The 138,708-nt window shown below is 37.4% G+C and overlaps 17 protein-coding genes across 37 annotated transcripts in view; 9 read left to right on the top strand and 8 right to left on the bottom strand.

The window, feature by feature from the left end:
- Positions 1–14,049, top strand: part of LOC124412565 (transcriptional regulator ATRX-like) — a 16,815-nt gene extending 2,766 nt beyond the window's left edge. Inside the window, exons 5-23 of the mRNA XM_046892542.1 lie at positions 696–4,223; positions 4,555–4,880; positions 5,059–5,163; positions 5,517–5,653; positions 6,053–6,162; positions 6,461–6,715; positions 6,906–7,110; positions 7,786–8,201; positions 8,265–8,566; positions 8,714–9,008; positions 9,118–9,401; positions 9,648–9,807; positions 10,706–11,053; positions 11,970–12,270; positions 12,647–12,868; positions 13,067–13,177; positions 13,252–13,314; positions 13,394–13,579; positions 13,923–14,049. Coding sequence (XP_046748498.1) covers positions 696–4,223; positions 4,555–4,880; positions 5,059–5,163; positions 5,517–5,653; positions 6,053–6,162; positions 6,461–6,715; positions 6,906–7,110; positions 7,786–8,201; positions 8,265–8,566; positions 8,714–9,008; positions 9,118–9,401; positions 9,648–9,807; positions 10,706–11,053; positions 11,970–12,270; positions 12,647–12,868; positions 13,067–13,177; positions 13,252–13,314; positions 13,394–13,579; positions 13,923–14,027 — 7,459 coding nt within the window. The 3' untranslated portion in view covers positions 14,028–14,049. The remainder of the gene's footprint in view (positions 1–695; positions 4,224–4,554; positions 4,881–5,058; positions 5,164–5,516; positions 5,654–6,052; positions 6,163–6,460; positions 6,716–6,905; positions 7,111–7,785; positions 8,202–8,264; positions 8,567–8,713; positions 9,009–9,117; positions 9,402–9,647; positions 9,808–10,705; positions 11,054–11,969; positions 12,271–12,646; positions 12,869–13,066; positions 13,178–13,251; positions 13,315–13,393; positions 13,580–13,922) is intronic.
- On the bottom strand, positions 13,575–17,757 carry LOC124412569 (iduronate 2-sulfatase). Of its 3 annotated transcripts, none has more exons than XM_046892550.1 (10): positions 17,207–17,757; positions 16,923–17,100; positions 16,671–16,801; positions 16,374–16,545; positions 16,140–16,289; positions 15,887–16,024; positions 15,578–15,767; positions 15,221–15,437; positions 14,632–14,977; positions 13,575–13,998 (listed from the first exon to the last, which is right to left on the bottom strand). In XM_046892550.1, exons 1-10 carry the CDS (start codon positions 17,426–17,428, stop codon positions 13,973–13,975), a joined length of 1,770 nt encoding a protein of 589 aa, XP_046748506.1. In that variant the 5' UTR covers positions 17,429–17,757; the 3' UTR covers positions 13,575–13,972. The 3 variants fall into 3 exon arrangements, with proteins under 3 accessions (XP_046748506.1, XP_046748508.1, XP_046748507.1); XM_046892552.1 differs by having other exon boundaries at positions 16,923–17,020; positions 17,207–17,345; XM_046892551.1 differs by lacking the exons at positions 16,374–16,545; positions 16,671–16,801.
- A 230-nt stretch (positions 17,758–17,987) lies between these two features.
- LOC124412566 lies at positions 17,988–32,336 on the top strand. Of its 2 annotated transcripts, XM_046892545.1 has the most exons (14): positions 17,988–18,182; positions 18,272–18,433; positions 19,420–19,570; positions 19,835–19,993; positions 20,119–20,531; positions 20,613–20,761; positions 21,069–21,397; positions 21,893–22,233; positions 22,673–22,878; positions 22,961–23,246; positions 23,364–23,503; positions 23,681–23,830; positions 26,030–28,636; positions 28,718–32,336. In XM_046892545.1, exons 3-14 carry the CDS (start codon positions 19,448–19,450, stop codon positions 29,314–29,316), a joined length of 5,502 nt encoding a protein of 1,833 aa, XP_046748501.1. In that variant the 5' UTR covers positions 17,988–18,182; positions 18,272–18,433; positions 19,420–19,447; the 3' UTR covers positions 29,317–32,336. The 2 variants fall into 2 exon arrangements, with proteins under 2 accessions (XP_046748501.1, XP_046748499.1); XM_046892543.1 differs by having other exon boundaries at positions 17,988–18,433.
- Positions 32,337–34,743: 2,407 nt separating this feature from the next.
- Positions 34,744–37,616, bottom strand: LOC124412572 (splicing factor 3A subunit 2). 3 transcript variants are annotated; one of them, XM_046892560.1, is made up of 3 exons: positions 37,594–37,616; positions 36,650–37,223; positions 34,744–36,559 (listed from the first exon to the last, which is right to left on the bottom strand). In XM_046892560.1, the coding sequence occupies exons 2-3, from the start codon at positions 37,193–37,195 to the stop codon at positions 36,284–36,286; spliced, it is 822 nt and encodes a 273-aa protein (XP_046748516.1). In that variant the 5' UTR covers positions 37,196–37,223; positions 37,594–37,616; the 3' UTR covers positions 34,744–36,283. The 3 variants fall into 3 exon arrangements, with proteins under 3 accessions (XP_046748516.1, XP_046748515.1, XP_046748514.1); XM_046892559.1 differs by lacking the exon at positions 37,594–37,616 and adding an exon at positions 37,379–37,552 and having other exon boundaries at positions 36,650–37,216; XM_046892558.1 differs by lacking the exon at positions 37,594–37,616 and adding an exon at positions 37,452–37,552 and having other exon boundaries at positions 36,650–37,227.
- Positions 37,617–51,451: 13,835 nt separating this feature from the next.
- LOC124412632 (TNF receptor-associated factor 6) lies at positions 51,452–53,945 on the top strand. Its single transcript, XM_046892669.1, has 5 exons — positions 51,452–51,659; positions 52,110–52,240; positions 52,381–52,684; positions 52,767–52,918; positions 53,036–53,945. The coding sequence occupies exons 1-5, from the start codon at positions 51,603–51,605 to the stop codon at positions 53,610–53,612; spliced, it is 1,221 nt and encodes a 406-aa protein (XP_046748625.1). The 5' UTR covers positions 51,452–51,602; the 3' UTR covers positions 53,613–53,945.
- A 169-nt stretch (positions 53,946–54,114) lies between these two features.
- LOC124412629 (cysteine--tRNA ligase, cytoplasmic) lies at positions 54,115–59,483 on the bottom strand. The gene is made up of 10 exons (XM_046892662.1): positions 59,095–59,483; positions 58,768–58,961; positions 58,078–58,420; positions 57,835–57,975; positions 57,538–57,748; positions 56,246–56,721; positions 56,007–56,151; positions 55,724–55,938; positions 55,177–55,551; positions 54,115–55,073 (listed from the first exon to the last, which is right to left on the bottom strand). The coding sequence occupies exons 2-10, from the start codon at positions 58,950–58,952 to the stop codon at positions 54,945–54,947; spliced, it is 2,220 nt and encodes a 739-aa protein (XP_046748618.1). The 5' UTR covers positions 58,953–58,961; positions 59,095–59,483; the 3' UTR covers positions 54,115–54,944.
- A 79-nt stretch (positions 59,484–59,562) lies between these two features.
- LOC124412633 (eukaryotic translation initiation factor 3 subunit M) lies at positions 59,563–62,183 on the top strand. The gene is made up of 7 exons (XM_046892671.1): positions 59,563–59,722; positions 59,913–60,092; positions 60,177–60,271; positions 60,472–60,690; positions 60,810–61,078; positions 61,189–61,332; positions 61,597–62,183. The coding sequence occupies exons 1-7, from the start codon at positions 59,678–59,680 to the stop codon at positions 61,803–61,805; spliced, it is 1,161 nt and encodes a 386-aa protein (XP_046748627.1). The 5' UTR covers positions 59,563–59,677; the 3' UTR covers positions 61,806–62,183.
- A 300-nt stretch (positions 62,184–62,483) lies between these two features.
- On the bottom strand, positions 62,484–68,419 carry LOC124412631. Its single transcript, XM_046892668.1, has 8 exons — positions 67,868–68,419; positions 67,038–67,211; positions 65,940–66,063; positions 65,446–65,626; positions 65,081–65,288; positions 64,660–64,810; positions 64,369–64,508; positions 62,484–64,241 (listed from the first exon to the last, which is right to left on the bottom strand). The coding sequence occupies exons 1-8, from the start codon at positions 67,988–67,990 to the stop codon at positions 64,119–64,121; spliced, it is 1,224 nt and encodes a 407-aa protein (XP_046748624.1). The 5' UTR covers positions 67,991–68,419; the 3' UTR covers positions 62,484–64,118.
- Positions 68,420–69,063: 644 nt separating this feature from the next.
- LOC124412635 (ethanolamine kinase) lies at positions 69,064–86,552 on the bottom strand. 6 transcript variants are annotated; one of them, XM_046892678.1, is made up of 8 exons: positions 86,543–86,552; positions 84,968–84,977; positions 71,131–71,263; positions 70,813–70,950; positions 70,192–70,457; positions 69,892–70,118; positions 69,542–69,764; positions 69,064–69,411 (listed from the first exon to the last, which is right to left on the bottom strand). In XM_046892678.1, the coding sequence occupies exons 3-8, from the start codon at positions 71,254–71,256 to the stop codon at positions 69,348–69,350; spliced, it is 1,044 nt and encodes a 347-aa protein (XP_046748634.1). In that variant the 5' UTR covers positions 71,257–71,263; positions 84,968–84,977; positions 86,543–86,552; the 3' UTR covers positions 69,064–69,347. The 6 variants fall into 6 exon arrangements, with proteins under 6 accessions (XP_046748634.1, XP_046748633.1, XP_046748630.1 ...); XM_046892677.1 differs by lacking the exons at positions 84,968–84,977; positions 86,543–86,552 and adding an exon at positions 81,598–81,608; XM_046892674.1 differs by lacking the exons at positions 84,968–84,977; positions 86,543–86,552 and adding an exon at positions 71,751–72,381 and having other exon boundaries at positions 71,131–71,325.
- Positions 72,361–73,304, top strand: LOC124412637 (gem-associated protein 6-like). The gene is made up of 2 exons (XM_046892682.1): positions 72,361–72,561; positions 72,834–73,304. The coding sequence occupies exons 1-2, from the start codon at positions 72,410–72,412 to the stop codon at positions 73,171–73,173; spliced, it is 492 nt and encodes a 163-aa protein (XP_046748638.1). The 5' UTR covers positions 72,361–72,409; the 3' UTR covers positions 73,174–73,304.
- On the bottom strand, positions 74,013–89,947 carry LOC124412627 (protein lava lamp-like). Its single transcript, XM_046892654.1, has 12 exons — positions 89,685–89,947; positions 88,679–88,879; positions 87,943–88,329; positions 87,414–87,769; positions 86,562–87,327; positions 86,271–86,379; positions 84,982–85,110; positions 76,253–84,894; positions 75,907–76,154; positions 75,377–75,540; positions 75,204–75,258; positions 74,013–75,093 (listed from the first exon to the last, which is right to left on the bottom strand). Exons 2-12 carry the CDS (start codon positions 88,871–88,873, stop codon positions 75,069–75,071), a joined length of 11,076 nt encoding a protein of 3,691 aa, XP_046748610.1. The 5' UTR covers positions 88,874–88,879; positions 89,685–89,947; the 3' UTR covers positions 74,013–75,068.
- Positions 89,948–90,200: 253 nt separating this feature from the next.
- LOC124412634 (fatty acid hydroxylase domain-containing protein 2) lies at positions 90,201–97,678 on the top strand. Of its 2 annotated transcripts, none has more exons than XM_046892673.1 (6): positions 90,201–90,599; positions 93,785–93,917; positions 94,731–94,834; positions 95,362–95,689; positions 95,821–96,093; positions 96,244–97,678. In XM_046892673.1, the coding sequence occupies exons 1-6, from the start codon at positions 90,575–90,577 to the stop codon at positions 96,401–96,403; spliced, it is 1,023 nt and encodes a 340-aa protein (XP_046748629.1). In that variant the 5' UTR covers positions 90,201–90,574; the 3' UTR covers positions 96,404–97,678. The 2 variants fall into 2 exon arrangements, with proteins under 2 accessions (XP_046748629.1, XP_046748628.1); XM_046892672.1 differs by lacking the exon at positions 90,201–90,599 and adding an exon at positions 91,467–91,684.
- Positions 97,679–99,802: 2,124 nt separating this feature from the next.
- On the bottom strand, positions 99,803–101,176 carry LOC124412730 (the record flags this gene model as incomplete). The annotated part of the gene is made up of 2 exons (XM_046892852.1): positions 99,803–100,809; positions 100,949–101,176. Coding segments are annotated over 2 exons (933 nt in total), but the record flags the coding sequence as incomplete, so codon positions are not given.
- Positions 101,177–101,466: 290 nt separating this feature from the next.
- Positions 101,467–103,214, top strand: LOC124412636 (charged multivesicular body protein 2a). The gene is made up of 5 exons (XM_046892681.1): positions 101,467–101,573; positions 101,867–102,040; positions 102,106–102,281; positions 102,380–102,514; positions 102,629–103,214. Exons 2-5 carry the CDS (start codon positions 101,873–101,875, stop codon positions 102,852–102,854), a joined length of 705 nt encoding a protein of 234 aa, XP_046748637.1. The 5' UTR covers positions 101,467–101,573; positions 101,867–101,872; the 3' UTR covers positions 102,855–103,214.
- A 1,884-nt stretch (positions 103,215–105,098) lies between these two features.
- LOC124412628 lies at positions 105,099–131,184 on the bottom strand. 6 transcript variants are annotated; one of them, XM_046892657.1, is made up of 9 exons: positions 131,114–131,184; positions 110,793–111,015; positions 110,593–110,696; positions 110,315–110,506; positions 110,076–110,221; positions 109,849–109,975; positions 109,308–109,757; positions 107,702–109,133; positions 105,099–107,620 (listed from the first exon to the last, which is right to left on the bottom strand). In XM_046892657.1, the coding sequence occupies exons 2-9, from the start codon at positions 110,959–110,961 to the stop codon at positions 106,113–106,115; spliced, it is 4,128 nt and encodes a 1,375-aa protein (XP_046748613.1). In that variant the 5' UTR covers positions 110,962–111,015; positions 131,114–131,184; the 3' UTR covers positions 105,099–106,112. The 6 variants fall into 6 exon arrangements, with proteins under 6 accessions (XP_046748613.1, XP_046748615.1, XP_046748611.1 ...); XM_046892659.1 differs by having other exon boundaries at positions 110,793–111,012; positions 131,114–131,131; XM_046892655.1 differs by lacking the exon at positions 131,114–131,184 and adding an exon at positions 121,180–121,389.
- Positions 123,952–130,672, top strand: LOC124412630 (alpha-N-acetylgalactosaminidase). 5 transcript variants are annotated; one of them, XM_046892664.1, is made up of 8 exons: positions 123,952–124,266; positions 127,412–127,573; positions 128,394–128,568; positions 128,882–129,056; positions 129,140–129,234; positions 129,533–129,892; positions 129,984–130,148; positions 130,278–130,672. In XM_046892664.1, exons 2-8 carry the CDS (start codon positions 127,413–127,415, stop codon positions 130,464–130,466), a joined length of 1,320 nt encoding a protein of 439 aa, XP_046748620.1. In that variant the 5' UTR covers positions 123,952–124,266; position 127,412; the 3' UTR covers positions 130,467–130,672. The 5 variants fall into 5 exon arrangements, with proteins under 5 accessions (XP_046748620.1, XP_046748621.1, XP_046748622.1 ...); XM_046892665.1 differs by lacking the exon at positions 123,952–124,266 and adding an exon at positions 126,363–126,497; XM_046892666.1 differs by lacking the exon at positions 123,952–124,266 and adding an exon at positions 126,520–126,536.
- Positions 131,185–132,234: 1,050 nt separating the features above from the next.
- Positions 132,235–137,768, top strand: LOC124412614 (DNA topoisomerase 3-beta-1). The gene is made up of 14 exons (XM_046892628.1): positions 132,235–132,460; positions 132,621–132,763; positions 133,053–133,247; positions 133,325–133,492; positions 133,595–133,723; positions 134,099–134,217; positions 134,296–134,496; positions 134,596–134,800; positions 135,135–135,317; positions 135,393–135,602; positions 135,675–135,892; positions 135,975–136,199; positions 136,298–136,559; positions 137,110–137,768. Exons 1-14 carry the CDS (start codon positions 132,370–132,372, stop codon positions 137,314–137,316), a joined length of 2,556 nt encoding a protein of 851 aa, XP_046748584.1. The 5' UTR covers positions 132,235–132,369; the 3' UTR covers positions 137,317–137,768.
- The last annotated feature ends 940 nt before the right edge of the window (positions 137,769–138,708 follow it).

Below are 138,708 nucleotides of genomic sequence, written 5' to 3'. Positions count from 1 at the left end.
GTCTTTTTGTCTAAGATTCAATACCAATATTACATAAAAGAAATTTACTTATCCTTAACTATTGTGGTATACTTTAATCGGTGCTTGAAAAGCGCACCGTTCGCTGACTTTGATAATGATGGATAAATAACGGGTCAAGACAAACTCTTAAGAATGTTAGCATTTCTTAAAAAACCATTTAAAACTAGTATCTGAAGCTGAGTTCGTGTTGGGTCTTTTGCAATGTAACGCATATTGCTTTGCTAATCGCAGTGTTTCGAACAATTTTTCAAAGTGGTTTCACTTAGTATTACTAATGGTAGTAGATGCTTATTTTAGAAATTGGTTTGTGTCTTCGTATTGCATGAAAAATAATTTTTGTCAATACCCTATAGTAAACAACCTCCTTTGGCGTAAAATTAATTGCACTGTTGCATGATTCTCGTTTTCTTGCTTTGGTCCTTTGATCTTCTGAACTACTCTCCTTATGTTGTTGGATAATTTTGGCAGTGTTCTGAGCAAATCCTCATCAGTGAAAAGAGTTTAGAAAAATCTGCAATCCTCAAAGCCAGCTGATAGATAATAATACAAAAGCAAGAAAGTGGGAAGAATTTTTGAGGAAAGTGAAAGTTTTCATAAATTTGAAAAATTTTGTCTCGTAATGGAGCTGAGAAAAGATGCAAATGTAACACAGGATTGGAACTTCTGTGTTTCAGAAAACGGAGGAAGCACAATAAAAAGCCAACTAGAGGTGAGGTCTCCAAATCAGATGCCAACCACAGCCTATCTGAGGATTTAGATAATAATTTTCAGAACTCTAAACTGACCAAACGACGTAATATGAGACCCAGGCGTAGCTCTATTAAGACGAATGAACACCTGAAGCGCATTGCAAGAATCTGTGACAATTCAGATGATTCCTCTAGCAATGAAAATTCAAATGTACAAAATAGATATCGTAAACCTGATGATAACACAAAGGCTATGTTAGATAAAAATTATGCTAAAACACTCAAAGAAAATATGAAATCACTGTCCGGCGATGAAGAAACTACTGACTTTGACCGAGAAGAAATAAGACAGAAAACCCATGTCAACTCTAGATTTAAAAATGAATTGTCAAGAGTGAAATCTAAACATAGAAGTAATAAGCATGATAACTCGAGCTCCAGCTATTCCCATTGGAATAAAGAAGAGGGTCAACTGGGACAGAAACAGCCGAGAATTTCAAAATCTCAAGGAAATTCGAGGAATCCATCAATTTATTCAGAATCCAGTGATCATGAATCGAGCAATGAATTTGTCAAATCATCGAGACAAAACCTTTCCAAAGTTCCGAATGAAAATACAAGAAAAAAGGATTTAATTATTCGTGAGAAAAAGTCAAGTAATATTGAAAATCCAAACTCCATAGTAAATGTAAGGCAACTCTACAATAAATTTGAAGCTGTGAAAAGATCGTCTGAATTAGCAATTAACGAGTCAAAAGGTTCAAATAGTAAACATGGCAGGTTCTCTTCTGAGGATTCGTGCTCAAGCATTAGTAATAAGAAAATTAGGCGTAGTAAGACGAAAATTTGTGATAGTACTAGAAATACTGGTAGTTTCAGTGAATGTACCAGGCCAATTAAACAGTACTTGGATTCTGGAAAAGAATATACAGGGGATTCCAAAAATACTGAAATCACTAGCAAAGTTTCTACATCGGTACGTAGAAAAAGTGAGGCAGATCGACTTTTGGATAACAAATCGGAGCAGGAATCTAAAACAAATACGCCTGCATTAAAAAAATCCGAAACATCGTTTGTATTAGGTCATGAGAATCGACTTTTGGGGAAGAAAAAATCATCCATGAAACATACCTATGCAAAAGTTGCAAATACCAAAGAATATGTAAATAAGAATCAGGCACGAGTAATTAGAGCTCACATAAACAGCTTCATAGATGAAATGGACAAACTTGGTGCAGCCTTACATGTGGGTGCTCGTAAAATCTCTGAGAGGCAATTGAATAACAATTTCACAGTAGTGTCGGCTGTTTCAAAGACCGTACTAAAATGTGCTTTAACAGTAAGCCGCTGTCAGAAAGAATTGAGTCGTAGGGTAGAAGAATTTATGGAATTTTATAGTACATGGTGTAATACTTGTAACGTAAGCAGTATTCTACTGGATATGGATCATTCCGATGTTGCCACAGGCAGTGGAGAGGATTCACCATCGAAACAAATGAGTGCTTTAAAAGCTAGTAGAAATTCCAAAATTATTGAAGGTTCTGATTCAGGCAGAGCAGGAGATGATACGAGGAATAGTTCAGACGAGTTGGATGTTGGAAATTTGAGCACCTTCGATAAGTCTATTAATACTTTATCGAAGTCGTCTCAACAAGCTGCTGATAATCATAAAAATATCACCAAGCATAATATATCGTTGTTGTCCAGTATCAAGGAAAAGTCTATGGTTTCTGACAAAGAATCTGATCGCGAAAGTTTGGCAAATGATGAAGAAGATATGCAAAATCCTGTGAATGCTAAAGTTGTTATGGAGAATATGAATGGAAATGTTAATAACGACACAGTTCCACATACTCTAGATTGTGATGTAATATCAGAATGTGACAGCACCGAAATATTTTCAGAGGAGGAAAATAGATATTCAGCCAAAAAAACTAATAAAGCCACATTCGTCGAAAGTTTGATAGAATCTCGATCACCAAATACATCTGACAAAGGAATAACCGAATCAGCTGAATTAAATTCCGATAAAAGTGGTATACATAATGTAATTTCACCTAGTATCCAAGAAAAATCTTTGCAATCTGTCGACACATTCAATAATATCTCGGACTTGTCAGCGCACCAAGAACGAGGTAACAAAACAAAACTTATTAACTATTCAGAACAAGAAAGTGGTTCACAACAGGCGTTGGTCGAAGTTTGTAATAAGAATACCAAGCAATTAGATTCGTCAGTTGAAGGCAATTTTAATGGTATGATATCGCCTGATCACTGTAAAGAAAATGAACCGACAATAGAAGCGAATAGTCCTGATGCCGTACAATCGACTGATGATGATACTACACTAGAATTGTTCGAACATGAGCAAGGGACAATAATTCATGACTCATCGAAGAATATTGATACCGATGTGCATCATATGTCCGATTGCGAGACTGAACTTGTCTTCACTCAAGGTATAAATCATATTACCAGTGAATCAGATTCTTTAGCAAATATGAGCAACCTTAAAAATAGTGAAAATAAAACGATAATGGAAGTTGAAAATGATGAGGAAGTTGCATTATCTGAAATAGCTCATTCCCCCAAAGAGTTACCTTCTATTGAAACAGTTACACCACAAATTGATGAAATTACTGATCTGAATACAAATGAAACTTTACCTTTGGTAGAATTGAGGCAGAACGAAATTGATTTCGAAAAAAAGAAAGACTTGCAATACTTCGATCCTGAACCTAGTACATTGGAAAACGTCCAAGAACATCTTGAGAATGAAGAGGTTGATGGAGTTGAATCAAATATTCCATTATCAAATGTTGTAGAACACAAGTCTGATGAAGTTTCCGATAACGTCGAACAAGAAGACATAGAATCTCTGATGCACGATATACCTTCTGAATTCGATATGACTGCAGCATTTGACGATTCGGAAGAGGCGATTAAGAAAAGAATTCTAGAATCTGACTCGGAACAGTTTGATGATAGTACATCTCTTTCTTCAAAGTCAGATACACATGAGTTGGGATTAAATTCAGATGCCAATAAATACTCAGAGAAACGAGATTCTACAGATAGTAAAGCAGCTGCAATTAACAAAAACGAGCATCGAAGATCTACTAGCTCTCAATTAGATAATGAAGATCTTGATGATGTTAAGTTAAATAATCTTGCTAAAAGTCGACTCTTATTATCATCTGACTCCAATTCCTCAGACTCCGATGATGACATGGCATTAGTCGTATCTCCATCTTCGGATGATTTACATTCTCCGTCTTCTGAAAAACAGGAGGAAATCTGTTCAAACTCCATTTACGAAGACGACTGCACAAATTCAACTAAAATTAGGAAACAAAAATTTTGCATTGAAAAAAATTCTTATTATCCGACGGACAAAAAATTACAAATGTCATGCCAAGTCGTAATTAGAAGATTGAAAAATAAAGTCTTGCAGCAATTCACGCAGTTGCTTGGTAAATCTAAAGAACATCAAGAATGGGAATCATTTAAAAGGTATTCACATATACATAAACAGAATATCCAGATCATTATTTCACCTACTTACCTCAGTTCCTCAAGACAAAATTACGCTTATAGTTTCTGGTGGCTAAAGGTAGAAATTTAGAAGTGTAGGTTTTCTCTGTGATACTCCGATAATGCCAATTCTCGTTATAGTCATTGGGAAATAGCTTCAGCTCATTTGCTGTAGTGATATTAGTGGTATTAGTCTTGAGTCTGTACAGAACCCGTAATTGGCTTGTGATTTTTTAATCCACTTTTATAATCACTTAGTACCTAAATTGATTGTATTACTGATAAATTTGTCATGATTGGTCCTATACAGCTTGATTGATGTGGATAATATCAAGAAACGTAAAAGAGGCGCATGCAATGAAAACGGCAACTCAAGCTCAAGCGAATCGTCTTCCTCAAGGTCATCGTCAAAGGGACGTGCGAAGAAAACAAAATGTAAACAGATGCAGGAAAAGGAAGAGACTCTTATGGATCACTTGGAGAAAATAAAAAATGGTGAAAACGTAATTGACTTCTCCGACAATGAGTCTGATGAAAATAATGTAATTCTGAAGACAAATGCAGAAGAGGAGTCTTTGGTAAGGGCTAACGAACTCGCCAAAGATCGCCTCATCCAGAGTTCGGATTCTGAACAAGGTGAGTTGTTGTCACAATGAAATTTACTTGTTTTCCAAATGAGAGTCAATCTTACTCTTTCAATTAAAATTCATGAGCATTGATGAAAAACTTATTTGATTTATGTCGCTATCAATTATTGTAAAGTAAGCATTTCAAACAGACAACAAATATATTCCTGCAAGAAATTATTTTGCAGAGATACTTGCCAATGTGGAGAACGAAGAAGAGAAGGTAGTTGAGGATAATGACAGACTGCAAACTACAAAAAAGGAAAAGAAAAAGAAGACCGAAATAGAGGGTGGTAAGTATATTGATTTTGCCGTTTCTGTTAGCATTTTCAGCCTGCATTGTTTAGCTGTGTCCTGCTGTATTCCAGTGCAGCAGAACAAAGCACAGCATAGCGAAACAGTGCAGGCTGAAAGCGCTATAAATGTGACATCTGTGTAACATAAGTTGCAGTACCGTTTTACATATTCGTTAATGTATGAAACAATTTTTTATAAATATGGACTAATAAATACAGTGGTCAGTCAAGCAGGGGACTCTATTGCATCACCAGCATTGGTGATTGGTGATTGGACATTGATCAGGAGTATCGCAAAGCAACATAAATATAATGCTTTATAAAATACAAGAAATTATTTATCTTTGTAGAAGAATCCGCAAATTCAGGGAGTGACCATAAGAATGATTCCGATGGAGAGAAGGGCAAAAAAAATACAGCCAACGAAGGAAATGCTGACTCACAAGAAACTGATAATTCCGATAGCAAAGGAAAACGTGAACAAACAGTAGGTCAACTCTTTGAGGCATTTCATGCAAACAATACACAATTACATTTACTGATAATTGATGCGGGTAAAGTATACGAAATACCACAAACTACCTGGGTTGAGATCAACCTACAGTGAAACCTCCGTTATATATGTTTCGCACTTGTACGTGTTTCTCGTTTAAAAATCCACTGGAAATCATACATTTTTTATTTTACAATTACGAAGGTTTAAAATCTTTTGGTATTTCACTTCAACTTTATTCTCACTTCTAGATCTATATTGCCACATCCCTTGAAAATAGTATAGCTGAAGTTTCACTGTACATTAGTATTTTGTTAAAGCTATTTGGTAATTTCGTTCAATCTGACAACTTGTACTTCACACTCAACTTGTAATAGAAATATGTCTTTACAGAAAATGAAAAATCTGTTGGCTAAGCGTAATTGGAGATTAACAGATTCTGACAGCAGCAGCGAGGAAAGGAAATGGTGTAAATCGCAACTCAAAGAAGAAAATGAAAAGAGGTATAATTTTTTAAATAGGGTGTTAATTGTGATATAGAAGGACATTTAATCGTTGCTGAATACGAGACTCGGGTGAGAATCGGGCACCGAGTAAAATGGCTGCATCAGTCCCACTCAGTATTCAACAATGAATAAGTGACCCTGTATATCGTACGACCTGTAAATTAAATGGAAAAAGTGTCATTCTAATGTATTCGTGCCATTATTCGTCCTCGACTGCAAACGAGGGTGACTCCATCTTTACCAAAAATCCTTCTTTAATTTATTGGATGAATCCATGTATTCGTATTTTTTTCAGGGATGTAGAAGAAAAGGATATCACTAAGCGTCAGAAAAGGCCAAAACGAAGAATGTTAGGGTCCGATTCAGATTCCGTTAAATTAACAGACCTGAGCGACGATAACGGAGACGATACTACCGAAAAAAAAAAGAAATCAGGGTCTGAATCTGAAGATTCAGATGTAATGTTTGCCCAGCTGAGAAAAAAAAGATTTACCAAACGAAATACGCAAAACTCTGACACAGATTCAGAATCTGAACCGGATGAAAAACCGTAATCCTTAAGCTATATTAACATTGATTTAACATACCTATATGTCTAGCTACTCATTATTGCTTTTGAGTTACCATTATTTGGATGATGTAAAATTCAATTCTGTTTGCAGTTTGCACTTCATTATCCTTGTTTAGAGTAGTTGTTTGCTATGAATGTAAAATTTACACTGTTTCATATCCTCCACCAGAACAAAGCAAAAAAGGAAACGTATAAAGAAAATGGATTCTGACAGCGATAGCGACATGCCTACAAACTCGCAAGATGCACCAGGAAAGTTTCACAGGAAAAATATTCGAAAAGTTTTAAAGGATAAGCAGGTGGCAGATGTAACGAAAATTGCTGGTAAAGAAGAAGAGGAAAGATTAAAACGTATAGCAGAACGTCAAAAATTGGTAAGTCTGCAATACCAATTTCCATATTTATATCAAAGAACAGCGAAAATTTCGCAATATTCCGATACAATCGAATTGACTTCAAAAGTTGGCAATACGTAACTGTTCAACTTTTTTATAAATTTTGGAAGACGTGGATAAAGTGTACTCTTAATATTTTTCAACTTCTATCTACAAGCACAGTCTGACACATCAACTTCAGAGTGATCCAGGTATGCATGCGCACACATTGTACAAGAGGCTATCGGCCATGCAGACCTGGCATTCTTCTGTTAACTCACCCTACTCGCCAAGACCGTTTACAGAACGATGTATGGTGCAGTTATTGCAAAAATTAAGTTCCAAGTTTTAATGTAAAGTACTTATGACTAATAGAATTCAAAATGGAAATCTGTCTAATAAAATTTATTATGGATTTATATTTGTTAGGAAGGTCACAGTATTTAATTAGAAAAAATAAATAAGAAACTTTTTTTAAATTTGTTGATGATTCCAGTTGGTAAAGAACCAAGTACAATTATTTACCACTATTGCGGTACATATCAAATTATAAATCAAATACTTTATTCATTAGTAAATTTTACAACTTCTCTGTATGTGTAGATTTTGAACTTGACTTAATTTTACCATGTCTACCGTATCCAGTTCTCTTGAATTATTTCTATTACTTTTCAGTATAACGAGATGTATGAAATAAAGTTGGCTCGTGAAGCAAAGGTAGATAAATTGATACTCGACTTCGATGAAGAAACAAAGAAGGAGTTGATCAGCGTACATGAAGATCTCGTCAAACGTTTGAAACCGCACCAGGCACAGGGTATTAAGTTCATGTGGGACGCATGCTTTGAATCTTTAGAACGGACAAAGTCTACCAAGGGGTCAGGCTGCATTGTTGCCCATTGTATGGGATTAGGAAAGACTTTCCAAGTTGTGACCCTTGCTCATACTCTTCTTACGCATCCCGAAACTGGTATCAAAACAATTATGGTTATCTGCCCATTGAGCACTGTCTTAAATTGGGTTAACGAGTTCAAAAAATGGTTGGGTGATATTAACAATGAACAAGATGTCAGGGTCTACGAGATGACCAAGTAAGTACAAACATCGAAATGTACAAGATCTCTATTTTAACTGTTCCTTATCATGCTTTTCAGAATGAAGAAAAACTTTGAGAGAAGGTGCCAATTAGAAAAGTGGCAACGTACCGGAGGTGTAATAATTCTCGGATACGAAATGTTCAGAATTTTGAGCAACCAAAAAGCAAAGAAAATGCGCAAGAGTATGCATGAGGGAATTTTAAAGTGTCTGGTTGATCCCGGACCTGATCTAATTGTTTGCGACGAAGGTCATTTACTCAAAAATGAGGACACAGCTCTGAGTAAGGCTATGAGGAAAGTTAAGACCCTTCGACGAATTGTTCTTACCGGTACACCATTGCAGAATAATTTGGTTGAATGTAAGTACCTACTAATATTTTATATGGAATAATGTTTTTATAGTAATTGTCAGCATCGCTTTCTGTCAACACATGTAAAAATTTTTTCAAGTACTGATAGTGTTATTCAAAACCCATGACATTTTTTTAAACGCTTGTGTATTGCAGACCACTGCATGGTTCAGTTTGTGAAACCGAATCTTCTTGGTACAAAGAAAGAATTCTTGAATAGATTTGTCAATCCCATAACAAACGGACAATTCGAAGATTCAACTGAATATGATGTGAAATTAATGAAAAAACGTGCTCACGTGCTACACAAAATGTTGGAGGGAAGTGTTCAAAGATTTGACTACTCTGTCCTAACACCGTTTCTACCACCAAAGCAAGAGTATGTCATTACTGTCAGATTGGCAGACATACAAATCAAGTTGTACGAGTACTACCTAGAAAATTTTTCAAGGTAAATTTCTTTACCCCGCCACACTAACAGTGTCCAACTGCTATTACAAGATCCACGCAAAATTTTGACTACCAACAATAATGCATACATTCTTATAATATTTTGATAGGAAAAAGGTTGGTGCAGGAACTTCCTTATTCGCTGACTTCCAATCACTTCAAAGAATATGGACTCACCCGATCGTTTTGCGTATGAATGCAGAGAAAGTGGAAAAACTTAATGAAAAGAAACGTATGGAAGCGAGCGATTCTGAGGGATCATTGAGGGATTTTCTGGATGATGGAAGTGAAGATAAATCAACGACCTCTTCTGACAGTGACATACAATCTACTCATGGTTCCAGTGATGAGAAATCTGATAAGCCAAGGCGTGGTACAAGGGCCAATCCTTTAGGTAAGTTGAAAAATGATCCCTCTGCATATGATTATTTAAATGAGTATTCATTTGGCATTGTAGATAAAGATACGATGAGGATTAATGGAGAGTCCAGTGATTTCCATTTTGGAATCTGGGTATAATTTGATTAAAAATGTCGGAATTGAATCGATGACATTGTAATTTGGATGCGACTTTATGTTAAAATGAGATTTTGATGAATAATACAAAATCTAATCAATTTATTACTTGCTCGTTCTCTAGACGAAATCACGATCAATTCCGATGACGAGGACGCACCACAGGCTGGTGAATGGTGGAGTCAATTTATAGAGCCTGAACACTTCGAGGATATGAAGATATCTTCCAAATTGGTTCTATTGTTTGCTATTTTGAAGGAGTGCGAGCAAATTGGAGATAAAGTGTATGTATAGAGTTGTCGTTCAGGATGCTATTGCAGTGTTATCAAAACTTGAAACATTCTGGATGAATAATAGGCAGTATTTATGCACAATACGGTGAGCCGGAAAAGTTCTTGAAGGGTCTGACTTGGTGCTGAGGAGTTTTGCATGTATGCATTTCCTAGGTCCGATCAAAGGCTACCTAAGAAACATCCGTGAACCCGGCAACAGCTTGGCTTAGAGATATGAAAGGTCTCAATATCAAATCTTAACTTGCAAATATTAATTCCGGTCACTGTATGTACACCTGCGTGAGTTGATTCTGAAACGGAAGTAGCAACTAGGGTTTCAATTTAGGTTGATATTGTACTGCAGACCAGTAGTGGCAAGAGGTAATGGCGCTATTGATTTGTACTGCAATACCAACTTGAATCCCTATCCATAATCCTAGACACTACTTGAGTTTCAGAATCAACCTATGTAGGTATTTGTATACAGTCAATTCTGATCCCCCTAATTTTTAGAGTAACACACGCCTCATTGGTTGGTTACGCCGCTGCCATTATGCCGATGCCTAAATCAAAGGGGATCACAATCGACTTCTCTAAGGTATACATATCGCACCATGGGGTGGAGGGTGATGCAACTCAAAAATTGGGGTCTTTTAGTAGAAGCAAATAGCTATGAGTAAAAGCCTTATATGCTTATGGAAGTTATCTATTGTTCTCTACTCTGGGATCGCCAACTTTTCAATTACAGAAATGTCACTTTTCAAGCTTATAGAGTCGAACTTTGCATATACGGTGCCAACTCGAAAATGCTAATTTTTAAGCTGTGTCACCCTTGTCACCACGGTGCGATGTGTACGACCTTAACCCTGTATTCGTGAATTTACCTATTTATCTTTGTTTTGCCTTGCAGCTTAGTTTTCTCCCAGTCATTGTACGCACTATCCTTGATAGAAGAATTCCTCAATAAAATTGACGATGAAACTCAAAGAGGAACGTGTAGTGAGCTTATTGACGGCCATACTGGAAGCTGGTCTCTGGGCTTAGACTATTTTCGACTCGACGGTCAAACGGCACCCGAAAATAGAAGTCAATATTGTAAAATTTTTAACAACCCTAAGAATAGCAGGGCCAGATTATTTTTGATATCTACTAGAGCTGGCGGACTCGGAATCAATTTAACTGCTGCTAACAGAGTCATTATATTTGATGCTAGCTGGAACCCTTCGCACGATGTACAGAGCATATTCAGAATATACAGGTGAGACTCGTGCAATTATGTTTACAATGGTTCAAGTTTTTAGTATCGAAGGTCATTGAAAAAACCGACAATTGTTTTACTGACGTTTCGGCTTGGGGGAGGGGCTTCACAGAGCTAAATGTTTATTTGCATAAAGAGAACCAATAAATTATTCTGTATAATAGAGAAAACAGGTATAAATTACAAGATGAAAACAGAAAGAAAGAAACAATATTCCTTTACCAAAATTCAAATTGAGTATTTACATTGTAATAGATGAGAGAAAGAAAAAACGAATGGAAGAAAAAATTAGGAACAGGTCATGTCCAGGTACAAAAGGTCAACAGTCGTCAAATGTAACAGCAGTTGGGTCGAGAACTGTCAATTTCTCTGCAATTTACCAGAAATATAACTAATGTCAGAAACCTCACCAGAAAAGAAAGCACTTGTGGTATTTTATTTGATAGGATTCTTAGGTACCATTGCAGTACTGAATCTTGCATTGCATTGGTGTTTCACTCTACAACTGCTTCCACAGATACGAGGTGGATAAACTGCGAAAAGTTTGGCAACTCAGGTGGACAACTATGCAAAAACATATTGTTTCTGCGGTTTATCAGCAAGTAGGTGTTGCGTAAAATACCACTCTTCGTAGTTTCCTAAGGAATAACTGCAAGGTTCGGTACTGCAATAGTACCTAAAGATCGTGAAAAATAAAATACCACAGGTTTTTTTTTCTGATAGGGTTGCTGACATTCGTTCTGTTTTTCAGCCAAAACGTCAGTAAAACAGTTGATTGTTAATCAGTGATTACTTTCGATACTGAAAAAATTAAGCAACTATTTGGCTAAAGTTGAGAATTTTTTTCTATAGTTAAATTCACTATTCACATCACAGTATAATTTATATAATATTTTATCGTTCAATTTTGAAACAGATTTGGGCAGAAAAAGCCTTGTTATGTATATCGGTTCTTGGCCCAGGGTACTATGGAAGAAAAAATTTACAATAGACAGGTGACAAAGCTCTCTCTGTCTTGCCGGGTGGTCGATGAACAACAAATTGAACGACATTACAGTAACCACGACTTAGATGAATTATATGAATTCGAACCTAAAACTAATAAAGACAAGCCTACACTTAACTTGCCAAAGGACAGATTATTGGCAGAAATTTTTCGAAAATATGAAGACAGGATAGAAACGTTCCATGAACACGATTCTCTATTGGAAAATAAGGTAAGACCACATGGTTCAGGACCTTTGACCCGAATTCCAGGGATCACAGCTAGATATCAGATGGTGAATACGTCTCTGCATTTCCATTATTGAATTTGGATTGTAAACGTACATACATACCTATAATAATGGTCAAGATTTTTTATTTGACCAGTCCCTGCGGTGAGGCGCTCTATCCTGCAACTACTTTCCCCTCACAATCAGCCACTTTACGCTTGTCAGCGCTGACAGTGACGGCCCATGACGAATTGTGTTGGGAAATAGTGCAGTGTCCTCCACCATTGACACCAAGCATTTCTGGATGAATAGTGAACAACGAGGAAGAGTTTCATGTGATGATTTAAGAAAATATGGAAAGAAAAACTTCATGTTACAGGCAGAAGAAGAGTTAGATGAGGAGGAGCGCAAGGAAGCATGGAAAGAGTATGAAGATGAACGTACAGGACGAAAGGTGTTGATGCGCAACCCCCACAATCAAAATCTACTTCTGCAACAGCAGTACAATGACATGCTTCGTTTAAATCCAGCCGAGGTTGCTAACCGAGCAATGTATTCGGGAATTAATATTGAAAATCTACAAGCTCTGATTCGAAAAGATGTAAGAATAATTGTCGAATATCAAACTAATTTTCCTAACTAATAATCATCAACGAATGATTATTACCATTTAGTTACCGTTGAGATGGCACAATCAGGTGCAGAGTGTTTGATATAAATCACGAGATAATTAATGAGCCAACTTTTATAGATTATATAGCTTTAACAGATTATAATGCAATCACTCGTTTACGTCTAGTATCCAAATGAGACTCCGGAAGCTCAGTCAGCCATGACAGCACGTGCGATTATGGAGATGTATTCATACTTTGAGAGCGAAACCATCAGACAACAACACTTAGCAGCAACTGTAAGTGGGAGATTTCCTTCAAAATTACTACTGTCATAGTTTGATAAGTTTATAAACTGTTTGTATTGTCACAGAACTTCCGTTACCCAACTGTGAGCAACCTTGGGACAACAAGCTATGGTGACTCAACCATGATGGTAAGTAAGCAAGAAATCAAAATGAATCCTTGAGTTTAAAGGCTGTGAGTCAATAATCTATCGTTTTTCTTGTGGATAGATCCCAGCGCAGCAACAATATGCCTTACAACAACAGCAACAAAAACAACAACAGCTACTCATGCAACGTGATCAACAAGCAAACTATGCCAAACAATATGGCAATGTCAGAATAGGTACTTCCACCCCTGTGACAAGACCACCGCCAGTAGTCGATTTACACATAGACGACAACGATGTTATAGAGGTAAAATTTTTGTATTTATTAATTCCATTCCATTTACGTCAAACAACCATTGCTTTATCATCTTTTATTACTTTCCCTTAGTATATACCTGCCTTTAATTAATCATATATTCTGTACTGCTCGTAATGACCATATTGTTCCGAGTATAAGACGACCTTCAATTCTCACACAGTTTTTCAGGGTGTTTTTCTTAGTTACTTGCACATAACATACGGGTTCACGTATAAGACGATGATTTTTGCGGATGTTGTCAACGACAAAAAACCTCTACTTATTTTCGGAACAATACGGTAATAAATAATGATAAACAACTGCAACTAAACATAACTGTTCTTGTTTTCAGGTACCAACGACACCTACGTCAGTAGTTGGGACAGCGCCATCTTCGTCCGTTCAAGCACCCCCAGTTTCAGCACCAGCTGAAATCAGTAAGAGACAGGAGGAGTGATTTGAAAACTAGCAAATTTTTTTGAAAAAGTAGCTACAAACGCGAGGAATGAAACAAAAGTTTGACAGTCGATCTATCTGTCTATGCAACATCAAATTTTTGACCATTCATACGAACATTATTTTGTGTTACGGCGATTATTCTGGTGAAAGTGAATGAATATCGCCATATCAGGTTATAGGTACACATATTACTCCTTGAATATTTCATTGCAATAAACTAATCATCTTGGTATTTTTTTTTTTAATTCGATTTCAAACAGTTCAGTACAATAATAATAATCAACCGTTGCTTCACTGTTACATGATGTAAGTGTAGTACCTCCAAGCAAATATGATACTAAATGAATACCATTCGTAGTGACCACCTCTTTATAATTCGAATATTCGGAGTGAAGCAAATTAAATTCTCACACAAGAATCCAATGTATTCTCCATATTATGTATATCTCTGTCATAGATGTTATAAAAGCTCACGCCTTCTGTAGATCTTTCCTAGGTTGTTTATTCAATGTATTTTGCAAAATGTGGGGACATTAGACACAAGTGCTCCGCACGCAAAGGAACCACTAATTTTAAACATTTCTTGTGTGTCATTCACTCACCTCCATATTTATATCGGTAAGGTAGAGCTTTTCTCCAACCATTTTTAAGCTGCTTCCTAAGTTTATTTTTTATCCGTGAAAATTCTGGTAAAGTACATAAATTCAAATTTTCTTCAGAATCCAATTTGTGATTATATAATTCTTCAGCAATGATCGCACTCCAATCCGCTTTTACAATGCTACTGTTGAAGGAAGCCCATGCAGTGTACCGATATTCCGCTGTTCGAATTGTGTAACCCATAATAGTTATTTCTCTTAGACGTGGTTCGTCACTGTTTGGATTTCGTGTCGGTATTACACCTGGTCGAGGGTATTGACCAAAGACAGCCTTCTTCCATGGAATGATCTGTAAGACATAAAACTATCGACAAAGTAATCAACAAGCAGCGGGCTTTCTACTTTTGTCCGTTTTTGTTTTTTTGTTTTGTTTTTTTTTTTATTGCAGGAACCTAGCAAGCTATGGCACTCTGTCCAATCTTGCTGATAAATAATTGTTGATCGGGTACCCACAAAAGATGAGCTGCTTCAAATGAATAGTGAATCATATAAGCAAACTATCAAAGATTAATAATAATCATGGCATTTGCACCTTTTTGTACATAGTTGCATAAATGACAGGTAAGAAGCTGACACCTTCACTACAAAGATTCGAAGACATTGATGTTGAGTTACTCTTGTACTTGTACTCGTAATCCTTGTCATCGATGCATAATGGTATTGGCAGATTTGTTAAGTCAGCTATTGTCGGAAAAATATCTACCAATTCTATCATAGCATCTGATATAACATAGCCCTTCTTCTGATGCCTTCAGCGATGCAAAACAAAACATAAAGGTTTTCGTTTGTTAATTTCTAATCGATATTTAATTAAACCTTACTCTGAGCTCATAAGTAATATAGCATGTATACAAAGTGGGACATTTCTTTACTCAGCACTATATGTTACCTGTTCTGAATGCATCCTAGCTTTGGACTACAGTCTGAATTCTGGATTAGGGAAAATTTTTTTGTTGTATAGGTGCTCTCAATCCATGGATCAAACGTCACCTGAGGAATGGCAATTATAACAGGAACTCTCAGGGCTACTTCAAAATTACTGTATTTTGCCCATTCCCCATGTTCACCCAGTGACCAGCCTATCGGATAAGATGAAGCCACTAACAGTATGACTCATTATCAGATGTAATTCTCATCAATTTATATAGTCTGCTGAGAACTAGATTGTTCATGTTTGAAAAGTAGAAAAAACAATTACCATGATCAGATATAAGAACTATCGATGTGAACCGCTCTATGTTATAAACAGCTAGTTGTTTCAGAAGTAGTCCAATCAAGTCATCAATGTAAGTTACTGCAGCATAGTAGGATTGGATAATCAACTTTGCATAGTCGCCTATAATAAATTCACACAATTCTAACTCCTATAAACCATATATTGGAGTTTATTCGATCTTTCGTTTCCTGACGTTTGCATAGCAGAAAAAATAACAAAAAATTATTACACGCACGTGGTATTTTTTGAAATGGAAATTTGAGAAGCAGTTTTTTTACATCATCACGTTTTCGAAGATCCAGCCAAGGGTTGTAGGCTGTGTAACTTACATTCTCTGACCACTTGTAGTTATCAGGTACATCAAACTTTTCTAGTGGATGATGCTCTGCACACAAGAAAAAATATAATGTACATAATACATATGCATATTATGGTAAATATGGTGGAAGAAAGAAACAATTCTACGAACCAAGATATTTTCGGGGATATTTCAATGGAATGTGAGGTTTTTGAAAGCCAACGGCAAGGAAGAAAGGTCTCTTATCTCCACGATGTTTGAATAAAAATGATTTTGCTGCCCTCAACGTCTCTATATCTGGTAGTGTTTCATTAGGCATATGAGGAACATATACAGGGCAGACCTATCAACATGTAAATACGAAGGACTTCAATATTTAACGTTGAACAATTAATCTTTCTGCGCGAAATGATCTACACTTCCAAACTCGCTGCAATAACTGTTTACAAATTACAGGAAATGCATTACGATATTGCGGGCAGGTATTGAGTTTGGAGTAGTTTGGCATAGTTGTGCATCTTTGTAACGATCTGTGTATGGATGAAATGGTTTCTCAGACCAGGAATATGGAGAATCATCTGATCCATTGGAACTTGATCCTACATGGAAAATGAGATTCCATTTATATGAAAACATTTCTATAAATAAAATAGATGTGAAATTTATCAGTTTACTTTTTTAACTAAAAGTATGCTATGGTGATTTGAAATAAACATTTACCCGGGTGAAAGACTTTTCCGATTGACATGGTAGTATAACCATGACTTTTCAAATGTTGAGGCAGAGTAGAAAAATTTCCAATTTTATCCCGCCAATAACTGTAGAAGTCATAAAGCTTGAGTGTGTCTGGCCTCCGGCTGGTTAAAAAAGAATTTCTGCTTGGGGCACATAACGCTTGCTGAGAAATTTGAATGGGAATTGAAATTAATCATAAACTAGGTAACTGTGACATCTCTTCTGTTTCATCCAATTATTTCTATTTCAGGAATATAGAACATTAGTACCTGAGCAAATGCTTGAGTAAACAGCACGCCTCGCTTCGCCAAAAGGTCAATGTTTGGTGTAACAGCGTTAGGATCTCCGTAACAGCCGAGTGATGGCCTCAAATCATCAACTACTATCATCAGAATATTTTGCTTTCCAAACACTTTGAATATTGTGAAATTGATGAAAATGAACCAGGTGCTCAGCCGAAGTTGAATGGAATATCGAGGCCGACTCTCCATTGTTTTGAAAAATCGAATTGTTTATTCATAGGTATAACTTCTCTGAGGATCGTCAACGTCGTTGAACCACAGGAAACATTCAGATATTGATGATGTAAAGCAGGAACTCTTACTTCCTCGTTTGATCTTTTTTTCATACACATACATACAAAGTAAATATCTCGACAGTTCGGGTACAAACTCTTGTCTTTCAATTAGCTCCTCGATTTAATGGCACAGTCGCAATTTAAATCTTGAATATCTCTGTTATGGTTATGGGTGAAGGGGATTTTAATTTGCATTCGAAAACTCTTTGAGCATTTGACATTTCTATTTTTCGATTGATGCGCTAGGCACTCTCAGAAATAATCTTAAATTTTTAACGAATATTTGAAAGTCCGAAACACTTTTAAAACCGAGGCGGTCAAAGTGATTCGTGACCGTCGTGATTAATGATGACTAAAGACGTCGGTAAGTGCACAGTTGTAAAAAAATTACCCGCGGTAACCATTACGAAAATAACATATGTTTCGTCGATAACAGTAGATCTGTGGTCTCTTTCTAACAGATAAAGTAGAAAAGGGCAGAACAACATTGCCTGTCTGCGGTAAAACACGCTCGAAATGCGATCAGTGGACTGAATGGTCTGTGGCGGGATCAGCTGATTATTGTTTTCGTTGGTCGAGTACAATTAATAGGTAAGCCTCGCCTGAAACGTTCGAATGGGTGATTTGACTCTGTTCGGAAAGATTGGTGATTATTTTGTGCATTGAACGTAAGCGTTAACGTGAACTTGTTCAAATCTTGCCTTTACCCTATGTGATCATATGAATAAGAGACTAAAAAATATCGGATTGAATTCAGCTTGGTTCGTCGTCGAACGTGGTAGTGACATCGATGCTGCCAGCTAGAGAGCTGTCAGTAGTTGCAAAATGACGCAGTAGACCCTGGACGGAACGGACTGGGAAGGACGGACGAACGAACGATGCTGCGCTTCGCACGATGAGTGGAAACTTTCGCTCCAATGTAAGTAAAACTGTAACAGTTTTGCTACCACGGTACAAATCGTATGTGATCTGATTTAATTTTGGCATAAATAATAAAGATTTTATCGCGGAACAGCTGAGAAAACTAAGCTTCAAAAATATCGCCTTTGTTGTGGTGACAAGAATCTATTTTCTGCTCTCGCACGTAACAACCTTCTACCGAGTTATAGTACACCTACGCATAACGTGTGAATGCGATCGCGTTCAATGCATAAAAACAAACTTAAAATTATTCCATTAATTTTTTTCTGCTTCAACAACCGTACCAGCATTTAATTCGTCATTCTTTTTCTTCTTTCACCTTTTCTCTCTTCTCCTTTCTCCCGTTGGCGATACGCTTTCGGAAGACAAAGAAAATTATATAAAATGTAAAAATTGAGCTACTACCTTGAAGTACTAGTGCTGGCTCAGCAGCTGTGCTCAAATTGCGCAATGATTAAGAGACAAAATAGATGTTCCCCTGCCATAAAGCCAGGGCCCAACTTATTCTTAATACTAGTAAATGTACTTGCATTCCGTTTCTCAAATAACATCAGACATTCTGATTGTAACTTTGTTTATAAAATCCTTTGTCACTTCTATATTATTTAATTTCAAATCTTGAAAGCTTGACAACGAAGATAATTGATCAATGGCACTTATCAATATGACTTCAACTGGTTGAACTTTGTTCAACTCTTCGATAACATCGCAACTTAAAAAATAATTGATTGTTTTTCATTTTTGAAGAATTATGCTTTTTTGTAACAGAATCCTATTTTTCACAATGAAATATCGTGTTTTTGCAATATTGCTCTATTTCGCTCACCAACATAAAGTGATAAAGATCAAAATTAAAGTAAAACAAAGAGCATTATGAGTCCTAGGAACAATAAATTTTCAACCGCCGACAGGCTCGTTCATACGGATATATCAATCTTCTGTTTGTTCCTTGCAAATGAATTGGATTATCACCCTGTCTTTCAGAACCAAGGTGTAACTTCAACAAGGCAAGATGTCAGCTGAGTCACCGAGAAGAGGGATACACAAAGGAGCGCAAGTTGTATCACCGCAGCCTGTCAGTGACCGGTCGATTATTGAAAGCGTGGCTGGCATTATAAACGATATCGTCCCTCAAGTTGGTTTATTTAATTTTGTATGGTTATTACTTTAATTTACAAGATTTATATCCTACATTCTGGACAACTCAGACAAGAGAATGAGTGAGTCTTATAGCCATTGGGTAGCTTGCGAAATTTCATCTTCAGCAATTATTCAACATTCTGCATTTATGTATATTAATAACACCGAAATCCTTTCCAAGTTGTTTAAAGCCTGAAAATCTTTAAAATTCAATGTATAGACGGATTAATGTTACGTTGCTTAATACTCTCCCTTTCAGGCCTACACTGGGACACCAAACGTGGAGAACAAGGAATCAATAACATGGGCTAGGTTTGAATACGCCGACGTCAATGACCCTGTTCTCTATCCAGACTATAACGAAGGTTCGAGTACACCTCCGCTGTTGTTGGTCCTTGGGTATGGGACTGGTGTACAGGTGAAAAATTTACTCATCAAACAAGTTCTGTGTATATGGCAAGCATGCTGTTTAAAATTTACTACATATATATGAATTTTTGACCTAGACTTTAGTTATTAGATAAAATAAATATTGTCACGTAGGTATGGTTGATAACTGCATCTGGAGAAGCTACCGAGGTTCTTTCCTGGCGCCAAGGAGTTGTTCGCACTTTAAGATTCCTCCCAAATCCCAAGGGAAGCAATGAGCAGATCGATCTTTTCTTTTCTAAGAGACCATTGGTTTCCATCTGTGACTCAGCTGGCCCAGGACCGCAATTTTGCAATATCGGATTTATTTCTCTAAAAACAGGAGAACAAGTGAAGACCATCAAGTTTAAAAATCCTGTCAACGACGTGCTTGCCAATAGGAGAACTGTTATTGTGACTTTCTCAGAAAAAATCGCTGTCTTTGATGCCAAAAATTTAGAAGATATTTTAACAGTTACAACTTGTTATTTGAGCCCTGGGCCGAATTCTAACCCTGTAGCTCTAGGAACAAGGTGGTTGGCGTACAGGTAAATCAAGTTGAATGGCTTTAATCTCAAATACTACTACTACTACTGTGACATATTATATTGTATCTATAACAATTGCAGCGAAAAAAAATTAATACCAGCAAGACGAAGCAGTGGAGGGAGTGAAGGAGAAGGTACTCAAAGTTATACGGCTACTGTCTTGCATGCTGCCAAATCGCTTGGAAAAGGACTGAGGGGTTTGGGCGAGACTGTAGCATCCACCCTGACAGGCAAGTAATCAGGATTGATATTTAGACATTCGATAGTTGTTTGTATATATCTTATTAACCTTTAGACCGCCGTCAAATGGGGTATAATAATTGCTTGGAAAATTTCTCACCAAAAGATGCATACACATCAGATACATCTGATAAGATATAATGTCCTGTTAGGGCTCATGCTACTATAGTGGCATTTCAGCGGTGAATGGAAACCAATGTATTGACAGTTTTTTAAAGCTGATGTTTAAGTATTTTTTGGTACAACAGAATTATACAGAATATCTGTTGATGTTAATTTCATGATATTTCTACTTAGGAAACTCCGTTCCTCCTTCAACTCCCAATAGCATTGGATTTGACACAACTCAGCCAGGTGTTGTGACGATACTTGACCTCCAAGCTGCCAAAGAAGACAAAGAATCAGATGATGGAACGGTTGAAACAGTTCTAGCACATTTCACAGCTCATAGCGATGCGATAGTAGCCATGACGTTTGATCTAACGGGAGCTTTACTCATGACTGCTGATCGTCGAGGTCATGATTTCCATATATTCCGGATACAGCCACATCCTGGCGGACCTACATTGGCCGCTGTTCATCATCTCTATGTACTGCATAGAGGTGATACTACTGCCAAAGTCCAGGTATGCTGCTATCAATGATTGTCAGACCATAGCATATTGTGCATCTCGGGAGGAAAGTAGAGTTTTGTTTGTGAGTGCGGAGCTTGCTGTCCGAGTTGACTCGGGCTCCCAAGGTCTAACTTGCTGCACGAGTCGGGAGGGGGTGCGAGGCGAGCCGAAGGCGGAAAGTTTTTCCACTTAGTTTTTCCTCCCTCGTAAAGCAAAACGCATTTTTTCTCCCTCTCTTCTATAAGTAGCAAAATAGGCCATTCCGTTCATGTGTGAAAAAATACATTTTACATCACACCGCTAAAAGAAAAACTCAATTCAATCGTTGATTTTCTACTACTTTTGTTTTTTGTTTGACCAAATTTTCAAACATTTTCAAACATCAATGAAGCAAGTAATGTTAGTGCATTTGAGGGGGTCTCTCATAACGTTGTTACATACTTTCGTATAGTAACGGAAGAGTCGTTTAATGATTCATTCAATAAATTTGTTGTACTCTTATCCTAGGACATGACGTTTTCAAGTGATGCAAGATGGGCAGCTGTATCGACCGTTCGTGGTACAACCCACGTTTTCCCTGTTGCACCATATGGCGGCCCTGTCGGTGTTCGAACCCATTCAACTCCACATGTTGTTAACAGACTCTCAAGGTTTCACAGAAGTGCTGGATTGACTGCTGACGGCACGAGATCTCATTCTCCGGTAGCTCACGCTGAGATTCCACTGTCAGTTTATCCTTATTCTAATCCTCGGCTACCACCGTACCCTCATCCAACCATCCTTCATCCTCTCGCTCAGATACGCCAACCGTCTACGTTGAATCACGTCAATAACCAACCTTTACCCAGGTAGGAATAATATTACAGATATTATTACTAGTGACTGTATTTACTGTACAAATAGATACAAATATCAGTTGTCGCCCTGATGTTATGTAGTTATTATTGTGGTTATTTTTCTTGTTGTTATTAATATTACAATTATTATTGTTTGTGTGAAAATGCTATTACTTTATAGGACTAATAACAATAATGATAGTGATAAGGATAATAATCACAATTTAACCCTCTTTCCCCTTTTGGGTATGTCTCCACAAGCGATCAGCTTTTGCGGGGTGAGGCAGAAATGGATTAGTAACCATCATCATACGTCTCCAGCAGTCTTAAAATATTGAATATAAACTACCATGGCACAGAAAGCAAGGAAAACTACATAAATATTTGCCTAGGTGCGGCCTATCCATATGTAAATAAATATTAGCGTTATTATTTGTGATGTTTCAAATAGACCGCAGCAAAGACAACGCCTTCAATCTGAGGACAGTGGGAGCTTACCATTGAAAATCTGCTGTTGTTTTGCACCACAAAGAGCATGGCTCTATGCCCAAAGGGATGCTGGAAACAAAGTGATCAAACGTTCTGTTGACTCGTTGTTCATAATGGCGTGTCATGGCAACATGATACAATACGACCTAGAACCAAAACCAGCGGCAGGTATAGAAAAATTAAAAATTTGTGCTGTGAATTTTTCATAGATTGGATGGAATTTGATGAAACAACAAAATTTAATTGGCAGGAATTCCAAAAGAAAAAGTCTGTGACGACACTACAATCGAGTTAGATGTCGAGGCCAAAGGGCAGTGGCCGTTACTCAGATCCACAAGTTCACTCGAAATACTACCACCGCTTTCGGGATCAAGTCCACTGCTCGGCATACCTGTTACCCCAAAATGTAAGCCTGCTGCAGACTCGATAGAAGATCAGTGGCTGAGTCAAGTTGAGATCGTAACTCACGCTGGACCACACAGAAGATTATGGATGGGGCCTCAATTCATTTTTAAAACATACAATGCACCCAGTGGGTAAGTTTAGTTACGCCTCCAATTAGTAATCGATGTAGAATTATTATAGAAATAATGCAGTAGCTTATTGAACTCTGTTACTGTGACAATTACGAATTAGTTTAACTCCTTATTTAGGGTTGCAGTAAACCTAGTCGAAGCAGAAGCTGTGGAAGTTAGTGTTACAGCAGGATCGCGACCTGCACGGTCTAATCCTGTTAACATGCCGCACACTGCCACAAGACCATTGGTTCCCGTTGTTATTGACGGATCAGGAAGTAAGTTGAATACTCTTTCCAATTTAACTTATTTTTACTTATATGACCTTGTGAGGTTTTTTTTTTACTTGTAAAATTTAAAACAATGCGGTGAAATTATTTTTGACCTTAATTCATGTAGTGAAAACTTAAGGTCTGGCACTTGAACATTACATGATTAAAAATATGCGTTTACAGGCAGTTACGAGCAGTCACCTAGGTTCTTGGAAACCTATGGAGATTCACTGGAAAATGAGAGTATAGGTGTCGGAGGTGGAGAGAATCAACTCCGAGAAGACTTAGCAGAAGCTATGTTGGAAACAGCTACCACGCCACATCGTGTTCCAGGTAAGCTTTGTCCGAACTTATGCTTCCAAGAGCACAACAATCTCCCTATTCAGTTGAGATATATGTTTATTCATGAGAGGTGAAAACATTTGTCTTGGAAAAGTTCCACTATACTATTTTGGACACCTGATAAAGTGTTGCTTTTCTTATCTTCTTCGCCATGGGGAGAAAGTATAGCTCCTCACTTTGTTGCATATGTACTATGCTGCAATAGAGGCAGGCATGTAGTATCCGATTTTTTTAGTCTTCACAGTTCACAGCCTGTGTTGAAGAAGTGGAGTCATTTGAAATCTTTATTATTCGAGGAATCGTAGCTACTTCTTGGAACTCTGAACTCTAAAGAATTTGAGTTATGGAGGCAGCACTGTACATGTTATCTGCACCCTTTCATAATTTACATTAATGTAGGTGATGATTTGCGTTTTTAATCACGTTCACTAATTTGTGTCACTGATACCCAGAGAATTATAAACGTAGATGGAGCATTCAGTAGAAACAAAGAAAGCCGATGCTAAACGGAGATCGAACTACTTTAGAGTACTTTGAAATAGATGGGTTTCCTTCTAACATCATACTATCTCTGTCTGATATGCACGTAGCATGGATACAGACAATACAAGCATTACTGATCCTGTTATGCCCAAGTCCCCAATGCGCTGCCAGAGTCAGAGAGAAGAAGACATTGCTGTCCTTTTTTGTCGTTAGGTTCAGTTGTCTTCACTGAGTGCTTCAGTTACGTTTTCAAGATTATCCTGCGACTAGACTACATTGTTGCCCATACCTATAACAATATCTGAACCCATGTTAGATAATTATAATATTGATAACTTTCAACCTTTGTCTTTGCGAAGATGAATGTTGAATAAATGAACTTGTGAGGGTGCCCATTTTTAGTGGAACTGAGCAAATGCACTCGGGCGAAAATGTGGTACAATATTTTTGAAAACTCCTATGCGTCATAAGGCAGTCTCAACCGCCACGAAGTTCGAAGCAAGACTCATAGTTAATAGTAACCATTCTTATTTCAGGAATATGTGTACTTTTGTCATCTGCTAATCACCAATTGGCAAATAATTGGTTTGCGTGTATACACAACTAATAGCTTGGCGATCGTTTGTCACTCGTTTATTGTGTACGGACAACTATACATACTTGTAGACCTCAAACGCTGCATGTGGCACATAATTATTACTAGTATTTTAAGTTTTAAATAATATACAGAACTGGCCAGTGGCAGGTATCTCAGTTACACCCGTCAGGTATACTGTCCGAATTTAAACCCATCGCTAACATACACTTTACAAATTAACTACACCCGTCCTGATGTCTTAGCTTATCGCAGAAAAGACCGTTACCCTGCACAGAGAAATTTTTAGTGATATGTACCGCATTCTCTTATCACCAGATGCGTTTACACCGTCCATGATGTTGAATAACACTCTTTTTAAAATTATCACTACGTCTCACATAACAATTACTTTTAAATTATCTTGACCCTCCTTTGCTTTGACAGCTTTTGCAAGCTAGATAAAAAAATTCACAATTAGCTGTAAATCCACAGCCAATTACAAAAGTTAGTCTTATCCCAAAGTATAAGGTCAATGATATGTTTATCAAACATACGTATACTTTTTGTTATTTGCATTGACTTGTCCTTGTCCACAACCTAAACTATACCAATCTCTCGCTATTATATACTCGTTTTATTACAAATCTCCTACGCAAGGCCAAAGTCTTAACGAAAAACTATTTTTGACATTATCATAAATCGTGGAAATTATTGTGATATGAATTTCCTCCAGAGTGCACTTGCATATAGTATACTCAGGTAATCAGATTATGACTATTTCAACGCTTCCTTTTCTCCTATTGAGAGGCTGTCAACATCTGTTGATGCCAATATACATAAGTACTCGTACGTATATACAGACGACATGCAGCTACCTGCACAGACCAGTAAAGGAAATTATCATTTGTTGAAAGCTTTTTTAGTATGCATGCAGTCATATGAGTTTCTAAAAAAATTCACCCTGTTCAACCCTAATTTGTCGGCCTTTGATTCTTCGTTTTAAACTCGTTCAATGACTGATGGGTGATTCGTCTGATTTCACTTCTTCCTCTTCTATACTCCGTGCAAAAATTAGTTTACTTGGTAGATCGCTGCGATTGATACCTGCCAATGGCTTTTTCTGTTACTAGGGAGGCGAGTGGTAGTTGAAAGGATGGGACAGCCCGTCACTAAAGTTGTCAACCCTCTGGGCACCGTTATAACTATCTCTGCCGACGAGGAAGATATTGTTTCCAGTGATAATTATGAAATGGACAACAACCTGGAGCCGCTGCGAAGTCTTTGTGCGCAAGAGGGTCCTGCATCACTTGATGATTTTAGACAGGAATCACAACCTGTTAAAAATCTAACAGAAATTTGTGCTGAAATGCGTACAACTAGTGATTCAGCGCTCGACTCACTTGCCAGTCAGGATATAAAAGAAGTTGTCGAACAAAAAGCACTATATGCGGAAGCAATGAAGCTACGATCAAAAGATACAGTCAACTTTGACGAAGCTGGGACTTTCACCGACGTTCAAATGACTCTAAATTTATGTGCTGAGGCTGGTAAAATACCACCAAGCCCAATGACCCAAGCTAAGGAAAATCCTTGGAATCAAAAAATGACATCTACCCGTTGGAAACTGCAAGAGACTAAAATTGCTAGGGCAAAATATGTTGTTAATTACGACGAAGATACAGTCGTTTTCACAGATAACAGGGAACCAGTAACCGAAAGGATTTGTAACATTGAAGAAACCACCGAAGGAAGCGATCATGTTCAAGATCCCCTCTCTACCAGCAATAACCTCAACTTAGATAACACAGCACGTGAACAAACTAAGTGTGTTACATCGGAAAATTCAGCTGAAGAACAAATCAATACGAAAGAACTGAGGAATATTAGTCTACACGCGGGATCTTCATCTGTTCAGTTGATCTCAAATAAGGACCAGAAAGAGCGTAAAGATAAAACATCAAATGAAAGCAATGAGATTGAAAACAAGTCATGTGTGGTGTCACAATCAAACCAACAAGAAGAGACAAATATAGTCACTGTCTCTATGATCAAAGGTATTCAGAAAGTATTGCCAATTAAAGAGAAATCGAGCAAAAAAAAAAATAGGAACAAGCATAAAGATATTGATCGGTTTGAGTCTTCATTTGAAACTATCAAGGATTCAGAAATACATGCGATAACATTGCCAGATATAGATTCGACTTCTGTGAATGAATTTGGCCCTCGTGCAAATGATAAACTCTCTGAGTCAGAAAGTGACGCAACAAGACAGACTCATACTGTGGATATATCATGTCCTGATGAGTTATTGCCTATCGATGACGTTAGTGAATATTCAATTTTAGAGAAAAACGAGTACAAAGATGGTGTATCTTCAAATCATTCAGACGAAGATTTGGAGCACATTGACACATCTGAAGTGACTCTAGCTCTGGCATCTCAAATCATGCCAAATAAAATACAAGACCTTGAAATGGCGAGCAACCCACGTAAAAGCCCAATGACAAAATGCAACGATTTACTAATGCAGCGAGAGAAAAATTCAAGCAAAGCTATATCTTCTGACGATGATATGGAACACATACAATCTTCAGAAATTTCAGAAGACTATTCAACACGAGTTCAACAAAAGCATCAATTTGATACAACAGGATCTGGATCTGATGCTGAGTGCGTAAAACTTGGAAAATCCCGAAAAACTATCGGACAGCCATCTGTAACTTCTCCCAGGCTGTGTGAGGAGCGTACGTGTTTAGAAGGAAATTATGTCACATTGCAAACTGAAGTACACAAACGATCTAAAGTCACAACGGAAGAGGAATCTGTAGGGCAGCAAATTTTATCTAGGAATGAAGCTGATCAGATGTGCCCAAACGTATCTGCAAAAGTTTTGGATGCGGAAGAAGTTGAATCCAATCCTGATGTAAATAAGGGGAAGGAAAAGGTCAAGTCTACCAAAAGCAGGAAAAAAAAAGATGACGTTCTCGTCGTTGTTGTCTCTAATACTGTGGAAAAAAACCAGACTGCATTAGTCCAATGCCCTGATGATGATTATGTTAGTAGCAAACGAAATAAAACACCAGGAAACTTCGTAACCGCGGACATGGATGGATGTGTCCAGATAGCAACAGGTGCGTCTGCACCATCCCGACGCTTTGCACATAGGGATGGAAAAGTGATATCTAACGAAGCTACATCTTTGAGTAGTATTGAAATCATTGATATTGATGCCTTGAGAAGAGCTGAGGCTCAATGTGAAACTGCTGCAAGTCACGTTGGTAGCGATGATTGTAGAGTCTCTGAATTTAGACCTGAAGTCTTGCTGGGTCGACCAAAAAAATCACGGAAATCAAAGAAGATAACTCATTGTGATACAAGCGGGGATGTTCTGCTTAATCCTAGTCCTTTGAGTTTATCTAAACTAAAATTGCTCGAGACAGAAATACGTCAACCAGAGCCACCTGAGATTTCTAGTGTAACACAAAGCGAAGGACGGAACCCTGCAAGCTCGTGGAGCTCGATTGTGAAAAACAGTAGAGATAAATCAAGCTCAGGAATTTGCGAGAGGCCTCAAGGTACAGAAAAAGAGATTGATCTTAAATCGAACATGCTCCAGCGGGTAGAACCAATTCCAATTAATCAACCCACATTCCCAGGAGATGGGCTAGAGAACGTTAATAAGACATTTGATGAGGATAATGAAACTGAAGAATGTCCAAAACCAATCTTGACTCCTGGTAAATACAAAAAATTGAGATCTAATTGTGCATCTAATGAATTTTTTATATTTCCCAGTACTTATTTTAAACCGATTTCAGGATATGAAGTCAACGAGAATTTAGATGGATGCAAGAGATATCCAGCTGTACAAGATGATCATTTGCAAAAGAGTAAGGATACTAGAGTTCACAGAGATACTAAAGACCAAATCAGAGAAAAAGTCAATGATATTCAGATATCTATGCAGTCAGAATTCTCTGACTCTCCTCCGCTTCTATCTACTTGCGAAAAAGATATCCTCAAGTGCGACTACCCAGCGCAAACTTTAGGTTGCGATCAAAATCTCACAGAAGATTTGGCATTGTCATTGTTGTTTACCAGTGAAGACAAGTCATGTATAATTAGCAAAAGTGAGTCTGCAGCAACATTGGTACAAGCTCGGGAACACTCATCTTCATCAGGTCGTTCCTCAAAAGAACCTTCACCTGAAGCAGAAGTGTCACCTTCAAAAGAAAATGATATCAATCCAGAACCTGCAGCTGTCGACTCTTCAAATTTGTCGGATGATACGAATGTAAATGGTAATATGATGGATACAGAGGAAGATAACTCATCAAAGGAAAATATTGACAAGAGTCCTGGAAATGGTTGCACAACTGCTAAAAAGGGGAGGTCAAAAAAGAAACGACGCAGATGAGTAAAGGAATGCGTAGACGTGCAAAAGGCCAGCCTTGCCTTGTATTTACTTTTTATGCATGTCACCGGGGTTGATTAGCGAATTGTTATTTATAATTTACATACTTGAATTGTCTTGATCAAATATCATCTATATATTAGCATAGTAGACAGTAACAAATAATGTTATACTCCTGGTGTATTGGATTAAAATATAACTCACCTGACTACACAGATTAGAATCCAATAGGCCAGGTATATAATGAATAAAGCCTGGTTTACAACGGGACGTATATGCCTGTACGCATACACTGTACAAATGCCATACTTGGAAATAATGTTTACACGTTCGCTCATCGTTGTAAAAGTGTATTGTCTCTGTGACAGGTGTGTGTTCCATTGTAAACTGGGCTTAACAGAGTTGTAAGTTAGCTTTAAACTTAACTTATTGTGTTCAAGAATTGTAAGCCAGTTGGGTATATTTAATGGCAATTAAGGTCTCTAATTTATAGTAACCCAGGCACTTCCATCTGCAAGGTTAACGGATGAAATTTGGACACTGTAGTCACAGGATACATAGGGGCGGTATAGAATTTTAAAAGGCATAGTAAATGATAATGCATCGAGTTTATGAGTGTGGGTATTATTAGGCAAGCCTTATGCACACCAGAAGTGTATCACTACTCCTTTAATTGTCACCACTGACAAGTATTAACGTCAGTTAGGAAACATGAGTCTTTTCATGATTGTACTTATTACAACAATTCGTGGAGCGTTGCTCTGCCAACGCAATAATTTTCAGTGCCCTGTTGACTACATGTAGGTAACTGTTCCCTTATGTTCACAATTGTTTACTTTTACTGTCATGATATTCTGTCCTACTAACTAATCGTCGTATTTGAAATTAAGAAACTGGTGTTAATTGACCGCTAGGTGTTCAGCAGAAATTAGTAAGAAGTATTTAAAAAAAAGAAATAAAAAAACCAGATAGAAAACGGGAGAGTATTACAAAAAAATTACACAAGCTTCTGCAATTTATTTGAATATAGCTATCACTAGGTACTACGTACACAATCTGAAGGCACGGAAAAATTATTTAAAAAAATTATACTTAGAAAGATAGAAACACAGCAACTACACTTAGGTAAGAAAAATTGTTGTGTTATACTCACTTTGTAGCATGACCTTATTGCTATATTATTCTTCATAATGAATCGATATCAGATTATCAGTTTATAACTTGTTGATTGGTATCGATCGAAAATTTTAGGGTGTCCAATTGAATGCCAGTATGCAATAACAATTGACGTCAACTTACCCACTTTTAATTTTATGGTTCCTGACAAGTCTTCAACCCTTCAGATACCGTTTGCAAATTGTGGAGTACACTTAAAAGAATGTAGAATATATTTTTTGAAAATGAACGAATCTGGTTCAGAATTATAAAGTCCCTTAATAGAATGTACACAATGTATATTTGCAAAACGTACATTGCCCTATTACCTTCAGCTCATTATTGTCTGCCGCCGTTTAATTCGCCTGAGTATTCAGGTTTTCTTTTGATTATTAAAGAATATCAGAAGTAGTTGGTTGCAACAATCTCCGGGTTATGTGGAACTATTATTCAAGAATCTGTCTTATAGAATCGTAAAGGGTAATAATTTCATGTATGCACAATATATACATACAAACACATTTTATATGTCACGTGGATTCGAAAAAATATTTTGAGATGCCAAATGACAGGAGCTATAATATATCTGGTTGTGAGTACAAAAGCAAAAAAAAAAATGTTGAGATATGAAACAATACCAATTTAGTAATAGCTGTATAAGTATGACATAATTCGGTATAACAAAAGACATAATTAAAGAAATAGCTCCACAAATTTTACCTGAACGGATTATATCTCAAAATAATGTACATATGAACTTCTTAGTTAAATTATGCATGAGAAGTAAAAGTAATTGAATCACAAAGGCTATATTTCCTAACAACAGCTTGTAGTATATATATCAGCATTTTGAAATTATTCCATCACAGAGGATAGTATTTTTTAAATCAATAAAGTTTTCCCTCTCGATATGCAATTTGCCATTGTGTTTGCAAATTATTAACGAAAAGGTAAAACAGGCACCAGTAACGTTTCAATTCTTATTTCAAGTAAATGTACAATAGCAGCATCTTGAATTGTGTCATACTATGGTTCTTGCACAAATCTGGAAGTGTCCTAGAATTAGAGAATTGTCAAGCCGACTGCATAATGGGCTGGTAATACTCATTACGGTAGCTGAATTCTTATAGAAATATTAATTGGTAGGCAATTTGCAGCTGGAGAAGACGCTCTCTTGAAACTGTCCGAACATGCAGGCATGTATCTATTATTATTTAGCTTATACTATATTTATTTGTAATTGTATATTTATTGTTGCAACGTATAGATGTATGTATATTTATTTGTGCAACGTTATAGTCACGGGAGAACTAATAATGAATATTCGATAAGCAGTCAATATGGGGAAACGTTTCATTCAAACGCTCCAATAATCATCAACATTCATGGATATGCAATCAGGTATCCACTCTTGACAGTCAAGTGGGAAAAGCATCACATTTTGTTTTGCGCAACACACGGATTCGCCCAGATGTAAACATACATTGTACATTTACTAGTTTACTTTATTGTATGACTATACACTTGATTATTGTATTATACGAGTACTGTGCTCTAATATAGTTTAAGATATCACATGCTACAACATAAGTATTACATGGACCATCAATATGTTGAATTTTACGTGTAAAGATCAGACTATCATGTCCAATGGTCATTGCTTACAATTAGTTCTTAATTGTAGAAATTGTTCTTATCTTGAGTGAGTTAGAATATAAGTTGGCTATATAGTATGCAAAATATATTATACAATCTATCAGCTTACATGAACGTCACGCCAATAGGTTCATAAAACCTACCAAATTTTGAAACAAATAATATGTACTAGAAATTGGAATACACGTAAGCAGTACAACTATTGAACTATTTATCGACTTTTGAATTATCTAGCACCAATCTCAATATTACCATGCTCATGGGTCATTTTATTATGTAACAGGGCTAACATTGAACGCCATTACCTGCAAAATACTATTTATTCTTGTGATTATTTGTATAAGTCAGGTTTTCTCTGGATATTACAAAGATCCCATAGCAATCTTGCGAACATAATTGATGGTGACTACCTATACTGACCTGTATGATGTAAAGGTTTAGATGTATTAAACTATAAACCTTTATCCGATCTACAAATTAGCAAGAGACTAACAAACGCGAGATTCATTTTCACTACTTTCAGTAAAGCAATAAAGTTGCACAATTTTTTCTTCACCGTGAATAATGAATAATGTATTTCAATATAGAGTTAGAACTCCGTTAGTGTCAATTGCAATATGATCAATATTTATCTCCTATCCCAGTACCCTTTCTCCGACAGCTTGCTACTTTGCTGGTTGAGACTGCGATCACTTACTGCAGCTAGTAGCAAACGGGTTGAGGATTCCTGTCACCTAAGGACCTAGGCACAGTCAATGAGGTCATTGACCTCTTCCGACACTAAATGACAGAAGCCAGGTTCTAATGTAACAAGTTTCTTGAACTAGTACATGACATAGAAAAGAGGTAGATTGAGTAAATTAAACAAAACAAAAAAAAATTGGAAATAAACCGTTAAAACCATAATTAGTCGTCTTAATGTCGTTCTCCTCCATACGATGTGGCAGCACATTTGATCATCCAATATGTTACATTCTCTAACACCCCTTGCTTTTCGGCTGTGCTTTTAAAAACAATGTAGCTATTTCACTGATTGTCGAATTATTTTACTAGCATCCAATTTCTTTGATAACAATCACATTTTCTGATCAAGCACCTATAAACAAAGGTCTTCTGTGTTGCAGGAGGTAGCCAGTCTGTAGCAAGTTACGAAGATTTGAGCTCAAGTAGCTTCAGCTCGGCAAGCAGGGCCTCCCTGGATGCACGAAGTTCACCAACGCCTTCCTATGGAGCTGAGAATATGATGGTTTTTCCAGGAGACAGTAGTGGCTCTATTTGAGATTATCTGAGGTGCGCAGCCATATTGCCAAAGTGGTTGCGCTGCCTCAGATAGAAACGGGCTATCGATAGATAACCATTCATCGATCATTTGTCAGATGGTTTCCACAGTCGTTCAAAAGCCTAGCCCCTACTGTAAACAAGGATAATTTTGGGACTGGGTGCAATTTTGCGACAGCGGGAAGCTTTCGGATTTCGAATTTCCAGCCAAGACCCAAAATACAAATCGCAACATTTCACACTGTTCCAAAGCTGCATCCCTAGTTTAAAGTTATCCTAGTTAATGGAATATCATAATACATATAGCATATGTATGAATATGTACGCACATTTGGGTATATACCACATGTCGTAATGCCAAATTTAATTATCAGATCGTGTGAAAGAGTAAAAATCTCTATACGAAGTTGCCTGGATCAATACTGGACATAAGGTGCTGCAAAGACTTTTTTCAGCACGTGGCATTTCTAATATGTCAAAATCAAATTAACAAAGTTTATTCTAAATCCAACGCTACACATTCTTGACTGGCATGTATCATGGTCGATGTCAAAATGGATTGAACTCATCTTTACTGACCAATGTTCGGACTAATTGCGAATTGCAAAAGTAATGCAAAGCATTCTCCTCGCTGTCAGTGGAATGCTAGTATATTTCATTCCTTCATATGTTATGTACTCTTGGCACATAGTATCATACAGCATACCATACATATTAACAATTCACTGTATGATACATATTACTATGGCATAGAAGGAGGGTGAACTCCTACGTATAAACATATTATTTGCTACATAAAACGGTGCGCTGTTAGCACTGCGAACCCGTTCCTTCTGTTGGTAGAGAAAATTGAATCAAACAAATTTGCAGTATCAGCATCCATCTACATAAGATTCATTGCTCATAAACATACAGATCTACATATCGTGCATTATATACTTGTGAAAATATTGAAAAGAGACCCAGGGTACAGCATGCAGCACTGGTTTAAACCTCCCCAACTAGAAGTCCGCGGTTTTCCACTAACCATAGAGCCAACTATACTCTGCGGCTGATCAGGTGTTTACTACAAGACAAATTGCATAATGTATAGCATACAGATAAATTGCCATTTTATATTTGAGGCAATTTATCAGTAAGAGCACTTTATGAGTATAAATTTAAGGAGGACATCAGATTAATCCTCATGGCAAAGTGTGTAGATAAGTCGCACTGCTTTGGAAATTATAAGCATAAGCATGCAGCTTCGGGTACATTTACCTTAGCTACTGTTAGTACGAAAGAACGTAAACAGAGACCACACGACATAAGTGAATAAAACAGAAATAAAAAAACACTGGGTCAAGAGACAAGCATTTATTTTGCACATAAAATATTTTTTTATTATGTCGATTGTTATTTTTATATAATGTACTGGTAGTGTTAAAAATTCCAAATAGTGTATAAGTCTTCATTCGAGTTCGATTTTTGAAAGTTCTCAATCATTATAGGTATATCTAATTCCATGTAGTCACGTCTCATTAATTTGTGCAGATCATGAAATTTATTGTTAGTACACTTCAGATATCAGACTTGATGCACTGACGCTCCATTCCAATTGGTGATTGTACTAGTGTAACATGCTGGAAATATTCCCCACCGATGGACCATCATAAAACGCTGTATTAGGTTGTTATGGGACTAATGAAAATATGAAAACACTTGTCAGTTTATTCAAAATCCTTAAGATCAATTACAGGGAGTATGCAGACATATATATGTGCATCATATTTCATGTAAATGTGACATCAGTTACAAACGTAAAATAATTCTGCACATTCCATACCATTTGTTGCAAGATTTACAATTACACAAAGGCAGAGTGTCGTGAAAAAATAGCACATGCAATGGTTTCATTCATAATCAACAGATTCTCTTCTTCATAAATTATGTGACTCCATTGGTGATTTGATAATTTAAGCTGTGATTAAGAATATATGATACTAGTATGTAATAACAATGATACCTAGTGCGCGTGGAAAATCTATAAGGAGAAAATTGTACTAACAAATAAGCTGTAATAATCGGTCATGTTATAACGATACTTAAATATTCAAGCTTTTATATTATATTATAATACGGATATCATGAGATGTACCTATAATAAAATATGGTAGACAGTCTATGCTTGAAATCAGGATTACACTAGTGTTGCCGGATGTGATAGCAAATTTTGATAATGTATGGCACCAGTGTGAACTCAATTTGCCCTATGTACTTTCAATGAAGTTGATTCTGTCACCATGCAGTTAGATGAAGAATTTGATTTATCAGTGACAGAATCAATTGCTCCGGATGTACACAATCCACCACGTATGCTACTTGATAGGTAATTGAAACCTGCATGTCATTGTACCATTGTTGTAATATAAAGTTTTTATACATTCAAATGCATGAATTTCATGAATATTTTGTATGATAATGACCTGCTGAAGCACAATTGAATCTACACCATTTGCAATAGTGAGACGTTTACAATTGGAGTACACCTTCAAACGATATATACTTTAAATTGAAATTCTTTGAAAAGCTTGCAACAGTCTCACATTTTGATTTTGGTTAAAAAAAATCAAGATTGGTTTGTAACATTTTTCCTCCATGATATTAACATTGCATCTGCAGCATCATTTTATAGGAAAATGACAGAAAATATTCATGAAAAATGTGTAGAACACATAGAAACTCTGTAGACTATACCACTGCCATTTCCAATCTCGAATTTTTGATGTAACTTCAGAACCGGTCTCTGCCCTATTCTGTGACCGTGTAACTTACACTTAGTAGATAAATGACTATTGAATAGATAAAAGTATTCAGCTTTATCTACAGCTACTAAATTTATTTAATTCAGATGAGGTGGCGGGGGTGGAATTTGCATTCCAGCCAATAATGCAGGTGGTGGGGGTACCGGATTGAACATCGGTGGTTTTGGTGGCGGTGGAACAGGCATCATAGGTGCTCCCATCCCTGGTCGTATGAGTGGGACGGGAGGAGGTGGAATTTTACCTATTGATGGTTTTTCATTTTTGAATGCAAATTGAAGAAAGAATTGCTTTGTGTCCTTGTTCCAATGTGTCCAAAATTTGCCCTCTGCCTTCTCTACTTCTCTGCTGGGAACCTAATGATGAAATATTGCAAATATTATACAAATGGTAAAGGAGGAATGCTGGTTAAAACATCGCGTAGTGCATTGCTCTAAGTAACTTACCTTGAAAGCAATGGTCTCATATGGTTCGGCAGCAAATAGTAGGTATTGCCATTTACGATCTGGGGGTTCAACTCGTTGTTCATATGCAGACATAAATCTATGTCGTGGAATAACATTGTCGGCAACTTCTGGATAGTCGACTTGAAAAAGTAAGCTTTGCTGACCAGACTCTGGATCTCTCTGTTTTGTCACCCTGTAACCAGGCCGACCGATCTTGACAAATTTTTTTGGTTCAACTCTCGGTTTTTCAGGAGCGAGAGTTTGTGGAGCTTCTTTAGCTTCCTTTGCAGCTCTTCTGGCTAGATTTGCCTGATGCTTTTTACCTTGTGTATGAGCTAAGTAACTTCCTTCATTGTTGTGCAGCGTCAAGCAAAGCTTACATTCGTATGAGCCCAAGTGATTTTTCATAAAGTAGGGATCCTTGTTTAAATCAATTGTTTCCAAGGCAAGTTGTCGAAGGCGCTCTCTTCGATCACGATTACTTTCGGACCAGGACGCCACTCCTCCGCCCCCAGTTTTACCACCTGGCCTATTTTGGAAATCCATGGTGGCTGGGTTCTAGGAAATCTGAATATTTCACGCTGTTAGTATTCTAAAGGTGATACTGAGAAATACAAACTAGCTAAATTACGTCTGTTAATCATTCGGCTTAAAGCACAGTGGGCACATTCTCTTCATTAAAGTTAGGTTATGGCGTTTTACGGTTCGATCAGGTTTCAGTAATAGCACCTTGAATTTGAAGTCTTTCAGAAATAGTGAATAATCCTATGTATTTCTCTCAACTTTGCCGCACAAAGTCAGTTGGAAAGTGATGATACTTAGAGGGTCGACAGGTTACTCCAATCGTGTCAACTATGAAACTTCACCATTGCATCGACTGCATGTAATCGATAGCTAGGTGATAGAAATGTGTATCTAACAATAAGATCGATACTAACTTTATCGAAAATCGACTTTTCGTTGCTTTCGGTGTTAGTCACAGTGGTCACAGTAAACCACAACCTAGAATGTAATGAAACTATGGCGTGCGTGCACTGTGTGCACACTCAATTCAGGCGTGCAGTTCTTTGCCAGTTGAGAAGTAACGAAAGAAGTCCAAGTGCCCGGGATACAAATGAAATTCACATAGTTGAGTAGTTCGCACGCTCGGTTCAAATGTTACGAAGAATTATTCTCATAGATCTCTGGCTCTTCCTTTTCTTAAAGAAAACTTCATGTGATTCACAAATTGGATCGTCAGGATTACAAAAAAAGCCATCGAGGACATCGCAGGACTAACAGCTGAGAAAATACGAAGGAATTTGATGCTTTCCGGCCATAATTTTTGATCCGTTGTGCGGCAGCAAGTCGAAACTGTGCGCAAAAGATTTCTTTCGCAAAATTATATAAATATAGAGTCGCTGCTGAAGGCGGATCAGAAGTTGCGATTTAAAAATTAAGCATTTCTTCGTAATTTCCGTTGTACTTTTTCAGCTGTTGGTTCCACTATGCATGCTGTTATATTGAACTTATTTTTCCTTATACTATAGTTAAATTTCGTATGTAATGTTGAATTATTCTTTTGCATTTCTTTTTGTCTTTCACCGCAATACTACTTAGCAACTTATTGTTAAAAAACTTTACACTGGCACTTGAACACTGGTACTACGATTAAGGCATATTGAAGAAAACTGAAACTGGAACGTTGAACTTATGAGTGTGTGATTTATCTTCCGCGCCTCGTTAGGAAATTGGTGCGAATTTTTTTTTCGGCTATCACTTTTGAACCGTGGCTCACAGCTAGATGGTAATACATAACAGGGTTCGCTGCGTATGCGGTCTGCGCACCATGCTCTCGAAAAATTACGTCGATTTAGTGCATCAAAAAATTGATTCCAGTTTTTTTCAAATCGTTCTAATTTTCACTAAAAATCCAAAGGGGTTAGCCTTACTTGGTGTCGGAACTGTGTTTGGTGTGTAGATAAAGTTTTAGTCAGTGAAACTTTGGGTGTATTACGTGCCAATGCGTTAATCCTCTCTCTCACTATAGCTTTCATACCCTTGGCTTATAATTAGTTTGCTATTCTAATTAGGTTTAAATATTCTGTGATCAAATTGCTGCGCTTCTGATTGTTGTCCGACATTGCCATGGACATAAATAAACCATTATGATTATTATTACTTTTTTTCGGGCCAAAAAATTTTTGTTGCAGAATCGATTTGTATGATCTTTTCTTGACTCATTGTACCCCCCAAAAACACAAATAACACATCAAAAAGGATGTAGGGACAACAGTAGAGAAATCACGAAGCAGCTCGAAAATTACCAAATCAATGTTCCGTTTTTCGGCTGCAACTCTTGACCCATTGCTCTCAGCGTATTCGGGCTGCGCGCGATCGATTTCTCTAGAAAAATTACGTCGAAATAGTGCATCAATTAATTGATTCCGGAGGCATTTTTCAGAGTTTTAAAATATCTTTTGCCCATGATTCGATTTCTATGACCCTTGCTCAACTGATTAGGCCCGCAAGAACACAGAAAAAGGACCAAAAAGGGCGTAGGAAAAATCGCACAAACAAGACGGAGAATATACGAAGAAATCAAGTCATTCATTGATTTTTTCAAAACAGGTTACAAGGAATAATAACAGTACGTACAGATCGTTTCTTGCAGAGAGCCGTAGCACCTGCACGGGAGCCGGAACGTGATCAACTCTATTGACAAACTACAATAACAACTATCTGACGCAACATTTTTCATATTCTACCTGAGGTTGTGTATGTGGAACTTCTTCCTCCTCATAAGATTGTAGAATTTCATACGTAATGATAAAGCATTTTTTTGTATTTAATTTTGTCTGCCACCCTGAAACTATTTAGCTATTTGTTAAAGTCCATACATTAAGACCAAAAAATTTGTATCACCATTAGGGCATGTTGAATAAACTAAAACTGAAATCTTGAACCTGTGACTTTGTGATTTATCTTACCCTCCTATTCTGAAAGTTCATAAGAATTTTATTTATTCCGGCTGTCAAACTCGATCCGTTGCTCGCAGCGGATTTGGGCCGTGCGGAATTGATTTCTCTCACGAAATCACGTCGATAGAGTAAGTCAAATAATTGATTCCAGAATTTTTCGGAACTTCAAGACTTTCACCAAAAATCCAGAGGGGTTAGCCTTCCTCTTTTAGTCATTTTCGGAGCCGAGAATTTTCGGTCTCGGAATCGATTTGTATGACTCTTTCTAGATTATTTGAACGCCAAGGAACTTAAGATACACAAGAAAAACGAAGTAGGACCTACGACAGCGAAATTGCAACGCAAAGACCGGCAGAGAAAAAATTGAAAGAAGGCGTCTTTCGTTTTTTGGCTACAACTTTTGATCCGTAGCTCGCAGCATATTGTTCCTGCGTTCAATCATTTTCTCTCGCGAAATTACGTCGGCATAGTGCCTTCACATATATATAGCAAAACTTTCCACAGTCGTCAAAATTTTCACCGTAAATCCAAAGGGGAAAGCCTTACTTTTATGGTCATTTTCGGAGCCAAAAATTTCTCGTCTCGAAATCGATTTGTATGACCATCTCTGGAGTGATTCGACCCCCAGGAACTCAGAAATTACATTAAAAAGAGCGTAGAACAAGCAGCGGCAAAATGACGATGAGAATCATGAGTTTTTCGGCCGTAACTTTCCAGCTATCGCTCGCAGCGTATTGGGACTGCGCTTATTCGATTCCTCTCGCAAAATTACGTCGGAATAAAGCCTCAAAAAATTTATTGTAGCACTTTTCGGAATCGTCGAAATTTTCGCCAAAAATCCAAAGGGGTTAGCCTTACTTTTTTGGTCATTTTCGAAGCCGGAAATTTCTCGTCTCGAAATCGATTTGTATGACCATCTCTAGAGTAATTCGACCCCCAGGAACTCAGAAATCACATCAAAAAGAGCGTAGCACCAGCAGCGGAGAAATGACGCCGAAAATCATGAGTTTTTCGGCCGTAACTTTACAGCTGTCGCTCGCAGCGTATTGGGACTGCGCTTATTCGATTCCTCTCGCAAAATTACGTCAGAATGGTGCCTCAAAAAATTTATTGTAGCACTTTTCGGAATCGTCGAAATTTTCGCCAAAAATCCAAAGGGGTAAGCCTTACTTTTTTGGTCATTTTCGGAGCCGGAAATTTCTCGTCTCGAAATCGATTTGTATGACCATCTCCGGAGTAATTCGACCCCCAGGAACTCAGAAATTACATTAAAAAGAGCGTAGGACCAGCAGCGGAGAAATGACGATGAAAATCATGAGTTTTTCGGCCGTAACTTTCCAGCTATCGCTCGCAGCGTATTCGGACTGCGCTGATTCGATTCCTCTCGCAAAATTACGTCGGAATAGTGCCCTCAAAAATTTATTGTAGCACTTTTCGGAATCGTCGAAATTTTCGCCAAAAATCCAAAGGGGTTAGCCTTACTTTTTTGGTCATTTTCGGAGCCGGAAATTTCTCGTCTCGAAATCGATTTGTATGACCATCTCTAGAGTAATTCGACCCCCAGGAACTCAGAAATCACATCAAAAAGAGCGTAGGACCAGCAGCGGAGAAATGACGACGAAAATCATGAGTTTTTCGGCCGTAACTTTTCAGCTGTCGCTCGCAGCGTATTGGGACTGCGCTTAATCGATTCCTCTCGCAGAATTACGTCGGAATAGTGCCCCAAAAAATTTATTGTAGCTTTTTTCGGAATCGTCGAAATTTTCGCCAAAAATCCAAAGGGGTAAGCCTTACTTTTTTGGTCATTTTCGGAGCCGGAAATTTCTCGTCTCGAAATCGATTTGTATGATTATCTCTAGAGTAATTTGACCCCCAGGAACTCAGAAATCACATCAAAAAGAGCGTAGGACCAGCAGCGGAGAAATGACGCCGAAAATCATGAGTTTTTCGGCCGTAACTTTTCAGCTGTCGCTCGCAGCGTATTGAGACTGCGCTTAATCGATTCCTCTCGCAAAATTACGTCGGAATAGTGCCCCAAAAAATTTATTGTAGCTTTTTTCGGAATCGTCGAAATTTTCGCCAAAAATCCAAAGGGGTAAGCCTTACTTTTTTGGTCATTTTCGGAGCCGGAAAGTTTTCGTTCCGAAATCGATTTGTATGACCATCTCTAGAGTAATTCGACCCCCAGGAACTCGGAAATCACATCAAAAAGATCGTAGGACCAGCAGCGGAGAAATGACGACGAAAATCATGAGTTTTTCGGCCGTAACTTTTGAGCTGTAGCTTGCAGCGTATTGGGACTGCGCTTATTCGATTCCTCTCGCAAAATTACGTCGGAATAGTGCCCTCAAAAATTTATTGTAGCACTTTTCGGAATCGTCGAAATTTTCGCCAAAAATCCAAAGGGGTAAGCCTTACTTTTTTGGTCATTTTCGGAGCCGGAAATTTCTCGTCTCGAAATCGATTTGTATGACCATCTCCGGAGTAATTCGATCCCCAGGAACTCAGAAATTACATTAAAAAGAGCGTAGGACCAGCAGCGGAGAAATGACGATGAAAATCATGAGTTTTTCGGCCGTAACTTTCCAGCTATCGCTCGCAGCGTATTCGGACTGCGCTGATTCGATTCCTCTCGCAAAATTACGTCGGAATAGTGCCCTCAAAAATTTATTGTAGCACTTTTCGGAATCGTCGAAATTTTCGCCAAAAATCCAAAGGGGTTAGCCTTACTTTTTTGGTCATTTTCGGAGCCGGAAATTTCTCGTCTCGTAATCGATTTGTATGACCATCTCTAGAGTAATTCGACCCCCAGGAACTCAGAAATCACATCAAAAAGAGCGTAGAACCAGCAGCGGAGAAATGACGACGAAAATCATGAGTTTTTCGGCCGTAACTTTCCAGCTATCGCTCGCAGCGTATTGGGACTGCGCTTATTCGATTCCTCTCGCAAAATTACGTCGGAATAGTGCCCTCAAAAATTTATTGTAGCACTTTTCGGAATCGTCGAAATTTTCGCCAAAAATCCAAAGGGGTTAGCCTTACTTTTTTGGTCATTTTCGGAGCCGGAAATTTCTCGTCTCGAAATCGATTTGTATGACCATCTCTAGAGTAATTCGACCCCCAGGAACTCAGAAATCACATCAAAAACAGCGTAGAACCAGCAGCGGAGAAATGACGACGAAAATCATGAGTTTTTCGGCCGTAACTTTCCAGCTATCGCTCGCAGCGTATTGGGACTGCGCCTATTCAATTCCTCTCGCAAAATTACGTCGGAATAGTGCCTCAAAAAATTTATTGTAGCACTTTTCGGAATCGTCGAAATTTTCGCCAAAAATCCAAAGGGGTTAGCCTTACTTTTTTGGTCATTTTCGGAGCCGGAAATTTCTCGTCTCAAAACCGATTTGTATGACCATCTCTAGAGTAATTCGACCCCCAGGAACTCAGAAATCACATCAAAAAGAGCGTAGAACCAGCAGCGGAGAAATGACGACGAAAATCATGAGTTTTTCGGCCGTAACTTTCCAGCTGTCGCTCGCAGCGTATTGGGACTGCGCTTAATCGATTCCTCTCGCAAAATTACGTCGGAATAGTGCCTTATAAAATTGATTGTAGCACTTTCCGGAATCGTCGAAATTTTCGCCAAAAATCCAAAGGGGTAAGCCTTACTTTTTTGGTCATTTTCGGAGCCGGAAATTTTTCGTTCCGAAATCGATTTGTATGACCATCTCTAGAGTAATTTGATCCCCAGGAACTCAGAAATCACATCAAAAAGAGCGTAGGACCAGCAGCGGAGAAATGACGACGAAAATCATGAGTTTTTCGGCCGTAACTTTTCAGCTGTCGCTCGCAGCGTATTCGGACTGCGCTGATTCGATTCCTCTCGCAAAATTACGTCGGAATAGTGCCCTCAAAAATTTATTGTAGCACTTTTCGGAATCGTCGAAATTTTCGCCAAAAATCCAAAGGGGTTAGCCTTACTTTTTTGGTCATTTTCGGAGCCGGAAATTTCTCGTCTCGAAATCGATTTGTATGACCATCTCTAGAGTAATTCGACCCCCAGGAACTCAGAAATCACATCAAAAAGAGCGTAGGACCAGCAGCGGAGAAATGACGACGAAAATCATGAGTTTTTCGGCCGTAACTTTTCAGCTGTCGCTCGCAGCGTATTAGGACTGCGCTTAACCGATTCCTCTCGCAAAATTACGTCGGAATAGTGCCCCAAAAAATTTATTGTAGCTTTTTTCGGAATCGTCGAAATTTTCGCCAAAAATCCAAAGGGGTAAGCCTTACTTTTTTGGTCATTTTCGGAGCCGGAAATTTCTCGTCTCGAAATCGATTTGTATGATTATCTCTAGAGTAATTTGACCCCCAGGAACTCAGAAATCACATCAAAAAGAGCGTAGGACCAGCAGCGGAGAAATGACGCCGAAAATCATGAGTTTTTCGGCCGTAACTTTTCAGCTGTCGCTCGCAGCGTATTGAGACTGCGCTTAATCGATTCCTCTCGCAAAATTACGTCGGAATAGTGCCCCAAAAAATTTATTGTAGCTTTTTTCGGAATCGTCGAAATTTTCGCCAAAAATCCAAAGGGGTAAGCCTTACTTTTTTGGTCATTTTCGGAGCCGGAAATTTCTCGTCTCGAAATCGATTTGTATGACCATCCTTTGAGTATCTCGACCCCCAGGAACTCAGAAATCACATCAAAAAGAGCGTAGAACCAGCAGCGGAGAAATGACGACGAAAATCATGAGTCTTTCGGCCGTAACTTTTCAGCTGTCGCTCGCAGCGTATTGGGACTGCGCTTAATCGATTCCTCTCGCAAAATTACGTCGGAATAGTGCCTTATAAAATTGATCGTAGCACTTTTCGGAATCGTCGAAATTTTCGCCAAAAATCCAAAGGGGTAAGCCTTACTTTTTTGGTCATTTTCGGAGCCGGAAAGTTTTCGTTCCGAAATCGATTTGTATGACCATCTCTAGAGTAATTCGACCCCCAGGAACTCGGAAATCACATCAAAAAGATCGTAGGACCAGCAGCGGAGAAATGACGACGAAAATCATGAGTTTTTCGGCCGTAACTTTTCAGCTGTAGCTTGCAGCGTATTGGGACTGCGCTTATTCGATTCCTCTCGCAAAATTACGTCGGAATAGTGCCCTCAAAAATTTATTGTAGCACTTTTCGGAATCGTCGAAATTTTCGCCAAAAATCGAAAGGGGTAAGCCTTACTTTTTTGGTCATTTCCGGAGCCGGAAATTTCTCGTCTCGAAATCGATTTGCATGACCATCTTAAGAGTAATTTGACCCCTAGGAACTCAGAAATCACATCAAAAAGAGCGTAGGACCAGCAGCGGAGAAATGACGCCGAAAATCACGAGTTTTTCGGCCGTAACTTTCCAGCTATCGCTCGCAGCGTATTGGGACTGCGCTTATTCGATTTCTCTCGCAAAATTACGTCGGAATAGTGCCCTCAAAAATTTATTGTAGCACTTTTCGGAATCGTCGAAATTTTCGCCAAAAATCCAAAGGGGTTAGCCTCACTTTTTTGGTCATTTTCGGAGCCGGAAATTTCTCGTCTCGAAATCGATTTGTATGACCATCTCTAGAGTAATTCGACCCCCAGGAACTCAGAAATCACATGAAAAAGAGCGTAGAACCAGCAGCGGAGAAATGACGACGAAAATCATGAGTTTTTCGGCCGTAACTTTCCAGCTATCGCTCGCAGCGTATTGGGACTGCGCCTATTCGATTCCTCTCGCAAAACTACGTCGGAATAGTGCCCTCAAAAATTCATTGTAGCACTTTTCGGAATCGTCGAAATTTTCGCCAAAAATCCAAAGGGGTTAGCCTTACTTTTTTGGTCATTTTCGGAGCCGGAAATTTCTCGTCTCAAAACCGATTTGTATGACCATCTCTAGAGTAATTCGACCCCCAGGAACTCAGAAATCACATCAAAAAGAGCGTAGAACCAGCAGCGCAGAAATGACGACGAAAATCATGAGTTTTTCGGCCGTAACTTTTCAGCTGTCGCTCGCAGCGTATTGGGACTGCGCTTAATCGATTCCTCTCGCAAAATTACGTCGGAATAGTGCCTTATAAAATTGATTGTAGCACTTTCCGGAATCGTCGAAATTTTCGCCAAAAATCCAAAGGGGTAAGCCTTACTTTTTTGGTCATTTTCGGAGCCGGAAATTTTTCGTTTCGAAATCGATTTGTATGACCATCTCTAGAGTAATTTGATCCCCAGGAACTCGGAAATCACATCAAAAAGAGCGTAGGACCAGCAGCGGAGAAATGACGACGAAAATCATGAGTTTTTCGGCCGTAACTTTCCAGCTATCGCTCGCAGCGTATTGGGACTGCGCTTATTCGATTCCTCTCGCAAAATTACGTCGGAATAGTGCCCTCAAAAATTTATTGTAGCACTTTTCGGAATCGTCGAAATTTTCGCCAAAAATCCAAAGGGGTTAGCCTTACTTTTTTGGTCATTTTCGGAGCCGGAAATTTCTCGTCTCAAAACCGATTTGTATGACCATCTCTAGAGTAATTCGACCCCCAGGAACTCAGAAATCACATGAAAAAGAGCGTAGAACCAGCAGCGGAGAAATGACGACGAAAATCATGAGTTTTTCGGCCGTAACTTTCCAGCTATCGCTCGCAGCGTATTGGGACTGCGCCTATTCGATTCCTCTCGCAAAACTACGTCGGAATAGTCCCCTTAAAAATTCATTGTAGCACTTTTCGGAATCGTCGAAATTTTCGCCAAAAATCCAAAGGGGTAAGCCTTACTTTTTTGGTCATTTTCGGAGCCGGAAATTTCTCGTCTCGAAATCGATTTGTATGACCATCTCCGGAGTAATTCGATCCCCAGGAACTCAGAAATTACATTAAAAAGAGCGTAGGACCAGCAGCGGAGAAATGACGATGAAAATCATGAGTTTTTCGGCCGTAACTTTCCAGCTATCGCTCGCAGCGTATTCGGACTGCGCTGATTCGATTCCTCTCGCAAAATTACGTCGGAATAGTGCCCTCAAAAATTTATTGTAGCACTTTTCGGAATCGTCGAAATTTTCGCCAAAAATCCAAAGGGGTTAGCCTTACTTTTTTGGTCATTTTCGGAGCCGGAAATTTCTCGTCTCGAAATCGATTTGTATGACCATCTCTAGAGTAATTCGACCCCCAGGAACTCAGAAATCACATCAAAAAGAGCGTAGGACCAGCAGCGGAGAAATGACGACGAAAATCATGAGTTTTTCGGCCGTAACTTTTCAGCTGTCGCTCGCAGCGTATTGGGACTGCGCTTAACCGATTCCTCTCGCAAAATTACGTCGGAATAGTGCCCCAAAAAATTTATTGTAGCTTTTTCGGAATCGTCGAAATTTTCGCCAAAAATCCAAAGGGGTAAGCCTTACTTTTTTGGTCATTTTCGGAGCCGGAAATTTCTCGTCTCGAAATCGATTTGTATGATTATCTCTAGAGTAATTTGACCCCCAGGAACTCAGAAATCACATTAAAAAGAGCGTAGGACCAGCAGCGGAGAAATGACGCCGAAAATCATGAGTTTTTCGGCCGTAACTTTTCAGCTGTCGCTCGCAGCGTATTGAGACTGCGCTTAATCGATTCCTCTCGCAAAATTACGTCGGAATAGTGCCCCAAAAAATTTATTGTAGCTTTTTTCGGAATCGTCGAAATTTTCGCCAAAAATCCAAAGGGGTAAGCCTTACTTTTTTGGTCATTTTCGGAGCCGGAAATTTCTCGTCTCGAAATCGATTTGTATGACCATCCTTAGAGTAATTCGACCCCCAGGAACTCAGAAATCACATCAAAAAGAGCGTAGAACCAGCAGCGGAGAAATGACGACGAAAATCATGAGTCTTTCGGCCGTAACTTTTCAGCTGTCGCTCGCAGCGTATTGGGACTGCGCTTAATCGATTCCTCTCGCAAAATTACGTCGGAATAGTGCCTTATAAAATTGATCGTAGCACTTTTCGGAATCGTCGAAATTTTCGCCAAAAATCGAAAGGGGTAAGCCTTACTTTTTTGGTCATTTCCGGAGCCGGAAATTTCTCGTCTCGAAATCGGTTTGCATAACCATCTTTAGAGTAATTTGACCCCCAGGAACTCAGAAATCATATCAAAAAGAGCGTAGGACCAGCAGCGGAGAAATGACGCCGAAAATCACGAGTTTTTCGGCCGTAACTTTCCAGCTATCGCTCGCAGCGTATTGGGACTGCGCTTATTCGATTCCTCTCGCAAAATTACGTCGGAATAGTGCCCTCAAAAATTTATTGTAGCACTTTTCGGAATCGTCGAAATTTTCGCCAAAAATCCAAAGGGGTTAGCCTTACTTTTTTGGTCATTTTCGGAGCCGGAAATTTCTCGTCTCGAAATCGATTTGTATGACCATCTCTAGAGTAATTCGACCCCCAGGAACTCAGAAATCACATCAAAAAGAGCGTAGAACCAGCAGCGGAGAAATGACGACGAAAATCATGAGTTTTTCGGCCGTAACTTTCCAGCTATCGCTCGCAGCGTATTGGGACTGCGCCTATTCGATTCCTCTCGCAAAATTACGTCGGAATAGCGCCTCAAAAAATTTATTGTAGCACTTTTCGGAATCGTCGAAATTTTCGCCACAAATCCAAAGGGGTTAGCCTTACTTTTTTGGTCATTTTCGGAGCCGGAAATTTCTCGTCTCGAAATCGATTTGTATGACCATCTCTAGAGTAATTCGACCCCCAGGAACTCAGAAATCACATGAAAAAGAGCGTAGAACCAGCAGCGGAGAAATGACGACGAAAATCATGAGTTTTTCGGCCGTAACTTTCCAGCTATCGCTCGCAGCGTATTGGGACTGCGCCTATTCGATTCCTCTCGCAAAACTACGTCGGAATAGTGCCCTCAAAAATTCATTGTAGCACTTTTCGGAATCGTCGAAATTTTCGCCAAAAATCCAAAGGGGTTAGCCTTACTTTTTTGGTCATTTTCGGAGCCGGAAATTTCTCGTCTCAAAACCGATTTGTATGACCATCTCTAGAGTAATTCGACCCCCAGGAACTCAGAAATCACATCAAAAAGAGCGTAGAACCAGCAGCGCAGAAATGACGACGAAAATCATGAGTTTTTCGGCCGTAACTTTTCAGCTGTCGCTCGCAGCGTATTGGGACTGCGCTTAATCGATTCCTCTCGCAAAATTACGTCGGAATAGTGCCTTATAAAATTGATTGTAGCACTTTCCGGAATCGTCGAAATTTTCGCCAAAAATCCAAAGGGGTAAGCCTTACTTTTTTGGTCATTTTCGGAGCCGGAAATTTTTCGTTTCGAAATCGATTTGTATGACCATCTCTAGAGTAATTTGATCCCCAGGAACTCAGAAATCACATCAAAAAGAGCGTAGGACCAGCAGCGGAGAAATGACGACGAAAATCATGAGTTTTTCGGCCGTAACTTTTCAGCTGTCGCTCGCAGCGTATTGGGACTGCGCTTAATCGATTCCTCTAGCAAAATTACGTCGGAATAGTGCCTTATAAAATTGATCGTAGCACTTTCCGGAATCGTCGAAATTTTCGCCAAAAATCCAAAGGGGTAAGCCTTACTTTTTTGGTCATTTTCGGAGCCGGAAATTTTTCGTTTCGAAATCGATTTGTATGACCATCTCTAGAGTAATTCGACCCCCAGGAACTCGGAAATCACATCAAAAAGAGCGTAGGACCAGCAGCGGAGAAATGACGACGAAAATCATGAGTTTTTCGGCCGTAACTTTCCAGCTATCGCTCGCAGCGTATTGGGACTGCGCTTATTCGATTCCTCTCGCAAAATTACGTCGGAATAGTGCCCTCAAAAATTTATTGTAGCACTTTTCGGAATCGTCGAAATTTTCGCCAAAAATCCAAAGGGGTTAGCCTTACTTTTTTGGTCATTTTCGGAGCCGGAAATTTCTCGTCTCAAAACCGATTTGTATGACCATCTCTAGAGTAATTCGACCCCCAGGAACTCAGAAATCACATCAAAAAGAGCGTAGAACCAGCAGCGGAGAAATGACGACGAAAATCATGAGTTTTTCGGCCGTAACTTTTCAGCTGTCGCTCGCAGCGTATTGGGACTGCGCTTATTCGATTCCTCTCGCAAAATTACGTCGGAATAGTGTTCTCAAAAATTTATTGTAGCACTTTTCGGAATCGTCGAAATTTTCGCCAAAAATCCAAAGGGGTTAGCCTTACTTTTTTGGTCATTTTCGGAGCCGGAAATTTCTCGTCTCAAAACCGATTTGTATGACCATCTCTAGAGTAATTCGACCCCCAGGAACTCAGAAATCACATCAAAAAGAGCGTAGGACCAGCAGCGGAGAAATGACGACGAAAATCATGAGTTTTTCGGCCGTAACTTTCCAGCTATCGCTCGCAGCGTATTGGGACTGCGCTTATTCGATTCCTCTTGCAAAATTACGTCGGAATAGTGCCTCAAAAAATTTATTGTAGCACTTTCCGGAGTCGCCGATATTTTTGCCAACAATCTCAATGCCTTCCTTTACAGGTCAATTTCGACATTCGATTAGTATGAGCTTCTTCAAAGTAAGTGGACCCCCAGGACCACAAAAAACACAGGAAAAAGGAAGTAGGACTCACAGCAGAGGAACGACGAAGCGAAGACGATGCAGCTCAAAAATCACTAAATCAGGATTTCGTCTTTTGGCTATAACTCTTGATCGGTTGCTCGCAGCGTATCCGGGCTACGCGCAATCGATTTTACTTACAAACTTACGTCGTTATAGTGCATCAAAGAAATGATTGCAGAGGCATTTCTCAGATCGTCTAAAAATCTCTTTTTGCCGATTCGATCTACATCAGAGAAATACAGAAAAATATACAAAAGAATCAAGTCTTTTATTGGTGTTTCATCAATACACGTTACATGAAATAATAACAGTACGCACAGATCATATCTTGCAGAGAGTCGTAGCACCTGCACGCATGCTGGAACATCAACTCTACTGACAAACTACAATCATAACTATCTGATACAACATTTTTCATATTTCACCTAAGGTTGTGTATGTAGAACATTTTCCTTCTTATAGAATAGTTAAATTTAATACATAATGTACAAGCATTTTCTTGCATTTCTCTTCATCTGCCACCTACTATTCAGCCATCTGTTAGAGTTCATGCACTGACGCTGGAACATTTGTACCACGATCAAAGTATGTTGAATAAACTGAAACTGAAACCTTGAATCTTTTCCTTTGTGATTCATCTTACCCTCCTCCTCTAAAAGTTTTCGCAAATTTTATTAATTCCGTCCGTTACACTCGATCCATTGCACGCAGCGGATTCGGGCCATGCGCAATCGATTTCTCTCGCAAAATCACGTCAATACAGTACGTCAAAAAACTGATTCCAGGATTTTTCAAAACTTCGAAATTATCACCAAAAATCCAGAGGGGTTAGCCATACTTTTTTTTGAGTCAAAATTTTTTGTCTTAAAATCGATTCGTATTATCTTTACTGGTCAAATTGGACCCCCAGGATCATAAAAACACAACTAAAAGGGTGTATGAAAGAGGTTATGCCTCAGGAACAAAGTCCTTTTCATCGATTGCAAACGACAACATGTTTCTCACAAGTTTTCACTTATACTCAACGCTTATACCATTGCATGCAACCGTTTTTGTGATCCAAAGCGCCAGATTGCTGGCAACTAATAATACTCTTTATTACTTACATGCAATTTTTCCGTCCCACTAAAACGCCTATCGGCTGGCAACTGCCTATATGTTTTCATGCTCAGAAGTTAGGTTGGGTTACGTGTGTATGCACAGGCAAATAAGATTGTGTGCAGTGGTGTGGTCAGGTGGTATCGCGCGTTCATGTTATGTTCTGTGCTGGAAGCAGGCGGAAGCAGCTGGAAAAAACCATCATTGTATGCCACTGGAATCGTTACGTACGGTTCCTAATCTTTTTTGCAACAAATTGATATCATGACAACAGTTGCAGGAAATGGCATCATCTAATGATCTAAATAAGCATCGTAAGGACGACGACGGAAATGTCGCTGTAAGTAGGACGTTGTGTCTATGGATTGTTACTATAGTCAGTATCATCACACAATGTACGGTATGAGTTATCCAGTTCATTTGATCTGAGCGTACTCAATACTCCTTGAACCATTCTGGTATAAAAGCCTCCATAGTTATTTAAGTACATATAAGGAAGATGCCGTCCCCCCTTTGTAACCTTGCGTGAGTTAACCTCAGACTTGGATTGTTGTCTCCTCGTGCACTTAACTCATGTAAATGCATTTTGCCTGGACACAACTAATGCAGAGTAGTTACTAGTTGATAGGCGCTTGTCAATCTCTTACTCAACGTTTTCTACAGATGCTACACTCCGCATTTCAAGGGCAGGACCTTGTGAATAATCCATTGTATTTTCATGTGATACTTCAATTCTTACTCTTAGTCCCAACAATTTAATACATTAATAGTTTTTCTCCTACGTTTATAGAATACAGAAAATAACAGAGTGGATTTGGAATCTCGATTTGAGTGTCCCATTTGCCTGACCTGGTTACGCGATCCAGTATTGACTTCATGTGGCCACAAGTTTTGTGCGCAATGCATTAATATGTGGCTCCAGTAAGCATCGTCTCATTATAATACTATTCATTTGTAGATATCTTTGCTTTCTAAGAATTACAACTACAAACGACTTGTTGACTCCTAAAAATGATTGAATTTAAAATTTTCTCTAAATTGGTGATTTCTGTTTCCTATAGGAAAAAAGGAACATGCTGTCCTGTGGATAGTCAACCATTACAGCCGGAGAGTGATTTATTCCCAGATCTCTTCACACGGCGAGAAATATCCCAACAGCGAGCACATTGCCCTTACCAACAATTTGGATGTGCCATCGAATTGTCGCCAATTGACATAGACAGTCATATGAATAAATGTGACTTTAGAAGACAAGTTGGTGAACACGTGTCATGCCCATTTAAATCCATCGGATGTTCTGACATTGTTGTTTCGGAAGAAGCACTGAAAACGCATTTGGAGCAATCAACAAGTTCACATCTCACTGTAAGTGCAGTACTTGAGACATTTGCGTTTATCAACATTTCATAACGTTACCAAACGATTGAACTATTATGAAATTTTGCAGTTAGTGGCAAAGGTAATTCCAAAACTAACCTCCTTGGAACAAACTGGATCAGGTACCAGAGCTATGGAATACAAATGGTGGGACCCACCCCCAAAAAAAACTTCGCTCTCAACCCAAGATGAGCCATATCCAGATTGGCAGGAATTAGTCAAGTAAATTCACTCGTGAATTGATAACCATAATTGATTATCGCGAATCAAATGATATAAGTTACTATTGCTTTCCACGGAAAATTAACTATACTTTACAGATGGTTTTTTTCTGCACAGAACACTCTACGAGAGAATCGTCGTCTTAGAGCAGCAGAACCGTGAGCTCACCATAAGTCTTTCTAATCAGCAAAACCATCTATCTTCCATCCGGACTTCAGTACGATATAATGACGAAGAAATGATCCTGCGTTATTGCAACGGTCTTTATATTTGGAAGCTTGAATCATTCAGAGACAAACTTGAGATCATGACGACTGATTCTCTAAAAATGTTTTACAGTCCTGGATTCTATACATCTCCTAATGGTTACAAAATTTGTGCTAGGATAAATGTATCTTCTAAAGATCCTCGCTACTTGTCTCTCTTAATTCACATGATGCATTCGGAAAATGATGATGCATTAGACTGGCCGTTCAATGGGTCGATTAGCTTCGTACTAGTTCATCCTGTGAATTCCGAACGTAATATACGAGAAACTACTTTCTCCAAACCTGAACTGGAGGCATTTAAGAAGCCTACTTGTGAATTGAACAAACGAAGTTTCGGGTATACGGAATTTGTTTTAATCAAGGATTTAGTTGAATTTTTACGAGAAGACAGTATGATCATGAGAGTGGAAGTTAAATCAATTTAGATATTTCCCAACAGGATTGATTGAAATTAACGTAATTTCCTTAGAACCCACATTACGGCTAAATAAATCATAAAATAGTTTGAACTGGCACTCATTATAATCTCCGTTTTCTACTCCAAAGGGCTATGTCCAGTTCAGATACAATTTGTCAATCAATTATCACGATGCAAGTGGAAATAGTCGACGCTTCTGCCGTAATCTAAAGAATCTCAGCATGGCGTTCAGCTTTTGCATGTCACTTCAAGACTCCGTCCAGACTATCTATAATTTTATTAGTCAATCTTACACGCGACATGTACATGTAAGGAAGAAGTTTTTTTCCGTCCATGTGAATCTTTTAAAAAATAGTACCATACAATTACACGTCGCACAGATCAAGCTAAGAAATGCAAATATTTTTCCAAAGTTCGTAGTTACTTTAAATCGCCGTCATTATAAGAGACGCAATTTTTTTTGGGAATAACTATATAAAAATAAAAGAAAACTACAAATACTAAATGGCCTTTTACTAGTTTATTAAATTATAGTAAAATATTGCGAACGTTATTACAATAAATAATTTATGAAAATTCACACGCAAGTCTTTCCTCCTACCTCCAATAAATACTATGCAATTTTTATAATAAGCTATTTCATATAGTAAATTTTAGTTGTAAATGTGGGCTTGAAGAAACGGCAAAGATGATGTTTTTCCCGACAATTCTATTTATGAAGAATTAACAAAATTGAATCTATTGCTGATGGCTTCAATTTCTCACGTAAATATAATATCAAATAAACGCAAATTTCGAGCGAGAGAATCAACCACTCTAGGTGTACAAATGGGGAATTCCATGCTCTAAAATTATTCAAAGGTGTTCTGTCTCGTAAAACTGTCTGTAAGAAATTCAAGAGCAAAATCCAAGACTGTAAGATGTGCAGCCTAATCTAAACAGTCTGGAATTCTCCGTGAATTAAATTTAGCATACTATTATAATATCCAGATGGAATTGGATAAATGGCATGAAGACCGAAAGTAAATCAAATTAAAAGTAATAACTAAGAAATACCTCTGAGGATAAAAACTACTAGCATCGTCTACCTTGAGATCATTTCGGATTTGTATCTCAATATTTATATTGTACGAATATACTTTTTTTTGCTACCTGATTATCTGGTACTTTCTGCAAGAAGAACCTGTGCGCCACAGATCGTGCCCTTTGTGATTAATCTCAAGAGAATAGGCAATCACTATACAAGTGAGAAATACAATATCTGTCATAAATTGTCTGTAAGATAGACTCTGGTAAGTTTTGTGCCGCCGTATACACTAGGTGCCACAACCGTCGTTAACTATACGCCATTTTGGAGGGTGGATAGATACTTGTTATATTTTTGCTCCTGAGCCTGTTGAATTTTCTGCAACTTTTTCAACTGACCCTTACTGATTTCTTTTCCGTCAATGTCGTGAGTTGGTAGTCCCTGAAAATCATTTGAAATTCTACTATATAATACCTTTCATTATTTCACGTGATGGATTCATTCTGCTACCATCTATGATGGTTTCTAATATTCAGAATGTTACCTTATCGTCGAACTGAGAGTATTTTTCTTTTTCAAGCTTGAACATATCACTCGGTGGTATTTTATTTTTGGCGTCTTTTGCTGCTGCCAGAGCTTGTGCTTCGGCTTTTTTTCTCTCTTCTTCGGCAGCTTTTTCAGCTTTGAGTAGTCTTTTAGCCTCTTTTTCTTTTAGTAAAGTTTCCCTGTCCACCAACTTCACAATACTAGCTTCGCCTTCGTGATCTTCCAATCTTACACCAACATTTGGTAGAATCTCATCTCGTAATCGATCGCATTCTTCGAGAATATTGGTAGCCTTCGAAGTTCTTGCTTGAGATCTTACGCTTCCTCGGAAATCCGCAAGAATCTCCAAGTATGGCATTACTTTTTCCTCAATCTGAGTAAACGTGAATGATGAACATCGGGGGAATTTCTTTTCAAGCAATAACATAATATTGAAGGCAAACTGAACATGGATTCATAAGAACAAAATGAGAGCCGTTTTTTCAAATTAAATCAGTTGTTTCAAAAACGAGTATTGTATAGAAATCGCTTCATTACATACTTACGTTATTACTGTCATTATTGTCGCAAGCAAGAGGAAATCCAATGTTGGCATGGTGGAAATTAGGAATTGCACCAAAAACGGAAAGTATTTTTGTGATGTACACGGCAATGTCACGGAGCAATAAATTATTCAAACCTGTACTATCCCTCATGTAGATATTGCTGTGTGCAACAATATCCCTCAAAGCATCCAATGCCGATCTAGTGTCAATGTTATCTGTAAAATTATTAGAAAATTATTATAACTCATGTATTTGTTGAACATTAATAAATATAACAACTTACCACAAAGAGCGGCATGTACAGAATCTTTTGTAGTGCAAAATTTTTTATAAAGTTCTAGTTCAGCCTTGTTCCACTTACTAAAAGTATTCAAAGTCGTATTATTGCTCATTTGCCTAATCCTACTTTTAACATTGAGAAAGAATTCCTAAAAAAATAAAGAGTATATGTGAAATGTGATACGGCTCTAAAGAGGAATAAAATTTTAAAATCCAAATTTATGCATTTAAGGATAGACTTACATTCAAAAACTTCTCATACTGGATAGCCATTTCCATTGTATTATCACTATAATCCAACGTATCCTTCCAAGAATGCAGGAGAAATGCTAGTCGGAGCTGCCTTGCTGTATTTTTTTTCAAGGCATCTTGAATAGTCACAAAGTTTTTCAAGGATTTTGACATCTTACATCCTGCTATTGTCAAATGCCCCGAGTGCAAAAAATATCTCACCCAATGTGAATTATCAAAATAAGCTTCAGCTTGCGCTAACTCATTATCGTGATGTGGAAATTTTAAATCCACCCCACCCGTATGAATATCTAGACTTTCCCCACAGATCGCAGAAGCCATAACTGAGCATTCTATATGCCATCCAGGACGACCCTTACCCCAGGGGCTGTTCCACCAAGGTTCGCCTGCCTTCGAGCATTTCCAAAGTGCAAAATCTGTTGGCGATCGTTTTTCAGAGAGACGATCTTCAGAAATGCACAAGTCACCTACAAGGAGAGATATAAAGCTTTGTAAATCAATGATGATATTATTCAGTCAGTTGTTTGAAATTTAGTAGCAATGGTAAATACTAGGTCCATCACTTCCTCCTTTCTTCATCTCAATGTTTGGGGCACTGGAATCTACTTCTAAAAGGCCAACAATGAATGTGTGAATGTTGAATGTAGGTGGCGGTCGCCAGATTGCCAACTCTTGAAATACTCAAAACGTAAAGATGAAGACAAGAAGAAGCGTTGGACCTGGTCCCACCAGCCCCAAGGGGTGTGCAGAGGAAGAAAGTAAGGTGGGCTCTCCTGCCACCGCCACTCCCCGAATCACATACATCACCATGCATGATTTATTCATACTCGACACATTCACGTTATATGCATTAAAAATACCTCCAAAACTAGACTAGATGATCATTTTAAATCCTATTTTACAAGCATTCTTATTACTTTGAGAGGCCGAAATAGGGCTTAAGAGCTTTAAGTCACAATTAATGAAATTATCAAGAAACATTCGTCAATGTTGCATCATACTACATGTTTGGGGTTTTATAACTGTTTATCTAGGTGCTTGGATTCAATCAAATTATGGACATGGACAGACAATAGATACGGTTTATCAAGTGAAAGTCAAGAGCCACAAAAACTATATATAAACTTCTTCACCAGTGCTGGTTATGCAACTATGAATTAAATGCAAAATCTATCACTACTTCTGAAATTTCTCTAGAATATTGGCATACAGTCAAGAATCATTATTCGCACGTTCAATCCAGATACACAAAAGTGAAAGGTAACTATAATAATTATGATCACCTTCTCCCTCTTGCAAACTGTTGGCGTCTCCGTAAGCCTCAGGAACAAGTTTGGCATAATGATGATTTTCCCGTTTATCAAAGCCACCCACGTCGAAGTAAACAGAACCATTACTTTCGTATGCAAGATTATTAGCAATGATTTTTTTAATATAATCTATAATTTCAGGAATGTATTCACTAACTCTTGTCAGCACATTCGGCCGCAACACCTGAAAAATACGCAATTTGGTAAAAACGCTAGTATTATATTCAGAATTGCTCCTTTACATCCATGCCAATATGTATCAAGTCTCACATTAAGGGCATCCATATCTTTATGATACTCTGTCTCCCAATACTGTGGCAGCTTGTTGAAGATGGAATTTTCAGTGACTGTAGATCCCTTTTCTCTATCAAGCCATTCGGCAAGAGGATCCCTTGCTTGGTTCAGTAAGGCCTGCAAAATCAATTCCGATATTTCAAATGGTTAAACCCCTGAGTAGTCAGCTCCACTTTAATTACAGTGAATAAAAGTCTCAGGAATAATATCCTCCCTTACATTCTGGGACTCTTTCAACTTGACTTGATCATTTTCTTTAACAGCCTTTTCAAGATCTTCCACTGCCCTGGTAATTTTGTTCAGCATTGTTTCCATCATACGGGTTTTGTCGGGATCAGAAGTAGATCTGACTGTACCCTCAAATGCCGTCATCACCTTCTTCGCGTCATCCAGTACTTTGTCAAGATTGTGGTTTTCTTTGATGTACTCTTCATACAAGTGATTTTGTCTTGCTCTTTTTATAATTTTGTCATCTATATCAGTGATATTCATCACGTACAAGACATCGTAGCCGAAGTAGTCAGAGAGTACACGCCGCAATATATCAAAGGATATATAAGACCTGGACATATGAAATTCAACATTTTTTTAGATGAACTTGAACCTGTTAAAAGTGATTAATATTTGATAACACAATCTCCGACACAGATATTCCGTAAGCATATGGAATGTGAGGGAACAAAACAAAGATAAAATATTTTTAGTTGTATTGCACGATGATAAATAACGATGTGTAGTTTGGTATTTTCTTGTCTCAAAACATGTACGATCAACTTCTTTAATGTCAGCAGAAATTTTTTTTTCAAATCAATGGAAATTAACAAAATTTAATAAACAAAGCTTCAAAGGGCTCATTTTATTATTGTGCTAGCATATGGTAGACGCATTCTAAGTGAACAATAAGTATACCTGGCATGGCCCATATGTGAGGCGTCGTACACCGTTGGACCACAACTGTACCAGCAAACTCTATTTCCATTTTGAGGTATGAATTCCTCTTTTTGTCGAGTTAGACTATTGAACAGTTTCAGCGTCACATGAGATTTGACATCTGGTGGACTCCATGACGGTTGCGAACGCTTGTTATTAGACATATTGAGAACCTGTGTGGAAAGTATTACTTATAGAAGACATGTGGTAAAATTTTTTTACTCAACTGAACAATCCATGTGTCTATATAAAACAAACCTGGTTCAGCTGTAAAATGTATTGTATGTAAAAAAAATCTCAACTTACCGAAAAGTCGAAACAAAAGATGAAGAATTGAATCTAACTAATTCATTAATTAGAAGGGTGAAAAAAGAACGACGCCCAGGTATAACCTCTGACTCAGGCCTTAAAACGTCATTTATAACGCAGGTGAAAAATCTCAAGTGACTGTGGTTTGCACAGCGTGTACAGCATTTCCTTCCTCTCCCTCTTAACGACCAACCGAGTGAATTTAGACCCGAGTTTTATTTCCGTTCATCAGAATGACCACTCCGACACTGAACACGTGAAACTGACAGCTGTCAAATGCGACCCGCAACATCTACACGCAGGTTTATGATGGAGTGATATTGGCGCAAAGGTGATCTAGAGTCGGTAATGATAGCTTTTTTTTGGATTTGTTCGCAAATTTAGGACCACAGGTGTGCGACGTCGTTGATTTGTCATTGATCACTGAACTGCAATCGTTGGATTACGTGACGACAATTTGTTTTTCTCACGTTTCTCAGCCTGGCCGAACCGCCAACGAGTAAGCAGCGAAGTAGGGAAAAGTGAGAGAGACCTTTTGGAAGTGTTCGCTGCGCGGAAACGTGGTTCGTAACATCTCAAAATGCAGGTTCCAGCGGTATTTATGGACTTGCCCTTAGAGGACCAAGTAAGAAGATTTAACGATTACATCCCGAGCTCTATTTCACGGAATTAAGCCTTAATTTCGGCAACGTTACATGTTAAAGTACCTTCAGTCCGAAACTCTGTGATTCGCTGATGGGCGGTTAGGTTTAGGTTAGGTTTACGATTGTATGGACTTGCATTATTCAGTCTTAATTAATCCTTTACTGCAACAGGCACAAGAATTACGGGTATATTTCAAGAGTTTGGGCGCTGAAATAAGCGAGGAGAAATCTCCAAGAGGAATCGAAGATGATTTGCATAAAATCATTGGCGTCTGCGACGCCTGTTTCAAGGAGGGAAATGAAACGGAAATTGAAACAATTCTAAACGATATAGTTTCCATTATGGTTCTGGTAAGTTGTATGTGCGAATACTATATCGCAACTTGCATTTCGATAACTTGTTTCAACATATTTTCTTTCATTATCCATTTACAGATTCCTATCGAACGTGCTGAAAATTTGATTTTGGCATTCTGCGAAAAGTTGACAAAAGCTCCAGGTCAAAAACTTGGAGTTGTTTGTCTCAAGGCGTAAGTATTTTTGAAACTGTTTCCTTGGATATAAAATTAGCCCTGTACATGAAAAACTGTAAAACTCGAATTCTAAACCTGTGAAAAAGTTAGCATTTCAATTAGACTCTGAAGAAATTAATTAATTACATCGATAAATAACAAGGAGTTTTGTGATTGAAACATTCGACAACTGACCAAAATTGCATGCTTTATTACAGACTCTGGCTCCTGTTTCAATCCTTGGATGAAAAATCACCTATGAGATATCATGTTTACTACCACCTGGTACAAATTGCACGTAATGTAGATCAAGTCAAAGCTGTGTATGGTGGAGTGGATCAACTGAAGGCGCAATTTGCTCCGTGCCCACCATCCAACGAACAAATGCAGAAATTGTATCGCCTCTTGCATGAAGTGTTACTCAGTTGCAAACAAAGGTAAAACAACACAAAAGCTAAAACTAATTAAAAGTCCTTCAATTATACTTGAAACTGTAATTCGTTCATTTTACATCACTGGTTTCTTACTGCAATTCATTCTGAACGATAACTTCCAGTGAACAAGCAGCTGCAGTGATGGTTGCCCTACTGGGTACATATACCGCTGAAAGTGCGTCTGCTCCCAGAGAAGATGCCCAGCGTTGTATTTTGGCTGCGCTTGCCGACCCAAATACTTTCCTGCTGGATCCACTGCTGGCTCTAAAACCTGTGAGATTTTTAGAAGGAGAGCTCATTCACGATTTACTTCTAGTTTTTGTCCAAGAAAAACTACCTGCATATCTTCAGTTTTACAAAAATCATAAGGAATTCGTCGAGCATATTCTAGGTGTGTTAGATGTACAAATCCGAATAGATTTTCCAAGTTTCCAATATTTTCAGAGATCTTTAAGAAAATAACTAACAATTCGAATTTTTTTTAAATTTATGTGACTGCAGGATTGAACCATGAGCAAAACATTAAAAAGATGCGATTACTGACATTTATGCAGCTTGCTGAAACAAATCCTGAAATGTCATTCGACACTATCCAAGCTGAATTGCAGATCGAGGAGAATGAAGTAGAAAGCTTTATAATCGATGGTAAGAGTTTAATGAAAATTCAGATTTTCCATACCTTATCCCAAATCGTATTGCACCCGTGATTTGTTATGCACAGGTATTTACGAAATGGGGAATATCAAATGAACCAGTACTGACTCAGGAGCATCTAAATTGCTGTTGAGTTATCGAGTTGTTCAACATAAGCTATAATGAAGCACTAAGATCAATCATTCAAATTACTGTGAACTACTAGTGTTATATCTTTGCTACGTGAGATCATTACTCAAGCTTTGGTTTTTATAGTTTTGAAAACGAAACTGGTTCGAGCTCGAATGGATCAAGCTGGCCACAAAGTGCTTGTATCAAGCACAATGCACCGAACTTTTGGCCGTGCTCAATGGACCCAGCTAAGGGACCTGTTGGCTGCGTGGAAAACCAACCTTTCCGCAGTTCAGGAAGGCATGAAAACAGTTGCGGCAGCTCAAATCGAACTTGCGGCAAAAACAAAATGATCCGAATAGTAGCAAATACAACATTTCATTTGAATCCAGCTTGCGATGACATATGGAAGTATTTTTTATGTTCAATTCTTCAAACATAAAATATTTGTATAACTTAAGTATCGCTGTGCTTTTACTGTATTCCACTTTGTCATAATATAGATAACTTTCAGTTACTCCAAACCATGTTACACAGATCTAATGAATGCAGTAGCTCCATTTTTTAATATTACGAAACAAAATTATCGGAATAAAAACCCAATTTCTATCAAAATACATTCCATTAACGACTAACATGTACCCAACAGTTATTCTGTGATCATTAACTGATGCAACTGTTTTCAAGTGCGAGATGTGGCGCAAATATGCATACAACTAGTTACCTTTGAACAAAAGCATTGACGTAAGACTAAAACTGGGGTAATGTAATATTCGTATTTCCTTTTTAATATGATAGACCTTTCATACGGCACTTGACATAAGATTACTCATTACGCATACATTAATTATTAGCTGCCTCCTATTAGTAGAGCAAGCAATATTCATCAAGGCATTTTTGATATCATCTGTAATACTATTCGTCGGCATAATGGTAAAAAGTTGACTGTAGACACGAGTTTCTCACCAATTTCTTGGGAGCTGTCTTTCAGGATCATTTTAGAACACAATATTACATTTTCAATCACAAACATTGATTTTTAATTTTAAAAAGATATATATATATATATATTGAAAAACTAGATCGAGTACTTGTAATACAAAGAAATTTGAAAGTGTCCGAAAACAAAATGTATTTAGTAATATCGAGAACATCACTGAAAAACAATAACTTAGAGTCGAGTAGAAAAAGAGAAATGATAACATTCATGATTGAGTAGTTTACAAAATGAATGACATTCTCTGGGGTCTATACACAAAATTGCGATCGGTATTCAATTTTATAATGATTACTGCAGCACACCATTCAAGCTCTCTTTTTATCCTTGGTATTCTCATAACCAAGTGTCAGTCATATTATATTCCAGAACAATGTATTTCGAAACTTTATTCTCGGATTGAAAAATCCAAACTCACTCTAGCAGTTTGTCACTTTTGTCACAGAGGATAAAATTACAGGATGAGCCAGCCCCCAGTCACAGTCATTGTAATAGATAAAAAATTAAATCCATAAGTGGAAGGGTGAGTATATCTGTACTTATTTCTGTATGTACGCGTGTATGCATGTTGGTATCATTCCAAAAAATGTAATTGAAACATGTACAGAATAGAATCCTGAACTGATATAGATAGTTTTACATTTAAACTGCTGCACGTCCGTGCAAGACTACAGATCGCATTTATGATAGTATTGATAATGTATCCACTTGGTTACTAACAACAATTTACGTGTAAGAAATTAGTCAATGTAATATTAGAATTCTCTGCAAGGCCATATTAACACCGCAGGTATACTCTTAGAGTATGATCATTTATCAAATATCGCGTGAAAAGGTATGACCTTGTTTACAATTAATTACAATAGAAATATGATGATAACAATAGAACAATAAGAAAAATATGAAAATCACACGTGGCATTATCTGAATAAGCAAGCTTTGTCATGCAATGCATATGCACACGCTGATTAGACTCTGCATCGACTTTGCAAATTGGTAAGCAGGGACAAGAATGGCAAAAAAAAAACCTTCAATTCGAACTCGTAAGGCTTTACAAGGAAAATTAACAGTTCAAGATTGCCTTATTAATCTACAAGTCATGTATGGTACTCAACTCATACCTACCTATGATTATAAGTATATTTATGCAAGATGTATGGAATTCTAAGTGAAAGCGACTTGATCGTGTTTAGGAAACTTAATCGACAGTCCTAATCACTTTTCGATATGCCATTCTTAAAAGTTTAATCAGTTCCAATGGCCTGTTACCTATTCTCCAAACGTAAGTATACAACTTCAATTTTTATACATGCGTACATACATAGTATATACACAGGTGTATACATTTTTCTGCTTTATAATTTAATTTTGAGTATTTCTTTTACTATTTTTGTTAAGTGAATATATATCCACACACACACACACGCACAATAATCTCTACTTTGTTTTTCTTCATTTATACACCTAATCTGTAGAAAACAAAATTCTTGAATAAAACGAAATTTGTCATTCACTACAAAACATGCGAAAATATCTCAAAACTATTCACTCGACCTTTTTATCTTTAATTTCTCGACTCATTTTCAGTTGTGGCTGAAATTCTTCAACAATTTTATGGTTAAACAATAATTGTGATTAGAATACAGTACATCTTTGTACAAGTACCAGGTTAGATCTGAGTAGAAAATCGTGGACGTGGCAAATCACCAAAGACTGTATCTCCATGAACACTCTTTGCCAGAGCCTTCATTGATGCACGAATATTATGCGGATCGTGTGGATCCCTCGATAGCTGTTGAAAATACACATATATTGTCGTTACTTTTCTTAATTTATTGTGTGAAGTATTCCTGCAATCAGGATAGAAATTGATTATCAGTGAGACTACTGCAAAAATAGTAAATCGTTGCGTTACATACCTGATCATCTCCTTGATCATGCTGAATTTGGCGGGTGAAGGAGGGAAATACAGGAACACTGACTGGCAAGGATTTAGCAAGGGTTGGATGGCCGCCTCTCTGTCCTCGCGGAATATGAATACCTTCGTCATGGCCGGAATCTAAAAATATAGGATGTTATTTGAAATTTATTTGAAATAATTGTGATTACTCTCTTACGAACACTACTGTCATAAGACAAGACCATATAATTGTACACAAGTAAAAATTTCAAAAATGGACTACATTCTTTTTTGTGTCAATTTAAATTACCATCAGTGTCAGACTCTTCTTCAGATTGTTGAGCTTGTTCTGAGGGTAATGAGTCATCCATGCCTTCTAATGTAAACAGTGCCTCAGCGTCGTAACTACTGGGTTCCTTGGAATACAGTCTCAACGATGCTTTCTTGTCAATTCCACTCCTCTGTATTACAAAAAAAAAAGATAAATACTTTGACAAACCATAGGGGAATTAGTCGACTAGTTCAATTGAAAGCAACCATTTAAATTCGCACGATGGACTCTTGTCAACTACCTATTTACATTATTTGAAACTTCATTTTTCCCCCACTGCAATAAACTATTTATCTCGACACCCCAACCGATTTCGACAATCCATCAAAAGTGCAAAACTCGGTAAGTTACTGGTAATTGAGTAAATGTTAAAAGTAAAATTCATTCATGCAATACTCACTAGGTGAAGGTTGGCAGGGTGTTTTGTAGCTGCCTGGTGTCTGATGTTAGGTCCACCGATGATTTTTGTATCACTTGCCACTGTGTGAGGTCTAGTATTCAATGCATTAGACATTGGTTGAGCTATATTTGGTTGGATAGTGTCAGAAGTGGCACGAGATATTTCCATAGTCGCAGGTTTCTCTGTTTCTTTTTGGTTGCAAATTAGGCTGTAAAAACATTATGTAACTAATATGATCTGCTTGCTGATTATGAGTTAAGTAAAAATAATCAAATACTTTTATTTTGCTGGTGATGGAGCTAACAAAGAAAGAAACTAGAACTGCAAATTGTAAAAAAATTACGGTCAACTGAAATTTAGCTTACCCAACAAGCAACCTATGCTCCGTATGGGCACGTTCTCTGTACTGCTCTAAAAGTTGATACTGTTCGGCAGAAAAAGCTCGAACTCTCTCTTCAGTTGCAGCAACTTCCCTCTGTACAGCTGTTTCGAGCTGTTGTTGCAAACCGCCAAGAGCTGATTGTAGATTACTTGGAAGCTGCGACACTGGACGACAGAGGAACGAGAAAGAGTGTCAATTTTTTAAATGTATCGAATACTACTAATATGCTCTTAATCTTCCAATGGTTTGATACAAGCATAAGGATAGCGCGATTCCATCAAAATAGTTTCAACAATCTAGCATGTTGACAACCATACTGAAATATCTCTGCAAGAGGAGTAATTTTATCACTGTTTTTCTACCAATTGGATAAAATGACACGCTGCATTTCTTTCTCACACACGCACAAACTGTTAAAATATGTAACGTAACAAGACGTAATAACAAGTAGCAATACTCAGTGCTAAGAAATATTACCTGAAAACTTATTAGGTGGTTGCAGAAAATCTACGGTGTCTATGTTATTATTGTCAATCATTATCCTAAATATAGAACTGAAGCTAGGGCTCGCTGTTAGTCTAGCTATTTCATCAGCACTTTTCTGTAACAAAAAAAAATTAATTACAAACAGTTTCATACATTTTTCAATTGACTCTTTGTTTTTTCGTAAAATATTGATATTTAGGAACGTTGAAGAAAAATTGTTGATAAAATCGGATACGAAGAGTAAAGCTACCCTGTATTTGAAGTTTAAGATTTAGAAAGAAGATTATTAGTTTTCACATGGTTTCTATAACTTTTTTTCACTCCATCAAATCTGTAGGTACGATAATAAAATATTATACACTTAAAAAAAGTGAAGTATGCTAAAAATACAATGAAAGGTGTTTACTATATTGTAAAGTACTGATCCAAATCTATAGTCGGACAGACAGTCATGTTTCGGCATGAAAAAAGTACGAGATAGTGCTTTGACCATTTTTATCTCAAGTCCAACAGTAAAACCGAAAAATTAATTGGTTAGATTGCATAATTTATTTTTTTTAAGCTTATGTTAAGCAGATCAATATTTTTCTTAGAGTCTAATCAGTGCGTATCAGTATTCCTATCTCATTAAGTATTATATATCGACAGATAACAAAATGAGCACATTAATATGAGCTTAGACTATCTAGTTTTTTTTCACACGCTAGTAAATACCTTTGCTTATTCTGTATTTTAATGAAGCATATCATAAAACATATACATGCATCTATTTTCGTAGCGTCAGGAATAATAATTGATTCTAATTGATTCCCTTGTTAGGTGATTGGAGTTTTGAAGAAATCCACGTTGTCGAAAATTCCAGTGAAAGATGACTTGACGTTGAATAAATCTAACATTATCTCAATTTTGTAAAACCAAGGATGATAAAACATGGTATTGTAATGGAATTGAAAATACTATTTGCAAAATAATCGCAAATGTTAATTTGAAAAGAAAACCTCAGCTTTTCTTGACTTTCAATCACTGTGACTAAAGAAATTGATATTAGGGAACAATAACTAGCCTTGAACTCAACTCTAGGATACTTACAAGGACATTCGTATTTATCAAAACTAGTGCTGCACCCCGTTCTCTGTGGACTGCGTGAGTATTCATTAAACAATTGATACATCGGTGAATAGCCCAGGCTCCAATATTTCGAACTTCTACCAAACCAGGTAATTCCTTTGTAATACCCTCCAATTCTCCAACAGTCGCAACATTCTGTCGAAGCATAAGCCAATTACTTAATCATCCATCCAATCGTCTATCATATCCAATTGTGGAATTAACCTATGTCGCGTAACGCGTTTCGTGCAACTGTGTTTTTAGTAAATAGAAATTGGTGATTTATACACGTATATGGTGTTTAAATATATGTGCAAACATATCAAGATAGATAGTATCAGATATATTTTGTAATTGTCCTCTATTTGCCGGATTCGCTCCTTGCAGGCATTTTCAAAATCCAAGGTAAAAATGGTAAAATTGGCGAAATTTTCTCAATGAGGTAACTGGCAATGAATGAAAATTGGTAAACAGTGAAAAAGATCGTTTGTACCATTATTGAACAATTTATTTCATGCGATCTAGTTTACTTAGTATAAGAAGTCTTTACTGGTCTGTATGCTATACCGAGATTCATCCCTTTGTTCCGGAAAGTGTGTTTTGGAAATTAGGAATAAATTTTTGTTCAGGTTCAGGTTGACGGTAGTTTACGACAAGTTGTAGTAGGATAATATTTACCGAGCGAATGAATTAGATGTAGACGACGTGACGCGCGAGAAGAGGAATCGTGGAAATAAGTTGAATTAATTCGGTTAAGGTGGTTAAGGTCATAAGCAGCAAGTTTCATTGACAATGTAGTGTAAAACGTTTACCTCTCGGAAGAAGGGATCAGCGAGTTCGGTAGCGGTCAGTTCGTAATCTTCAATTTTAACCCTTTGCAGTTCGTTGCCCCTCGACTTGATTGACACGTTTAGGCATTTGCATGCGACGTGCATATTGGGATGATTGTATAAAAAAGATATATAAACGTAACGAGGCGCACCGTGGGACGCGATTATATCTAAGAGAAAGAAGACAGAAGGCAATCGCTCAGCTGTGGCTATGTTGCTACACACAAATTTATCTTCTTCCTTTAGGAGTTATTCGGCTCTCTTCAACACGACTCTTACTTATATTGTTAATACGATTATTACTTGGACAAATTACATTGACATTTCACAATAGTGGAACAGAAGAATCCTTCTGTTGTCGAACCGATTGTTGTATAATAAATAAATCTTATACGCCAAAGAACAGCGTATATTTACAAATACTCTTGAATTCTTCGGGACGTGCGCTCACTAAAAATAAACACTGATTTATGAACGCTCTACGTGATCCCACCAGATCCCACCATCCCACAATTATTATATCCCACCGCCGTTCCACCGAGACAAAAACATACTATCGAATCAAGTGGTCGTCCAAAAATGACAAATCTAATCGTTTCAAATATTTGTTTATATGTGCCGTTGACGCTGTTGGTCACTCGGGAAATATGCTGCTTTAAATACGAGGTACTAGATTCTTTCAATATTTTCAGCCACGAAAAGGTTTGGATATGAAGAAAAAGTATCGCGCTTGACTCGCATAGTTATAATACTAGCGTCCAATTCCGCCTAGAGGGTACTTAAAATTTGGATACATCACACGATGTATACGTATTGCTACAGCATTTCGACGAATTTTAATAACAAACCATTAGTACGGCTTGATGTATAATATCCAGGAAAATAATACGTCAGTGAAAGCATGTTTTTACCGCAATATTACACTACACTTATTCATGTTTGCTTTTCAGTCACGTACAACATGACAATTTGTAACCACTGGGAATTTTCGCAGTTCGTTCCACGAAAATCACCGCATTTAGTACTTCGGTTCTGACATTTCAAATGTATAAACAATATATTTATATATATTAATAAAGAATATTGTTTTGAATACTAGTTATTTTTTATCAATTGAAAAAAGAAATGAATAATTGTCGTACGACAAATAGACAACAAAGAATGATACTACACCTGGACACAGCCAAAAAGTTTTATTCCTCTGACCATATTGCACAAATAAAATTAAATGCTTCATATGTATAATAATAACAATAATAACAATATCAACGTGAACATTGATAATATGATATACGTTTCAACCCCTCCCATAAAAATTAAAATCCAAATAACAGCATTGGCAGCTGAATAAAGGTAAAATTGATCAGATCATGATATAAGGTAATAAAGGACGCGCCAGGCCCTTCGAATTAGAAATATAACTGATTACTTGGTGATTGTTTCGATTCCAATACATGGCCATTCATTCCGAAACGAATAATTGATCTTTTTGTTTGAAAAATTCGTTAAACCTTATTGATGCGTATCTGAAAATAGATTGGTTCGTTACTGTTTTCACTTACATTGAAATTTGATACTGCAGGTGTCAAATCTATTTACTTGATAAGATTGATAAGATTTATTTAAATGAACTTTAGATATCGAATTTCAACTCACTCTAAAAAATCAAAGCCAATGAGCGAATGTTCACTTTGTATAAGAGACCAGCAGCCCCAAAAGAAGTGGCTCAAAAGCAAGAATTTATTAACTTGAATGTACAATTTTTTTATTTCATTTTCTGTGACATCTGGACTGCCATTGTATTCCTCAAGATACAATCTAAGCCAATCTCTCTGCAGAGTCTCGTCTGGGTACAATGAGTAATCTGGCACATCCAGACCTGTAAAGATATATAGATTTTCAAGAATTAATCAATATCTCAACAAATAAAACAATCGTTTCTGTCATTATTAAGGCTGCAGTCTATTCAAATTCTCATAGTAACCATGAAGGAGATTGAAACTCACCAACGAATTCAGCAAAGTGGTTAGCAATGTCATAGGCTTGATAGTTATAAGCGGAATACTCATAATCTATAAATGTGACGGTATTTTCCTTGACATTGTGAAGTACATTGCCTAATAAGAGATCATTATGTGCAAAAACGACAACGTTGTCAAGTTTCGAAAGCTCATTCCTCAACAATTGGTATTGCTTTTCTAGTTCCACATAGGGCCGTATTATCTTTTTGAATCTGAAAATATAGACAGTGATATATCTTCAACTTTTTAGTCCGAAAATATCTTAAATGAGCTCGAATTACTTACTTGTCCTGCTTCTCTTTGTCAGAGAACGACTTGGGCATAATACGCATGAACTTTTCAATTTTATCCCATATGAACGGCTCTGTACTTATCTCTGGATGAATGGGATTGAGCTTATGCATCTCAGCCAATCTCTTGGCCACCAACTTATAAATGGGCGGGCTGCGGACGCTGTCAACAGTAAGCGTATCCCCTGGAAGGAATTGATAGGCAAGTCCGTTGTTGAACGTAGCATACAAGCAATGAGTGTAGCCCGCTGCATGCATCAGCTGAAATATGCAATATTCGACGCTGTTCAATGGCACGCAACACCATTAGAATGTGGAATATGTAAATATGTTTCTGAAAGTTCATACCGGAATATTTGTAAATTTTTCTAGGACGGAGCTCAAGCACTGATGCTGAACTAAATTAGGCAATGCAGCCCAAAAATCAAAGTTATATCAAATCTCATGAAGAGCTAATAGTTTCGAAGTATGTATCATCGACATAAGACACTGTGCAGCACTGTTTTGCTTAATCAAAGTTTCGATTCACGATTGTATGCATAATAGGACAATTGTAATATTACTTATCAACTTGCCATCACTGTCACTCATTGCTTTACTAAATCCTTCATCTTACCCGGATGTTTCTAGTTTCTGCTGTGCGGTCGATAAACAGATCTGTTTTATGGCCATAGACCCGTATCAAAATCATCTCATCGTAGAGATCTTCACACCAGACACCAACGAGCTTGTTAGATATCCCATTCGTGAAAAGCTGAAGAATACTTTGCTATTATATGCGCATTTCAATGCATGCCTCAAAATCAGGGAATATAATCTAAATTATGATTGCCACCCTATCATAGAATTACACATTAAACTGTGAGCTATGCCAATATACCATATATATCAGAAGTTGAATAAATATTACACAATATACTCACTCAAGCATTACCTTGAACTGATATTCGTCAATGGGCCATGTGGGTCGGAGAAGTTTAACAATTTCTGCTGCGCCTTCATTTAATTTCTCTCCATCAATAAAGATGTCGAAGTGAGGTTCCTTGTGAACTTCTGCCATGATTTAACTGGTTTGGCTCACAAATATTTGGAATGTTTTAGGAAGACACGTTACGCGCCATAAACAGTTCTGCAAATACACAAGAGATTGAGCGTCAGACACGACTGTTGTCATACTACAGATTATTTCTCTTTTCATATACAACAATGGTCGAAAATTTTTCAGTTATCATTTTTTATCAACCGTGATGCAGTTTACGAATGATAAAAAATAAAACCAACTCTAATTTAACATCTGTGATGTTGGGTGCAGTACAGAAGCCAGACTCTGACAAACGAATACATTTGTTTAAACTGGCAAGCTCTACTATAATTTGTTATATCCAGAAGATAAGGAGAAATTTAGGGCAATCAAACAGTCAAGTGGCACCCATTCGTATTTACTTCAGTCCGAGATAATAAATTCAATTGCTACAAAGTCCAAGTGATATTGGCATGTTGCTTCACTATATCAATGACTGATTTTTCACATCATTTTTCTGCTTCCTTGCCAAGTTGTTTTACGATGAAAATTCCTTTCGCCTTTATGTCCGTATAATCAATCGTGTTTTGAAGTAGGCATAAAAAATTTATCAATGACAGGTGCATATTGTAAGAATTATGAGTACCCGTTTATCGATTACCTCGAGGTGCCGCGGCTCGCGCAGTTGCCCATCCTTCGGACAGTCCCTAGTCATTAGGCAGTTTTGTCAATGATATTGTTTGTCATACTGATGATACCACGTCCGACCACCTGTCTGACTTCATTCTCTTACATCACGACTGTCAGTAATTCGTCATGGAGTGTAGCTCAGTGTAGCTATTTCACAATTGGAACGTTTTGAAATGATCGTAAACAATACACGTCGACTACAAGGCAATTCTTGCTGCAGATTATACGGCACAATTCTCGAGTGTTTTTCGTCAAAATTTTCCACCAGCCCTACAGTCGTTAGAATTTCGCTGCCACATTCTAATTCTTTTTCTATTTTAACTACCTTTTGCTGCTGATGCCGTCGCATTCTAGAATTGACGAACAAACGACGTGGAACGTTGTTTGCCCATGCATATGTCGCACTGGTTTCGCCCATTTGTATGTGTTTGTGTCAACGTCAACTGTCACTTGACAGTACAACGTGTGATCCCCATCCTTGACACCGATTAGTACCTGCAAAATGACTGATGATAAGCGGAAATTTTTGCACAAAATTTACAAGAATGATCCAATCGCATTGAAAAGTTACGTAAATAAGACCGTTTCGATTAAAACTAAAGATGGTTGCAGTTACTCAGGTGTTGTTTACACGATAGATCCGGTATCAGAAAGGTTAGGTATTCTTACGTTACGTTTACTTATTGCTTTATTTATTATTATGTTTGTCTATTTACAATCAGCTACAGGTATAATGAGGTATTACAAAGTACTCACATGCGTCCAGAACACTTCTCACAGTTTTTTTTTAGTAATAAAAAATTCATGTAGGATGAATGGTTTCATATTGCACAGCTAACTTGTAAGCCTCAGAATTTCATGATTAAAATCAAGGAACATGTTAGTAAAGGTGACAAAGTAAACGATATATGTGTACAATTCCTCAGCTTTATTTTGGCAAATCCGTCCTGCGACAAACAGAACCTGAAGATAATAATGGGACATGCAATTGACAATATGGAAGTACACGCAGAGACTGAAACAAATGTACTGGATTTATTTTTATCATCCAGCGAAGATATGCCAGAATCTGTTGTTATGCGGAGAAAGATTGCTGTCAGAGAATTGCTATTAGAAAATCGATTTCCTGTTACGGAAAACGGTAAGATCTTGAACATCGAGGGAATACTCTCGATAGAGCCACCATATGATGAACAACATTGCTCGAGCACTAATGAAATTGTTTTAGTACGAATACAAGAGCTAATTTCTAGCGTTGTTGTATGATATTTTAAATTGAAAACGCCATGATAAATTGTATTTCTGACAGACCTAATGATCAAAGTAAGAATTGGTCATGTATAGCTTTGGATTGTAAAAATATTGAACGCCTGAGTTCTTAGAAGAAGCAAGCTCTCTTCTCCAACATTAGTGTAACATTATTACAAGTAATCATATTAATGTATAATTATTAATTACATTTCGAAACAAAAGTAATTGTATGATGTTACCGATAATAAATAAGAGTATATACTGGGTGTAAGAAAATTGGCAATTTTTGAAAATAAGATTGCATTCATTTTTATAAGCCAAGCTGGTAAAACTTGAAGAAAATTGTTTTTGACGATTTATTTTCCAGAGTTGCATATCATCAAAGTAACTCCTGATTAGCATCCAATTATACGATGTAATGTTTCTCTGATCGAAAGGAGTTTCCAAGAAAATTAATTCCACTTCCCCCAGTTTTGCTTATCAAAACGAATGCAATCCTGTTTTCAACAATTTCCAATTTTGTTACACCATGTATTTCTCATTAATTGTGAATAGCAATAATAAACAATATGGATGGTCTGAAAAGTTACAACAATTACAATCAAATGCGACTATTCAAGCTGTGAGTCAACCACGGAGTAGTAGGAGTCAACTAAACACATGGCAAATTTATGGACTCCAATTTGTGTGATTAAGCTGTCCATGAACGTAGAATTGCCAATTTTTCAAATCAATTTTTATGTTATGTAAGGTAATAACCATTGCCCCTTACTCCTGCTTCTCTGTAAGGAGCATAATGTAATTAACTGATAGCTCGTAATTGGGGAAGAAAACAAATTTTAACAATTTGCAAATATTACTAAGCAGTATAACAACATTAGTATTTATTCCAATAATTACAATTGAATAGTTAAAAATCACTGAAATTACATTACTTCAAGGCATTCTTATATAAATATTTCAAGTATTTGTTATTATTATACACACTCATATTCTCTATGACTATATAATACAATAGTTAACATTTTCTTTTTGTTTTTTTGTTTTTTTACCAAAAAGAGTTGTTTGTCTTCTTTCGTTTCATTTCTTTTACACCTGTTTTCAATCAAAGGTTTCTCACTATATTTTATACTTCGGAGTTTCGTTTATTTAAATATTTCATTGATTATCTTGTGAATGCATAGTTAAGTTTTAGTTTCGTAGATTTGACTGCTGTTATGCAAGTATGCCAAGTATCCGGAAACAATGGACTTTTATAATTACCGATTTAACAAATGTGACTTCTGTTAAGTACACTATGTATGTATGTACAAGAAATTCAATCCATTGAATAATTTACTCATGGCAGCTGGAAGGTAAGGCTGCTTGGATAACGGTAATCGATTATACAAATCATTCATGAATGACTGAATTAAATTTGTGGAATATTACAATAAACATCAAATCATAACAATTGGCATAAATATCATTTTTCAACGATTGGAAGGTAACAACAATTATATTTACATGCCATGAATATTTGGTGACACGCACCTTTTGATAATTATTTTGAATTTTTTTTCCTCTGCTCACTGTACGTGGATTCTATGATGTATGTTTGGGGTCCGCATCACCAAATATCGGCAGGACAACTCTTTAATGTGCAAATTTCCATTTTCTTTTTGTCACAAATCAAGGATTATCCCACTGATATAATGTACTTAATAACAATGGAGAAGACTTCAGTTGTTCTATTTGAATAAAAAGATTTAAAAATTCTGGAAAATTCTGTTCAATCATTATTATGTTGTTAAACTTATAGCTTTGATTCATCACCTTTATTATAATGGATCTTACCGGAATTTGGAATGTGTCTGCTCAAAGACTATTTTATATATTATTGTACTGAAGTCACGTTTGAATTGCCTTCATCACATATGCATTACTTTTGGAGTGCTTGAACAAAAGAAAACAAAAATAACACCTCAGTAATTGTATTATAATGATTGAAAAAGATATTAATATTTAAATTGTGCAATTCCAAATTACAGTAAAGAATAACTCACCTTTTTCCCCATAGCCAGTTCATGAGAACGCTCGACTGGCTCTGGACATCTCGAGCTGAAAGAAAAATTGCAACAATTAATACAAGATTCACCTATTACATTGCAGTCACCTCTTTTCGATTCTTTGTGCCACAATATAATTCTTGACACATGGTTTTTATTTCAATACATACATAGAGTGTAGTTGGCATTCACCAATCTGGCTGCTGCTTCAGGGGGTAAGGAATTCAGCATATCCCTGCGTGTAACAAACGACATTTGCTGGGTGTGTCTGGATTCTCGGTCATCGCATAATCTTACATCTCGCCTTTGATGCACAGTGTGTAACTCAGAAAGCCTGTCACAAAAACTAGCTTACTCTGGGCTTTGGGAAGCTGTTAAGCACGGGGCAGCGATCGGTTGGGAAATATTAATCAAAGCTAAGTTAGCTTCAAACAATTCTACTGGCATACAATACATAAACCACCTCGGCGTCCAGATACAATTTATAGAATAGGATAGTTGGCTAAGTTTAACAAGAAAACAAGGGTCATTGTATCTGTATGAGCAAATGAATGATTGGGATGCAATTGCTAGAATGCTTTCAGGACCCAAGGAATTGTATGATGCAAAATATTGAAAGGATCCCAACTTGTTGCAGGTTCTTTACTAAGAATATGGGCAAAAAATACATTCATGAAATCATCATTGCACAGCGACTTACTTTTGAGCAAGAGCACTCTTGTCTTCTCCAACCGGTAAAGTCTCAACATTTAGTGCATCCTTTGCAATTTCGACAGGGCCATCCGTTTTTGATGGAGATGGATGCTCGATGACTGGTTCATTCGAAGACGTCGAAGGCAAGGCATCTGCCTCAGGACTGGACATTGCCGTTTTCTGTTGTCGCAATTCTTCATTAACTCGAATTGCATTAGATAGTCTCAACTGCAGAGTATCACGCTCTTCTAACAACTGCAAGGATAGAATCAATTCACCACACATCAATTTAGCATTGAAGAACGATGAAATATACTTCAGTTACCAAAAAAAAACTTGAAAAACGACCTTACCTGCATCAGTTCTAATGTCAGTTCTTCGCACCTGACATCTCTCTGATGTAACATATAGAGGGCAAGATCGAGCTCACCTTCGACGGATACAACTGGATGTGAGATTAGATTTTCACCTTCTTCTAAGGGTCTATCGATGGTATCTGCCAATTCCGTCTTTCTCTTATCTGGGGCAACGTTAGCGGATTCTGTACTTCTATTTCGGCTTAATGACTTTTGGATAATTTCGTACTCCTGTACAGTTTCAGCTAAAAGAGTTTTCAATTTATTAATCTCTTCTTCTTTAGATTCGACAACCTGTCGCAGCTCGTTCAATTGTCTTTCTTCTTCCTCCATTAGTGTAGCCATTTCATCGATACGAATATCTTTATCATGGATTTGGACTTTGAGATTATGGATTTCAGCATCTTTGGTAATACTGACTTCTGCTAAGCGTCTTTCCTTTTCAGCCAAGTCCGATTTGGTAACTAGCAACTCTTCATCTTTGTGGCGCAAAGTATCAATGTAACGAGAATTCGATTGTTCCATTTGCATTCTCAGGTTTATCACATCCGTATCTTTCAATTGCAAAGTGCCAAGCAATTCTTGAGTTTCTATCACTAAACGTTGCTTCAACTCATCGATTTCAGCTTCTTTTTCAGCCAGTTTAGATTGTAGCACTCTTTCAGCTTCTTCCATGACCAATTTTTTTTCTGACGTTAGTTTTGATATTAGGTTCCTATCTGTCTCTGATTGATCTTTTGTCGCCATTAAATCACAAATATCCTTCTCCTTTTCTACCAAACTTGCACGCAATTGTTCAATTTCTTGCTGCTTGGTAAATAAGTCCCCGTTTAGTCGTTGTAGTGTCTCCTGAACTTCGAATTCATCGAATTGCGGATTGGCATTATCTTGAAGAGAAATTTGAGAATCCTTCTGTGCAATCACGTATTTCAGTTCGTTTATTTCTTGTTCTTTGTCATGTAATACATTTTGTAATGTTGCTATAGCTTCTTGATGAATCGATAGTTTTTGGTCTACAACAATGGGTTCATGATTGTTTCCTGAAACAATCTCTCGTTGTCCCTGTGCTGCTTGTCTAATGTTTTCAATTTCTGTTTGTTTGCAGGCCAACTCTTCACTCAATGACTGGACTTTTTTCTCCAAAAACTGTTCCATTTGATATTTGTCTGTGTGTAACTGATTGATATCATCCTGCAACTTCTGTATGAGCTCGGGATATGTATTTTTGCTCAGCATATATTTAAATTGTTCAATTTCTTCATGTTTCTCTTTCAGTTCTGACCTCAATTGATCAACATCTGTTAGAAGCTCAATGTCGGTATCCCCAGCCATTTTAAATCTTGGGTAACTATCCGCCAATGCTACACCCTCTTGCAAAGAACTCTGCTCTTGCAGGTGGGATACGGAAAGCTGAACACTATCTAACTGTAACTGTCCTTCATTTAATTGCTGTCTAATTTTTTCTGTCGCAGCCTCTTTTTCAATCAAGGTTCTATTCAGTTTCTGTATATCTGCATTCTTCTCCTCTAGGTCTGTCTGAAGCTGGATAATTTGTTCATTGGCAGAATGCAGTTCTACGGACAATTTTTTTATTTCTTGGCGAAGGCATTCGTTGAGAGAATTTTTTTCATGTATTCCTACTTTGAGGTCTTCAATTTCTTTCTCTTTTTCACTCTCATCTGTCCATTGATCTTGCAAATTTGTTCTATCAGTATTAGTTATTCCATCTGGCTTACCCATCGAATTTTCTAAGCTTGATTCTTTTTCAAGTAACATTGCCTTCAAATGTTGACCTTCTTTTTCCAATAATTCGATATGCGACATACGACTTTGCAATTCCAGAGAATACTTCTGCACATCAGTTTCCATATTGACTAATGCATTTCTAAGCTTTAGAATCTCTTCATCTTTATCCAGTAACTGCAGTTGTAAGCCATGCAGTTCAGCAGTTTGTTCTCGCGTAGTTTCGTCCACCTCTTGCGTCAGTGATTGTTGCAGACGTAATATCTCTTCCTGTTTGTTGTTCAATTCTTGTCGGAGATTTTCTATGTTACCACGCAAATGATTTTCAGTTTCAGTTCTTTCAAGGTATTGTTGCTGGTAGTTTTGCTTCAAATCAGCCACCTCTTGCACCCTTGTATTCAACAGTTCTGTAACTTCACACAATGAGGTTGATACAGATGATAATTCTTTGTTGGCAGCTTCCAGAATTTCGACTTTTTGCAATAGATTGACATTTTCTTGCCTTGTTTGCTCCAAACTGTGTTGCATTTCGTTCATTTTTAAAGCCCACTCTTGCCTTTCTCGAATCAATGACTGTTTTTCATCATCGAATTCGACAGACTTTGCCATCAACTCAGTTCTCATCAACTCGTTATTTTGACGCATAGCTGTTACCTGATCATTTGCGTCCATAAGGCTTTGCTCGTACTGTTTACTAAGCAAACTATATTCTTCTTGTAATTTGTTCAGGCTAATCTGTAAATCATTGTTCTGTTTCTCCAATTCTTCGTATTTAACGATAATATCAGATTTTCCAGAACCAATTTTGTTCTCAATAGCCATCTTTTGATTCTTCTGTTCTTCCAAAAGATGTTGTAGTTGTTCATTCTCTGTTGCTAGCGCCTCCATTTCCTCTTTCAAATCGTCTATTTCTGCTTTATATTGTTGGCACAATCGGTCAATCTGTTCCTGAGTTTTAGAAAGCGGATCACTGGATGGATCGGCTTCACTTCGAGTTACACTAATCTGACTTTTAATCTGCGGTGACCGTGTAGTCGATTCTTCGTGGCTAGATGAAATTTCTTGGAGCTGCCACTCCAAAGACTGTATTTTACTGGTGAGTTCTTTATTTCGAATTTGCCATACTTCGATATCCATGTCTTGTCTTTCCTTCATCTCAACAAATCTTTCATTGGCTGCCGTTAAGACTTCTAATCTTTTTTGCAACTGTTCTTTCTCTGTGAGAGATTTTTTTTGCTCTTGGATAGCACCTTTCAAACTTTCTTCCAGCCTCAGAATTTGTGCTTTCAATTCTTCTTCAATAGCAGAATCCAAATCCGAGAAACACGACGGTTGTTGCTGCTTGACCTTTTGTTGCAGCAATTCATTTCGGACTTTAAATTCTTTGAGTTTTTTAACTAATTTTACATTTTTTAGTTGAATATCTTTACTTTCCTCTTCCAGGTTATTTATCTTGGTTTCCAATTCTTTGATTTGATCTTCCAGCTCTGCCACTCTAGTTTGCAACTGAATTTCTACACTGGGTGTCAAAGTAGCTGTTGATAATTGATGCTGTTCCTCTAATTGTGCCTCCTCGGCACTCCAACCCCATCCTTCTTCGTCGATATCTAGTTTGCCAGATGACCTAATGTCCCACTCAGAGTCAACTTCCAAATGCAAATTCTTCTCAACAGTTTCTTGGGGTGGCGTTGACCCCGATATTAGATTTTCTGCAGTGTTTTCAACTACTTGGCCCTGCTGATTTTTTAACTGATTGATTATAACTATCGAATCTGAGAGTTGTTGTTCAAACGATTCTTTTTCTATTAAAAGCTCATCCAACTCGTTTTTCAATCCATTTATTGTCAATTCTTGTGCCTTCAGTAAGTCTTGCAGAGCATTTTTCTCCTGTAAAATTTCATCTACTCTACTTTTCAATTCCAAGACTTGCTGGTCATTCGTATTCATATCATCAGTAGTAACTTGCTTTTTCAGTTCCATGAGTTCATTCATATACGATTCTTGAGAGAGACGAAGTTCATCATTTTCAAGTTTCACAGTTTCAAAATCAGCCAACAATTCATTAAATGTTGACGCAACTTTATGAAGATCGCCAGTATTCGTGGTGTGTCCTTCATTCTGAATTTCATAGAATTTGTTAACTTTCTGTTCAGCAGTAGAAATAATTTGGTTAACAATTTCTTGGGCTTCTTTTTGCTGCAGTCTTAGGTCATCCAATTGAGACTCATAGATAGACTTTTCATTTTGAAGCTGGCCAATCAACTTATTTTCGTCATCTGTAGAACTCTTGTTCTCTTTTTGAGCCGATGCGATTGTTTGTAGTGCCTCATTTGCCAATTCCAACTCACTTCTAATTGCATCAATTTCTACATTTTTTGCTGTAATAATGCCTGTCAATCTAACAATTTCTTTGTCGTTGTCACTTTGATGGTTACCAGATACCTCCAACTGAGCACAGATGCCACCAAATTGAGCATCTAATGAGCCAATTTTTTGGTCTTTCTCTAATAAGGCCTTAGTCATTCTGTCCAACTCATTTCGACATTGATTAAACTCTGCTTGCAGAGTTTGTGTCTCTGCAACTAAATTTGCATAGTATTGATCTTTTTCATTCAAAGACTGTTGATTTTCTGAGTCAATTGTGGCTACTCGTTGCTTCAAATTTTCTAATTCTATACAAACACTCTCATACTCACGTGTTTTCTCACCTAAGAGGTTCTTCCACGTGGCAATTTCATCGGTAGGTGCAGGTATATTGGGTAACGTGGTTGTATCAAATACATCGGAAACATCACCCTGTTTGGGCATGGAAAATGCAGCCATTTGCAGTTGCATATTCCGCCTTTGATAATTTTCGATTTCAACTTCTTTTTCAGCTAGTAGTGACGTTAATTTTTCAACCTTCTCTGGAAAATCCCCCGACATTGAGGCCGACTCTTTTCGCTTAGCAAGTTCAGCCACCAACTGTTTGTTAGATTCATTGTGCTTTTCCACTTCAGTTTCTAATTCCGAAATTCTTTGTCGACAAAGGCTTACACCATCTTTGAGCGACTCGATTTCTTGCATAAGACTTACATTCAAATCTTCCAACTTTTCACACTTCTCAAGTAACTGTTTTTTGTCAGACTCTAGTTGGTTTATTTGAGATGTGACTTCCCGTTCAGAGCTGTCTATATATTGTTTAGCTTCATACAGATCTTGCTGTATTTTTTTTAACTGAGTTTCTTGGAAAGTATGTTGATCAAGCAATTCTGAGTATAAAACATCGACTTTTTGCAATTTTTCAATATTCTCTCTGCTGTACTTCAATTCTTCTTCAACCGTGTCAATCTTTTCTTGCAAGCTAATATTAATATCTTGAAGACTTTGAATCTTTTCGGTTAATTCCTTGTTTTCGTCGATTGTTTCATTCAGTTTGTCACTGATAGCTTCGTCTTTAGCCGTGAGCATAGCTAATCTTTGTTCCAGCATATCCTCGCTAAAGGAAGCTTCTTCTGTTATTCGGAATGATTGCTCAAGTTCAGCACCTAACAATTCCGTTCTCCTTTCCAAGCTATGCCTCCGCTCCTCGACAGCACTAAGTGCTTCTTCTAGTTTACTAACTCTGTCGTGAGATTTGCCAAGTTCAGTTTCTAAAGACTCAATCACAGCATCTCGCTCTTGTAATTTTGCCTCCAAAGCTGGCACCGTGTTGTGGCACTGTTCTTGAGATAGTTCTGCCACATTTTCACTCAATTCGCAATCTAAGGTCTGTGCTTTATGTACTAAAACTTTTTCAGTGGAATCAGACTTTTCTTTCTGGAGTTTTTCCAAGAGATACCTTCGTTCCTCAGACTCCTTTTCAACATTTTCCAATCTTTCATTGATTTGGGTTTCTTTCGAGGACAACATCCCATTTTCAGCCTTCAGTTTTTGGATCAGACTTAATTGTTCAACATACTCACTTTCCATAACTTCCATTCGCACTCTCAGTTCTCGAGCACGTTCAGAAGTTTCTTCCAAATTGTGTTGTTGTTTTTCATACGCAGCCTGCATCTGTAATTTGTATGCTTCATATTCAGATGTAATATTCTGTTTCTTTACTTTCTCATCTTCCAATAAAGATTCCCTGCTGGTAACTTCCACTCGTAATTTTTCAATCTCGTCCCCCATCTCTGTAACTTGTTCCAATAGAGAATTCACTCTCAGCTTAAAGGTATCAATCTCGTGCACTAGTCCTTCAACATTCTGCAAAGCTATAGCAGTTTGTTTTTCACTTTCTATCACCTTGTTTTCCAGCTCGGAAATTTTATTGTCTTTTTCACGTATGGCGGACTCATTCTCTTGTATACTAATATTTATCGCTTCTTTTTCTGATTTTTCACAATTCCACTTCTCTTCAAGGTCAGATACCTTAGCTTCGAGATCTTGGCACTGTGCTACCTTTTTCTTCAAGTTGGCAGCAATTTTTTTCATTTTATCCAGCTGAGCTTTTCCTTTGGATTCAGATTCCATCAATCTACCTTCTAGATCTGCGACTTTCAATTCTAAAGCTAATTTAGTTTCTTCTGTTACATTTTGGCTTAAGAGTTTTTCTTTCTCTTCTATCTCGAATTTCAAGTTTTCATTTTCTTGTAACTTAATATTCAACTCTTCAATCAAATCCTCCAATCGCCTGTTTTGCATTTCTCTGTCTTCTACATGCTGTGCCTTCACCAATTCTAATTTCCTATATGCATCGCTCAGTTCTTTCTGGAGATTTTCAAGGTAACTATTGTTCTGTTCCAATGTATTATGCAAGTGAGACATTTGGGTGTTCAAAGACGATTCGACAGATTTCACCTGATGCAATTCTTCGTTTAGATATCTATTAGTTTCGGTTAGTTGAGCAATTTCCTCATCTCTTTTAGCCAGTCGTTCTTCCATGTCATGGATGTTTGAGGTGATATTCTCAATTTTACCATATGTCACGATAATTTCATTTGCCTGTTCATCAATTTTGTTTTGCAATTGCGTTGTTACGTTGTTTCTATCTTGTAAAACCTTAGTCAATTCATTGAACGCTTCCGTAGTTTTGGCATTTTCGGATTCCGCAGATAGTTCGCTGGTTACTAAAGAGGCATTTAATCGTGCAACTTCTTCGTTTAATGATTCGATTGTGAGATTTTGCTTTTCAATCCGACTCTTATACTCATTAAGATCCTTGTGCAAGCTATCAATCGTAATCATGTCAGCCTGTAACATTCCAGATTTATCACGAAGATCTGCATCATTTTTGGCAACTAATTCTTTCAGAGCTCTTATTTCTTCCTCTCGGATGGATGCTATTTTAAATTCTTCTTGGCATTTCAATTCAAACTGCGATATTGTTTCGTCGAGTTCCTTCTTTAGTTTGATCATCTCAAAATCTTTTGTTTCCAATTCTTTCATCAAATTCAACTTTTCAGCCTCAAGTATTTTTATGGCACCCTCAATAATTGATTTTTCAGATTCGGAAGTTTTCAATTTTTTTTCCATTTCTTCGCACCTCAATTCCCATCCTTTAATAGCATTAGAATTGTTCTTCAATTCCATTTGAAGTTTACCCAAGTTTGTAATCTCAGTTTGGTATTCTTCAATTTTTTTAGATTGGAACAGTAATTCCTCTTGTGTATCAGATAATTTTGATTTCATATCATCAATCACCTTCTTTTGTTCTGAAATTAATTTTTTGTAATTTTCTATTTCATTTTCTAGTAGTGTTACTGTAACAGAGCCTTGATAGTCACCCGAATCTTTATCTTCGACTGTTTCATCTGTAAGTCTGTGTAGAAGTTTTGTTATCTCATCACGTATTCCTTGTGCTGAAGTTTGATTTTTCTGATTCAATTCGTTTAACTTTTCGATAAGTTCTTTAGCAAAAGTATTGGTAGTCATCTGATCAACAGCCTCCTTTAAATTATCTCTTTCTTTAGTAACGAGATCCAAATTAGTTTTCAGATTTTCATTCTTTTCGTTCAATTTCGTAACACTGATAACCAAAGAGTGATTTTCTTGAGATAAGGCTTGTTCTCTCTCTGTTATCATGGATTCGTTAGATTCTACTTGTTGAATCGGATTTTCTGAAAATTTGTCCCTCAACTTTTCCTGCAATTTTGTCAACTTAATAACAAGATCAGCATTTTCCTGGGTCAATGCCTGAACTCTGCGTTCCAAGTTTAATACATCATCATCATCTCTGGTCTTGGACTTTGGTCCATGAGTGGAACTTTCTTCAATTTCAGCCAGTTTCTCTTCGAGTTTAATTACTTTTATAACAAGTTCGTTATTTTCTTGTATTAAAACGTCTAGCCTGGATAGATTGTCACCATGTTCTGGTATGCGTTCAAAAGATTCAGTAGATCCAGTGTCGGAGGAGCTTTTCTCTTCAACTTTCGACAGCTTGGTAGTTAAACTGTTATTTTCTTCAATGAGCAGTTCAATTTTCTTCAGTAATTCATTTTTCGTAGAATCACTTAAATTTGCAAAACATTCCGTTGGTTCGGTTCTCTCTTCCAATTTCGTAAACCTTATAATCAAGTCATTATTTTCTTGTGCAAGCATATCGATTTTTTTCAAAAGTTCGTTTCTGTCTGTTTCATGGAATGTCTCAAATGATTCGGTTGATCCAGTTTCAGACGTTCCTTTTTCTTCTAGTTTGGCCAACTTAACGATCAAATTATTGTTCTCTTGGGACAGTGATTCTATTTTATCCAAGTATTGCTTTTTTTCCGACTCGCTCATCAAATCAAATTGCTTAGGATCAGCAATTGACTTGTGTAATGCATCCACTTGTTCCTCCAGTTCAACGATCTTCATTTCAGCAGTCACTCGGAGGTTTTCGGAGTCTGCATTTTCAGCCTCTAGAGCAGAGATTTCCTGTTTCACTGCGTGTAGTTCTACAATGTAATGAATGTGATATAGTACGAGAAAAAAAATTTTGCATGTGTGCACATTAAATTATGGATGAACAAACTTTGTACTACCTTGTATAAGATCCAATTTTTGATTCTCCAAAGTAGCAATGGCTTGTACCTGGGAATCGATCTCATTACTTTGCGCAGATATCTTAGCTTCAAGATCAGAGATACGCTCCTGCCAATCACCTGCGGAAGCTGTGCATATTGTAAAATGAAGTTCCTTGTACGGACACGTTTGAATCGAAAGAACTAAAGGAGCTTGACATAAACTGACATTTTAGCAACCCTGTTACATAGAGTCTCTTCAAAATGCATCGAATCCTTGAATAATCCATGTAGGTAAAGAGCGTGTGTCAGCCAGATGTTAGTAATGTCAAAAACACATCTTTTCTTCAACTAATGAAATACTGCTAGATTTTAGCGGATATTAAAAGTTTTTTCGATTTCTTTCAGTCATATTAATAGAATTAACAGAAACACTACTACCATAATTAAATACTAGACAACGTAGTTCTACAAACAAAAAAGGTTTCATGGTATGTTCGCAAAGCATGTTCAATATACTTAGTAAAAATTCTAAAGTAACTGCGATAATTCAGTCTGAACAACTTGGAATAATTCTAATTCATTGGAAAATAATAATTTGATAAAGATTTTTAAATAATACAGCTTCATTTCCGGAATCCTTTTTTTTGTTTGTATCCAATTAGAGTAAAGCAAACTTTGACAAGTAATAAAGTAGGTACCAGTTGATTGCTTCTTTGTATACATGAATGAATAACATTTAAGAAAACTCGTTTACTTTTATTTTCGCAAAGAATGTAATGAAATGGAAAAATGTATGTACCAGCATACGAATTTTTCCCACCACCATTGGTATTAATAAGCATGATTGTGTTTGGCATCTACCATGTTTTCCAAATTTATGAAAATTGATGAAAGTCGAGAAATCATATAGGTATGTAGCTATAAATTATCAGTCATGTTCGAGAAGTCCAGGTCAGTAAAAATCAGTAAAAATCAGTACAAATCACTATTAAGCAACACTGAATTCAAGGTATATACATTTTGCAATAGTTTGCAACATATTTTTTGAACAGAAAAAGAATTGAAGATAAAATTATTCATTTAGAAAAACCCGATGAATATTGCGATCGTAAAACTGCAAACACTATCAATGATCATAAACAAATACCCAGGATAGGTGAAAATATTCATGATTTAATGAATTGTTCTCAACTGAATGAACTTCAATGGTTTGAAACGTTGTGTATAAGAAACTGAGGCGAGTGAGAACGAATGACAAAAGTGAAGGTAATGAATAAATAGTGATAAAATTATACCGTGGTTCCTACCTTTAAGCTCGTCAAAGTCTACCAGACTGAGCTGTAGATTACCTTTTTCTTCCTCTAGCAGAGTCACTTGATTCCCTAGCTTAACCAATTCTGCATTCGTATCAGATACCTAGATCAAGACACCAAAAATTAAAGCTGTATGATGACATGCATGCAAAAAAAAAAAAATTGTGAAATTTAGTAAGGATATATAGCAATTTCAATTTGATAAGAATGATCAATTCCTGAATCGTGAGAATCGTATTAAGCAATGCAGGTTGACAACAGATCACTCACAATAAATCAATATACCTTTTTGAAGTTTTCAAGTTGTTTTTGCAGACTTTTAACTTTGCTTTTATGTTGTGCCTTGAGTTTGATCATCGACTTGTTTAACTCATCTAGTTCCTTGGACAACTTAGTCACTCTTGCATCTTCTTTTGTTTCGTAGCTATCGTCTGGTACTCTTTTCACAAGTTCCTTCTTTTCAGTTTCCAAATTGTGAACAAGATTTTCTAACTCATTAACTTTATTGGAATATTCTTCATTCCTTGACGTCAATTCAACAATTTGATTCTGTAACTCTGTTTTAGATTCTTCCAACAACAACTGATTCGATTTTCTCAATTCTTCAATCAAATTCTCTAGTTCTGCTATTCTGTTATCTTTTTCGAGAATCAGTCCATTACTAACTGCAGATTCATTAGAAATCACTTTATCTTGTAAATCGGCAACTGATTTTTGCAATTCATATTTTTCATCCTGTAACTGCCGGTTGCGCTGTTCCAATGTTCCTAACTTAGATTGAAGATCTTTCACATCAGGTGATATGACTGTGCCAGCAGCAGATTCCAGCTTGAATATTCTTTCTTCTGTTTCTGCCAATTTCATTTCACGCTCTTCTAATTGATCGAGAAGATTTTTATTTTTAGATTTAAGCGATGATTCTATAAGAATAAAGTTTTCCTGCATTGATTTCATTGCTTCCTTTGTCTCAGCCAAAGTATCTAAAGTTGAACGAGAAAAGTCTGCAGTGGTGACGTCAGTTAGTCTTCTTTTCTCAAGGTCCTCTTTTAATCTGGGAAGGGAGTCAATTAATTTCAGCACATTGGTAGTTGAACAACGATAGTGTTACATTGAACGAAACTAAACACTGCAACTTACCCTTCGACGGTATTTTCATACTCAGTGATTTGACAATCTCTTCCCTGAAGCTGCTGCAACAAGCTATTAATTTTTTCCTTCAGGGATGTTTCGATAAGTACAAAGTTAGCCTGCATCGTTCGCATTTCGTCTTTCGTATCTTCGAGTGTGTCCAATGTTGATTTCCTCTTTTGCGATAAATCTGCGGACATCAGTGTAATAGCCTTGGTCTTTGAGTCAATAACAGAGTCCTTTTCTTTCAAATTTTCTTGCAAGTCAAGTACAGTGGCTTCTAACTCCAAGATTTTATTACTGAGCTCAGCTAGTCGGTTGTCTCTGTCTGGCAAACTGAAATGCTCCAAGCTTGAACTTGCGACCTAAATTAAAAATACACATTTAGCAGTTCGAATACAATCTCCATGTTCTGTAAACATTTTCAAACTTCATCTTACAAGATGTAGTATATATTGATTTTGTGAAACAAATTTTGTAAAATCAAGAAAAGTAATAGTTCTAAGTACAAGTTATAAGACTTGAGTGTCACCATTACCTGTGTTGTTATAACAATTGGCTGAACAGGTAGGGTGGTGGTTAGTTCTTTTTGCAATTCCAATATCGTAGTATTGCTTTCATCCAGTTGTTGCCGTATAGCCTCCACTTTTTCTTTGACCACTCGTTTGTTTTCTGACATTTCTCTGCTGCGCTGCTCAAATATTTTCCTATTCTCCATGAGTTTTTTTTGCAGAAGAGAAGACTTGGCCTTCGGAGTTTTAGCTTGGCTGATGTCATCGACATTATCAAAATTTTCTACTGAGGGACTTGATATTCTTGATTTAACCACAGTTTCTGGTGTACCCTCAACAGATGATGACGCATCTTTACTGCGTCGAGAGAGCTTTGCTCTAGACTTAATCTTTGAGAGTTTTCTAGCATATTCCTGCAAATGAGCGAAATGACGTCCATTACTATTAGTGATTATGGGTCTAAGTATAGACTTAGGAGATGATATGAAATTAGCGACAGTGGTAATAATTAAATCTGTTGTATTCATTACTATGAATTCCTTAAATCTTAGAATAGAAAGATACGTTTGGTATGTATTCCACAAAGTTTTCTCACAATTACTGGCACATTTAATACATCTTTTTTTATACATAATACGTATCGATATATATATTATGATATGATCATCACTGCTGTAGCGCACAGGTGCAAATCGTCAAATGAAATTCTACTACTAGAAATTAGCCACTTTTATTTGTGTCGCAAATGTAATATATCTTCACCTGGACTGCCTCTTCCTTCTTTTTCAAACTTTGCTTATCAAGCAGTATCGTTTCTTTCTGCACTTCAGTTTGATTCTTATTCTCATTGGAAACATCCTTCGTATTGGTAACTGCATCAAGGTCTTGGTCTTCTGCTGTTTTTGGAGGCTGATCGGACCCTAGAGGCTGGTTTATTCCTCCGCCAGGATCCGCCATGATGAACTGAACAGTAAGGAATAATATTATAATCCACTTTATCATCTTCACTAATAAACTTGACAATGTTGATAGATGCGAAAATTTGAGTAGCTGTTTCAATACTGTGAGCCACTGCTAACTTGCCAGAGGTAGAATCACCTACTGCTCTCATTGTTCAACTCTTAATTGGATAGGAACGTGACTGGGGTAAAGTAATTCCATTAGTATATGCACCGAGTAGACATCAGTAATTTTTCAAGATAAAGGGTAAGCCGCAGTACATGCGACATAATTTTAAACAAAAGGTAGTGATTCTGTGATAGAAATCGTATGTCCCAGATTGTAACAAGTTGAACAGACTTATGGGTGCAACATTGTACATGAATGAAATGATATCTGTTGAAAAGGTAATTAATTAGAGGATTGTTGATGATTAAATTTCAAGTGGTAAGCACAAAATGTGATGATTATATCCTTGATATTCTTATTTCTCCAAATATATGTCAACTATAGGCATGAAAATCTGGCTACGTAAGACACATCAATGGCAAAAACAAAGTTAGCTTGTAGTCGAGAAATGCTATAAAAACCGCGAAGCGTGCACATGGAATTGGATAGTTGAAAAATAACATTATATTACACTAAAGCAGTTAAAATAATAGAACCCACACAATGACGTAATACATCCCATATGAGAATTGGAGAAATAAATGAGGTTATGTCTTTCGGTTATATTTGATACAGTGAAAATTATAGCAGAAAATTATAGGATAATTTAAATAAAGAAATTATCAGCAATGGATATTTGTAAGAAACGATATATATTTACATTTATTTATGTTCTCCAAGACGTCAAGATGGAAACAACACGTCACTATTATTTGTACACATATTATTTAAGGCTGTGCGCCCACTTTTCTCTGTCACCAGAGAGCTTTCACCACTAGTTATATATTTCAGCGAGTTGCTTGTCAAATACCCGAAAAATAATTTTGGACCATTTAAATTGGATACAAATTATGTCAAATATTTTACAAGCAACGATTTCGCCCATGCAACCGACTGCCACCAGGTCTTTCCGCCATAAATGCCGCACACAACTTGGCAGCTGGGCCCCGGAAATTGTTGGATACGTACAGTTCTGTCAGCACAACAGCGCTATGTTGCGGGAGTTTTTAATACTGCTTTGAAAACATATTTATCCTGCCATCTGGCGGCACATTCGTTGAACTCTTCGAAAGTGCACCTCTCAGAGATGGTCGAAATCTACCTTACCAGCCGAATATGTATGATGGCATACATCCATGCATACACACATCCATATCCAATGTGACAAGAGAGGTCCGAAAATATATCTGGGAAAATCGCGAAGGACTCTCGCTCTGTTCCAACACTCCCCTTGTGTCAACTGTCAATTCGCGGTTCATACTTATGTTCGTACGCGGAATATTTGACAAGCTAGTGACTCCGATGTTAAATATTTGTAAATCGCGTATCCGCACTTCGTTTACGCATACATGGCATAGGAGCGTCGTACCGTGTATTTGAAAGAGTGTTATATACGTAAAGCAGTATATCTTTCCTTCTATTATACAGCAGCCCAGCTACGGCGCATTTTCCAGTGTTCTTGACTGTCTGCATCTATCGACGTACGAGGCAAATGTCAGCCGTCGACTTTTCGTAAAAATATACAAGATCCGAAAGCTCGTTAGCGAAATAATGGAAGCGCAAGTACAGTACAAAGGTAAGACCTTAGTAAACTGTCAATATCAGTTTTTAACCATTCTTCCCCATCGATTCAACGGAGCGCGAATCTACGTGTATACAATGCGTGCATTTGATCAAAACTACGTCGCTGGCATTGTTTTATAAATGATGCTTCCGGCGTAATATGCGCTCAATTAGCGCGCGGTTCAATATTTTCCCTTTCTGTTTTACTGCATACATCCACCTGTAGGTACTACGTATTACTAATCAATCAATGTAACATTTTTCGGCGAACCGGGTTACGCAGTTCCTCTTCGGTTTTACAAACTGTTTTAATAATCCAAGTCATGCGTGCACGTATGTACGTAACAATAGATATATGCGTATACTACGCAATTTATTGACAACACTAATGCCCGCGCAAAACTATTGCATGTAACCCGATTCAATTGCGCGTGAATCATTTCCTTATATCAACCGTAAACCATATTCAATACGCGGTGGATGTTAAAAAACAGAACTACAATCGAAAAGAATTACCTAAATGGACTTAACATAACTTAATTACGGGGACTATGGAAAAATTCATTTGAACCGAGATCCGGCATTTTTTTAATATACCTCCTTCACAGCAAAATGTATTCGTCAACTTCGGATAGCATAAGCTTGTTAGCCTAGCACATAAGTCTCATGCCGAACACATAGGGTATATGTACATACATACTGTTAATATATTTAAAAATCCATGTTCATTATGTATTGGAGGTACATACATCGGAATACACTAAAATTCTTATATTGTATACATACTATATCATGCACCAATAGAAGGGAGAAAGAGAGAGGGAGTGAGAGAGAAGAGAAAGGGAAGTGGTCTGTCAGCGAAGAGATTTTAAATCTGTTTCATAGCACGGTGTGAAACCGCGCGCACAATCAACCGTGTACGGAAATTATAGCAGTTACACGAATTCATATGAAATTGATATCACGTTATACGTAGATGTGTAAGGTTGTCTGAGTTTGAGGTTTACACATTCTTCCCACACGTGATAACTATGTATCGAAAAAAGAAGTCGAAAAAAAGCTCAGCCAAGAGTACCACGTTGCAGAACTGGCATGCAGGTAAACGTCTTTTGGATATTTTTCCGTTCGTTGCTTTGGTGCTGGTGTTCTTTGACTTCAATTTTATTCATGAAAAATTGTTGAAATGAATGACATTACCTAAACGACAGCTGCTTATACTAACATGCATAAGTATGAGTAAACTCTACATCAGTTTAGAAACAGATTTTTCAGCTCGCACTACGTCATTGTATCGTGTCACAGTCATGGTTGCATTCTTTCTCTTCAACCGGACTCTCTGTTTAATAAATATTTCTCAACATTTGCCGCGCAAGATTATTTTGCACTCAACCATTTGTTTGCGGCGGTCAAAGTCCGCTACAGTTTCACAATTTTTAATCAATTGAAGAAACTTTGCAGTATGAGGGTTCTCTTTTCGATACAAAACTGCAGAATCATTTAAAATCAATTTCCAGCCGCTTTTCCAAACAAACTTGGATAACTCGTTTGAACGCACGATTTGTAGAAAACCGACTCACAGCGGTTTGGCGGTGTTATAAACCGTGTATGTAAGTATGTACGAAACGAGTGTCGAGAGGTGGTCAAGTCAGTGTAGCGGTAGGTTGTCCGATTTCTTGAACCACAAAGAATCGAGGTCGGTGACCTAATGAAAATCTGCTTGCCAAAAGCCGCATAATAACATTCACTATTTATATAGGTATTCATCTATTCATATTATGTGAGCGATTGTGGGGATTTCTAAGGTAAGAACAGTAGAAACTGATCATTTCATTTAATGTTTTATTGTGACTAGAGTAATGAACGGAACATAGTGAACTAAAACGCATTTGAAAGCTGAGGATATTCACTTTGTAACTAGAAACATTTTTTCAAATTATCTTAAAAATTGGCTCTTGTACGTCTGTTTTAGTAGAGCTCTGCAGAAATCGATTGGCAAAACGGTAACTTAATAACATAATATGTGCATAATATTAGGAATTCATAATCATCGATATCGGATCAGTGATGTCGATGTCTAAGATCGATGTACACGTATAAAATACGTGTATAGTGTACAGTTTTGTCGATAGATGTGATCAGGTATACATTTTATGTCATCGTACAATGTACAACTTATACTCATTGTGAGATTGATTCCAGTATTGGGATGTATCTGATCAAAATATACTTTTGAGAAGTATATATCTTTCTCACCACTATAGTTGATCCTGGAACACGAAAGGCACGACGAAATAACTAGATTCATTTCGCGGTTGATGAGAAATGTCGGCTGCCAGTGACAGAGTCAATCTCGCTAGGTGTACGTACCTTATAGATATGCAGGTGTACAGTTAAAAAATCATCTCACAATTGTACATATAACAGTAGATATACATATATATAAGATCCTGGCTGACCTAGAATTATTATTCCCGAAACTCCCGCTATATTTGCATATTGTGATGATAGGTGTAGCTCGTTTGTTTGAAATTACCTAAAACTAACTGAGAACTTTTCACTTCTCAACCAATCTGCAACTGAGTCGGACCAACTAGACACCATGGCTAGACACACTGAGCAACTGACTATTAGCCATAAAAAGATATTACCATGTTAGTGCGGTTTTTGAGAATACATAAAGCTGTTCTTTGGTGTATAGCATAGTGAATTATTTATTGTATCGGCCTTGCATCTTATACCAGCAAATGAATAAAAAAAAACCTGAGAGAAAATAAGAGTTTGTTTTATACCTGCATGTACTTTGGCTCTTGCTGTTGAACTTGAACCCAGCCAATATTGATGTAACAAGTTTAGAGCCGACGTTGCAATTCTGCCTATTCACTGTGCGGTCTTGCAGTGAATTACGTATTGAATAAATAACTTTTCCAAATCAATAGGAAAATTCAATAAGGCTCACATATATGTGTGTGAATTATCACATTAAAGTTGAAACGGTGCAGAGCTGCAAGAATTACTCCTGCATACCAAATTATCAACGAATCATACAGGAGAAAGTTTCTTCTGACAGCTGCTCTACTTATGTATATTCGCACTATGGCCGAATAAAAAAATTAAAAATATAGCAACAAGTAAAATCCAATTTCGTACACGATGAAAAGATTTTCTTGTTATTTTTAAGCGTTTCTGTTTTATTTCTAGGTACTGCAACTCCGGTCAGAGATGTCAGCAAGAATCAGACACCACCTACACTTCTTTCAAGCTTAAGAAGCGTACTTTTTGTAATTGGAACGGTTCTTGTAGGATTTGCTGCTGTTTGCAACTCACTTACTTGGTGAGAATCATTGCAGACTATGGCGAAGCATTTATACATTATTTTTAATGCAACCGCTTTTCATCATTCGAATTTGTGTATCACTGATAATAATTTGTGTAATTGTGCGATGTAGCGGGATTTGCTTCGCCTATACAGACTTAATCCAGATAATTAACGGGAAGTAGGAAACAATTTGTGTAAGAATAGGGGCTTATTAGTTGCATAATTTATCCGTAATTTAAGAGAATGAAAATAAGGGCACTTGCATCCTCTAGAAAATTAATTCAACGTGACTCACAATCAATTAAAATTTCCTTCAGTAAGTAGGAGATTATCACTGCATAATTATCATTACAACTAATACAACTATTAAATCAGAAAATAATATTTTTAATTTCTGCAAGAATTACGGTTTTTTCAACTCTTCGCGTTTTCATCGCACGTGTGATAATTTTGATTAGTACGGCATGATAGTATAGTAAAAAAGAAAATTGAATCGTAAAGCTTTACTCAGGTGAAAATTTCGTCTAACCAGTGCCGTGAAATTAAAGAACTAAAATCAAAAAAAAAAATGGCAAACTTTCAAAAGTGGGTGAGCTTTAGGAGGAAATGGTGTGCTTCGGGATATATTTGGAAAAAATCTCGAAGTTTAAAATGCTTACAAGGGGGAAATACTGTGAAACCTATATGCGAAGAAATATGTGAGAGATCTTAATCGTGAATGATGATGTATATCAGAATTATTTCCGGAACGCTATGACTTGGATTTCTATATTGCTGGCAGATACTTTCATACATCCTAAATCCTATTCATATACTTTTTTTTATTAGGCACTTGCAGAGGTTTTGGGGAGCCTCAGGTGATTTCTGGCAAGCTCAATGGGACAAAATCTTGGATACCATTGGAGAAGATCCTGTGAATTTATGGGTTTTCGGTACGAGAATTTTAACAAACTCTATATAAAGTACTACACGATTAGCTACATTTATTCAACTGATTTAATGATCCAATTTCAGTTCGATTCAACTTCAATAATAATTTTATAAAAACTAGAGATTGATGATCTTTCAAAGACTTACGGAAAAACAGATATCCGTGTATTTTTATCTGAACCGTTCGTGTCTTGTGGAATCGTTTGTTCGCTCGAGACAAAAGATCTCCATTCCACGTCGAATACATACATTCATATCATCAGTATGCATAAATAGCAAATATCCAATACGCCAAACTACTCGTTATTATAGAGTCCAAAAAGCGCGCTGCCTCTCGGTTTTCGCTGCGATACGCATTGTTCGGTTCATGGCAAAATATTCTTCGGATATGAGACTAGAGTGTCAGAATTATACGAGAATGAATTAATAAAACGGTGAAGTAAAGCGAATTCGAGGGTATGCTTAATTCTAGGCGTTAATTTAAATTCAATTATCACACGAGCCATTTTTCTGATATTTATCATTACAGGGTCCATGGGACTGACGTTGGTGGTCTACTGGCTGGTCGGTGGAATTTACACCCTTCTAGATATCACTAATCGTCCAGCTGCGTTAAGGCGTTATAAAATTCAACCAGGCACCAACGAGCCGGTTGACACCCGAGAACTGTGCAAAGTTATAGCTCAGGTTCTATTTAACCAGATTGTTGTTGGCTTGCCGTTTGCGTATTTGACCTTCAAGCTAACAAAATGGCGAGGATATCCAGATATGAGAGAACTGCCAACCTTCCACTGGGTACTGGCAGAAATTGCCATACACATTTTGTGCGAAGAGATAGGATTTTATTATTCTCACAGGTGAACAGCGATTGTTTGCATAATTTTGGTCTTTCAGTACTTTCATACGTCTCGCGATTGACAATTTCTCCTAATTTTCCTATTTCAAAAGATAATTTATGGCCATGCAATTTAAAAAATTCACGTTTCAGACTACTTCATAGCCGTTACTTGTACAAGCACATTCACAAACAACATCATCAATGGACAGCCCCGATAGCGGTGACTGCTCTTTACTGCCACCCACTGGAGCATATTGGGTCTAATCTAATTCCACCGTTCTTGGGAGTTTTTATCGTAGGCTCCCATGTTGCAACTGCTTGGCTTTGGTTTTCTTTGGCCATACTGTCAACTCTCAATGCTCACTCTGGCTACCATTTACCATTCTTCCCATCGCCGGAGGCCCACGATTTCCACCACTTGAAGTGAGTCATATTTGTATTTTTGCGCGAGACTCTTGCCTTTTCTTGAATTGGTAGTTCAAATTTTTGATGCCCACATGTTCTTAATACTACAAATACTATCGATTTTCATCCACGAGGGTTTACTAAATTCAGAGAAATCTTTTTTTGCAGGTTCAACCAATGCTTCGGCGTTCTTGGAGTATTGGATCGTTTGCATGGCACAGACACCCAGTTCCGTGATTCAAGAGCTTACGCTCGACATGTAATGATGCTTAGTCTGACCCCACCACGAGAGGCCTTTCCCGATCAAGCAAAGTACAAATCTAAGTAGTTTGTACTGTGTACCACACAATGTCTCGACTTTGGCAGTGGCGATTCTGTCATTACTTTGATAGAAGGGCAATTTCATTGATTAGATTTTACCGTTATATATATATATTATATTTTTCAAACACATCTTGTTGTTCACACTTTATCGAATGTACTGATAAGAGTTGGTGACAGGGCCCACAATTTTGTCTCATAATATTTCGATTCTCCCTGTTCTTTCCCGGAACACGGGTAAACGTTTCAATAACACTGACAGAAACCGAATAAAGCTGATTTAAAACAATTGCTTTTGACAACAAGGTATTGTCGTTTGAAGAAGATTCATTGAAAGAAATTATACGGATTTATATATACTCCCTTTAATGGGAAGATGATCTAGCTACGAATGAAAACTCGTTGGTTCTGATCAGACTCTATCCACTTTGTTGCCTTTAGGACATATTACCCATCTATGCAGCAGCCCGCTGTGCTGTTCTTTCGTTAAACGGAGTAGAGTTGATATACTTTAGTTAAAATATACATCTGTCACTATACTTCTATAATGTGAAATGACGTACCTATATATGCAATTTAAAAACACAGCGTATAAAATAATTGCAAAATACGTGTCTGTAAGATAGTGAAGCACATGTGATATATACTGTGTACATATGTGCGTATATACATGTACTGTGTATATACACGTGTGTGTGTGTATAGATGATAATCCTATAATTAATTTTATTTTACTCTCATAATGATGCTGAGTGTCTAACTCGCTATTTAAATACGCCACATCGATTTACTACTCACACGTAATTCCTTTCACCGCGATTGTATTAGTCAATTATTGGTATAGATATTATGCAAATTAATCTCATTATCAGACTTATACGAAAATCTTATAATAATGACGATGCACAAGAAAAAGATATGATTTATTCGTGATTATGCCTGGCACTGCACAGTTCTATTCTTCAACACATCTACCTGTATGTATAATGATAATTTTTGAATGAAAACGATTTCTATGAATTCATTGTATTGTCTAATATTTGTTCTAATAAGTAATGAATGGAGTATGGACGGATCATGGAACAATAAGATTACATAATGTATTGAACTTTGAACGTTATTGTCCCCTTTACTGCTGTGTACAAACCATAGGTAGAAACGGCGCTTTTTTTTATCTTATAACTAGTATTAGTTTCAAAATTATACAATTTTCACAAAACGTAATAGAACTGCAATGATAACTTCACTACTCTCAAAAGCAATGTAATATTGCTCCCAATAGTCAACAAAAAGTGATTAGGTCATCACCAACCACCAGAGTGGCTTATTGTCAATGGTATTTCAGACTGAATACACATCGTCGTAATTATAATTGGGAAATGTACAGTAGAGAAACCCGAAAAACTAAGTCAAGTTAACGCCACGTAATCTTCAGTTCCTGTTACAGTAATTTATCTGGTAATTATTTTTTATCTGTTGTAAGTCTTCGTTGACACAGAAATAAAGTTGAACAGTTAGTCAGACAAACAGGTTTCGGATTGCCTTGCAATATAGAGTTAATATTTATATTACGGCGAACATTTGCCAAAGCAGACCTCTCAGAATTGCAATTAGAGGAGGGGTGAACCCCCCATGGATAAAGTGAAATACAGACTCACATCAACTGGTTCAAGTGATCTACTTCATCAAATATTCCTTGTGTGTATGATGTGCTCACACACACACACACATAGGTTTTATGTGGATCCATCGTAGTTTGAATCCCCGTCAGGTATGAAAAATTCAAATACAGACAGATGCGTTAGTATGTTGGGAAATTTTTGTAATCATGTGGATATATGCACTTTAGAAGAAGCTTGGAATAGTCAGGAAATTGCATTGTGGAAGATAGTGAGGATAAATCCCTATACATTCTTCAGTTTTGAGCAACAAATTAGCAGAAGGGTTTTTCTAGTGTTCTGTATAAAAATCAATTTCACTTTGACGGAAAAGGATATCTGTACCAGGGATTATTGCATTGAATTTTTTATAGATAGAATTCGTTCACAATAGTCTTATTTTGATATTGTGAATATTTGCAATTTACAGCAATTCGAACATCTTACCAATACGTTGCGTTTATGAACCCATCTCAAAGGTTTGCAATTGAATAAAATCTTTGGAAATACCATTCTGGCTCACATGTGGTATTGCAAGTTTTTCTTTCTATATGAATCATGATATTCGATTGCGTCGTCATTAATAGTAGTAAAAATTATAACAATAAACACCGACATGGTCAGTAAAATATTATTTATATTTAGTAACAACTTTGATTCTTACAACTCTCTACGCATATATAAAAATAATCACTATTATATTGCTCAGTGATACTTATAGTCCAATAAAATATAAATTCTAAAAAATCAAATTATAAAAAAAAAACAAAGAACCGTTGACGTCAAATTTAACATTTACTAATTTCATGACAGTAACACGCAATAGCAATTATAGCAGTCAACCAGTTCAAGGGTACAATATTCACATATTTCATCCAACTGATAATTCTTGAGGAACGCACTTGTGAAATTGGATGCACCTGCTAACCTGCGTAAGTCGGAGATAGTATTGCGCCCAGTAAAATATTTCTTTGGTTCTATTCGTATTTTCCAACAATGTTTGAACCTTCAACTGCACAAAGATGTTTTTGCCTTAGCGTGTACGATGATATACTTAAAATTAAATGACTATTGTTACAGTTTTTTGAGAAAATACAAGAGAAATACAGTGACCACAATAGTCCTGTTTTCCAATTTATTGAACATGTCATCTTCTTCAGCCCGCTTTGTGCAATTGAAGGATAACAGTGCCCAAAACTTGCTCAAAACAATGTCACACGAGAATCGTTTGAAATCGATCAGAGTAAGATTTCAATTTAAAATCACAACAAAAGAATGTAATGTTGCCATTATATTCTTATTTACATATATCGTATATTCATTTCTATTATAAAAATTATTTGAAAATATTTCTATTACACATATTTGTATATATGTACAATATTCACCAGTATTTTTCATCATTTTATAGCCGCTTACACACTATCTTTTCAAGCGTACGTATGTGTATTATGGGCTTTATTGTCCAACACTGCATAATAATAACTGTAAAATATTCCACTGAGTTAATGGTTCATTTCATAAAAATGCTTCAAAAAGTATTGTAGAGTCATCCTTAAATTGATTTTTTGATGCTCAATTGATACTCTCAAACTTTGCACCGATTTTTCAAGAAATGCATTTCATCATTTTCATCATAATTTCACTATCCGATTATTACCCTATACATATAACATCGAATTCCATTCTAGAACGTCTGAATTTTTTTATGCCAAAACCTTAGTAAACACAGCATTGATGCATGGGAGTGATTTTTAAAATACTCTCCCAAAACTTAACATATGGTGTCTATCGTGCGAAAAAATATCCAGTTGTAATTTCAATTTTACCCCGATGGAAAATTTGTCACTTGTTTAAAGGTGAATAGTTATTCGCGTAGCGCATGAATGTTCATAGAATTGAAGCTCATATTAGTTTCGAAATTTTGGAAAAATAAAGGTAATAGCGAAACCCCAAATTAATAGAACAAGCAAGACAAGTTTCCTTCTTCATTATGTTTGATATTGTTCGTCAATTAAATTGATATTTTCAAAAAATGTTGGATTTGCTCCTAATCGTTGTACATTCCATCAATAAGGAAATCCATTCTTCTATAATGACGTTTATCCCAACAGTCCCTCCCCTGTCTGTACAATACAAATGCACCAACGCCTAATAAAGGAACTGCCATAATAGTGATAGCAATAGGTACTATGTAATCAATTTTTCTGATCACACCGATTTGCGGCTTCTGTGCGGTTGTGGAAGGCATATCCTCATCATCCTTACCCTCGCCAATGGTAAAGGTTGGCTTAGCCCTGTGTGATACTTGCGATACGTTTATGTTTTCACTAGATATTTTCAACTGGGTCGAATCTGACTTGTTATGGTTTAATTTGCTTTTTGGATGCTCACTGTTGTCGATCACAGGTGTAGTTAGCTTAGATATAACAGGCAGTTCTGTCGAAGTACTTGTTGAGCTAAATCCTTCTGAAGGTGATAAATTTTTGCTCAACATTTCAGAGTTATTAAGACGTGACAAATCTTCCCGATTATCAACTTTTATTCCAGACAATTTTTCATCCTCTGAAACTCCTTTTCGTGGAACTATTGACGACTTTGCAGGTTTTTTACCTTGGGTGTTCTTTCCAAAAGATGGTATTCGGTGCGTCTCGCTAGTCATAAACGAACCACCTTCAGCTACGATAGTTGTCTCCTTGGAAGCTGCTGGGTCACTTACGGCAATGATCGGTTGGGAAATACCGTTTCGCACCACCTATTGGTTATATTGACACTAGTTACCGTTCCAGAATTTAGTTTACACATAATTACTACTATTCTCGAATTCGCGTCGCAACAAGATACGAATGAAGCTGATAGATAGCACGTATGAATTTCGTGAACCCTGGGCTTACATTTTCGTGTTCACTGCCACCAGCAGATCCAGCAGATGAGGACAATGTTGCAGGGGTGGTAGTTGCAATTTTAGACCCCTCTAAAGGATTTTCTAATGCAGAACGTGATTTTCGTTTCGCTTTTGAACTCTCATTGACTACAATTAGAGAGGTTACAACAGATGTCAAGCAGATCAACACCAATGCCACATTAAATACCAACATTTTAACTAGTTCAACAAATAATATTCAATAACTAAGGTAAAAAAAAACGTCTCTATGAATTTATAAACTTTGTAAAATGTTTTAAACACATAGAAAAACTAAAAAATAAGTGGTCCGAACCAAAGATCAGCTTTCTAAGCCATATTTTGTTCTCCTTCCTTCCTCCCTCTTAGCTGCTCTTCGCCTTTTCAACGATTACCAGAGAAACACCAGAGAGTTGAGAGTAATCAAAGCAAAGTAGAAACAGGATGAACTGGATCTGCTTGGCTCAAACCCCGCCAGGTGGATCTAGTTCCGCTTCGCAAAGCTCCCACACACGGCTAGTCACAGCTAGTGTTGTTAGTGAATACAGGTGGAATACAGTAAATCAGCTGTGATTTTCTGATTAACGTATGAAAAAGGCTGTCATCGCGCGAGAAAAGTAAGTTAGAAATATTTTGCCTACGGTTACGTTAAAATAACTATTCTTTAGTGACTGACAGCTTTGCTGTCTTGCTGCTGTCGCTCCTATTGCAAAAAAATATGAATTATAGAGTTTTAGCACGACTTGAGAATACTGAGCACTGAAGTACACAGACACGCTATGCATGGAATGAGTCATAAGTCATGTTGATATATCACACGTATTTGTAGCCTAACGTCAGCGACTGTATAGGCATGGTTTTCGCTCATAGCAAGAAAAATATTTTATTTCAAATCGTTTATATTCCTCAGGAAAAAATGGAGTGGCTATTTGGGAAACGTATTACTCCTGAGGAGATGCTCCGAAAGAATCAAAGAGCTCTAAACAAGGCGATGCGAGACCTGGACAGGGAAAAAATGCGCATGGAGCAACAGGAAAAGAAGATTATCGCAGACATTAAAAAACTCGCAAAAGAGGGGCAAATGGTAAGTTTGCGCTAACATACAATGATAGCAACTAAACTGTACTACTTTGTCCCTGTATTTTATAGGATGCTGTTAAAATAATGGCTAAGGATCTTGTGAGAACGAGAAGATACGTTAAGAAGTTCATGCTAATGAAGGCGAATATTCAAGCTGTTTCTTTGAAAATACAAACACTACGTTCTCAAAATACCATGGCGCAAGCTATGAAAGGTGTAACCAAAGCGATGCAGAGTATGAACAAGTGAGTTCGCCAATTATCTTATTTGGTTAAAAAAAAATTATAGGGAATAATTTCTTATTTGCGGGTGAATCATCATCATTACTTTTTCTTGTTTCCAGACAACTGAATTTACCACAAATCCAAAGGATTCTACAAGAATTTGAGAAGCAGTCAGAAATAATGGACATGAAGGAAGAAATCATGAATGATGCTATCGACGATGCAATGGAAGATGAAGGAGATGAGGAAGAGAGGTAATCATGACTCAAAAGACGCATATTTTTGTCCTACGCGAGGATTTCATCTATCAATTTTAGTCCCTTATTAAATAGTTAGCACTCTAATATTTCTTTTGTATACTCATCTAGTGACGCTGTTGTCTCCCAAGTCCTGGATGAACTTGGCCTGCAATTGACGGATCAGTTGTCTGGTTTACCTCAAGCATCTGGATCTTTGAGTGTGACAGGAAATAAACAACCTATCGCAGCAGCAGCTGGAGGTGGCGGGGCTGCAGGCGGCTCCGACGGAGCTGGTAATGTCAATGATGCAGACGCGGACTTGCAAGCAAGGCTTGAAAATTTGCGTCGTGAATAAACTCCACGTTCATACCAATTATTATAAATCTATATAAATAGTGTACAGAAATTGCTTAACATATTGTGATAAATCAAGAGCTAGCTGGAACCTATGAAGATCTTGACGCAGCCGGCGCAGATTATAATCCATATTCGATCTTTTGCACGTTGGGAACAGATTTTTGTTTTTTATATGCATCAATGATAATAATTTACATAGCTTATTGGTTTTACAACCGCATAAAACATCGCCATTCTCAAAGTACCAACTGCTTATTAAGATAGACTGAAGATTCTCGTCATTCAAGGCCAGTGTCCACAGTACTAGAAATCGTTTCAAGTCTTTGAACTCGCGTTGAATCAACTCTGCAATTGATTACTACACAGGTGGATTATTCACTGGGCACCTTGAATCTAAAAATTAGATATTATTTCTTATGCCATGGACACTGGGATTCGCAACAGATTCTATTTTATATTGAACCTGCTACAGTAAAAGAAACATAAAACACCATTTCATATTAACTGTAACAGAAGTTGAATGAAACGTCGAAATTCTTCTCGTATATTTCATGTGAAAAATGTTCAATAACTTTATTTTCGTATTTTTCTAAAGCCCGAAAAACATAAGATTAAGCCTCGTCAGTACATCTTTCTTCTTGTTGTAAAAAGTAGCCTTCACTTTTTACTGTTTCCTTCACTGATAGCAAGATTACCATAAAAAAAATATGCACATGTACCTATATTGATGTTTATCATTATTTATACTACCTGAATAATTAAATAAAATGTCTGCCTTAATAAGACAATGCAACCTGAACTTGGATAATTCGAGTACTTTTCCATTTGCTTGTGAAGTAGTATGACTACGCATTCAATGCTACTGTTATCGATGATATACTATGTCTACTGTTTTAATCCAACAGGTGTTTTGAGCAAAATAAATTGCGCACTGTTGAAATCTGTACAATTATTAAAAAATTTTAAATCAAAACTTTGATTACAAAAGTATGACATCTGTATTATACTGTAGGAATACTTTTGTATTCGTTATTGTAATGTACATAAAAACAATTTCCACGTCAGTTTGGTTATAGCTAAAACATAAAATAATATTCGTTTGTTAATTCCGCGTTTTCACATAGTGTTTTATTATTAAATTATGTGGAAAAAAATTAATAAATAATTAAGATAAGATAAGTAACACAAAATTCATTACTGTCTTCACTTAACTAATCTACGGAAGACGAGGAATTATTTTTTTAAGGGGGTATTCTGGTCTAGAAATGTAAAAAAATCGGGTTTTTTTTCAACCATATTTTCAAAGTTTAGATCTTCAAGAATAAACCTCTAAGAGAATTTTTGGAAATTCAAATTATTTTCAGAGTTGCAGTTATTTTTGCGACGCGCCAACTATACCGGTCCGGCCGGAACGAATTTTTAAACACGTTTTTCTCGAAACTACTTTTTCGATACGGTTGGCATGATATCTCAAGTTCTGATGGACCAATTTACTTGAAATTTAGTGGAAATGTTCTTTGTACATCCCTCTATGGTTGGAAGCACGGACTTAAGATTAAAAATTTGTTATTATTTGAAAAAAAAACATGTCGACCAGGACGCGCGTTTTTTTCTGTAGTCCCCACTTTACCACCCTGTAACTTTTCGTATTTTTTATTTTTTTTTTTGTTAAATTTTTCTTGTATTCTTGAAACATCAATAAAGGTCTTGTAAAAAGATGGATGGTAAAAATGTTTTTTATTTCTTTTTTATCTCGCTTAGAAAATGCCTAAAATTTAGACCTCTAGACCAGAATACCCCCTTAAAACCTTATTCGCTTACGAGATGAAGGTCCTGCTCAATTTAACATGTTCCTTGCCGCATACCATCTCGCCCTATAAAGCTCAAGAACTAAATGAATACAGATTGAATGCCAAATAATTTATGTTCACACAAGCCAATTGGTTTAAAGCACCTGATAGACAGCAATGGTGTGCATGATAGCTTATCGATAACACTGGAAGGCTTAATACTGCAACTGATTCAGTGTCATTTAAAAGAATATGGAAATCATATCGAAGGTATTCCATTGATAAATTTTTTTCCTGACACTGGATCCTGAACCATATCGATCGATCGATTATTTAGAACTACTGTCGATTTTGAACAATATCCGATGTCATCTATCTAGTTCGTGTGATTTCTCAGTGAGATTAGATTATCATGATAAGGAACAAAGCAGGTAAGACATTATGAGAGATGATCAGTTATACAATTTTTGCATTATTGTGAAATCATTGACAGTACAGAGAATTAATTATGAAAATCTCACAAACATACGATCATATTGTTTTGTTATTTGTATGTAGCGAGATCTAGATTGAGTACAACAAACCGTGATATTGTGTTTTAACAGTAGTAGCATTTCCACTTTTTATCATTATTATTATTATCACTATTTTTAATGTATATATTTTTTTAATTTAATTATTATTGTTAGTGATTTTTGTAAATTTGATGGAGTTCGTATATTCGGACAATTGCTAGACGGATGCTTACGTAAAACAACATTAATAGATTAATCTCACAAATTGTCTAAGTTCTTGAACAGGGATATTTATTTACAGGGTGAAACGGTTTTTTTTTACTTATGTTCTTAGGTAGTTTAGAGCTCTTCAAATACAAGTCAACAATCGAATGTAGACAAAAAGACTCGTAGCATTCTTATAACACTATCTAGGCATTCGTTCTATAACTTCTGCTTACAGTATGTACTGCATTATCATGAAACACAAGTCTTCCATACTGAAAAAAACTATACTGTAAAAACATCGGAACAAGAACAAGAATTCAAAAATCGTTCATTTTTCGATTACTGCATCGGATGCCTCAGATTATTATGTTCATTTTATTTCAATTTTCGGGTAAGAACTTTTCGAAGGTATATTTCTATCACGCTGCTAATATCAGTTCGAAATGATGAACGGTGAAATACATAATAAATTAATGACGCACAAAGGATATCAGCATTTCGACATTTGTAAACGTACCATAAAAAAAATTCAAAATTGGTCAAGCATTTAAATAATATAAATATTAATAACTAAAAGTGTCATTTACTATACAAATTATCTACCAGCCTGTGCGCTTAGTTCAGAAACATTATATTTTACATATTTACAAGCCATTGTAATAGGTAATTATTATGAGAAGAACAGCTTAAAAAAGCAAGAAAATATATAAAATTGGTAATTTGATATTGGCAAGTAGCGGTGAGTCATATAGTCCAGACTTGCACTTTCTCTGCAACTATGCACCAACTCGCGTGGTCGTAGTAGGATGAAATAATATGTAAATTTTCAACATATTTATTAATTAGTTGGTCCAACTCTCCTTCTCTGAAAACATGATAGTACTGGTGATACGTTATGGCTCCGCCTCCATGATCAGATGGCAATGACTCTTGCGAAGAAGAACCAGTTAAAGTTCCATTACTAGTCGCAGATACTATACATTCTGAATTAACAGACGCCTGTTGCCTAACCATCGGAGGACGGGAGCTAATCTCTTCCGAAGCCGAACGTAATTCGGGCTGAAGTTTACTCTTGGCATTTTTACTTTTACACTCGGTATTGCAAGATCCGAGAGATGCTGTACTACCATTGTGAGTTTTTTCCATTGCTACAGATTCCCGAAACGATTCGGTTTGACTGAAATCGCTAAGACTGGTAGTGTTTTCTATGGAATCTCCAATGTCACTTGACTCGATCGAATTTCCAAATCTTAAACGTGCCTTTTCTTCAATTTCTTCGACAAAGCTGGTAGCACCGCCCTGGGACTGTATTTCAGTAGCGTCTTGTCCCCTGAATGTATCTTCGATTTCATTCTTCTCTCGAACGGTATATTTTCTAGTATTTGAAACCAAAACAAAATCCATAATATCCTCGGAATTGCCTCTCTCAATAAGTACATTATTAATTACACTTTTACTACTTATGTCTGCGTTTGAGCATTCTAGCCCAAGCAAATTATCGCTTGGCTTATTGTCAGTTTTTGAAATCTCCATATCGTTTGTACACTTATTTAACCAGGCATTGGTGTCTACTACTTCGCTATATTTACAAGTTGCCAATTTTTCGTTGCCTGGCAGCTGTTCGTATTGAGGTATATACGAATCAATTATAAAGGAATTAACGACTTTAGGTTCCAAGTTCGCCACACACACATCCAAGTCGATCCGTTTCGGTTTTGGATCCTGGCTGAATTCCAGTTCAGTTTTTTGGCAATATTTGTCAATGTCATGGATGAGGTTTTCATTCAATTTTTCAGTAAAGTCGATCAAATGTTGGCGGCATTCTTCGTCCCACGTCTTTGCCTCCGGCAAGAGGGAATTCGGTTTTGAGTCATCCAATAACTCTTGTAGCTCCGAAGGAGAGGCACCGTCACTTCGCCACGAATTTGTAAACTTCAATGAATCATCCGAAGTTGTGTGTTTTTGTGGTTTTGATGTGTACATGTTACTACGCGGTTTCGCTTGGATTGCCGTTTCTACAGCATTCTCAAGAGAACTGGCAACATTGGCTGCTGCTTCTAAAAGTCTAATCGATTGCGACGATGCTAATGACACTTCCGTCGATGATTCGCTCAAGCTTCTGGGTGTCAATAATTCGTATGCACTGTTGTTATCTAAATGACTAAATTCGGAATGCCTTACCACCAAAGATGGACGCCTTTCATTTGGATTTTGCGACATCTCTTGTCCATCACCATCCAATTTAACGTTATCTGAAAATCAACCAAAGGATTGCTCATTAATAGACCATAACGAAATGTATGGTATTAAGACTTCACAAAATTTCACTATACCTTTAACTGTCGTGAAACGCTCATCTGATATTACGCTGATTACAGAGCCGACGGATTCAGGAGACGATACCCCACTTGAGTCGCTATCCAAGTCATCTGTTTCCGGATTAAATAGTTCTAAAGACAAGAGTCTCGGCAAGGGCCTAGTAACTGTTTCTAAGCGACCAGGAGCAGCCGCTGAGGCACGTCGGACCAACGGGAACGACGGCTTGGCACATCTAGTCGCAAAGCCTGGTTTCTGTTTAAGGAGTTCCTTTATTTGATTCAATCTTAGTTTACGACTTTCTTCCTCGTTGATAGATTCTGTACTGGATTTCTCAGATATCATCTTAGGTTGTGGCATCGAGGCTTCCTTGGGTACTGGGACCAGAAGGGCTTCGTCCAATGAGACGACATTCTTAGTGTTCGTTGCTTGCGACATTGGCTCTTTCTCTACTTGAGTCGGTGATACTTGCTTTGCAGGGCTGTGTTTTTCTATTGTAGAATCCGTAGAAACACTGGGTGGATCAAGTAGCTCCGAGCTTTGAGAGTCGGTAATTTTTTGTTGATTGCTAGAATTGAAGTCGGTCTCATCAGCAGAAATCAGTTTATCAAATATAGAACTTTGACGACTACTAGAAAAAGCGCTAAAAAATTTCCTAGGTGGTATTGAGTTTAGCGTACGAGGAGATAGTCCAGGTGGGCTTGTCGGTGGCAACGACTTGCTGGTGGCAGGAAATTGTTTAAGCAGCGGTGATATCGGAATCAGTTTCAATCGTGGTCCCATTAAATCAGGTGGATGTTTCACTCGTGGTGAAGGCGGAGCAGACATAGCGCTTAACTGACAACCAGGAGGTGCCGAGATTGCATCAATAATCGATGACAAGTCGTGTTTTGGCACGTAAATAACCGAAGCAAAACTGTCTTCCGAATCAACGCTAGTGTCACTCTGCAAACTGCTGTCCTTAGATGAATCCGATCCATCTTCGCGCGACAATCGTCTCTCGATTATTTCCGCATCTTTTTTTATTGTCGTCGTAAATTTCTCGGTGGGTTTTATTTTCGGCGATACCGGCTCACAGGGTATCATCGTACTGCAGCTTGTTTCCTCTTCGTTTTCAGCAGATGTCCAGCCTTGGATCATTTTGACAAATCCGTTTTTAATTGACATACCAGACACCTTTTCTATATTCGTGGTTGACTGTTTTATTCTATTTGTAAGGCCACTTTTCAATAGTTGGAATCGTTTTGTAGCATTCGCAGAATAAATCGAATCCTTGAATGCCTCGAATGCTTTTCGATTACATATTATCTCCTCGTTTAGCGAAGCTTGTTTCATTATGTTCCTTCGCACTTTTTCCTTTTCCTTCAGTCGATCAATAGACATCAACTCCTCATTCAGAGAGCTCTGTTTCTGTACATTTCCACGTTTTACAGGGAACCTTTGTACAGTCTGGAATGAGAAGCAAGATTGAGTTGGAAGCAGCCTTTGTTTCGAAACCATGTATTATTACCAATGATAAAGGTTTGCAGGCTATATGACGAGGTATCAACACAGTGATAAAAATGATAAATCAATATAATAATAATACTGGCACATCTGATTTGAAAGAAGATCTGAATTCACCTGAAAATCTGGAAGGTCCTTGATGAGTTCTTGAATGGCAGTGTTTTCAGAAATTTCTACACATACATCTTCTATGAAATGAGACTTTTGCTTCACAAGCTTAGGCTTTGCGTTGGTAAGGGGTGGAGTTTCAGCCGTTTCATTTAAGAACGAATCAGATGTTAGCGTAGAGCAGAGACCAGGTATACTAGAGCGGGATCTCACTAGGTTGAGTCGTTGTATTTCCAGAATATCCCCTAGGCTTTTTGACTTGACACTCAAGGTGTCAGGATATTTGTTGAGTGTTGCATTCAAGTCCTCAAGTCGGCGTAATTCTATTGGCAAGTCGTCCACATCTCCACTATCATATTCCTGACGTATATGTCGTTTCTCTTTTCCTCCACTTTGGCTCCAAGTCTCTAAAAACCAAGGCCGACTTCCAGGGCTATTCCGCTTACCTCCTGCCAATTTCTGAATATCAAACGTCAGTGATTAGCGTCTATAAAAACAACTGCCAAAACGTAAGGTCCTGTTTTCAGAAACTAAATGAGTAATGAATCACCTGCAAGGCTCTGCGCACAAAACTGTAGCATGTTTCATTTGGACTAGAGAGACTGCTGGTTGAGGGTGATGGGCTTAGCACTGGATCGATCCAGTAACCTTTGGTTCCATACTTTTTCCGACTATTTCTGAAAATGATTACACTTCCAAATATTTTTACAGTTCACATACCACATATGATTTCATCATAGTCTGAAAACATTCAGTGTTGTAAGCAGTAAGAAGTACCTCTTGGATGTTAGAAAATCCTTTGGAACTATCTGGTTGTGTTGTATTTCATCAGCATACGGAATTCCCGAATATGTATTTCCATTCGAAAACGAGTTAAGACAGTAGGCTTTGGGCCACGGAATCAACACATCTTGTGACTCAAACTGGCGAAATAAACATTACATTGTAAAATGTGTCAAGACTACCAACGAAAAATGCTACCTTATCGCTTGAATGTTATATAGTTCTCGATTCACCTTTCTGTGTCGTTGTTCCATAGCCCAGACAGATATTACCAACCGTCCTCCAATTCGTAATACTCTTGCCAATTCTTTAAGCGCATGAACTCGCCGCTCAGTTGTTGCAAAATGATGAACAACAGCAATGGATAGAACTGCGTCAAAGCTGTCATCACGAAAAGGTAACGACAGATTATCACAAATCAAGACCTGCAATTTGAATTCAAAATATGTGATGTGCAATTCCATAACTCTGGTTATGTCTGCGGTATATACTCCGGTAGTACAGAACATACCTCATTTTCTTTTTCTCGTGCAATGTCTGTCAGATGTTTGCACCTGTCTGCTCCAACTTTGAATATACTCTGGTTGACGCTCAAATACTTCCCATTGCCACAACCTGAGGCAAAAATATATGGGATATCATAATTTGCAGGCAACTGCATCTTCTCAGTTCTGACGCTAAGGAAGGAAACCCCTTCTTGTCTTTACTCACCAACGTCACATACAAGGGCCCCAGGCTCAAGCTCTTCAAGAAACTGATATATACGAGGCCAATGTCGACTCTGGGCAGTCTTCTCGGCGCATTGCTCGTACACTTCATGGACATATGCTTGCTCCAAGGCCACAGACCTAGCTGTCTGCTCTCCGTCACTTTCAGACATCCCTCTCGTTAAGATGACGGCTTCTTACCCACATCCACACTCTTGGCATTACTGCTGTAACAAAAATAGGCAACATATTGCATTCATAATTGTAATCCATTTGACAATTTGGCAATATTTCTTGTAAGGATGTCCACAGACAAGTTTGAATGTTCGTAGATATTTTAAATAGCTGAATCAAAGGAGTCATGAAAATTGTGTCAGATAATATGTTCCTACACACCAGTCCCTAACACCTTCTACCCTTGAGTATTCGATCTCTTTGGAAGTCCTAGGAGTGGATTTATCGAAGGACGAGTAAAATGAATCGTAAAATCTGTACTCCATACGCATTATGTGCAGAGAATTTATTGTCGATTTAGGAATTCCGCATAAAGTATATATAAGGTGTGTATAAATTATAAGCGTATATGTAGATTGCATTCAGAGCATTTGTTCATATTATGAATTCTCCCGGAACGTTATTTTCTGGTCTCCTGTCCATAGTTTAGCCCGAAGTAAAAATCATATCAGTGTTAATTAATTGATTCCCATATATGGCATATATGTATGTAAGGTGGTGGAGGATGCGAAGAAATAATAATCGGGGGTCAAGGAACTGACAATAAGTTCCGGATTTACTCGGCAGTCTCCAGGGCAGCACGCAACAAGCGAGAGGTGATACCCGACCAAGTATGTAAAAAATAGTTGCGCAATTAACGGCAAATCTGACAAACTCAACGCGTACTCCTCGCAGAGGGCCTGCACGTATAGCCTTACCTGTCGGCAATTTGAAAAGTAAAGTCTCAAGGCCCCGCGCGCGGCTATGGTCTGGCCCAAACAAATGATATATTGTTTGCGGAATGGAGGTATAGTATCATAATATAGTAACCATAGTATATTGATAAATACATAGAATCTGGATAAGCAGGCGATACCAGATTATAGAAACGTATCGCAGATCCGGTCGCCGAGGCGTAATCGGTAACCGTAAGCGCCATTGCAGATCGTTTTTGAGTGAAAAGTTTTTTGTAAAAAAATCAGAAAACAATTTCTCCATTCTCTTCGACTGTTGGGTTAATCCCGTATAAGTTCATATGGGCCAATCCATCAATTATCAACGAATGATCTGGACGTAAAAAAATTAATTTGTCTGAAAATTTATTCTCTCTTAGTGTGTACGAAGATTACAAAAGAGAATAACTTCTCAGAAAAATCAATTTTTTGTACTCTACACTTTATACCCCGCCACATACATGTACCTAATGTAAATAACTCATCGAGATTAAGGCGGTCCGGTCCCGGAACTGGGTTGCTGTGCAGAGAATCAAAGGCCAGCAGCTTTGGCGAGTTGCGGATATTGCGTAAGGGCGATTCGTTTTGAATTGTCATTTCTCGCGCGCAGTATCTAACGACCGTGGAAGTGACGGTTGTTCTGTAATTTTTGCACATTTGGACAAGATGTATCTTATATTGAAGTTATTGAAATTCAGTGAACCGTAATAAAAGAAAATTACACACTCATGTTTCGAAATCTTAGTTCCTTAATAATAATCATTCTAAAATTAAGAAAATAGTTATTTTTTCTCCAATGTTTCGTTACGATTATAACGGTACGTTACTATAACTTCAACCTCGTCAAGATAAAATAATCTTAGTATTATATGCGAGGATCGAACGAAGGGTCGTTATTCAACTTCGAGGAATACTGGATGTTGAATAAAGTCTTGAATATAGAATCTTCGTAAGCTTGGCTGAACGTTGTCGCTAAATATATATCGATATCTCTGTAAGAGACAATGATCATTGACATGGCGCGGTTGAGTAACCCGAATAGAAATGATCAGATAAAGTATATCAAGCCTGTTGTATGTACCGTTCCGAGTAGATAGCGTGCATTGATCCAAATATTTTTTAATCAAAACATAACAATAACGTAGACGTTCAACCGATTTCACTATTATTCGAAAACTTATTACGACATGCATTATAAGCACAGCAGTTTCACCAAATTCTGTACATCAGCGCGATAAAATTTTAGTAATTGGATCTAAGCTTTGCACGTTCAAAAGCTCCATATTTTAATTTTCTACGGATTATAGACACTCGAGTTATTTTTGTGGGTAACATAAACCTGCAGTTTTATGACCAACTCGAAAAGTGTTTCATTATTCGGGTGAATCATGCAAGTCGCCGTTATACGAATGAATTGTAATGGTTTTATTCATTCTTTTCCAAGTAAAATACTCGCGACGTGTACAATTTTATTCGCGAAAATAAAAATTTTTGCTTACTACGCGGTATGCGTGTACCTACGTAGACGATGCTCCACGTTACATTAACTTCGAGAACTTCTGTAAACGTATAATACCTGTACTGGTAAAGAAGAATGGGAAATACCCGAACGTTAATTGACTTGTTTGAATGGCAGACGATTTTTCTTCTTTTCGATTTTTTTAGCGCAGTTTTGAGCTTTTTCTTACTCTCGAGTTATTTTTCGAACAAATGTAAATAAAATAATACGACTCATTGGCTAAATCATAAAGTTTCGTTATATCTGGTCCCCTATACATGAATCCTGCAGACCTCAACGTCGTAAAACTACTGTGATATTCCAAGAAACACTTTACTCACTTGCATGCGTTCCATTCGCCATAAAACGGAGTCGCAGAAATCGGTAAAATAAATGACAAACCGATTACTCATATCGCGAACAAACAGACGCAGATAAAAAGTTCAAAACTGCTGAACACACTTCCCAAGAAGCAAGAACAGCAGGAATGAATACTTACCCGTTGGATGATAAAAAATAATTTACCAAGAGTTGAAGCAATCATTGGAATGCAAGTATGAGGTTTATTTCTCCACTCATATTAACTCTTTCTCTTCTTACCCAATTCGTTACTTGATTGGAAGCGACAAGCAGCAGCCACCGAGGGCTACTCAAACTCCCAGCTAGATACTACGGGAGGCTGAAGACACCGGCAGTAAAACAATCGTTGTAAAATTCGTAGAAGATTCGTTAGATTCAGGGTGTTGCTTTCGGTACCGGAGAGCCGTCGTCTCGCAATATTTTTGCGGTACATCAAGTAAGGTACGTTGTAGGCTTGGCACCAGCGTAAAAAGGAAACGGGATTTTCGGTGCGAATAAAAGTGAGGATAGCCCAGAGCGTTCCTACGTTCTTGGTCCTCTTTTTGGCTTGTAAGTAAAGCCGGCAAACATCGAGAAAGATGATGAGGTCAACCACGTCCTTGTCCATGGGTGTGTGACATAAGAATATATATGGATAAAATTTGAAGAAAGAAGAAAATCGATGGACGAGTCCGAAAATAATGCGGACAGAAATGGCTGGCGTAACTATCGGGATTAAACGCGCGCAACAGATGAGACTTGTTCAGAAATAGAGTCGTCAGTGTTGTGGAAATTAAGTGCAAGCTCGCTGGCTAATCCGACACGTCGAAGAGGCAGCACCGATACGGCAATGCAACTTTAATGCCGCGTGCCTGAGTGGCGAACATGGCTGATGATACTCGGTCCACTGGAACTGCGGGTACGAGATGCACTTTGACGAAGGGCGGTTCTCCACGCATCAAAGGGCTCGTCATCTCTCCGCAGACAGCGAAAGCAGCCAGCGGCTGCGCGATGAATTTACTCAATATTGCTTTCAGACCGAACCTCCAGTTTCCATGGACTAGTTTAACATAGTTTACAATATGAGATGTCAAGTCTCCAGCCTGCGCTTTGACGCACAGGTATAATGCACTGTCGTCGAGTGTTGCCTCGTCTTCGAAGCGAACAATCCGTGCTTCCGTTTCGTTTTTCTCGATATTGAAAAAGATGGGCGTAGAAATCGACCGCAGCCGTCAAGAAAAGTGTTTCAGCCTCTGAAATAGTAATCTATAAAATTTTCAAATGACAAATGAAAAGTGAATTTATACACCTATCGTCATGGCGAATCAGAATTGATTCAAGCATCGAATGTCGTTCAGTTTATACTGTTAAAGAATACAATACCCATACAGCTATATCTGTTTTTATACAGCGTTACGGGAGGCGAAAGAAAAAACTGATTGTAATATCTAAATCTAGTTTGCAGAGAGAAGCTGAGGCACAGAGAAACGCACGCCACGAACGGAACAGATTAGAATAGGGGGAAAAAATCTAGAATAGCATTCAACCCTGACCGGGAGCCGGACGTTTTAAGAAACGGGAGATCACTTCTTATGGATAGGCTTTACCACAGAAAACCAGCTCAACTTTTTATAATCAATCTCAAGGCTTCAAAAGTATACCTACGTGCAGTAATACGTTTAACATTTATACATACAGCCGAGTCTGTAATGTCCGTGTCTCAAAGTGACTACGGTACTACATAATCGCAGCATGTAGATGCACGAAAAAAATGAAGACCTCTTAAAGCAATATTTAGGGCACTGCAGAGGCAGGTACGAGGCGACTAGGCTCGTGTAGATCGATGAAAACCGAGGGCCATGGAGTACGGTGGTGAGGGGGGTGGATTTGCAACGAAAATTTTAAGTATCAACCCCGCGGCTACAAGTCCAAGTATATATATATATATATACATATACTTACGTTACGAATCTACCGGACATTCGATATGTGTAACCCTTTAAGAAAATTTCGGCGTTTTTTCGGACATAATTAGATGCAAAAAAGAAAGAGTGCCGCCTAAAAGGTTTCAGGATAAGCGAATCTGCATCGGTAGAAAAAGTTCTGTCCATGAAGTTATATCGTTGTAAAGTGAAAAAAATTGATTACTATTTGTAATAAATTTTTTCGCGCGATATTAAATGCAATGCGGAGAATCTTTGAAAAAGAGCCGGTTACAAGGAATGTCAATCAAGATTAAAGGAGGGGGAAGAGCAACGTACTTCACTCCGGTGATCTTTGAAAGCATAAAGTTGTTGAAAATTAGCGGATCGACAGCTCTGCAGTAAAGCAACGCTTCTTCTGATCACGGAATACTTTGATTATTCGATTACGTAATACTTGCCGTTATGCATACACGTTTCATGATTTTATATGTATATAGTAATATTCGTCAATGCCTTAATCTTTTGACAAACTTGTTAACAGTCCGAAACAAAGTTCGAGTTCAATTCTATACGAATTGCGTGAGACAATGAGGCTCGAATTTATAGTCTGCATTTACGCTTAAGTGCGGTCCAATTCCTATTCCGCACTTAGAATATTAAAGCGGTCCATTTGAAAAGTCATTTGCGGATCCAATATGGTGGATGAAAACTTCAAATTTGATCGAATGCGATTAAACAACTCTACGCAGGGGTTTTTGGGGTCGCTGATTACGAATCTGAAATCAGATTTTGAAACTTCAGTACGTCAAATCCAATCAACGACCCCGAAAACCCCTGCACAGAATTTTTTGACCGTATTTAATGAGATTTGAATTTTTTCAACCGTCAATTTGAATCTTTGAAATTTGACTTCAGATTTGTAATCAGCGATCCCGAAAACCACTGTATAGAGTTTTTTGACCGGATTTGATTAAATTTGAAATCTAATTTCAGATTCATAATCAGCAACCTCAAAAACCTTGCAGTACTAACTTATTATAAAAGTTGACTCAGCACAATAGTACTTAACTTCATACTATAAATTCGACCTTGACTGTAGATGCAGTTAAAAATAAGTTGAGAAAATGGGATTCATTTTCACATAATTCGTATAGAATAAAAGTCGCATTTTATTTCAGACCGAAAAAAAAATTAGCAAGAAGTTTATAATAAGACATTAACGAATGCATTACTGTGCACAGGTTGCAGTTATACAAGCAGTGCTCTTTCGATTCTACCTACAGTCATTTGACTTGATACGGCACGGCGGGTACACGAACGTGATATTCTCGTGTGCAGGTGTGATCTCAATATGCATTGCATACACGCGTTCTTGATAGCGAGGAGCGAAATGGGCGGGAGAGAAAAAAAGAAAAAGAAAGAAAGAAAGAAAGAAAAAAAAAAAAAAACAATGCGAAAGACAAAGAAGCCGTGTGACATCGGAGGAAAAACAATCAGCGTGCTAGATAACGCGGCAGCAGCTGCAGGGTTATGGTTAACGCTGCATCCTAGAAACCTAAATAGTAAAAGGGGAAAAATGGGATTAAAGTTACTATAAGTGTGCGGTAAAAAAAAAAAAACGAATTCAATGTTGGTACAAACGTTATACAGCGAGACAAGATCTCGGGTTACATTCTTGAAGCGTTGTTGCTTAAACAGCCTTGTCCTCGGTATATATTATAAGTCGCAAACTCTCCTTTCGTGCCAATGGTAAGGACAACCTCTGCAGCTAATAATTCCCCGGCCGCAGATCGCCTTGTAAAAATTGACTTACCACGGCTTTACGCACACCGCGTCGTTTCATGCTTCACCCTCAATTCGTCCCTGACTCTGCTGTGCTGTGCTGTGCTGTGCAGGCCTTGCAGTACCACCGAGAAGTTGCAAAGCACCATTTGGCCCATGCACGATAGACGGTCAAGTTATTGTAATTGTACTTGTAGTCGAAAGAACGAAAACTTGAGTCTCAAGGACCGTTTCGATCAATTGCATCGACGTTTGTACCGTAATGTACGGAGGTCGTAACCATGCAGGTGGCACAAAAATCTACTACCAAATTCATCGAACCGATATACGCAGGCATAATAAGTTGAGAGTATAAAATACCGCGACAAAATTAAGCTTAAAAACTCTTATACCTTCTGTGATTATTATTATTCAATTTGAGAATCTCGAACGATCAGCTTATCGAATCATCAAAAGTATTCGTATGATAATGATGCCGACGAGGTAGAATGAACACAAAAAATGATCGAACCGTCAAATCGGGTTTTACGAGTTATCGCCGTGTAGATCCGCGTACCGCTTTCTTATAAATTCCGAAAAATATGAGACCTGTATATCTACGTGGGACTTACCAAGGTCATTTATGTAACGATCCATCGCTATTAATCGTAGAGATCTCTTCTTTCTGTGACGCTGAAGTAGGTAACGTTACGAATCATGGGAGGAAAAATCATTGTTACGCAATTTTAGAATAACTTTTAAGTAGTCGGATTTTTAAATACTAGTATGGTTTGTTTATATGGTTTGATAAATTTCAGACATTCCTTGAGGTGTGAAGTAACGATTTTTCCTAAACATGCATCGTTACAGTAACGTTACTTACTTGATCCTCGTTTCTTTCCACAGTTGGATCAACGTATGAAAAATATAAATTCGATTCCAATCACGAGTAGAAAAAATATTGTACAAGATGAGCTACAGAATTAACGAAATTATACGGCAATCGGCACGAAAGCAAAAGCATGATCAATATTACGTGGAACCGGGAATTTATTCACGTCACAACTTTCTCTGGCGCGAAACGGGTTCGAAGATAAATCGCTCGTCGAGACTCGCTCTCTGTGCTCCCATTGAACGCAAACCTACAACTTTAGAAGACAACGATCACTCGTGTCATGCGATTATAACATGATTTATAAATGAATAAATCCGTAGCAACGATGCTGCGCAATATCGACGATGCTTGTATAAAAGAACGTATAATACATATAATATTATCTCGACACACACGACGCATGCAAAGAATTGGTTTGCATTTTATATAGAGCTGCAGCAAGAGATCTTGGCAACGGGATAAAACAGATTGTCCGCTAGTACGGATGTGCATGCTTGAATGTCTCTTTCAGGTCAATAACTTGTCGCGTAAACTGCAACCTCTGACCTGCGACTAAGGGTGCATCGCGATATCTAAAATAGGCCAAGAGGTGAGTGAAAGAGGCTGAGCTCTCCGGGAGGAGCAACTCCTCTGGAGTTGGCTCGATCATTGGCTTGAAAATATTCAGCGAAATATAATATTACTTCGAGGAACAAGAACTAGGAATATTTTTCCTCCTGCCCACGTTACGTTGCTGTAATATCGTTCCATAAATTTTTATAATAATATTCGAGGGCGTATAATAGTCTTTCGAATTCTGATTCGCCTTTCATCTTCGATTAGTTTTTCTTGAAATAAAAGAGAGGATTTCTGATCGAAAGATAATTGACGTTTACACGCACGTGTGTAATCGGTAATCACGATAAGACCACAGCCCGGGACAGGTTGGAGGATTTTTATTAACGTTGTACATGCGGCAATAACTGGTCGTATTTCGTACAATTATTAGAGAGTAATTAAAGAGAATATACAACTTAGAGGGATTTTTCGTAGTCTTTCATTGCGTAATTTAGTAATAAATTAATTATTTAATGGTAAAACCTAAATATCAAGCGCGACAGGTATTTTCGTGGAGTTTGGTACGTAGAACTGAATACTATACCGTACAAGTATATGGCAAGCATCCAATCTGACGCAACGGATGTTGAATGAAGGATAAATTTTTCTCCACGAAACACGTATAATACGACAACATTTACACCATTACTTTCCGACAAATAAATAATACAATTATAACTACACAAAATGTACGGCGAAAAAATTATACACTACGAGTCGTAGAAATTATCATTCAATTCTTTTAATAAAAGTAACACGTGAACCATATTGAAAGAATAAATCTTGCTGTCTCATCTCTTCCCTATAGTTTCAGAATTTTGTACGAGTGAGAAATGATCGGACGTAATATTAACGAGGTGCACAGTTTAAACGTCGCGACAAGCAAAGAAACTAATATAAAATACGAGTATAAAGTAAGTAGCTATTCCTCCATATTGCTTGAAAACTGCACTGCCAAAAAATTTAAGAAATACCAAAAATCCTCTGCATAACAGCTGGCATCGATGCCCTCGTAGTGTAACGCGTATACCTATGTTCATATATATGTATGCGTACAGGTCCGTATCTACAACGTGAATGTGCCGAAAATAGGAGGGCGAAAAATGTGCGCGCTCCCTGAAAGAGTGTCGAGGGATGGAGGAATGGAGGGATGGAGGGATGGAGGGAGAGGAGGACCGGGAAGCGGTGACGGGGCGATGCGGGGGCGGCGTGGGCGACGTGCGGGTGACGTGGGCAAAAGTGTATATATAGAGGTATACCTGTAATGGATGGGTGAGGGTGAGGGGGATGGATACAGCAGTAGATACAGGAACAGCCGAAGCTTCGCAGCGTGCCAGCGCAAGGGTGGCCGCCATGAATGAAAGCAGCGCGTATCGATTTATCCGCATTCCGTATACCGCCCTATTTATAAAGCACAGTAAACACTATGCTTCTATATAGATTGTACGAGTACATACGAGTACATACATGCATCCAAGTATATATACGCATTATTTTACCAATATGCTCTTCTTGTATTTCGAATGCCTATATGATTGCCTAGCCTAGTTGCTGAGAATAGAATGGAATACAATAGTGTCGTATGATGATCATATTATTTGCCTACATTTCACAGGTTGTAACATTTAATATTAAGACCTGCAGCATCGTGAATCCTGGGGATTTTTAAGAAACTGAAACGAGTATGCAAGAATCGGCTGCATGACGATGATTACCTTTGTACAGTAGGTATATGCAGTGTTATAATAAAGATTTTTTTTTACATTGTAAATACATAAATAAATTATTGCCGATAGTGTAAGCAGGAGCGTGAAAGACCAACGTTGGTGTGTATTGTATTATATCTGTATAAAAGACAATCGCGTGTCGGTGATGAAAATGATTTCGCTTTGCGCCGCGGCGTGACTATTACACAGAAATTCGTTCCGAGGATATATATAATTACAACAATTCTCGGATAGTGTTGTTTAGTGGAAAATGTATTGTAGGTATACACGCTGGCGATTATATCTCTGCGTGAGAGAGCCTCTCTTCTGGCTCGCTAACCGTGCATTGTTGCATTACATCATTCGGTCGACACCGCGTTAGGAAGGAAGTATTGTTTTAGGATTAGGACACGTATAACCTGAGAAGTACGTGATGTTATACTTTCAGCAATTATTCTCGTCTCTGTGAAAAAGCTAGAGATAATGTATCGCGCGTTTTTATCGTTAGCTTTAACGGAACGGTCCTATATATACATACATGCATATATACATGATATATGTACACATATATGGATATACAGAGGGTTAAATGCATGCATGCATGAATGACGTAATCGCTGATGGGAATCGGAATGAAATTCGTAAGGGGTGCAGATGATCGATTAATTCGATATAAGTATAAAATATGGAAGGAAAAACGGTGTGATTTTGCAGACGGCGTACCTTTATCATGTCAGCGGGTGCAGCCTCTTCATCTTTGTTTCGTGATATGGCTTCGTTTAGAGTTGGGATTAAAATTACCGAAACGACGACGACGACAACGATTCACTTTTCTTACCACCGCAGTCTCAACGATCTTGGCGAACGCCATAACTATTCATGTGATTTATAATTCAGCTCTCCGTCTGCTAATGTACGTATCATACACACGCACACATATGTATATATATATATATTATACATTATAAAGTATACGGTATACATACATGTGAATATATATATACATATAAACTGTACGATACGTTATATTACATGTCATAATGCAATATATTATACAGTTCTTATTCTGCACGGATATTTCGCTCGAAGTATTAATTATATGTAAGCCAAGAATGAAGAGGGTGGCTGGCTGCACGATTATATACGATGCGCGATAATTGTGATAAATTTATGCCCGTCCCGGTATTGAGAATGCGATTGAATTTACACCGATGGTTAATCGGCGATTTTATTTTTCCGTTAAACTTTTCCAGACCGAGTGACGGAGAACCCGCACCGTCTATCCGATGGTCCCGTATCAGTCGACCAGGGAATAAAGCTCCGAGGGTTGCTACTGCAATTTGAAAGCTCTCCGCGAGACGGAGCCACCGTTGGCTGGCGCATTACGCTTCTGTATATGATGTTTTATACACCCCAACCCCCAACCCCAACCCCAACCCGTGATCCTCACCCCTCTCACTCCCTGTCTTATATTTGATCCTTCACGTTTCGGTGATGTCGATATCGCCTATCCGGGGACCAGCTATAGTATTACCCTCTGACGTAGCGTCCGTTTACGCATACGAATACCACACTTATGTAGCTCCGACCTACGTAGGTATACCACATGCGCACGGATATGGAATATATAGCGTAGTTCGTAACGCAGTACAACTACGCGACATATATTCTCGCACCTTTCACATATTTTCGCAGAGAGAACTTCAAACGGTACTCCACATACGTGTCACTTGTTGTTATTATTATTGTTTTTGTTGTTGTTGTTGTTGTTGTTATTATGCAATCAGAGTACGTCCAGTGGTGTGATCCGATATGTGAAATATACGCACATGAGACATACACAGATTATAGGTGTTGACATCCCTATCGCATCAGGCATACGTAGGATTGGAGATTAGACGGACCCGGGACATCGTACACCGTAATTTATTCTTGGGTATAACGAGCCAAGTTTATACCTACCTACTGGCCGTGTTACGTCATTTCATTCAATCGCTGGACTTCGGGGTACCTATATGTATAGCTTGTTATATCAGCTACATTCACATCCCAATCTTACAATCAACGATCATCACGATTCCTGATATTATGGGAGGTAAAAAACGAAAAGTCAGGGAGAGATAGAGAGAGAGAGAGAAGATAAATTGGTACGAGGCTGAATTCCGGCTCGGAGGTAGTAAATGGATACCTTATAGTTTGTGGGGGCGATCATTAGCTATAGTAACCAATAATCCATCGGATTGGAATGCGATTAGTTTCAATTCGAGAAGATGGTATAAAGATGTTAGATCAGAAGTAATGTTTTCGACATTCAGGTGGTGGACGATGGATCTTGATGGGATCAGTTAAAATCCAGTAATACGTGCGTACTACTGTTATGTCTGATAATGTCAAGTGCTTGGACGGAGCATATTGTAACGGTAACGATAATAACTAACTACCCTGGAGAATATTGAACAGTTAGGTAAAAGGGTAGAAATTTTCACGCAGACATATAAAAAGAAAGGTTCATACTTTGACGACTCCATTACGCGGTATAAATCCAAACGAAATTGGCCCCGAACAAACACCATAGCGCTGTTAATTCTGTACAAAGAGCGAAGAGTAGAAAATACGGTAAATAGTTGCTACTATTGTTACATCAAATCTGCAATAACTTTGCCAAATTGTTAATCAGGAGTTAGAACATTACGGTCGCCAGTCCTGTGTAAACTTAAGTTTCCGCACTCATATTGTGAGAATTATTGTCTCAACGAGAATTTAAATGAAATAAATATATATACTGTAAGTTTTGAGTTGTCTAATGACGATGAGATTATCAGTGATATTATTTAACGGCGAAAGGTATAATTTTCTTGAATGTTTCGGTATGTAACACGTACGATTGACTAATAATATATTCAACAGCTATTGGCTCGGCTAATCTTGACATTTCTACCAGTGGCATAGTTTCGCGGGATAGCGGCGATTGTATACAGCTTATGGGTATACCCTGGTGCTAATAGTAGTTGGCAGTTAATTCTCTCCCACTGATCCTTCAGAGCCAGCCTCTCTGCCCGCGAGTAGTAGTGGGTGCCGGTTACTCCCCAGTATAAGACAGACTTTTTTAAAGTCAATTGTCTATTGCAGGTGGGATATTTCATCCCACGAGATCGACACTGTTCACCATCAACATACACCTCTAGATATTTTCAAAGTTCAAGCATAAGAATTGACAAAAAAAAAATAAAAATCTCAACATCGTAATAATTATTATTCGTGATGAATCGAAAGGAATGTGAATTGCAGTGAATTAAAGAATTTTTCACACGGTTATACAGGAGGAATTCCGAAGTACATAACTCGAAAGAGGTGGAATAATACTAATTATAATAACAAAAACAATAATAATAAGAATAATAATTTATCAACGGCAAATGCGCGCTGCGTTATCTAACCGTTATACATACACTGTTGAATTCAAAAAGCTAGATTTTTCTTTTTTAACTTGTCAAATCAGCGGTGGGGATTCTAAAGATATTGTGAAAATAATTTCACAATGCTTAATGATACATAACAATGTTTGCAACATGCACACAAGTGACATAGTTTTTGAAAGATAAGATTCGAAATACAAAAATCAAATCGTATCTGTTTGATCTGAATGAAGCAACGCACGATAGATGAGATAAAAATTGATGAAACACGCAATAATTCCAGTATATATTAAACTCTATTCGACATCTTTGACCACTCCAGAGTTACGGAACCGGCAGTTCTATCATTACCTGCATTATTGTCAGTCAAAGAGACTGCAATCCACGAGTGAAGGTAAGTCATTAAGCCTCGCATTCGCATCAAGTGTGACAAAGAAAAAAAGAAAAAAGCGTTCGAATTCTCCTCTCTTGCTGTGTACATATTTTTGGATTATTAATTTCAGTTATGCACCACCGTGACACGCGGAAAAATATGAAAACATTGATTTTTAACCGTAAACATCTTTTTACTACATTTTTCTACCAATTTTTACTCAAAAAATTCATACTTGCTTGTCCGATTCTGATGAACAATGCCTGATTTTTTTCGCAGATGAATTAACTGAAAATTGCAGTTCAAGTTAGATTTTGAATAACGATATCGTATTTTTTTTATGTAACGATGAACCTTGAGTTAACCATCAGGAAATTATAACGATTGCTTGTAAATATTTAATTTTTTCTTTTCACCGACTCATTAGCTGAAGAAAAAATTTCTCGCAGGCAATCTGTAAAAAAATACATTTATGAATAATATGAGATATCTTTCATTTGGATCCGACGAACCTTATAAATATTTCGGTGAAAAACAAGAAATAGTAGAATAAAATGATTTTTCTCATATTTTCAATAATAATTAATGTTTTCAAATGAAATTTAATAGTCAATTTTTTCCGGATTGCGGGGACTTTTTAATCAAACATCTTCCAAATCTCTGTCTTACCACTTTCTATTTTAACAGGTTCTAGACCTGAAAATTTTTTCATCTCATTTCGTAGGTTTCGAGATGAACTATGACAAGAAAAAACAAAATGCAAATAAAATTGCACCTGAAAATATGCAACCCTGCTTTCATCCCCGTAATACGGGTCCGCTTCTCTAGTCGACAACTAGCTTTATTATACAGTTTAAAAAATTTTTATGTATAATTTATATTCACGAATAACTAGAAAAATACTGGACCAAGATACCATATGTTGTATTTTGGTTTTCCCATGAAATGCCATACTTATTTATTTTTTGAGTTTTGTCTATTTCTACATTCTACATTTTAAAATACACATTAAAAAGATAGATTTTTGCACTTTTCAAAATTCGATATCGTAATCTATCTATTTTTTTGAACATTAAACATTATTACCCCACCATTTCATTCATCTACGACAATTTGTTTAAAAATGAAATTATCAATAAACAGACAACAGTATCTATACACCAACAGATAGGTGCAGGGTTGGTTAACCAATCCGTTAGTACTATTCGACTATAAATTACACGTTATTTTATTTGATCAAGCTTTTCGACCTACTCAAAGGCGTCGCTGTTATCTACACAGATTTATAATTTTCAATTTTTTATTTTCATCCCAATTATACCCCTATAAACTTATTTTTATTCGCGCAGCAATCAAGCTTAAATTATAATTCCATAACTTGCAGTTACAGATAAACGAACTATCTTATAAATAGTACATACATACATATTTATCGCGAATTCAAGGAATTAAATTAAATTTTAAATTACGATGATCAGCCAGTAACAGCGGTTGAGCACAGCTATGTCACATAAATAAATTCTACAAGTGTATTAGTTCGTTTAATTAATTATTCATCGTCAACCAACCGATATGGCCGTGATGTTTAATAGCCGCTTACCAATCCATAAACCGAAAGTTTCACTTTATACTTGCAGATTTCGTACCGATATACAATATATACATTCAGCTCATGCAACTAATACATAATATACACATATATATCTATAATATATATTATACATATATATAATCGAACTGACCTTCAGTGAGGTAACATAAATTATAAATGACTTAGAAACCGATCAAGCTAGACTTTCGATATAAAACAAAAATGAAAGAAGAAACAAAAAAAAAGAAAAAGAAATAAATGTAACATTGAATACAAGCATGTTCTTGAGCCTAAGAAGGCAAAAATATGTATGTGAAAAATAAATCGAGGCTCCAGAAATGTATAAGTATTTGTCAATAGTTTATATATATAGTGAAACTAGGATCATATCATCCAAGGTCTAGTCGTCATTAAATTCTTCCGATAACCCGTAAAAACACACGTTCTACGTTATCGTCGGGTAAACATTTACGGACAAATCGAGTTTAGGCTATCGAGTTTCGTACTGACGATGAGGTAAAAAATTGTCAATGGATTGCATTCCTATGTCGAAAAACATCATCTATGGTCGGAGTAAGCTGCTTACGTAGTCTGCTGTTGTGTTCTTGTGTTCCCAGGCTGTCAGCCTAGGGTTTCTTGATTCGAATATAGTAGACGAAAGGCGAGGTTTATTTTATTTACGCGTGAAAGGAAAGTATAGGTACGCTCACGACTATTAGTTTTTTTCGAGACTCGTCTTGTCTCAAGTAAATTTTCATTTTTCACTCAGTAAGACAGTCGTACAAGCTTTCTCTAACTACTTTAGCCTAACCACCAAACAATATGACCAGAGTGACAGAGTTTACGTAAATTAACGATAAGGAAAAAAAAAAAGAAGAAGAGAAATATTCGATTTTTCAACGTCATTGAAAGCGTGAAGAAAATTCACCAAATTTTAAACTTCCCGTTCAACAATAAGTTCAAGTGTCGTGAGAAGAAAGAGCATTGGCGATAGTTGAACAGCAATAACTCTACTCACATTCTCTTCTTTGTCTCTATTGTTAGTCTCTTTGTTATTCGCGCAAACATGCCTACTTAATCTGCCAATTCTCCCAAGATTGTTACACTCTATTTCGTGCAAAGCGGCGTGTCAGCTGTAGCCATGACCTCTAAAGTCCTTCCACTGGTAAACAAAATGAAAAAAAGGGTTGGTATAGCTTTTTTGTCCGTAATTATATCGCAATGTCAATCCGAGATACAGTAGCTATATGAAGGGAAGTCTTGGCGTACGAGTCTTGGGGAGATGCGTGTGTGTAAAAAATGAAATGGGGCATTGGGTGAAAGTATGCTTGGGCTTGGAAGTCAGTTATATCGGATCAGTCTTGTGGAAACTTTGTACCGTGTTGCACATACGTGGACATGAGTTTTACTCAACTCTCGTTTATACGTCCGTTTTGATGACGTGTGCACATAAGTTCTTATCACCCTTATTCATATCAGGATATAAAAGAGCTTGAACAAGTTTTCTCTATCTTTCAAGCCCCGTTGCCGATGCTTTGTTATACTAGAAGCAATAATTTGAAACTCGTGTCGCAGGATGGTGCAGACGGTTTGGATATGGGGCGCAGTGGTTTTAATAGCAAGATTTGCGGCTGGACTTGAAAATGGCCTTGTCCGAACCCCACCTATGGGCTGGCTGTCCTGGGAAAGGTTTCGATGCAATACAGACTGCAAAAATGATCCCGACAATTGCATCAGGTAAGCTAACTACAACACTTTGCGAACTTCACAAAAATCATGTATTCTCCCGATGCTCAGATTTTCGGTAATTTTAACAAACATTACATTTCCAAAGTTCAAAAATGCAACGAAAAACCAAGAGATCCCATTAAGCTATTAAAGTTGCAGCACATTTTCTCATCGCTGGTCATGATTCAACGCAAGAATATTCCCAGTGTGACAAATTTCCATGGGTTTTTGGAGGAATTTTGCTTATTAATAGTGATTACGATCACATTGGATGTGACATGAAAGTATTTTCTCAAGGTTGCAAAGTTACGTTGTTGAAAGATCACCTTGAATTGATAAAATAAGAGAAAAGGGTTATTCAATTTATATTGCTGGTTTTTTCGAGTTTAATCGCTGGATAGTAAGGACATTTCAAATCTCATGATACTCCATATATGTGTACACGTTATGCTACTTTCGCTAAAATTTACATATATTGGCACCTTCGGACCACACAGAGCAATATAGCTGCGTCTGTTGCTGATTGCGTAATAAAAGTGTGCCACAAAACGAATGTTGTGTTATAAAACTCTTACATGGTTCAGGAAACTGAGTTTTCGAGTATCCCACGCATGAAGTCTTACATTCCCCAGAAGCGTTTTAACATTGTCAGTCCTTTTTTAATGTTAACCACAAGCAACACAGACTGCAGTATAGTATATCGTATAATGGACAGGATTAAAAAATAAAAATTTCCTATTCTCGAACCCAAGTGTAAATGTAAAAGATTGAAAAATATTCAATATTTATGTACCGACTATGTATTAAAGTATCCGGATTTCATTTACAGAGATGGCCTTTTCCGCACAATGACAGATATTGTTATAGCAGAAGGGTACGCTGCACTTGGATATCAGTATATCAATATCGATGATTGTTGGCTCGAAAGGGAGAGAGGTTTTGATGGTCAGCTTAAGCCTGATAGACAACGTTTTCCTTATGGCATTAAGAATCTGGCTGATTATGTAAGCATTTTGAAAGAATATTAAGATAGAATTCTAGATCATTTATCAGTGATTAGTGAAACTGGGAACCAAAGAGGAAATACATTCCAGTATTTGATGGAAACCTGTTTACATAAACTGTTTACTAACAATAAATAGAATTTCTCAAATGTTTTGCAATTCACCAAGCCGTGTAGCAACTTGCCATTTGCGAAACCTTATTTTAACGATGCGCCCATAAAATAAAATGCTAGAAAAAAAGAAAAACGTATAAAATTTAACATGTAAAGTTTCGTAAATCACACGTAACCACGACACTATTACAATTATTTAGGTACATTCCAAGGGATTGAAATTTGGCATTTATGAAGATTATGGTAATTACACCTGTGGCGGTTATCCAGGTGTTTTGGGTCACTTAGAAGAAGATGCTGCACTTATTGCATCATGGGATGTTGATTACGTAAAACTAGATGGTTGCTATGCCCATCCATCAGACATGGATAAAGGTACAAATTCATATTATCATTTGAACTCGGGTATATTTTCTGCTTAGAAATGAAGAACATTCAACTAATAAATCATATTTCAGGATATTCTGAATTTGGATACTACTTGAACCGAACGGGAAGACCTATGGTATACTCGTGTAGCTGGCCTGTCTATCAAACTTTTGCCGGCATGAAGGTTTGTTATATTTTTATTACTCATATTATATAGGGGCATTTACTAGTTGCTAAACACGAGACTCGGGTAAGAGAGAGCTGTTTATGCAGATACCACGTAGAACAACTACGTCAGTTGCGCTTGTGTTCAGCCATGAATAAATGATCCTGTGCATTTAAAAAATTGGGGGGGGGGGGTTGCAGGTTTAGTTCTTTATGAGTTTTTCTTCAAAGCCTTCCCCATTTCAAAAGGTGCATTCCACTGAAAAATACCTAGACTTTGATATACATAAAAAATGTTTGATTGTTTTGATTTTCAGCCAAACTTCAGTCTTATATCGGATACCTGTAATCTGTGGAGAAATTTCGGTGATATTCAAGATTCATGGGCAAGTATTGAGAGTATAATGGATTATTTTGGCGACAACCAAGATGAAATTTCACCAAATGCTGGACCAGGGCACTGGAACGACCCAGACATGCTGATAGTCGGTAACTTTGGGCTTAGCTACGAACAAAGTAAAACGCAAATGGCCTTGTGGGCTATACTAGCTGCGCCGCTATTCATGTCAGTAGATCTTAGGACAATTAGACCAGAATACAAAGCAATTTTACAAAACAAGAAAATAATAGCCGTTGATCAAGATCCCTTGGGAATTCAGGGCCGAAGAATTTATAAGGTAAGTTCTTCGTGTCGCAGCAGCGCACATTTTCGATTGTTTTCAGTTTAAGGTGTACAAAGCTAGAGCTAAGATGTTTACACTTTTCCAGCACAAAGGCATCGAAATCTGGGCAAGACCTATTAGTCCAACTTACCAGAACTACTATTCCTATGCTATTGCATTCATTAATCGGCGAACTGACGGTACCCCATCAGACGTCTCTGTAACGTTGAAGGAACTTGGACTAGCATATCCCGCAGGTTACAGAGTAGAGGTAGGTTTCATCATGCATCCAGCTTCATTTCAGGATTAATAACTTGATGTTGTTTCTGTGTTCAACCGATTCTACTTTACGGTGAAATAATGTTCTGCTTTACCAATATGTAATTATTTATGATTTCAGGATCTATACGAGGACGTTGATTATGGAATACTGACGCCCCAAACAAAAATCAAAGTTAAAGTGAACCCCTCGGGAGTTGTAATTCTACGTGCTGATGTAGATTTGGAAACTGCGTACACCCGAAATAATTACACCCCCTTTCCGGTTCTGAACCAAGTTTTCAAAGTCAATCAAAATAGCTTCCAGTGATGAAAAACAATTAAAAATTAGATAATACTAATTATTACAATATTAGATCTTAGTTTTCAAGTAGGAAACGTTACCATGAATTTAAGAATATTTACACCAAGTGAGATAAAGTTTATATACATAAATACATTTTTTAATTACTCTGATATTTTTGTAATATTTTAAGTATCTCCAATTCGGACCAAAAAACTATTCCTGATCTAATAAAGATTTTTATAGGGAGAAGAACAAAAATCAATCATTATAGTCCGAAACATTCAGGCCCAGAAAAAACAATCAAGGTTGCAATTTCCAGTTTCACCTAATCACGCTAAGTTAAGCTAATAATGTGTATCCTTTTGCATCTTATGATCCTAAGATCGGGGGGGGGGGGGGGGGGGGGCTTAGTGATTTACAAATGCAAAGGGTAAATACAGAGATCGGCCAAGAGTTATTCTACACTACTTTCTCCAAAAAGTAACTACAGGTGCATCGGTATGTCAGATCTCATGGCGGTATTGCAAAATGCATACTAACCAGATGTCGGTCAATTTTTCTCACACGCATACACCCTTGCAACTGGCTCTGTTACACGGTGTCATTTATATGTTATTTAGGAAAAGATAAATGTCACAGAGATTAAGTAATATGAAGTCATAATCACTCACCCATGATGCATCGTGACGGAAAGTCCACCCTGAACACCTAGCTGGAGTAAATCCGTTCCGACTTCATATTTCCGTGGTGGACACTGAATTTATTCAATATTTGACATCCCTTGCGATGAATAATGACATCTTTTTGGCGCCATTTGCTCTATCTTGAAAGGATTCGTTCACCGAAACGGACGATTGCGATTAGCACTTGACGTATGTACGTGATAATGAATCATAGCAGCGCAAAATCTGCGGCAATTTTCACCCCGAGCGTATGTTAAGATATGCAGCAACAGTTAGTATCTGACAAAAATGCTTTTCTATTGTACTATAACCTGGTAAAGAAAGTTGAGGGTTATTCAAATAATTTTGCACTTTACCCGAGTTCAGATGATAACGAACGAAGAAAAATTAAAGCGGCAGATTTTGTTACGTTGCACGCCTTTGCGGTGTCAGTCGAACGATTAGACATCGTATCAGTCCCGTCACCTAACAAATTACAGGGATAAATCGAAGTATTCGTTGCTACTTTGCACGTTTCTGAAATTAGTCGTACCGACGTCGGCTGGAAATGTATTAAAACGAACAACTTGCAGGATGTATTACGAGCAGCACGCGAAGACTCGGTGATTATATTGCTGGTAATTTAAAAAAATTATGGTGCATTGATTTTTCGTCGATATTATCGATTGCGTGTTTATATTGGATCGCCATCACTCACAAATCCCGCCAAAATCTGTGACATAAATTAGATCGACGATGAATAACTTTTGGATTCTACAAAAGAATTTACCCAGAAATCTTGCAACCCAATTCTAATCCGACTTCAACTCAATTCCCAGCCAATTCCAACTCAGATTTAACAAGATTCACAATCAGATCTATAGCTGCTGTTTATATCTCCTAGCAGACTGTAAATTGCTGTAAATGCGCTCAATTAAATCACTAAAAATTTAGGCCATTGTCTCATGACCCTAAACTTGACTTTGTATTTATAGTACGCAGAAAAGAAGAGAACAAGAATCCTATCCTCTTTGCCTGTATCTACCAGCATCCACTCAATGTTTAGGACTCAAGAGGATTTCAACTCTCCAAATCTGCAACACACTTTCAGTCAACAAACTTTACACGCAGACGACGCAGACGGCGCGCGGAGGAGATTGGAACTCGTGCCGGGATATGTGGACAGATGTGCCCGGCGACAAAGTGGAATTTACACAAGTTTAAAACATCTTTCTAGAATTATCGCGCTATTTAAGCAATCCAAAATGAAGACTGCTCTAATGGTAGCCGAAAAACCGTCCCTTGCTGCATCGCTTGCGGGTATATTGAGCAATGGGCGGTGCTCTGCTAGAAAAGGTAGGTTAGGAGTTGATTTCACCCCTTGCAGATCACGATTCACTTATTCCTCGACAATGGTCCATTGTAATCTTAACCAATAAACGTGTGAACGTTTATCATATTATTCTGTCTTAAAAACCAACACATTTAATTCAGTATAGAAATGTTTAAAACACAGGCTTAAATGGCTCATGCTCTGTTCACGAGTGGACTGGACCATTCAAATCTGAAACTGTGAATTTTAAAATGACATCTGTCTGTGGGCATGTTATGAGTTTGGATTTCAACGGGAAGTACAATAATTGGGACAAAGTTGATCCTGTAAGTATCAAAATTTTTTTTATCCGGGGCCTTGGGATGCTGTGGGAAACAAGTCTATGTCCTGTGTGCGCTCACACACTGAGAAAAAAATTCATATTTTTGTGAATATCATAAATAGAGGCGTGAGATTGCGCACGAAGTGTTCCTAAAAATTAATCTGTGAGAAAAGAAAAATGATTGGATAAACCAATTTTTGAAAACTTTTCTCAATGTATGTAATTTAAAAATCCCAAAAGGAAACGCATTGTGTAATATTGTTGGATATTTATTTCCTCTATTAATATTTTAGGTAGAATTATTCTCTTGTCCAACTGAGAAAAAGGAAGCAGTTCCAAAGCTAAAGATTCCGTACTTTCTCGCTAAAGAAGGGGCTAATTGTGATTACTTAATATTATGGCTGGATTGTGACAAGGAAGGTGAAAACATTTGTTACGAAGTTATTTATGCTGTTCAACAAGGACTACATCGAGAGCTGGATCCAAATGTATTTGACCTATTTTATTTATTGGGATAATTTCAGATTAAGAAAAAACATTCTTTGATCTCCTCACCTTTATCTAGAACATATGGAGAGCTCATTTTTCGGCCATCACAGAGAAGGATATTAAAGCTGCATTGGCAAATCTTGGTAAACCGAATGAAAACGAAGCACGGAGTGTAGATGCACGACAAGAACTTGACTTGCGCATCGGATGCGCTTTCACACGTTTTCAGACCAAATTTTTCCAGGTACGAATCGCTTTTTTTCTCCAAACATCTGGTACTGGGTATTTAATAAATTACACTATGTACATTCGGTATCTCATACCATACAATCAATACTTATTCTAGGGAAAATATGGAGACTTGGATGCGTCGCTCATATCATACGGTCCCTGTCAAACACCAACGCTGGGCTTTTGCGTTCAGAGACATGACGAAATTCAAACATTTAAACCAGACCCGTACTGGGTTGTTCAGGTACTTTTTTTATTCACTACAATGCTCTATTAAATGAAGCACTTTGATATCGTTTGAGAAAGAACAAATGTACCACAGGTTGAAGCATCTATTCGTTTACCTTTATCGCATCCATTTAAAATCTATTTTGTCTGCCTTACGTTTTTCTTTTCTGGCTTACTATACGTTTATTAGTATTCTCACATAATGCAATGATGGTCAATAACAATAACGAAGATGAGCGCTTTTCTTGAGATTAATTCACATGGTTTTCAAACGATAACATAGTCCACCATAAATTGCGTCAGAAGAAAGAAGAAATTTTTATAATTTTCTTCAATCATTTATGTTTGATTACTGAAAGTGATTTGCATCGTTTTGATCATAATACTACAGGTTACCGTGAAATCTTCGGATGGGCAAGATGTTGTATTAAACTGGAATCGAGTACGATGCTTTGATAAAGAAATTGCTAATATATTTTTGGCCCAAGTTAAGGAACACGTCCATGCTAGGTAATTCAGTAAAAGCATGTGAGCATCTAAAAATACAGACTAAATTTGAATATATTTTGAAACGTAATCAATTTTCAGGATACTGAGCATAATTAGTACAGAAAAATCTAAAACACGACCAATAGCTCTCAATACAGTCGAATTAATGCGAGTTGCTAGCTCTGGATTGGGAATGGGACCACATCACGCCATGCAAATAGCTGAGCGTCTATATACTCAGGGGTACATTAGTTATCCAAGAACAGAAACGACTTCATACCCAGAAAATTTCGATCTATTGTAAGCTATTGCTTTTGTAATATCAATTTTATAATTAATTTACGGAATTATTGAGTTGTGGAGTCTTCTAAACACGAAATTATGTTCTATTCTCTTTAGAGCAACACTAAAGCAGCAACAAAATAGTCCTGAATGGGGTGAAGACGTACGGAAAATATTATCAATAGGAATGAATAGACCTAAGAAAGGTCATGATGCTGGTGACCACCCGCCGATTACACCAATGAAAAGTGCATCTAGAAACGAACTTGATGGTGATGCCTGGAGATTATATGATTACATTACGCGTCACTTCATTGCTTCGGTATGGCAACTTCCACACAAATACTGTTAGGGATTCTATTCCAGAGTTTTTGAGAGAAGGAAGAACAAAGTATTTCAAATGGGAAATCTTTTGAAATGACAAAGCTGTTTCATGAAATTTTAGTCACAGTTACTGATTTTGTAACTCAAAAATATATGAATGGAGAATTTCGTTGCCACAACTAGAGCTAATACAAGTACTGAACAAGACTACAATATTCCGTATTTTCAAATCACACTCATGGAAAATTCTAATCAATTTTCTCATGCAATTAATCATGATCAATGGCCTCTTGGCTTGTGATTTCAATTAATTGTGAACTGTTTATTCAAAGGTCGCATTCGATTGTAAATATCTGAGCACTACGGTCAAGTTTGAAATTGGAACAGAAACATTCACTGCTGTCGGCAAGACATTGTTAGATCCTGGGTATACTACAGTTCTTACGTGGCAAGCATTTGGAGCTAACGAAACTCTTCCAAAATTCACGAGCGGTGAAAACGCCAATATTCACGAAGTTGGTATTACTATTCTTGGCCTTCGGTACTCTGCTCTATCAATAGGACAGCTGAACCTTATTATTCTTTTTTAGGTAAAACTGCTCGAATGCTATACTCAACCTCCCGATCATCTCACTGAGGCAGAACTAATTTCGCTAATGGAAAAGCATGGAATTGGAACCGATGCCTCTATCCCTGTACACATTAACAACATATGCATACGGAATTATGTTACTGTTACAGCAGGCAGAAGGCTCATTCCTACGCCTCTAGGTATAGTCTTAGTTCACGGTTATCAAAAAGTAAGTGGGAAATTAGTTGAAAATATAATAACGAATGTGCGTCAATTTTGTTGTATCTGAAACTTTTTACAGATAGATCCGGAATTGGTTTTACCTACAATGAGGTCTGCAGTTGAAGAACAATTGAATTTAATTGCACAAGGTAGAGCTGACTTCCATGCTGTTTTACTGCACACAGTTGAAATATTCAAGCAGAAGTTCACTTACTTTGTACAAAGTATAGATGGAATGGATCAATTATTTGAAGTCTCATTTTCACCTCTTTCTGCATCTGGTAAATCGCATTCGAGGTAATGAAAACTCATTTTCCTCAGCGAAACTGAATTGTGAATTTGTGAACTTTATGTAATTGATTAATTAAATTTTTTGCAGATGCGGAAAATGTCGACGATATATGAAATACATACAAACCAAACCGTCCCGCATGCACTGCTCTCAGTGTAACGAGACATACAATTTGCCTCAAAATGGAAATATTAGAATCTATAGAGAACTGAAATGCCCGTTGGACGACTTTGAACTACTCTCATGGTCAACCGGAGCTAAAGGGAAGAGCTATACATTTTGCCCCTATTGTTATAACAACCCTCCATTCAGGTAATACTACAATATTGCAGATCAACGTTAATACACAAAAAGTAATTTTGTGTAATCTGTCCGAATTATTTTTTGATTGTTTTCTCGTATTGAAATAGGGATATGAAACGGGGAATGAGCGGGTGTAATTCTTGTACACATCCAACATGTCCACACGGAATGTATAATAATGGTATATCCAGCTGCTTAGAGTGTGAAACAGGCATTCTAGTACTAGATCCGTCAGCAGCACCGAAATGGAAACTCGGTTGCAATCGATGCGACGTTATAATTCATTTGTTCGACGACGCGCACCGAGTCAGTGTAGAATCCGACATCTGTGATTGCGGAGCTCAGCGTGTCACAGTGGAATATAAACAGGTAACATGAAATGTGCAACGCATTGGCCAGCAAAACTAACATTTGATACATTTTAAATTCACCGATCTCTGATGCCCAATGGTAGTAGAAATAACTGGAAAGTTGGAAATATTATGGAAAAGTTTAAAGTGAAACAAAAAACCGTCTCTTAGTTATTCTCCCAAGATGAATGTATCTTGTATAATTCAATGCACAATTGCCAACATAAATATTTGACTGAGGATGAAGAAAGCGTATTATTTTTAACAAGAATTTAACATTGCTTCAATTTGTTCTTCGTATTCGATTCAACTACCACATATAATGTGTTTAAGCTACTCTTTGCATGTACTGCTGGATAATTGACATTTGTTTTTCTTCATCATTTCTGATGAAAGATAACAAAAAGCGTGTTAACAAAACGTTAGCAAGATGAGAATCAGTAGTATGAATAATGTATCTGTCCTCTTCTCTACCGAAATACTTTTCAGTTATTTTAGGTATTTAAAGCCACATTTATTCTATATTAGTATGATCCACAAGGTTTGATTCATTTTATAATTTATTTCAGGACAAAAGTAAGCTACCTAACGAAGCCACTGAGTTGACAGGGTGCGTTTTTTGCACACCAGCTTTTGTGGCGCTTGTTGAAAAACACAGAGCTGTTGCATCCAGGCCGGTTACAGGCCGGTCACGAGGACACAGCAGGGGTCGTGGTCGAGGCAAACCGCGTCCTCCCAAAGATAGGATGGCGCAGTTGGCAGCCTACTTTGTGTAACAAAATGGTTGCAAAAGAATAATAGCCTAATTTCGTCTGGTGGGAGGGTACATGATACCTGAATGCTAAATAGAAAAATATTTTTCGGGGGTACCAAAATTTGGATAGAGAAGGTGCCCGAATTTTAACAACTATACATCATTGTCAGGTAGGACCTTGATTGAAATCTTCAAGCCTAGGGAATTCAGGTTACTTCCATTTGAATCAGGAGTCAGTTATTTCTGTATTCTCTCATATCGGTGAATTTTAACATTACTCTTAGGTATTAATCTCGCTGTATGGAACACCACACAGAACACGAAACTGTAACTGTTTTTTTTTTTTTTGTATTATTATTAATATTCTGATAGTAATTTATTTATATTAGTTTCAGCTTTTATACAATAACAAACGATTTGTAGAACAATAATATACAAGCATGTAGACAGATAGATATTAATATTGCCATTAATGAAGTTTTGTTTAGTACATATTTTGAAACTGAAAACATATGCTGCTTAGGTAAATTTTATTTTATTTTCAGTGCAATTTTTTCAACGTTGCTAATAACGTTTTCACATTTCGCTTTAGGATCGGAAGTTATTTAACAATTTGAAGTTTCGGTAATAAAAGAATGTCTCAGATATGAAGTGTTTAACTGTTTTGCCATAGATTCCCGACTCCACCCTATCTTCGTCAGAGCGCAGTCAGAATCGTAATTTCGATTTAATTTCGAGAAAGCTTCCGCTGGGATATCGTCTCTATGTGCGCTAGCTCGCCGAATCGCCCAGCCGTAATATCTGCATGAGTAACGTTCCCATTCGAGTACTTCTCGAGTTCTTAGAAAATTTCATTGTCAGTTTATGCTCGCTGTAATGCTTTCGTCCCAGTTTTCGTTCTACGGTAAAATCAATTTTGGTCCTTGCAAGTGTTGCAACGCGTATGAGTCAGCTGCGCCGGGTCACAGCAGGGTGGAACGGAGTCTAGCTGCACCCGACCCGTGTCGCAATTTCAAATCTTCGTAGCCAGGATTTCTGATTTATAGATATATCTATCGTGTCAACGTATGTGTGAACGTGCAAATTTTTCAACAGCAATCAATCGCTTGGAGTTAATGCCGGCGATACTGCATAATATTATATAGTTAAAACACGATCAAGGGCGAAAAGCAGGAGTCGATTCATACACACTCGGGGCGATGCAGCATCGCCGACGTGTAAAAGTCGGTCGCACGCGGGTCGCGTCCGAGGATGTCCGACGACCCAAAGACTAGTACCTTAATGTACACTCGGCTGCAGTCATTCTGAGACTGCTATTTTTCGACGAGTCTGTTACATTGGGGATGCCAGCTCATTATCAATATTTGTAAACATAACACAACTGCCGCTTGTTTGTATTTTTTTTTTTTTTTTT

This window comes from Diprion similis, chromosome 11, assembly GCF_021155765.1.
Source record: "Diprion similis isolate iyDipSimi1 chromosome 11, iyDipSimi1.1, whole genome shotgun sequence".
NCBI lineage: Eukaryota > Metazoa > Arthropoda > Insecta > Hymenoptera > Diprionidae > Diprion > Diprion similis.
The sequence above is the reverse complement of the archived record's forward strand: the minus strand, read 5'-3'. Positions and strand labels throughout refer to the sequence as shown.

What these genes read in the sequence shown, in the direction of transcription:
- LOC124412635 (XM_046892678.1), bottom strand. Translation starts at nt 71,256, where the DNA reads ATGGCAGAAGTTCACAAGGAACCTCACTTCGACATCTTTATTGATGGA. An exon ending in CAGAAACTAGAAACATCCGG is followed by an intron (nt 70,458 to 70,812) that starts GTAAGATGAAGG and finishes TGCATATTTCAG; the next exon opens with CTGATGCATGCAGCGGGCTA. An exon ending in GACAAAGAGAAGCAGGACAA is followed by an intron (nt 70,119 to 70,191) that starts GTAAGTAATTCG and finishes CTATATTTTCAG; the next exon opens with ATTCAAAAAGATAATACGGC.
- LOC124412627 (XM_046892654.1), bottom strand. Translation starts at nt 88,873, where the DNA reads ATGGCGGATCCTGGCGGAGGAATAAACCAGCCTCTAGGGTCCGATCAG. An exon ending in AAGAGTGCTCTTGCTCAAAA is followed by an intron (nt 75,541 to 75,906) that starts GTAAGTCGCTGT and finishes TTTTTGTGACAG; the next exon opens with GCTTTCTGAGTTACACACTG. An exon ending in AACTGGCTATGGGGAAAAAG is followed by an intron (nt 75,094 to 75,203) that starts GTGAGTTATTCT and finishes CTTTTGTTCAAG; the next exon opens with CACTCCAAAAGTAATGCATA.
- LOC124412566 (XM_046892545.1), top strand. Translation starts at nt 19,448, where the DNA reads ATGTCAGCTGAGTCACCGAGAAGAGGGATACACAAAGGAGCGCAAGTT. An exon ending in TGTTATTGACGGATCAGGAA is followed by an intron (nt 23,504 to 23,680) that starts GTAAGTTGAATA and finishes ATGCGTTTACAG; the next exon opens with GCAGTTACGAGCAGTCACCT. An exon ending in AAAACCAATCTTGACTCCTG is followed by an intron (nt 28,637 to 28,717) that starts GTAAATACAAAA and finishes AACCGATTTCAG; the next exon opens with GATATGAAGTCAACGAGAAT.
- LOC124412628 (XM_046892657.1), bottom strand. Translation starts at nt 110,961, where the DNA reads ATGTCTGAAAGTGACGGAGAGCAGACAGCTAGGTCTGTGGCCTTGGAG. An exon ending in CACGAGAAAAAGAAAATGAG is followed by an intron (nt 110,507 to 110,592) that starts GTATGTTCTGTA and finishes TTCAAATTGCAG; the next exon opens with GTCTTGATTTGTGATAATCT. An exon ending in AGGACCTTCCAGATTTTCAG is followed by an intron (nt 109,134 to 109,307) that starts GTGAATTCAGAT and finishes TTCTCATTCCAG; the next exon opens with ACTGTACAAAGGTTCCCTGT.
- LOC124412572 (XM_046892560.1), bottom strand. Translation starts at nt 37,195, where the DNA reads ATGGATTTCCAAAATAGGCCAGGTGGTAAAACTGGGGGCGGAGGAGTG. An exon ending in ATGAGACCATTGCTTTCAAG is followed by an intron (nt 36,560 to 36,649) that starts GTAAGTTACTTA and finishes TTTCATCATTAG; the next exon opens with GTTCCCAGCAGAGAAGTAGA.
- LOC124412634 (XM_046892672.1), top strand. Translation starts at nt 91,618, where the DNA reads ATGTATCGAAAAAAGAAGTCGAAAAAAAGCTCAGCCAAGAGTACCACG. An exon ending in GTTTGCAACTCACTTACTTG is followed by an intron (nt 93,918 to 94,730) that starts GTGAGAATCATT and finishes TTTTTTTATTAG; the next exon opens with GCACTTGCAGAGGTTTTGGG. An exon ending in GGATTTTATTATTCTCACAG is followed by an intron (nt 95,690 to 95,820) that starts GTGAACAGCGAT and finishes TTCACGTTTCAG; the next exon opens with ACTACTTCATAGCCGTTACT.
- LOC124412632 (XM_046892669.1), top strand. Translation starts at nt 51,603, where the DNA reads ATGGCATCATCTAATGATCTAAATAAGCATCGTAAGGACGACGACGGA. An exon ending in ACGACGACGGAAATGTCGCT is followed by an intron (nt 51,660 to 52,109) that starts GTAAGTAGGACG and finishes CTACGTTTATAG; the next exon opens with AATACAGAAAATAACAGAGT. An exon ending in TGCATTAATATGTGGCTCCA is followed by an intron (nt 52,241 to 52,380) that starts GTAAGCATCGTC and finishes TGTTTCCTATAG; the next exon opens with GAAAAAAGGAACATGCTGTC.
- LOC124412636 (XM_046892681.1), top strand. Translation starts at nt 101,873, where the DNA reads ATGGAGTGGCTATTTGGGAAACGTATTACTCCTGAGGAGATGCTCCGA. An exon ending in GCGATGCAGAGTATGAACAA is followed by an intron (nt 102,282 to 102,379) that starts GTGAGTTCGCCA and finishes TCTTGTTTCCAG; the next exon opens with ACAACTGAATTTACCACAAA. An exon ending in GAAGGAGATGAGGAAGAGAG is followed by an intron (nt 102,515 to 102,628) that starts GTAATCATGACT and finishes ATACTCATCTAG; the next exon opens with TGACGCTGTTGTCTCCCAAG.
- LOC124412631 (XM_046892668.1), bottom strand. Translation starts at nt 67,990, where the DNA reads ATGCACGTCGCATGCAAATGCCTAAACGTGTCAATCAAGTCGAGGGGC. An exon ending in TGATAAATACGAATGTCCTT is followed by an intron (nt 66,064 to 67,037) that starts GTAAGTATCCTA and finishes TTTTTGTTACAG; the next exon opens with AAAAGTGCTGATGAAATAGC. An exon ending in ACCACCTAATAAGTTTTCAG is followed by an intron (nt 65,627 to 65,939) that starts GTAATATTTCTT and finishes TCTGTCGTCCAG; the next exon opens with TGTCGCAGCTTCCAAGTAAT.
- LOC124412629 (XM_046892662.1), bottom strand. Translation starts at nt 58,952, where the DNA reads ATGTCTAATAACAAGCGTTCGCAACCGTCATGGAGTCCACCAGATGTC. An exon ending in CAGTTTGCAAGAGGGAGAAG is followed by an intron (nt 56,722 to 57,537) that starts GTGATCATAATT and finishes CTCTCCTTGTAG; the next exon opens with GTGACTTGTGCATTTCTGAA. An exon ending in ACAATAATGACAGTAATAAC is followed by an intron (nt 55,552 to 55,723) that starts GTAAGTATGTAA and finishes ACGTTTACTCAG; the next exon opens with ATTGAGGAAAAAGTAATGCC.
- LOC124412630 (XM_046892663.1), top strand. Translation starts at nt 127,161, where the DNA reads ATGCTTGGGCTTGGAAGTCAGTTATATCGGATCAGTCTTGTGGAAACT. An exon ending in TTAAGAATCTGGCTGATTAT is followed by an intron (nt 128,569 to 128,881) that starts GTAAGCATTTTG and finishes ACAATTATTTAG; the next exon opens with GTACATTCCAAGGGATTGAA. An exon ending in AAACTTTTGCCGGCATGAAG is followed by an intron (nt 129,235 to 129,532) that starts GTTTGTTATATT and finishes TTTGATTTTCAG; the next exon opens with CCAAACTTCAGTCTTATATC.
- LOC124412569 (XM_046892550.1), bottom strand. Translation starts at nt 17,428, where the DNA reads ATGGAGAGTCGGCCTCGATATTCCATTCAACTTCGGCTGAGCACCTGG. An exon ending in AGTTCTTATATCTGATCATG is followed by an intron (nt 15,768 to 15,886) that starts GTAATTGTTTTT and finishes CTTATCCGATAG; the next exon opens with GCTGGTCACTGGGTGAACAT. An exon ending in ATGCAACTATGTACAAAAAG is followed by an intron (nt 14,978 to 15,220) that starts GTGCAAATGCCA and finishes TATGTCTTACAG; the next exon opens with ATCATTCCATGGAAGAAGGC.
- LOC124412637 (XM_046892682.1), top strand. Translation starts at nt 72,410, where the DNA reads ATGACTGATGATAAGCGGAAATTTTTGCACAAAATTTACAAGAATGAT. An exon ending in ATAGATCCGGTATCAGAAAG is followed by an intron (nt 72,562 to 72,833) that starts GTTAGGTATTCT and finishes ACAATTCCTCAG; the next exon opens with CTTTATTTTGGCAAATCCGT.
- LOC124412614 (XM_046892628.1), top strand. Translation starts at nt 132,370, where the DNA reads ATGAAGACTGCTCTAATGGTAGCCGAAAAACCGTCCCTTGCTGCATCG. An exon ending in AAGGAACACGTCCATGCTAG is followed by an intron (nt 134,218 to 134,295) that starts GTAATTCAGTAA and finishes ATCAATTTTCAG; the next exon opens with GATACTGAGCATAATTAGTA. An exon ending in TCACAGTGGAATATAAACAG is followed by an intron (nt 136,560 to 137,109) that starts GTAACATGAAAT and finishes AATTTATTTCAG; the next exon opens with GACAAAAGTAAGCTACCTAA.
- LOC124412633 (XM_046892671.1), top strand. Translation starts at nt 59,678, where the DNA reads ATGCAGGTTCCAGCGGTATTTATGGACTTGCCCTTAGAGGACCAA. An exon ending in TTACTCAGTTGCAAACAAAG is followed by an intron (nt 60,691 to 60,809) that starts GTAAAACAACAC and finishes GATAACTTCCAG; the next exon opens with TGAACAAGCAGCTGCAGTGA. An exon ending in ATTCGTCGAGCATATTCTAG is followed by an intron (nt 61,079 to 61,188) that starts GTGTGTTAGATG and finishes ATGTGACTGCAG; the next exon opens with GATTGAACCATGAGCAAAAC.